This window comes from Oryx dammah, unplaced genomic scaffold (genome assembly GCF_014754425.2).
Source record: "Oryx dammah isolate SB20612 unplaced genomic scaffold, SCBI_Odam_1.1 HiC_scaffold_8, whole genome shotgun sequence".
Taxonomy (NCBI): Eukaryota; Metazoa; Chordata; class Mammalia; order Artiodactyla; family Bovidae; genus Oryx; species Oryx dammah.
In genome coordinates this window covers 11700434-11808156 of record NW_024070192.1, presented here as the reverse complement: position 1 = coordinate 11808156, position 107723 = coordinate 11700434, and the positions used below count along the sequence as shown (strand labels likewise).

At 52.7% G+C, this 107723-nt stretch overlaps 6 protein-coding genes and 2 long non-coding RNA genes across 8 annotated transcripts; 5 read left to right on the top strand and 3 right to left on the bottom strand.

Moving 5' to 3' along the window:
* Positions 1–2396: 2396 nt before the first annotated feature.
* PDE6G (phosphodiesterase 6G) lies at positions 2397–4129 on the top strand. The gene is made up of 3 exons (XM_040244886.1): positions 2397–2634; positions 3089–3129; positions 3587–4129. Exons 1-3 carry the CDS (start codon positions 2489–2491, stop codon positions 3661–3663), a joined length of 264 nt encoding a protein of 87 aa, XP_040100820.1. The 5' UTR covers positions 2397–2488; the 3' UTR covers positions 3664–4129.
* Positions 4130–5460: 1331 nt separating this feature from the next.
* On the bottom strand, positions 5461–15292 carry TSPAN10 (tetraspanin 10). Its single transcript, XM_040244324.1, is given in 5 exon segments — positions 5461–5513; positions 5516–5835; positions 7709–8168; positions 14882–15028; positions 15082–15292. Coding segments are annotated over 5 exon segments (1191 nt in total).
* Positions 14997–67069, top strand: NPLOC4 (NPL4 homolog, ubiquitin recognition factor). The gene is made up of 17 exons (XM_040244824.1): positions 14997–15305; positions 18770–18850; positions 24770–24882; positions 31774–31950; positions 33416–33464; positions 34164–34258; positions 35940–36063; positions 36939–37118; positions 40254–40340; positions 42287–42358; positions 42766–42892; positions 46619–46779; positions 55722–55793; positions 58462–58557; positions 59677–59793; positions 61151–61253; positions 64752–67069. The coding sequence occupies exons 1-17, from the start codon at positions 15291–15293 to the stop codon at positions 64907–64909; spliced, it is 1827 nt and encodes a 608-aa protein (XP_040100758.1). The 5' UTR covers positions 14997–15290; the 3' UTR covers positions 64910–67069.
* Positions 67070–69686: 2617 nt separating this feature from the next.
* On the top strand, positions 69687–79281 carry FAAP100 (FA core complex associated protein 100). Its single transcript, XM_040244811.1, has 10 exons — positions 69687–69897; positions 70103–70221; positions 70709–71670; positions 72774–72930; positions 73450–74213; positions 74307–74443; positions 75663–75779; positions 77622–77708; positions 78128–78265; positions 78610–79281. The coding sequence occupies exons 1-9, from the start codon at positions 69733–69735 to the stop codon at positions 78257–78259; spliced, it is 2640 nt and encodes an 879-aa protein (XP_040100745.1). The 5' UTR covers positions 69687–69732; the 3' UTR covers positions 78260–78265; positions 78610–79281.
* A 1895-nt stretch (positions 79282–81176) lies between these two features.
* On the bottom strand, positions 81177–87030 carry FSCN2 (fascin actin-bundling protein 2, retinal). The gene is made up of 5 exons (XM_040244833.1): positions 86057–87030; positions 82503–82659; positions 82042–82163; positions 81543–81710; positions 81177–81419 (listed from the first exon to the last, which is right to left on the bottom strand). The coding sequence occupies exons 1-5, from the start codon at positions 86880–86882 to the stop codon at positions 81214–81216; spliced, it is 1479 nt and encodes a 492-aa protein (XP_040100767.1). The 5' UTR covers positions 86883–87030; the 3' UTR covers positions 81177–81213.
* A 10477-nt stretch (positions 87031–97507) lies between these two features.
* Positions 97508–100951, top strand: LOC120866894. Its single transcript, XR_005721766.1, has 2 exons — positions 97508–97762; positions 99837–100951. It is a non-coding gene; the product is annotated as an uncharacterized LOC120866894 (long non-coding RNA).
* Positions 100337–104409, bottom strand: LOC120866893. Its single transcript, XR_005721765.1, has 4 exons — positions 104196–104409; positions 103665–103728; positions 103053–103200; positions 100337–101272 (listed from the first exon to the last, which is right to left on the bottom strand). It is a non-coding gene; the product is annotated as an uncharacterized LOC120866893 (long non-coding RNA).
* Positions 104410–104555: 146 nt separating this feature from the next.
* On the top strand, positions 104556–107466 carry ACTG1 (actin gamma 1). The gene is made up of 5 exons (XM_040244850.1): positions 104556–104699; positions 105120–105488; positions 105769–106207; positions 106315–106496; positions 106585–107466. Exons 2-5 carry the CDS (start codon positions 105126–105128, stop codon positions 106726–106728), a joined length of 1128 nt encoding a protein of 375 aa, XP_040100784.1. The 5' UTR covers positions 104556–104699; positions 105120–105125; the 3' UTR covers positions 106729–107466.
* The last annotated feature ends 257 nt before the right edge of the window (positions 107467–107723 follow it).

Genomic DNA, 107723 nt, shown 5'->3' with positions numbered 1-107723 from the left:
CATGTCCTACAGATTTGAAGATGGCCCAGGAAAAGATCTCCCTGGAGACAAAAGCACAACAGATCTTAGTGGGCCTGAGGTCCCGAAGGGGTCTACAACATAGAGATAGTTAATCTCAGAGATATAGGAAGAAGTTTACTGTGCTTTTCTCAATAAAACATATTTATGAAAAAAAATGAAAGGTTTTCTATGTGTATATGAACCTGGGGTTGATCTTTGTGAAGTCCCAGGAGGAGGAAGCTAGGGGAAGGGGGAGATGTAGAAAATGCACCGCTTGGTGGCAACAGCAGGTGCAAAGGCCCTTGGGTGGAAGGAGTTCCTTGGAACACACAGCAGGAGGGAGGGATGAGAGGTGAGGCCACCAAAGTGAATCAGGACCAGGCTACCTGGCTTTGGGGGCCAGAAAGGGGTTCCTCAGCAGTCAGGACTGAAAGTGGAGAGAGGCCTGAGACGGCAGCCAGTGCCGCGTCATCTTTGCTTCAAAAATGAGCAGCTTCAGGGACTTCCTGGTGGTCCAGGGGTTAAGACTCCGTACTTCCAATGCAGGGGGCCTGGGTTCAACCCCAGATCTGGGAACTAGATCCCACATGCCACAGCTAAGAGTTCCCATGCTGCAACTTCAGATCTCGCATGCCACAACTAGGACCCACCATAGCAAATAAATATTTTTTAAAAAACAAGCAGCTTCACGAGAGGCTGGTTGTTCATGATCATCCATCCCTTGCCTGCCCTGACCCTGTCCCCAGCTTGTCCTTCCCTTGACCGCACCTGAGGCCCTTCCCCCATCTCGAGGAGTCCTCGGTAGTGCTACCCAACCCCACAATCTCATTAGTGTGGTGTCAGGCACAGTCCTAATCAGCTTACCCAGCTACAGGATAAATGCGCAGCCGGCACCCTGCTGAGGGAGGCCTGCCACTCACACCCATGGTCCCCTGAGACCTGTTGCCCTGGAACCTGGTGAGTAGCGACCTTCCCAGGTTGCCTTTCCTGGTGACCACTTACCCAAGGGTGTTAGTGGGTATCTGCCCAGAGGGTGGGGAGCTGGTGGGCTTTTCACCACTGTTCTGAGGTCTGGGTCTATGGGAAGCCACCCACAGCCCTGTTCAGAGAGGATGCCCAGCCTATCACATCCTCTGCTCCCCATGTCAGATGGTGGTGCAGCCTGTCCCCCAGGCTAGCAATGGTCTCGGAGCCTCAGGCCACACACACTCAACCAACCTAAATGGGCACAAGCCACCGGCCAGGCTGGAGCCAGGGCAGCTCAGGCAGCGGTTTCCATGGGATAGCATCTGATAGTTGGAGCTCCATCAGGTCTAAGAACTGCCCACACCAGGCCCATGGCCTGGAACTGGGGAAAGGGTCTGACTGGGCCTACAGTGCCTGGGCCGTGAGGAGTGGGTGTTGTGGGGTTTGAGCCGCCAGGGCCACCAGACCTGCTGCTATCCACCTTGGACCCAGTGTAGAGCTGGCCCCCGATCCCCGGTTCCTCTCAGGCTGATGCTGGTCCCAGCACAGAGGCCAAAACGTAGGGAGGGGAGGTCCACAGCAGGGCCCATCCAACTCTAGGAGCCCTGGTCCTCGTGGCCAGGCCTTCCTCACTGGTCTTGATAGAACCAGCTGTCCTTGCCTCCCAACTGGTCTCAGCCCTTAAACTCTAGCAGGCAGTGGGCGGTGGCCCCAGACAGAAGTCAGGCATTGCAGTCCACAAATGGGGGACAAGAAAAGGGGCCCCAAGAGGTGATGCCTGGGGCATCCAGTGCCAGGGTAGCTACGGCTCCTGGCTGTGTCATGTACTTAGCCCCAGAACCTTCTGGGCTTACAGTGTTTCCTGAGAGATTAGAGTCTCCCCCTGGTGCTAATAGGCTTAAAGGAAGGTGAGCTTCCCCTGGCCAAGGTCACCAGGGCTTAGGGCATCCAGGGGGAAGCTCTGGGGGAGAGGAGGAAGGGAGGCCACTCCGTGCAGTGGGTTCAAGGACACCAGCAGGTGATGCTGGCATCTAGCGAGTGGTGGCAGGTGGAGGGGTTGTGTTTACCAGCAGAGGGAAGATGCTGCTGGAACCAAGGGTACACAGCCCGGTTAGGGGTTTCATTGTGACACAGGCCCCTCCCCGGCCCTCCCATTTCTCAGGCTACTTTTAGGTGCCATTGGGTGCCCAACATGCCACCATAAATGAGGCTGAGTGTTCCACCCCAGAGATTGGGATGGGGAATGCAGAAGGAGGAAGCCATAAGGAGGGTGCCCCTGGGGACCACCCAGCACTCTCACCCCCTTCCTGGTCCTCATTTGGGCCCCAGGTGCAGTTGGCAGAGGCTCCCCGGGTCAGGGGACTGCCGTCCGAGTCCTACGGGGAACCGGTGGGTGGCATATTGCAGGGTTTCCTCTGCTCCAGGGAGCTGAGACCTGCGAGGAGGGTCGGAAGCAGGAGGGCCCAGAGCGTGAGGCAGTCCAGAAGCTGAAGGTCGCTGCGGGATCTCTGCCAACCTGGCCATGAACCTGGAGCCACCCAAGGCCGAGATCCGGTCGGCCACCAGGGTGATGGGGGGACCCGTCACTCCCAGGAAAGGGCCCCCGAAATTTAAGCAGCGGCAAACCAGGCAGTTCAAGAGCAAGCCCCCCAAGAAAGGTGTCCAAGGGTAAGCAGAGCTGTGGGAGGGGTGGCTCTGAGAGGGGGGTGGAGGGCCCACCAGCTGTACAGGAGGGAGGGGGGCTGCACTGCGGGTGGGGGGCTGGGTGGGGCCTCAGCCACCCTTTTCTGGTGGAAGGCAATCCCATCCTCCTAAGGGGCAGTTCTTGGGGGCCTGAGCCGGCCTGTCTCAGGGTCCCCATTCCCTGGGGATGGGGAGGGGTGTCCTTTTTAGCTGTTATTGCTGAAAGGTCTGGAAAGCACACCCACCCACGCCGTCACCCAGACACTCAACCAGTACCCCACTAACTGATGTGCATCTCTGCACACGCAGCCCTATCTGTACATACCCAGGACACACTCAGACACACCACGTTCCCAGGAATCTGCACTCAAGTGCACGCACGCCCCCCACACCCCTCCTCTCATCCTGGCCACCGGCCCTGACTGCTCTGTCCTTGCAGGTTTGGTGATGACATCCCCGGAATGGAAGGCCTGGGAACAGGTATGACAACCACAAGTGTCCACCTGGGTCCCCCTGCTCGCCCACCACCCAGAGTGCCTGAGGCCCAGCCCCCACCCCAGGCAGAGGGCACCTCCCCCTAGCTGTGCTTCATTCCCTTTCCTGACTGCAAGCTTCAGACACCACCTGAGTGGGGTCGTTCCTTCAGCGGGTGCTTGGAGGGGCTGGGAGGAACAAAGCTCTTGCTGTCCCCACCCCAATCCCCTCTCACCAGCAGCAAGGCCCACCTTCCGCCCCGCCTCCTCCAGGCCTGCTGCACCCACTCTCTTCCTGGGCAGGGAACCCATTCAATACCCCCCAAAGGTGGTGTGTCCTGAGAGGAGGGCTCTACGCCCAAGGACCTTATACTCTCACCACTGGGGTGTGGACAACAGGGCCCGGAGGGCATGGCGGCACCGGGGGCCATGGGACCCTCAACCTACTGTCCCTTGTCCTGCAGACATCACCGTCATCTGCCCATGGGAGGCCTTCAACCACCTGGAGCTGCATGAGCTGGCCCAGTACGGCATCATCTAGCCCTGGACCCCCGCCCTTGGCCCCTCTACTCCGCTGCCCACCCTGACCCCCTGCTCAAGATTCCTGTGAGGAAAACTGTGCCCCTGGGAGGTCCAGAGTGTCTGGATTGTGTCTGGAGACCCTCACAGGGCAGCAGCCTCGAGCCTCCTGGACGCTAGCTACCAGGAGCCCACCACCTCCCTTCAGGACACTGTCTCGGGGCAGCCAGGCCCTGCTTAACTTCCAGAAACACTGGTCCACAGACCCTCTCCTCCCCAGGCTGGAAAGTTAGGGCAGGCCTCCCAGTGGTGTCTGCCACACCCGGCCTCCTGGTCTGCCTGTCTGGGGGTGAGGACAGGCTCCCCTCACTAGCCTTTCCCAATTGAGGCCATTGGGCCAGCAGGTTGATGGCAGGAGTCCTGCAGGTGTCAGACAATGAGAACCCCCTGGACCAGTCACACCAGTAGGAAGCTTGTCCTTTCCAACGTGGCCCATGCTCGCTGTTCTGTTTCAAATAAAGTTAGCCTTGCTCCCCACCACTTGTCTGGGGTGTGCTGTCAGTGGGGACAGGGCCCGAGGGTAGGGTCTGTTCAGTAGGAGTGGATGGCGCAGGCGCAGGTGGCAGGGATGGCGGGGCCCCGGCCAGGCTGAGGGAAGGAAACATGTCGGGTGCTGAGGAGGCTCCTGAAGGCTGGATCTCCAGGGCAAGGCAGGTAGCCTCAGGTACTGCAGGGATGGGAGCTCGGGTCAGGGGGAGAGAAAGCCTGTTTGCTCCCCACAGGTGAGGAGACAGGTGCAGGGAAACTGGGCCCCCCTGCCCACCCTTAGTGTCTACTAAAGCCAGACAGATACCCACCAGCAACTCTGCAACTCCACTCCTGACCCCACAGCGGAGCACGCTGTCATACATACACATAGACCTGCACAAACTGTCCCTACTAGCAGTCACCTTCTGGAAACTGCCCAAGTGCATGTCCAAACGGACGTGGGGCTCTGTTCACACAGCAGAATGACTGGACCATGACTCTCGAGAAGGGGGCCCCGTGATCCCGTCTATGTGAAGGTCAGAAAAAGCCATGCGAACCTGAAGGTAACAAAGTTCCAACAGGGGTGACCTTGGGGAGGGGACAAAGAACTCTGCTGGGGCTGAAGCTAGACCTGGTAGTGGTGGGGGGTGCACAGGTGTGTCGTTGAGTAAGAAGCCTTACGCTGCCCACTTAAGGTTGGTGCAATTTACTGTATGAGTGATACATCGCAATAAAACTTACACTCTGCCAAAAACAAAAAAAGACTCTGGAGGGAGAGGCCTGAGCCTCAACGGACAGGAAAGGGGGAGATGGCCCCAGAGGAGGGCAGGTGCCTGGCTATGGTGAAGACATGAGGCTTCATAGGCTGGGCTTGGAGGTGGGACTTGGAGGCAGTTGGAAGTGGAGGTCAGAGGTGAAAATTGGAAGTGAGGGTCAAGGTGAAATTCAGAGCTGGAGGCTTGGCAGCAGGATTTCATCCAGTTCTCGCCCCCCGCTCTCCCTGCTGGCCAGGTGGCTTTGCCTGGCACCCTCCATGGCAGGCAGATGCTGGCCAGGCCGTCGTCGAGGTCAGCTTACCCTTGGAACAGCAGCGTTTGCAAGCAAGCAGGCAGTGTGAGGGAAAGGGAACCCTGGGAAGCTGGAAGTCAGTAGGCGGAGGTGGCCTGGGGGTTCAAGGCGTGTGTCCCTAAGCACCCAAGCAGGTTACTCTGACATCTGCCCTGGAAGGGGAGGGGAGGCCTGCAGCCCCAGACCCCATCCTTGCATTCTGGTCTTTTGTCCCCCGAGCTGGTCAGCCCAGGACCAGTTTGGCAGAGGGCGGGACACCGGGTTTGGGGTTCCTATGGACAGGCCCCGACTCCCTGCTGCCCCCTTGTGGACAGTCAGGGCCCTCACCAGCTGAATGGCCAGCAGGATCTCCAGCCCTTGGACCAGCACAACCGCGATGGCATAGCAGCCCACAGTCTGGATGTTACTGCGCAGCCACTGGAGGAGCGGGGGGCCACAGCCCTCCAGATGCACCACCCTCTGGGCCGCGTCCTCGTCCAGGCCCAGGGCCCCGAAGCCACACTGGTCATTGACAGAGGCTCCGCCTTCCCAGGGGTCAATGCAGCAGGAAGCAGGAAGGCTGCAGGCCTGGACTCCAGGGGAGCTGCAGTTAAAGTACCTGCAAGGGCACACAGTGTCAGTCTGGAGGGCAGGTCCCCTGGTCTGGGACCCCAGTGTGAACTGTCTCTTTGTGGTTGCTTAGTCACTAAAGTTGTGCTCGAGTCTTTTGCAATCCCATGGACTGTAGCCCGCCAGGCTCCTCTGTCCATGGGATTCTCCAGGCAAGAATACTGGAGTGGGTAGCCATTTCTTTCTCCAGAGGACCTTCCCTACCCAGGGACTGAACTCGTGTCTCCTGCATTGGCAGGTGGATTCTTTACCACTGAGCTTCCCAGAATGTCTCCTACTCACCTCCAAACTTCCATGGCCACACACATGCATAGGCACGTAGGCATACACGTGTGTATGCATGCAAGTACAGAGGCATGAAGGCACACGCATATACATACAGCATGGATCCACACTGGCATGCAAGCATAGAGGCACACACATCACACCTGTGCACACTCACGCACACACACACACACAATATCCAGTTCTCTATAATTCATCCTGCACCAGGCAGGCCTCTGCACATGCTTCTTGGCTAGAAGGTGCACACTACACAAGACAGATGGAGGGCGGCCAGCGTTTGATGGGAGCTGGAAGGAAGACGGCCTCGCCCCACAAATGCTGCTGAGTTGGTCTGAGCAGCAGGGTTGGAGCCGGAGAAGGTGGGTTGAGGACTGGCAGAGGCTTCTGCAGGGGTCAGTGGGTTGTGGTGGGGGCGTGAGGGGCCACACTGGACAGAGACAATGGACAGGAGGCTTGGGAGGAGCTCACAGGGCCTGGAGGGAGTGTCGCTCTTATCACCTGCTTCAGGCAGCCCTCAAGTGCCCCTGGCTTTGATTAGGCATCTAGTCAAAGTGTCCAGGGCCCTGTGAGCTGCAGGCTCATCCCTCACCGCACCCCGCCCCATACAGGCACAGTCTCATCTCCTCGAAGAGTGGGCTTCACTAAGGCCGGGGCTTGGAGACCGGTAGGCTGGGTGAACATAACATCAGAAAGGGCTGCCACCAACCCAAAGCCACAGATGGCCACCCAGTGAGAACAAGCCTTGCAAGTGCTTCTAGGGCGCCTGGTACTCAGAAGGAAGGGCTCAGCACATCTCAGGGAGGCTTGGGGTGAGTGGCTGGTTTTCAAGAGTCTCCATGTGACTCTAAACACACACACATACACACATGGTAGAGCGAGAACCGTGGAGTCAGAGTCGAGAGGGACGTCCTGGATTAACCTAAAGGGAAAGTGAAAATCGCTCAGTCATGTCCAACTCTCTGCGACCCCATGGACTACAGAGTCCATGGAATTCTCCAGGCCAGAGTACTGAAGTGGGTAGCCTTTCTCTTCTCCAGGGGATCTTCCTAGCCCAGGGATTTAGCCCAGGTCTCCCACATTGCAGGAGGATTCTTTACCAGCTGAGCCACAAGGGAAGCTGGTGGTGGTTTAGTCACTAAGTCATGTTCGACTCTTGCGACCCCATGGACTGTAGCCTGCCAGGCTCCTCTATCCATGGGATTCTCCAGGCAAGAATACTGGAGCGGGTTGCCATTTCCTTCTCCAAGGGAAGCTAGATTAACTTAAAAGTTATTTTCAATTGACACTGAGATGTCTTGTATGATATCCTCACTGGAAAAAACAAAACAACAATCTCCAAAAATGATTTTCTACGTCTGCCAGCTGAGTTTCTCTGTTAACATCCCTGCATGACCACGTGGCCCTGGCTGGGCCCGAGCGTGTACATGTGCAAATGTGCCTGCATGAGTGTGTGCACATGTGTGAGTATATATGGGTGAGGAGCCTGTACAGGTGAGTGTGTGTACAAGTGAGTATGGGCATGTGAGTGCGGCCCGGTCCCTCTCCAGCCCTCCTCCCTCGTGGGCTCCAGGACTCACAGGTTCTGCTGCCAGTCCTGGTAGGAGGCCGCCCCGCAGCACTGCAGCCCCAGCTGGACTTGGTCGATGAGGAAGCACAGGTCTAGGTCGTCTTGGTAGTGGGTGATGGCCAGGCGCAGGACGTGCTCCAGGCCATCCTGTAACTGGCCCCAGAGGGCCACCACCAGGGCCCCCACCGCAGCCTCCAGCACCAGGAAGGCAAGGACACCCCCGGAGAAACAGCGCAGCAGAAAGGCGTTCTCGCAGAGGGCACCCAGGCAGCCCGCCAGGCTTACCGCGCTGACAGCCAGCCCGCCCAGCACCAGTCCCAGCATGGGGTCTGCGGGCAGGGGGGACCCCCAACTACTCCCCAGAGACCCCTTGACAGCCAGGCCCCAGAGCCCGATGGCCAGGGCCAGCAGGCTGAGCAGGGAGAAGAGGAAGTTGGACAAGAAGAGTAGGCACTTGAGGCAGCTGTTTTCTAAGGGGAGCAAGCAGGCCAGGAACCCCCCAAGGCCTGCCTTCCAGGCTGGGTCCTCCCAGGGAGCTGGTCCTGGGCGACTGGAAGTGAGGGGGCTGCTCCCAGCGAGGGGTGGTTCCTGACCTCCAGCCTCCTGCAGGGGAAGAAGGAACAGGGAGGTCTCACCAGTGCGACCCCCTTTACTCAGTCCTTGTGACACTCAGCTGGGAGCAAGGTCAGAGCCTTCCGGGGAGAAAGCTGGAGAGCGGAGGTGGAAGGGGGGTTCAGAGACCCTAGAAGCCCGGGGACATGGGTGTGGCCAGGAGACCAGGGCTCTGTGGGTGCAGGGCCTCCCAAAGACTTCACCTTGCCCTCCAGGAGGACACTCAGCCAAGTTTGGAGGCCCTGGCCTTACCCAGGAAAATAATAATGGGGTGCTAAAGGTGGGGTGGGGGGCCCATCCTCCTATCAGTTCCCCAACAGAGGCCTGAATCACTGATCATGAGGTTGGGAGAAGCTGCCAGTTTCATTGATGGAATTTTGTCCCTTGACGGACAGTCTCCACCTCAGTTCTGCCTGTTCCCCAACCCCTCCACTGGCAGGCAGGTGTGGGAGGGCTTCTGCCCCTTCTTTGTAGGGGAAGGGGCAGCAGGCCCTTGAAGTCTGGCTGCAGGAAGAATGAGGAAGCTAAGACCTCAGGCCTAGGCAGAGTCCCTAGTTTCCCAGGAAGAAATGAGCCCTTTACTCCCCACCTGTCTGACCATATCAGAGCAGAGGAAAGAGGGGTTATTGATCAGCATCCCCCAGACCTCGACAAGTCAGTAAGAGCAAAAGGACAAGCTGCCGATGACATTGGCCTTCAGCCCCTTCTGCACCAAGCCAGAGCTCACCCTCCCATCACCTAGATCCACAGGGAGACCTGCCAGATCTCTTGTCTAGGGCCCATACGGGGCTGAGTGGATGGCAGCCTTAGATGGGGGCAACAGGGAGATGGGAAGGCCGATGGGGGCTGGGTCACAGGTGAGGGGGGCAGGGAAAATGTGGGGGTGGCCCATTGGGTGATGGTCCCTGGGTGTGTGCTATCCTTGGGGTGTGGATGCACCCCACGCCATGTTAAACACAAGGGCAACGCTGGGTCACCTTTCAGGGTAGGAACAGGGTGCTGGGGGTGGTTAAGGCACCTGATTAGTAAAGTCCCACCCCAATCTTAGCAGCGGGGCATCCGCCTCCCCAGTACACAGCAGGGCTCTGGGGGGGTGGGGGAGAGAGAACACCCCCAACCCTGGCAGTCGCAACAGCATCGCTTACCTGGGACAGCAGGGGGCTCCTTTCCCCCTCCTCCATCCTTCCCCAGGACAGGTGTGCTAGACCTTGCTGGCTTCTCTGGCTGGGACACCAGGCCAGTGTTGCCTGTGGCCCTGGCCGCTCTGTGAGCTGTGAGCCCCACCAGGATGCCGTGGTCACGACCAGATCATGTGAGGAGTCATATTTTAGGGCTTAACACAGCCTCTGCTTGTCGAGATGCAGAGAATTCTTCCTGAGCCCAGATTCTTGGCCTTGCTCTGTGCAGGCATGACGTGGGAGCTGTCAGGGGGCTGGCCTCGTGGTCATCACCAGAGGGTCCTGGTGTGGACAGCCTGGCAGATTCAGTGCTGCCCCTCAGCTCAGCTGGAGGATCAGATCCTGGGCCCCAGTAATAGCCTGGGAGACCAGTCCACAGCTAAATGCCAGTTTATCCTCTGACTTATTCACTGAAAGAAAGAAATTACATATATACAATGAATATGAGTTTGAGAAAATTCCAGGAGATAGTGAAGGACAGGGAAGCCTGGTGTGCTGCAATTCATGGGGTTGCAAAAGGTCGGACACAACTTAGCGACTGACCAACATAATTATATACATACATATATAAATATATACATATAATTACGTGTGTGTGCATGTGTGTGCCTAGTTGCTTCAGTTGTATCCGACGCTTTGCGGCCCCATGGACTGTAGCCCGGCAGGCTCCTTTGTTCATGGGATTCTCCAGGCAAGACTACTGGAATGCAGAGCCTTTCCCTTCTCCAGGAGATCCTCCCGACCCAGGGATTAAAGTCCAGTCTCCTGCATCGCCGGCAGATTTTTTACCGTCTGAGTCACCAGGGAAGCCCATAATTATATACAAATGTATGCGTGTATATTTGAAGTGTCTTTTCATTTTCACACATCACTGGGTAAATTACATCCTTCTTGGTTTTAAGGTACCCGGGATCCCTCACCCTCTGAGTTTCTCAGCAGCAGGACTTTGTTAAGGTCACTATTGGGCCCTAGAGCTTGGAAGGACCCTGGCCATGCAGCACGGAACAGACAGAGGTGTGCTCCAGGCTCCCTGAGCCTGCATCATCTGCCTTCTCACCCTGCCTGCCTTGCTTGGATGCAGTGGGAAGACTGGCTCAGAGCGGGACCCTACCCCCCACCAACTCTGCAAGACCCTGGGCATGAATCTCCATACCTCCTGAGTCCAGCTTATGGCGTGCATGAGACTGTGATGTGTGTGGATGCTGCTGTTGGCTGCTGGAGCCCTGAGACCGTGGAAAACAGAGGCTGCCAGGAGCCCCTCTGCAAACACGTTTGCATGGCAGGAGAAAGGGTGGTCTCTGGGGGGTTTGTGTGCCCTGTCCTGTCTCTATCGTCCTCCCCACTCCCTTTCTCAGCTTCTTCTATTTGATGTTTTAGCCTATCTCTTTTCCTTCCTCACTCACCACTTTACAATCCAGACACTTGGGCTGCTTGCTGGGCCCTGATCAGCCTGGCACTGATGTTCCCTGACCTATGCCATCCCCTCAAATGTCTTCTTGGTGTCCAATTCCAGACTAGTATGGCCCAGGGAGCACTTTTTTTTTTTTTTGCTTTATCTTGTTCTTTAAAATATATATATATATATATATATATATATACACTTTATTTATGCTTGGTTGCTCTGGGTGTTTGTTGCTGTGTGGGCTTTCCTCTGGTTGCAGCAAGCGAGGGCTACTTTCTAGTTGTGGCATGCAGGCTTCTCCTTGCAGTGGCTTCTCTTGTTGCATGAGTTTCTCTGATAGCTCAGTTGGTAAAGAATCCACCTGCAATGCAGGAGACCCAGGTTCGATTCCTGGATCAGGAAGATCCCCTGGAGAAGGGATAGGCTACCCGCTCTAGTATTCTTGGGCTTCCCTGGTGGCTCAGCTGGTAAAGAATTCGCCTGCAATGCAGGAGATCTGGGTTTGATCCGTGGGTTGGAAAGATCCCCTGGAGAAGGGAAAGGCTACCCACTCCAGTATCCTGGTTTGGAGAATTCCATGGACTGTATAGTCCATGAAGTCATAAAGAGTTGCGCAGGACTGAGCAACTTTCACTTTCTCTTGTTGCACAGGAGCACAGGGTCTAGGACGTATGGGCCTCAGAGGCTGTGGCTCCCAGGCTCTAGAGCACAGAAGTTGCAGCACGTGGGCTCAGTAGTTGTGGCTCTCAGGCTCCAGGGCACAGGCTCAATAGTTGTGGCACACGGGCTTAGTTGCTCCTCGGCATATGGGATCTTCCCAGACCAGAGATCAAACCCATGTCTCCTGCATTGGCGGGTGGATTCTTTACCACTGAACCACCAGGGAAGCTCCCATCTGTGTTTTTGCTTCAGGTTCCTCACTAGCTGCTCCCATAATGACTACTCCTTGGAGCCCAGCCTAAACTCTGGCAGAGGGCCAGCTGAGTGTTAAGCCACTGAATTTTGGGAGGGCTCATTACACAGCAGTATTGTGAGCACAAGTGACTGACACAGAGTTTATTCTGTCAGGGACTGGTCTGCAGTACAGAGCCCTGCAGTACAGTAGTGACAAAAGTTCTCGATCCCCCATCATTAGGCGCTTACATTCAAGTACAGGGGAAGTCAGAGAGTATGTGGAGAAACAAGCAAATATGTGCTGTTGTATATGGTCACGAGTGTCATGAAGCAAGGAAAGGAAATAGTGGTGATGTTGTCTTCTTGTATAAGGTGATCGGGAAGGCCTCACTGTAAGGCTCTGGTTCCTAGGTATACACCCAAAAGTATTGAAAACAGGGACTCAAACAAATACATAGATATACAGAATCATAGCAGCCAAAAGGTGGAAACTCAAACAAATACATAGATATACAGAATCATAGCAGCCAAAAGCAGGCCTCCATCAATGAAGAATGGACAAACAAAATGTGCTCCATACATGCCATGGAATACGTGTGCATGTGTGTTTAGTTGCTCAGTCATGTCTGACTCTGTGACCTTATGGACTGTAGCTCACCAGGCTCCTCTGTCCATAGGATTCTCCAGGAAAAATACTGGAGTGGGTTGCCATGCTCTCCTCCAAGGGATCTTCCCAATGGAGCAATCAAACCGGTATCTCCGGCAACTCCTGCATTTCAGGCAGATTCTTTACCACTGAGCCACCAGGAAGCCTACCATACTCAGCCATAAAATAGAAAGAAGCTCTAACACAGGCTACAATATGGATGAACCTTGAAAACATGATGCTCAGTCAAAGAAGTCAGACACAAAATCCACATATTATGTGATTCCACTTGTAGAATAGGTAAAGCCATAGGGACAGGAGGTAGGTTAGTGGTTGCCAGTGGTTGGGGAAGGGGGAAACGGCAGCCACGGCTGAATGAGTGTGAGGTTTCCTTTAGGGGTTGATGAAAACTTTAGTACTAGATAGAGAAGGTGATTGTTCAACATCAGGAATGCACTAAAGGACAGCGAGTTTCCCCCTTTAGAATGGTTAACTGTAGGTTCTGTGAATGTCATCTCAATTTAAAAAAAGAAAAGAGGGACTTCCCTGGAGGTCAAGAGGCTAAGACTCTGTGCTCCCAATGCAGGGGGCCCAGCTCCGATCTCTGGTCAGGGAACTAGATTTCACATGTCACAAGTAAAGAGTTTACATGCTGTAACTAAAGATCATGGCATGCCAGGATCTAATATCCCTGGTGCTGCAATGAAGACTCAGGACAGCCAAATAAATAAATAAATATTAAAAAAAAATTTTTTTAAGGAAAAGAAAAGAACAAGAGGACTGAGAAGAAGCTGAAGGAAGAGAGGGAACGAGCCTCATAGATTTTCTTGGGGCAAGGCCCCTGTGAGGATGACTTCAGGAAGGTCGCCTGGGAGTGTCTCAGGATCCAGACCTGCAATGGAAGCAGCATGGCACAGGCGGAGGGAGAAGGTGAGCAATCAGACAATCCCAATAAAGGCCTCAGGGATCCTCGCAGCTGGGATGGCCTGCAGAATTGTACCAGACTGAGACATGGGGCTGGGCCTTGCTAACCATTGCCGTTATTGGGCATGAGCTGCCTGGGGGAAGGGACTGTGATCTGGAGTAAGCTAAGTCCCCAAAGGGGAGCTCAGCCAGCACTGCCAGCAGCTTTGGTCCTGAGTGGGGGTCTGGGCAGTGCCCTCGGCACACGCCAGGCTGATGTGCAGGAAGAGCGTTTCAGGCACATGTAGTACCTTAGTGGGAACAAGCCCGGAAAGTCTGAAGAAGGATGGCTGTCTTCAAATTTTTCTCCGAGTGAGATGAGGAGATGACAGGTGTTGAGTAAGGTGCATCCAATTTGACAAAAGGACCACTCAGGCTGCTGTGCTACGGGCAGAAGGTCAGGGATAGGATGGGAGCTGGAGGTCAGGCCCAGTGTAGCCAGACTGTGGCTTGTCTCTTCCTCAGAGAGGACACGTCCGGCCTCATCAGTTACTGCATCAGGCTTCAAAGCAGGCCCTCCGGAAGATGGCTGTCACCTCTCTGGCTCCATTGCAGCCTTGTTCTGATATTGGGTAGCCTTTGGATGAAAGTGTAGTTACCACCACTGTTATGGGCTGAACTGTGTCCCCCTCCAAATTTCTATGTTGAAGTCCAAACCCCAGGGCCTTAGAATGAGACTTTGAAGGTAAGGCCTTTAAAGAGGTAGTTAACTTAAAAAATCAGGCCATTAAGGCAGGCCCTCCTCTAATGTCCTTATAAGAAAAGGAAACTGGGACACAGAGAGACTCCAGGGATGCACTTGTACAGAGGGAAGACACAGGACGAGGACGGCCATCTGCAAGCCAAGGAGGGCGGCCGCAGAAGAAACCAAGCTTGATTTCCGACTTCTGACCTCCAGAACTGTGAGAAAATAAGTTTAAGCCACTCAGTGTGTGGTATTTTGTCATGGCAGCCCCAGAAATATAACTACTAATATAACTTTAAAACATTAATGTAATACCTTCACAGTCACACAATGGAGACTAAAACGTAAGCGGTGTAGAGTAGAATAGCATGTCTGTCAATGCTTGGACGTGACCACACTAGGAGACATCACCACCAGGACGCAGTTTTGTCCTTCTGTGTAAGGGATACAGTCAGTATGAGAAGCAAAAAGAGGCCGTCCTATACAAGAAGAGCAGGACAGGGTGAGAAAGCAGGATGCGTGTCAGCAGGATAAAAACCACACACCTTGCCCCTTGATAGGAGCAACCCTATCAACTCGTCTGCCAATGTCTGTCCCGCCTCCAGCCCCCTCATGGCCACAGTGTTCTGCCCTCTGAACTAAATAAAGCCTCAGTCTCCCCAAGGGTCTCTCTGATTCTCCTCCTGCACTATTCTCCATTCAGTTTCTAGAAGAATCCAACAATGTTACACAGAGCATGCTTCCTCCACTCTCATTTCCCCAAAGACTTCCCTAACACACTTAGAATAGAATTTCCGTGTGACCAGCAAGGCGCCCAATTCGAGCCCACCGATCTCTGTCGGTGGATGAGATGCGCTCTGACGCGTCCATCTGGGCTTGCAGCGCAGCGTCTCTCCACGGCGTGGTCAGCTGGGGGCGCTCCTCCACGCAGAGCCCAGCGCGGGGCCGCCCTGCGCAGGCGCAGGCCGTTGGTGGGGCCGGAACCTGATTGCGGGGCCGGAACCTGGTTGCGCGGCCGCGCGGCCGGGGGAGCGCGTCGGGTGAGGCACAGGACGTCGCGGCGGTGGCGGCCGGGCGGCGAAGCTGGAGCGGCGGTGGCGGCGGCGGCGGGAGGCCGGGGCCGGGGCTGAGGCCGGGGTCGGGGCTGCGAGGCCCGTGGGGCGGCAGGCGGCGGCAGCCCGGGGCTCGAGCCCGGACACGGGAGCGGCCACCATGGCCGAGAGCATCGTGAGTGGGGCGGCCGGGCGGGAGGGCGCCGGGATGAGGCAGCATATTTGCCGGCGCGGCCTGCGGAGAGGTGCAGCGGCCCGCCCTCCTCCTCCTGTGCCGGCCAGCCGGCTGGGCTCCCGACCTCCTCTCAGCACCTCCCGTCCCCGGCTGGAGTGGGAGGCCGGGCGGTCTGTTCCTGGTCGAGGGGTCTCGCCGGGCGCGCCTAGAAGAGGGGCTCCGGGTTGCCGGGGGCTACGACCCCTCCTCGCCTCCTGCCCGTCTTTCCTGCCTCCTGCCGTCGCCCAAGTGACTGCCTTGTCACAGGTCACTAAAAGAGCATTTTCTACAAATGGGGACCCCTCTCCCCGCTAGAGGAAGCTGCGAAGAAGGGAGACGGTGCACTGGCGGGTGGCAAGGAGACCTTGACAGCTACCTGTCTGTAAAGGGATGTTAAAAGATCTCATTTTGTACCCAAAGTTAGATATTAACACACGTCCCCTTAAAGTTTTTTTTTTTTTTTTTTAAAGTGAAAATCAGAAAAAAACTGGCCGTGCCTTAACTTGAGAAAAGTTCCTCTCAGAAGTCAGTGTAGCTGGAAAAAAACCAACAGACCAGCTGGACAGAAGAATTTTTTGGTTAACTTTAAGGACCACTTGGAATTTCCTGGGGGAAGCAAAAGCAGTATGGGGTGGCAAGTCATGTTCAGAACTTGGCCTTGGGAGGGCCTCGAACAGTTTTGCCCGGGGTGTTGGGAATAGCACGCATTCTCTCTGTATGGTCAGGTCTGCAGGAACCTTCAGCTCTGGGACTTTCAGACTTTTCCTCTAGTGAGTCCTAACTCTGCTCTCTATTCAGGGGCCCTGGCTCCTTCTCCGTGTTTCCCAGCCTAGAGATGAGCAGAGGGAATAAATGGCCCAAGAGAAATAAGCAACTAACTCGTTTTAAAATAAGACTTATCATCAATTGTTGGTAACTCATCCTAGAAATAGGTTAAGAGTTAGCACTCAAATATGCTTCCAAACTTTCTCTTTACTGTAGTATTTTTAACTGAATTGAAATACCTGTGGATAAGTGAGTTTCAGAGAAAGCCACTTTTGTATCTGTGTATAAGGCAAAGCTCTAGTTGATAGCATGGATCTCTTGCTGAATTTCTCACGTTGTGAGGAATTGAAACAGATCATTCTGAAATTTATTTCAAAAGTTTATTATTTAGAAGAAGTCTTCCAAAAATTTTTGTGGAAAAACTTGATTTTTATCTCACTAATTCTTTGACTCCCCCAAGAAGTATTCTGGGCTCACTTTCTCATAATTAGGGAGACCAAGGTTACCAAGAAGTTAATGGGTCTCTGTTGCCTGGTTTGTCTTTTCTTGTGTATTTTACTTTATAGCCTGTGTCGAAGGCCAGGCCATAACTTCCCTCAGTATATTTGTCTTTCCGAGTTAAATACTGAGCTTAGCTTGGAAACCTCAACTTCTGTGTCTTGTTGTAAACGAACAAGTAGAATAACTTCTTAAGCTTTGGAACTCTCCAGAAACATGTAATCCTGACCTTTAACTCCTCAAGGAGTAGAGTGTCACGCTCTTGGTCCTGTGTGAACATTCAGAGCCACAGTCACTGCATCCCTCACAGAGAAGCAGGACACTTGACTGCTTAACCTGCCTCAGTATTGGAGACAGATTGCAGAAACAAATAAGTGGGAGGTTACCTCATGTCCAGCCTGTGTATGAAAACATTTTTCTAGATCTTGAATCTAGAGTATACTAGAAATCAAAAGTCAAAAGACTTTTTGTTTGTGGTACACACAGATGAGTGAGAAAGTTAAACATGTTATTGAGAAGCAAAAATAAAGAAAATACACTCTTAACAATTGGGATTTCATAAGGACTATTCAAAACAAAATCTTAAAATTGAATATAACATGGGGGGAAAACCTTTTCAGTTAAGCAAAAGTTATTCGATCCCTGGGTCAGGAAGATCCCCTGGAGTAGGAAATGGCAACCTGCTCTGGTATTCTTGCCTGAAAAATTCCATAAACAGGAGCCTGGCGGGTTACAGTTCATGGGGTTGCAGAGTCCGACACGACTGAATACATACACACACACACACACACACACACACACACACACACGTTACTAGAAAATGAGAAAGGACTTCTCTGGTAGTCCAGTAGTGGAGACAGGACTCCTTGCTTCCCCTGTAGGGGGTAGGGGTTTGATGCCTGGTTGGGAAAGTTCTGCATGCTGAGAGGTATGGCCGAAAAAACCAAAACAGAGAAAGACAGAGGCAAGCTATTTTTTAGGAAATGTAGGAATAATTTAGGAAAATCTAAATTATTATTATTTAAAGAATATTTATTTGGCTGCATCTGTATAGTGTTGTTTTGATACAATATACAGTGCAGTGTTGCTGAGAGGAAGAACATGAGTACTTTCTGGCACATTCTCTTTGTGGCTCCTCCCATCCCTCAGGTGGTTGGAACATCTCTGTCTTGCTGGTGGAAGGGCATGCCTTTTCATGCTCCCCATTGAGGCAAGACCTCGGATGGTTGGCCTGGACATAGCAGCTCACCTTCACTGGGCTTCTGTCAGGGTGAAAATCAAGTCTAGAAAGTGCTGCTCTGTCCAGCTGTCTTCCAGACCTGACAACCATTTCATGGCTAGCCATGAAAATACATATATTTAAAACCCTGACAAATTTTATGGTATTAAACATCTTATTTTTTTTCTTTTTATTGAAAGTAAATAACAAATTAGATTTCCTGCAATCCTTTAATGTTTTTAGTGTTTTTTTCCTATTTTGGCTTCATGGCTTGCGGGGATCTTGGTTTCTAACCAGGGATTGAACCTGTGCCCTTGGCTTTCACTGCGGGTCCTAACCCTCGATAGTCTGCTAGGGAGTTCCATATTGAATTCCGTGATCTTTTAAAAGTAATCTGTATGGATCTGGGAACAAAGATGTTTTTTTAAACAACTCAATTGTTCATGATTCTTGTTTTTTTTCCTGCTGATAAAAAAAAATTTGTGTAAACCTGAAGAGAAAAATGTTGATCTTTCAGATATATTCTTTATAAATAATGTTTAAAAGTTGAGGTTGTAGGAATTCCCTGGTGGTCCAGAGGCTGGGACTTTGCATTTTCACTGCTGAGGGTGTGGGTTCAAGCCCTGGTTGGGGAATTAAAATTCCACAAGCCATGTGGCATGGCCAAATAAATTTTTTAAAAATTGAAGCTATATTTTTCTGAGTGAAATGGTACGAGTTGACAATTAGGGCAGCCCTCTTAGGATGTCCTCTCCTGTGCTGATGACTCTCAGACCTCTGCTTCATCTTCTAGAAACATTGGGTTACAAAACGCAAGGGGAAGGGTGAAGTTTGACTCTTTAAGTTTCAGTGACTCATGCCTAGAGACTGCAGATGTTAGTTTCAGTAATAGGTCAGGACCTTCCAAGTCTGCACAGTAACCACCTTGTTTCATTTACCATAGATAATACGTGTCCAGTCCCCAGATGGGGTGAAACGGATCACAGCAACAAAGAGAGAAACGGCTGCAACATTTTTGAAAAAGGTACCTGTGGCTTGGGTATTGACCTTTCTTCATCCTCCACTGTTGTTCCCTTCCTAGTCTGTACCTTTTCTCTTTCCCTTATTTTCTTGATTCCTCCCCACTCCCAAGTTTAGTCTCTTGCATTGGTTTTCTCTGTCATGATTGGTGGGACTGATACAGGATCAGATGTGTCACAGCTGACCACTGCTTACCATCGCAGGACCAAGGGCCAAAGGTCAGTGTAAAAGGATTTCCCAGGAGGAATATTTGTGAGTGAAAAATCAGAGAGTGAAGAACTTGAATCATTCTTCAGCAAAGGGGAGTTATTAACATGTATAGAATGATCCCACTTTCTTCTTAAAAACTTAAGTAAAGCGCCATATACAAATCTGTGATGTGAGAATGTGGTTTAAAGAGCATAAGCCAGACCTAAAAAGGGTAGCTCTGGAAGAGGATGCCAAAGGAAGGAGAGTGGCTTTTGCTTGATGGTTCGTTCTAGAGGTCGGCAAAGCATGGTTCATGGCTGGCCGCCTGTTTTCATTGGAACACAGCCCCGCTCTTTGGCTTTTGTACTGTCTGGCTGCTTTTGAGCTCCAGGGGCAGAGCTGAGTAGTTGTGACAGATTGTATGGCCTGAAAGCTGAAAATATTTACTGCCTGGCTCTTTACAGAGAAAATTTGTCAACCTCTACTTTATACATTCTTTATTATTTGAATTTGTTGTAGATAAGCTATTAACTTTTAACTTAAAAAATCACTTTTCATAAGCAAAAAAAAAAAATGGTCATAGACTGTTAAAGCCAGATGAAATTTTCAGTGTCAGGTAGTCTGATCTTTTTGTTTTCACAAAGATGGAAATTGAAGTCCAGGGAATAAGGAGATTTGCTGAGGATTACACTGTGATCTGTTAAGGAAGTCATAGCACTTACCTGAGAAGTTTGGTCTCTGAAAAGTAGTTTCTATTCTGATCCCAACAGTGCTGCTTAAGCGACCGTATTTACAAAAATAAAAGAAAAACGACCCAGGTGCAATAGACAGCAGAAAAGAGAATCTCTGTGTCTTTAAGGACTTTTTAATATCCTGCATGTGTGCTTACTTGCTCAGTCATATCCAACTGTTTGTGACCCCATGGACTGTAGCCTGCCATGGAATTTTCCAGGCAAGAATAATGGAGTGGGTTGCCTTTTCCTACTCCGTTTTAATATTTTACTCTTTGCTTTTTTAGTAGCAGCTGACCATTGTCAGCTCCCTCCTGGTGATGGTGCTGAGATACCCTAAAAGCTTGAGTTCTTGAGTGATCATCTGGGACAGAGATGAAGCATTAAGTAGCTATTGCTTGGACAGTTATGGGGATAAACGTGAGATTAAGAAGACTGCCTACAGTTGTTCTTTACTTTTCCGAGTCTTTGTTATGTGAAAATTTCTTATATCTGTAGTAACCATGTAGAAATATGATTTTGTTTTTAACTTGAGGTTTTTGTGCTTGGCATCAAATATAGAGTTGTTGGACAGGTTAAATTCAAATGATTTAAAAGAAGCCTAAAAATACAGGATTATTCTGACTTTTATTTGCCTCAGAAGTATTCTGAAATCCTAGTGCTCCCTCTGGGTATTTACTTGTTGCCTTGCATAAGGAATACAGACACAATAGCTGTCACTGGATGTGGGTGGAGTCAGGGAGGTACAGTTTAGTGTTGACCTAATTTCTGAAGCCATTATCACCACAGTGGTCATTGCTTAGGAGAAATTTGCTTGGGAATACTCAAAAACAAACATTTATTATGCTGAGATATTTCCCCTCAAGTGAAAATCCTTTCCTCTGATTATGCAGATGATATGGATTAATTATAAAAGCCTCGAACAATACAGGGAAGTATAAAGAAGCAATAAGAATAACTCAAAATTTTACTAGCCAGAAGTAACTGTTACTGTAGCATGTCTTTATGTGCACACATGTGCAGGCTTATGTGCACACACATTCCTGTATATGCATGTACATGTACTTTCACCAAAATAGGAGTGCACTATACTACTGCTGTATTTCAAATCTGAGGTTAAGGAGAAACATTTATGGATCACTAAAAAAAAATGGAGAAGGAATTGGCAACCTACTCTGGTACTCTTGCCTAGAGAATCTTATCAGGAGCCTGGTGGGCTACAGTCTGTAGGGTTGCAAAGAGTTGGACCTGACTGAAACAACTTAGTACAAAAAATGAAAAAAAAAAACTGGCCTGCCTGCATTTTAATTTATATGTAAAGTGCTTTTTAAAGACTGATTTGGAAATAATGTATTTTAATCATGTATTATGCATTCGTAAAGAGGAAAATCCAACTGAAATTAATTGGATAGGCTCTCCTTGTGACCTCACATTCAGAGTCCAACCTTCCTGAACCATTTTTTGACTCAAGTGACCATGTTATGTCTTATTGAAGGGGTCACTGTCTGCCCTGTCAGGAAGATCAGTGAGCCAGCCACCAATGCCTGTGTTTCCGGTGCTGGTGCTTGGATGCTCTCCACCTTACCGACAAGGCTCAACAACCAAGATCCCTGTTTCTTCCTTGATTGATCATTGAATGGATTGTTTGATGGCAGTGTTGAGGGGTGATGGTTGTTTAGCTGTCTGGGTGACAAGTTACATGAGTCCAGGCAGTGACCCATATGTCAATCCTCCTGCCCAGCAGGCAGAAGTAAGATGCACCCATTCTAGAGAAATTAACATCTCACCTTGTGATCATTTTGTAACCTTTTTTCACTTCACAATAGGTTATGGACATGACTCTATGTCAACAAGTGTAGATTTGTATCTTTTTTTTTTAACTGTGATAAGAAAAATAACATAAAATTTGCCATGCAAACCATGTTTAAGTGTATAGTAGCGTTAAGTACATTCATGGTGTTATACAGCCATCACCACCATCCATCTCCAGAATTTCTTCATCTTCCCACACTGAAACTCTGTTCCCATTAAACACAAACTTCTCCCCACCTCCCCTTCAGCTCTGGTAGCCACCCTACATTCTGTCTCTCCAGGTGTGTCATACGAGTGGACTCATACTGATTTTTGATAATTAATAATTTGGCTGTGCATTTGTGCCCTGTAAGTGGGCTTTGAAATGGCCTTCCTGTCGCCTCACAAACTTGCCTGAAAAGTATGTTAACCACTGAACTTTGTTGGCTCCAACTTCCCATCCCCACACTTGATACCCTTGATCCTGATTTAATATGTGGCATTATGCTCTCTAAGGAAATTGGTTCTCTAAGTGTAATAAGACATCTTGCAATGAAAATCTCTCATGGAATCTTGAGTTACTGGATCCTTTGAGGCCACCTAATGCTTCTCCCTGAAGAATTCCTTCTCTGTGAATCATTAGACCGTGACCCCTCCAGGACAGGCTCTTCTGGCTGTCCTGCTTGGCAGTGTCCTTCCTCATCTCCAGGATCCCAGGGTTTGCTTCTGCTGCTGTCACTTTGCTGAAAGGGCCCTCTCTGAGTCACCCCAGATCCTACCTCTCCTTTTTTTTGGCTGCACCTTGTGGCTTCTGGGATCTTAGTTCCCCAATGAGGGATCAGATGTGCACCCTCAGCCATGAAAACGCAGAATCCTAACTTCTGGGTTGTCAGGAAATTTCCCTCAGTCCTTTCTTAACCGACCTCTTAGCAGCAAGTGACTCTGTCCTTTCTCTTTATAATATTATACATTTTTTTAACCTGTGAATTAAAGTACCTGCTAAGAGATGCTTGAAAAATGTGAACAGTCAAAAAGACTGATGGTGAAACAAACACCCAGGTCTGGGTTGGGGCAGTGCCAGCCTCCAGGAACCATCGGTCAGCCTTCCCACTACTCAGCCTGTCACTCCTCTCCTGACCTGATGGGAGCTGCTTCCCCACTTTTCTGTGTTTTACCACCTCTATGCATTCCTAAACCCTAAATTTTAGTTTTGGCTGTTTTTGAACTTAAATCATGCCATGTATTCTTTTTTGTTATTTTCCATTATAAACATTTGTATTCATCTTACACAGTACCGTGTTTCTGGTTTTATTACAGTAGTCACACATCAAGATTATCTCAGGTTTGAAATGAAGTTTTTAAGCTTTTTTTCCTGGCTGCACTGCATGGCATGTGGAATCTTAGTTCTTCTACTGGGGACTTGTGCCCTCTGCATTGGAAGGCAGAGTCTTAACCACTGGACTGACAGCAAAGTCCCAGTTTTTAAGATTTTAACTGTGCTCTTGTAAGACTCCGCTAAGTTTTTTTTTTTTTTTTTTTGATGCTTGATGTCTTGTGTTTGATTTCTGTATCTTTAGATAAAGAATTCAGAGTTGGCAGAAGCAGTTATTTTCACAGGAGCACCATATAGAACCTAGTATATATATTTCTGCATCTCCCAAAAGTGGGATTCAGCATGTGTGAAGTAATGTTGCTGGCTGTTGTATTTGAAAATACTGCTGCTCTTGGTCCTGATAGAAAGCACAATTCTCAGTCATGTGGTCATAGGGATTTCCCTCTGCCCACAGGGCTGCCCACACGATACCCTGCACTACTTCAGAGATTGCCTTACATCCCAGGGGTGCTATCCTAACTCACACAGGAACGATCTTCCTGGTGCAAGACTTCTTTCTTATTCTTGGCAATAGCTTGCAGTGCTCTGTCTATAAAAAAACTATGGTTTTGCAGAACAGATAAAATGCCACCATTTGTTTTATCGCTGTTTCAGAAAAAGGTCAAAGTCTTTAGTCCTGTCTGTTTCTTTGTCTTTGGCCACACTGCGAAGCATGCGGGATCTTAGGCCCTGACCAGGAATTGAACCCATGCCCTCTGCGTTGGGAGCATGGAATCTTAACCCCTGGACTGCCAAGAAAGTACCTGGTCCTGTTCCTGACCAGCACTGTTGCTCTCTCAGGATTTTCATGGCGATTCTGTGATGATTGCCTATTGTGTGATTTGGAGTTCTTATCTTTGTGTGTCCTCTGCTTCTGAGTTTCTGTCTGGTGTTCAGCCTGAAGAACATCCTCTGGCATTTATTGTGGTGGAGGCAGTGGGTAACAGGTGCCCTTGGGTCCTGTTAACTTGAGAATGTTTTCATTTTGCCCTTGTATTTGAAGGGTATTGTCTCCAGATGGAGAATTCTGAGTTGACAGATTTTTATTCCTGCCTCAGCACTTTAAAGATGTTGTTCCACTGTCTTCTGTTCTCCATTGATCTTTGGTTTTTAGCGGTGTGATGACAGTGTGCCCAGACATAGTTTTTTCTTTATTTATCCTATTTTGGTTTTGCTGAACTTCCTGGATTTGTTACTCTTATGTTTTTCATCAAATTTGAGGGTTTTGGCCATTCTTTCTTCAAATATTTTTCAGTTCTAGCCTTAGTCTCTTATGTGGAGGATCATTTGCTATTGCTCCAGAGGTTCCCTAAGGCTCTGTTCATTCTTTCAAATCTCTATCTGTAGATTGTAATCTCTATTAACCCATCTTTAATTGACTTTTTTTTGTTGTTTGGTTTTTGTCATTTCCTTTCTGATGATAAGCCCATCCAGTGAATTTTTTATTTCAGTTGTAGAATTTCCATTTGATTATATTTTATAATTTCTGTTTCTCTGCCAAAATTCCCTGTCTCAGATGACGCTAAGAGTTGAGCTCCATGTCTTGGCCCCAGACCTGAGTTTCCTCGTAAGAAAGCAAAATAACAAGAGGTATTTGTTTAACGAGGAGCAGTTTCTAAACTCACTAGGAATGTCTGATGTATATATGTGGTCAGAGTAGTGAGACTTAAATATTTTGGTATGTTATTTGCTGTGCTGTGTGACTTGTGAGGTTTTAGTTCCCCAACCCGGTATTGGACCCAGGTCCTTAACCCTGAAAGCTCAGAGTCCTGACCACTGGACCATCAGGGAATTCCCTTAAATATTTTATTAAATCTCTGTTGTTTGGGGCTTGTTTTAGGTCGCAAAGGAGTTTGGCTTCCAAAATAATGGCTTCTCAGTTTACATCAATAGAAACAAGACTGGAGAAATAACAGCGTCATCTAACAAATCCCTCAACCTGCTGAAGATCAAGTGAGTGCCCGAGGGGAGAAGATGGGGAGTGGGGAGGGCATGCTGGCACTAGTTACCCACCTGAAGTCACTAAGTTCTCCCGTTTCCTTCTGCTACTGTGATTACGGTCTTGAACGCGGACCAAAGTGCAGGTGACCGTGCTGCTTGCCAGGTGTTTGGCAGCTATGCCGAATCTACAGTTACTGTCGAGCCGATCTGTTTGACTTGCAGAATTCAGGGATATGCGTCACAGAGGAGGAGTTATAGTGTGTGTGCAGCTGCACGCTCAGCTGCTTCACTGCAGAGAAGGACCTTGAATGTAACTCTGTGTGTAGTTCTGCCTTGAGACCTGCTTGGTAGGTCTGTGTTGTATTTCTTGCTGGCAAGACCCCTGGAATGCCTTAGAATTGATGGGTAATGTCAGAAGAAGTTTCTTGGGTGCAGAGTCCTCTTCTGTTTTTTTAGTTTTATGGGAGCACAACCACGTCCATTCATTTATATGTTTTCATGCTGCAAGGGCAGGGCTGAGTGATTGTGACAGAGGCTGTCTGGTCTGCAAAGCCAAAAATATTTTACTGTCTGGCCCTTTATGGAAAAGCCTTGCTCACCCCTGTCTGAGCTGTGTGGGCACACCTGCTCATGGATTGGTGAGTAGAACCCTTCAGGTCTTCCGCTGTCCTTAGGTAGCGGGCAGGGAATTCTCCTATTTGGGCTACATTAGCCTGGCTGCTGTGACCACTGCTGAGGGTTGGGCTGGGCTTTGTTGGTACTCGGCTGTGTGCCTTTTACCAGTCAGAATAATAGGCCGTCTTGGCAATCTGTGTGGTCCATTTTAGATTCACAATTAGTATATCTTAGGGGGAAAAATGCAATTTTAACATGAATTTATTTGTTTTTCAACGGATACTTGTTTAGCACCTGCTCATTGCCTGCTGCTGTGATGATGTGAAGTCTTGTCTTGTGTATATTCATTTCCAGTGGTTGAGGGCTGACTTTCCTCCCAGCTTGCAAAGGGTTTCCGCATCTTGAGAATCACTTCTCGTGGGTGTTGCTTGGGTTTGGACTCACACCCACTACTCCTGGCTGTGTGCCTGAATAGTCACTCAGTCTCACTGGGCCCCTCCACCCTTGTCTGTTGGGGGGTGGGAGGCTTGTGCTTCCGCCACATGGTTGTCTGGTTCCTACACGGGATAAGCACTATGGAAGTGGCAGCTATGTGTCTCAGAACTATTCTGACAGCTGGATGCCAGGAAAGGGGGGCTGCAGAATGAAGTACCCTTTAGGCAAAGCTGTCCACCTGTGGTGTGGTCACACTTGGAGGGGGTGTCTTTCTGGGTGATCCTAGAGCGCCTCTTTTCAGTGATAATTGTGATGCTTGCTGAGCAGCATGAGAATCACGTCCTGTCCCTGCTCGAGAGTTACCTGACCATGTCTGTAAGAGTTGGTCACCCAGAGTTCCTTGCGGGTTTCACTCCACTGCCTTTGTTGCCATTTTCACAGTTCAATTGGCTGTTCAAATTCTCTTATTCATTTGTAGGTTCTTTTTTTCTCCCTCTGGCTGCTTTAAAGATCTTCTGTTGGTCTTGGGGTCCTGTGGTTTCTGTTTGATCTGTCCAGGTGTGGACTCGATGGTTTGTTTGTTGCTGTGTTACATCTACCTGATGTAAAATGTATTTTCTGTATCTGCAGGTGAGGTCTAGAGAATTCTTCCCCATTATCTCTTTAAATAATACCTCTCTTTCAGTCTCTATTATTTCAGTTGATTACATTTTTTACTTTTTCCTATTTGATTTCTTTCAGCCCTGGCTGTTAGCTCATATGCTCACAGGGGCTTCTTCCCGGCTCCTGCTCTGCTCTCACGCTGGCCCCCAGGCTTCCAGCGAAGACTCCTGGGTTCCTTGGGGTTCTGCCTTGGCCTGTAACACACCTGGTGCTTCCCTCTCAGGTCCTGAGGTGTCTGGAGTCTGTCTTGCCTGAGTGTATTTAGGGTTTGTGAGGATCCTGTTGCACTATTGCTGGCGTTGTCTAGCCTGTTCTAAGCAGGGGATTTGGGAAGAGCTGCTAAGTCTGTGGCCCCTCTGCCCACTCTTGGAGGCCCTGGTTATTGCAGATAGCCTCTTATTGCTCATAATTCTTCATTCCATTTCCAGCTGACATTTCCTTCATAAGTATATATTCTTTGTCTTGAATCCCACACCTGAAGTCTTTGGCTATCTAAATCTCTTGATTGTTTCCTGCCCTCTCTTGGTCCTGGTGGTTCGTTTCTCTTGAACATTTGGTGACCTTTTCTTGAGAGCTTATATTTGGCCAAACTTGGTCTTAGGGAGCCTGAAGGATCTGGGTTTGTTGGCTTTCCTACCGAAGGAAATGGCAACCCACTCCATTATCCTTGCCTGGAAAATCTCGTGGACAGAGTAGCCTGGAGGGCTGCAGTCCATGGGGTCGCAAAGAGCCTTACTTACTGAGAAGCATTTGTTTCTGTAAGCACAAGGGGGCGTTGTGGGCTCAGCCCTCAAGTTAATTTCTGTCTTTGGTTTCCTGAACCAGGTAGCATCCCTGACTGTACCCTGGATGCTTGCAAGAGCAGGCCTTTGGTTTCAGACTCTCGGACAGTTTTGCCTACAGTGTAGTGGATGGAGGCAGATGGGATTTCTCCTTGGTCTGTTTTGTCAGCTGGTAGGTTTTTTCCCAACTGTTGAGACATCTTTAGACATCTGGCTCTGTGTGGCATTTTGGGCTCAGCAACTCGCTTTGGGCAGGCAGGCTCAAGGCCTCACCTCTGTTGCCCAGAAAATGACTGTAAGCCAACTTCAAGGTTCCCATCACTATTCTTATTTGAGCTGCTCTGGGTTTTTGGACCCCTGAGAGTTCCCTTCTTTAGAGCTCCACAATGCCTTTTACAGTGTGTTTGTTAAAACTGATGGATAGTTGAGCCAAGTATCCTGAACCTGGAGGATGTTTAGGAATATCTCATTTGCTGTTAGACATCTTCAATTACAAGTTGGCAGTCTTATCACCCTAAATTGTGAGAGGAAAAAGAGGGCCAAGCGGACCCGTTGAAGAGCTGCAGCCCAGCCTCCCCATCCTGGCTGAGGCGCCTGTTCTCTTTGTTGGTTGGTTGGAGGCTGCAGGCTGTGCTTCCAGTCTTGCTTTCTGCACGTGCCTCTTGTTGAGAGCAAGGAAATACTTAACCCAGTGGTGGTGCTACAGCTTTTCCTCCCAGACGGGTTGGCTGATTGTCTCAGGACCTGCAGTGCTCCTGGGTGGGACTGTTCACTGGCCTCAGGCATGGGGTAGGTGGGCAGTCAGGCTCTGCCAAAGTCTGCAGTGGGTCTGATGGGGAAAGGACGCTGTTCATATTGAAAATGATCGAAAACCAAATATTGCCCTTTGCAGTGTGAATCATGGCAGCCTTTGTAGAAAGCCTTTTCATACTGTTCATGGGGTTCTCAAGGCAAGAATACTGAAGTGGTTTGCCATTCCCATCTCCAGTGGACCACGTTCTGTCAGACCTCTCCACCATGACCCGCCTGTCTTGGGTGGCCCCACAGGGCATGGCTTAATTTCATTGAGTTAGACAAGGCTGTGGTCCTAGTGTGATTAGATTGACTAGTTTTCTGTGATTATGGTTTCAATGTGTCTGCCCTCTGATACCCTCTTGTAACACCTACCGTCTTACTTGGGTTTCTCTTACCTTGGACGTGGGGTATCTCTTCATGGCTGCTCCAGTAAAGCTCCTTGGACGTGGGGTTGCTTCTCTCGGCCACCGCCCCTGACCTTGGGTGTGGGATAGCTCACGGAATGAAGCAGGGCAAAGGCTAGTAGAATTTTGCCAAGAGAACGCACTGGTCATAGCAAATACCCTCTTTCAACAACACAAGAGAAGACTCTACAAGTGGACATCACCAGATGGTCAACACCGAAATCAGATTGATTATATTCTTTGCAGCCAAAGATGGAGAAGCTCTATACAGTCAGCAAAAACAAGAAGCTGACTGTGGCTCAGATCATGAGCTCCTTATTACCAAATTCAGACTTAAATTGAAGAAAGTAGGGAAAACCACTAGACCATTCAGGTATGACCTAAATCAAGTCCCTTATGATTATACAGTGGAAGTGAGAAATAGATTTAAGGGACTAGATCTGATAGATAGAGTGCCTGATGAACTATGGACTGAGGTTCATGACATTGTACAGGAGACAGGGATCAAGACCATCCCCATGGAAAAGAAATGCAAAAAAGCAAAATGGCTGTCTCGGGAGGCCTTACAGATAGCTGTGAAAAGAAGAGAAGCGAAAAGCAAAGGAGAAAGGGAAAGATATAAGCATCTGAATGCAGAGTTCCAAAGAATAGCAAGAAGAGATAAGAAAGCCTTCCTCAGTGATCAATGCAAAGAGACAGAGGAAAACAACAGAATGGGAAGACTAGAGATCTCTTCAAGAAAATTAGAGATACCAAGGGAACATTTCATGCAAAGATGGGCTCGATAAAGGACAGAAATGGTATGGACCTAACAGAAACAGAAGATATTAAGAAGAGGTGGGAAGAATATACAGAAGAACTGTACAAAAAAGATCTTCACGACCAAGATAATCACGATGGTGTGATCACTCACCCAGAGCCAGACATCCTGGAATGTGAAGTCAAGTGGGCCTTAGAAAGCATCACTACAAACAAAGCTAGTGGAAGTGATGGAATTCCAGTTGAGCTGTTTCAAATCCTGAAAGATGATGCTGTGAAAGTGCTGCACTCAATATGCCAGCAAATTTGGACAACTCAGCAGTGGCTACAGGACTGGAAAAGGTCAGTTTTCATTCCAATCCCAAAGAAAGGCAATGCCAAAGAATGCTCAAACTACCGTACAGTTGCACTCATCTCACACGCTAGTAAAGTAATGCTCAAAATTCTCCAAGCCAGGCTTCAGCAATACATGAACCATGAACTTCCAGATGTTCAAGCTGGTTTTAGAAAAGGCAGAGGAACCAGAGATCAAATTGCCAACATCCACTGGATCATAAAAAAGGCAAGAGAGTTCCAGAAAAACATCTATTTCTTCTTTATTGACTATGCCCAAGCCTTTGACTGTGTGGATCACAATAAACTGTGGAAAATTCTGAAAGAGATGGGAATACCAGACCACCTGACCTGCCTCTTGAGAAAGCTATATGCAGGTCAGGAAGCAACAGTTAGAACTGGACATGGACCAACAGACTGGTTCCAAATAGGAAAAGGAGTACGTCAAGGCTGTATATTGTCACCCTGCTTATTTAACTTCTCTGCAGAGTACATCATGAGAAACGCTGGCCTGGAGGAAGCACAAGCTGGAATCAAGATTGCCAGAAGAAATATCAATAACCTCAGATATGCAGATGACACCACCCTTATGGCAGAAAGTGAAGAGGAACTAAAAAGCCTCTTGATGAAAGTGAGTGGAGAGTGAAAAAGTTGGCTTAAAGCTCAACATTCAGAAAACAAAGATCATGGCATCTGGTCCCATCACTTCATGGGAAATAGATGGGTAAACAGTGGGAACAGTGCCAGACTTTATTTTGGGGGGCTCCAAAATTACTGCAGATGGTAACTGCAGCCATGAAATTAAAAGACGCTTACTCCTTGGAAGGAAAGTTATGACCAACCTAGATAGCATATTCAAAAAGAAGAGATAGTACTTTGCCAACAAAGGTCCGTCTAGTCAAGGCTATAGTTTTTCCAGTGGTCATGTATGGATGCGAGAGTTGTGAAGAAAGCTGAGCGCCGAAGAATTGATGCTTTTGAACTGTGGTGTTGGAGAAGACTCTTGAGAGTCCCTTGGACTGCAAGGAGATCCAACCAGTCCATTCTGAAGGAGATCAGCCCTGGGATTTCTTTGGAAGGAATGATGCTAAAGCTGAAGCTCCAGTACTTTGGCCACCTCATGTGAAGAGTTGACTCATTGGAAAAGACTCTGATGCTGGGAGGGATTGGGGGCAGGAGGAAAAGGGGACGACAGAGGATGAGATGGCTGGATGGCATCACTGACTCAATGGGTGTGAGTCTGAGTGAGCTCCGGGAGATGGTGATGGACAGGGAGGCCTGGCGTGCTGCGATTCATGGGGTCGCAAAGAATCGGACACGACTGAGCTACTGAACTGAACTATTGTAAAAAGCAGTATGTCAGCAGCTTTAAGAACAAATAAAACTCCTAAAGTCTAATGTACCTTCTCTGGGAAATCTGCCCTGCGGCCGGGAGACTGCCATCTCTTGGTGGCATGGTGGTGGCAGGTCTCTCAAGAGCCTTGCCTGTCATGCGGGAGCAGCAAAGCGTACTGTGGGGTGGCTTCACCATGGAACATTGACTAGATGCAGACCATCTTTGGAGGGATTGTGTGGGAACAGCGAATGCAGAAAGTGTGTGTCTAATATCTCAGGGTTGTACATTAGTGACATGCATGTTATGGACACATGTGTGGATGTAAAGAGAGAAGTGAAAGGAAGATGCCCCAGGGAGGTAAATGAGGGAGCTAAAGAAAGGGCCAAGGAAGGAATGAGGGGAAGTGGGCGCCAAGCAGAGGAGGAGGACGAGGGTAGAGGCTGTGCTGCTCTAGTGTCTGCTGAGGTCGTGCTAAGGTCTTCTGTGTGGAACTAGGTGTGTCTGTGCCTGTGCAGCATAGATCCTGCAGTCTGGTTGTAAGGAAGTTATGTTTCAGTCCAGAGAGCCTGCTGCTGGCCTTGATAAGGTGAACAGGCACAGAGGAGACAGGAAAGGAGCACTCTGCTCTCTCAAAATTGGAAGCCTTGCTGTCTAGGCTGTTGAGGTGGTTGGTGTCGGCTGTTCGCAGGCATCAGAGGTTTTCACATGAGTTGATCTTCTGTGCAGCTCAGGTTGTGGAGAAAAGAAGACAGCCTCAACTTAACATTTGTTGTTTGAACAGGCATGGAGATCTGTTGTTCCTGTTTCCCTCGAACCTTGCGGGACCGTCATCTGAGATGGAGACGTCAGCCCCTCAGGGGTTGAAGGCCTGTGGTGCTCCCAACGTGGTGGAAGATGAGATTGACCAGTACCTCAGCAGGCAGGATGGGAAGATCTACAGGAGCCGCGATCCGCAGCTGTAAGTGCCCTCGGGGCCACAGGGTCAGTCAAGTGAAATGTCTGTAATGTGTCCTAATGAAGAAATGTAAGTTTCGAGTTTGACCATCTATTTTCAACTTACATCTCACTTAAGTTATAACTGTGACATTTTTCTCATTGTTTGAATCTCAAACTGTACTCCACATGTATTTTAAACGTTTTAAGTGGTGAAAACTGAGATTTGAAAGAAGGGAGGAGCCTTAAACCAAGTCCTCTCTGTGGTGTGCCCCTGAAATATCTGGATGCACGTGCAGAGTGGGCTTTAGCGAGTGTGACGAGATGGAGGCGGTGGGACCTCAGCACCTGCCGGCACAGGTCCTCATTCACATCGTCTGGTTTAATTCTCATGGAGGACGCTCAACCTCCCATACTCAGTGCGCTCTTTCCGTTCTTCTAGGAAATGTTTTATTTGCTAAATGTGCTGCTCCCTTCGGAATGTTCAGTTTTCATTGAGGATTGTATAAAGTGCTTATGCTTGTACACGTTTGCTTGTTTTAGATTTTTGGCTGCCCTTTTTAAGGAGACTAGGTAGAAACACCTGAGCTCACACTCTGGTGTAAAACCGAGCGAAAGTCGTCTCTGCAGTGGGGTGTGTAACTGCACCACTCTGCATGCATGGCGTTGAGACACTGGAATTCAGCGTGCTGCATTAGGGACTTGTATGTCTCCGATCAGAGGGCCCCAGAGAGTGCTGAGATGCAGTTGGCATGGAACCACTCTGTGGCTGTGGCCATCAGTTAGCTCTCCGCCCCCATTTGCATTCCTCCCAGGGACCCAGGGTTGGTCCCACCCTGATCAGTGTTTGTGAGGCCTCGTTAGAAATCTTTTGCAGAGTTCATGTGCCTCCATGTGCGTTACCTGGAAGAGCCTGCCTGTTGGGAGGTCCAGGCGGGTTTTGCTCTGAAATACAGAGTGAGGTACACCTGAGAGCTCGCCCCGTGTGGACAGGGCTGTGACTGCGCCCATCAGCAGCCTCACCACCCTCCCACACCCCCACTGTCCTACCCTGTGCAGACTGAAACCCACAGAGCCAAGTGATCCTTTCATCCTTTTTTCCAAAATGTGCATGCAGAGTGGGTGTTTTCCACACTTGAGCTATTTATGTACCATTTTCAGGGTTTTTGCCACAACCACATACCAACTTTCTTAGTCTTTACCTAACATTTTTATTTAAATTGACTTTAACTTCATTCACTTCTGTTTTTAGTTTGTGTCATTTTAAGCAGTTAATATCCATGGAATCACAGGTTTGATGCATAGGTCAATAGTTTTAATACACACCAAAATATTAAACTGTTAGAAGCTCTTCACCATGTACCATTTCAGATAATTTCATGTGGGTGGGGCAGCATTTCGTTAGGTATGATGTGCATTGTGAGTATCAGCGTGCAGGGAGGCGGAAGAGCACGTGCTGACGCTGAGTGTTTCTCTTCCCTGTGCTCTAGGTGCCGGCACGGGCCTCTGGGGAAGTGCGTGCACTGCGTTCCTCTCGAGGTGAGAGTCCACGCAGAGGGAGTTCCCAGGGCTGTTTCCACACCTCTGAGTCCCTGGGCTGGGTTGGAGTGGTTCAAAGAACTTATCTATTTATTGCCCTGGGCCTCGTATTCCCCCTAGTGCAGGCTGCACTGAGAGGATGAGCCTTTATTTATGGGAGTGACCTTCTGGGTGGATTATGAACAGCTGGAACAGGGTATTGCTGTGATAAAGGGGCAGCATTTACACTGGGTTCCCTGGACAATCCTTTTAAAACCTGACACAAAGCTGGGCCTGGCGGTTTTCGTGTTCATCATCGTTTTGATTTACTTTGCCCTGAATCTCACGTCTCAACTGATTTGTCCTGGTGAGATTGAGAGTTACCATAATAATGCTGACTTGTGACTGGTTAACACTGAATTTACGGCAGGAAGGCCAACCTGATTTTCTTCATGAGGCTCCTCTTGCTTCATCTTGTGGCTTTTTTTTGTGTGTGCAAAATTTACTTGATACTTACATCATTTTATATTTAATAGAGATTAATTTTAATCTTTTAAAGATAACTGGTACACAGAAAACTTGGTTCTGACCTAGAACAATATTGAGGACCCAGCACCAGTTCTCCCTTACTGCCCACCTGCCTCAGGGCTTGGCAGGTGGAGGCTTTGGCCGTGACCCCGGTCGCAGGTGCGTAACTCTGTTGACTGTGTGTTTTGGCAGCCGTTTGATGAGGACTACCTAAACCACCTGGAGCCTCCCGTGAAGCACATGTCCTTCCACGCCTACATCCGGAAGCTGACTGGAGGGGCTGACAAGTAAGCAGCTTGAATGTGGGGGTGGCACCCGCGTGGCTTTGGGGCACAGAAGTTAATTTTCTGTCACTTGCACACATTGCTTAAAGCCCCTTGGCATATGAGTGAGAAAAGTAAAGATAAGAGTCTGGGCATGCATTGTTTGAATTTGTGAATCTTATTCTGATTCTAGAAGAGGAAACAGGTGGGTGGAGACTCTGGTACCTGCTGTAGTCCTCAGTGCCCAGTGCATGGGCAGAGGCCAGGCTGGCGGTGGCCGCCGTGAAGGCCCAGGGGTACCTTGGCAACCTTTTCTCGGGTATGCGGTGTTCTGGCAGCTAGTTGTTTGCGAAAATGGATGAGATGAGGCATGACAGTGGCCAGTCCTGTGTCTGTGGAGTTTGAGCCCACCTTCCCTCTGCTTTTTGGAAAACCTGAACCACCTCCCCCCAATCCTCTTGGCTCCCCTGTTTCATAGCCCCTGTCAGCCTTTTGCCCTGCAGCCTGCCTCGTTAGCAGCTCAACTTCACAGCCATAGTAAGGCCGAGGTAGGGTGTTATCCCTGGCTTGGCCTCTGGTGCCTCAGCATTGCTGTCTGCAGGCTCGGCCAGGCGGGCAGTGGGGTGTAGGCGGGCAGCGGGGACGGCTGGCTCTTAGAGAGCAGCTGTGACAGTGGCAAGCTGAGAGCACTTTGATTTCTTCTGAATTACATCAAGTCCTTACCATGCAGCCCCATCCTGCTGATGTGTTCACCTCACCAAAAAGGAATGGACTTCTTACCGGGATTTTATGATTCCTGTCTGTGCAGCGAGAGGAGATGGTGGTTGAACCCAAGTCAGCAACATTTCATGAAGAATGTCATGTTCGCCTGCTTGTAGTTTTTCTCTGACAGCCTGCTGACATCCTGAAATGACTTTAAAAAAAACTTAGGCCAGGGGGAAAAAAATCTACCAGAAGCCTATTCTTGCTTTGTCCGTGGGGTAAGCTCTGAGGCTGTCTGGACCAGAGCACGAGTGTGCTGAGGTCTGCTGGCCTTTTGTCAGTCTAGGTCAAGGGCTTGCTCATCGCTGTCATTAACACGTAGCCTTGGTGGTAACCCTTGCTTCCAAGTGCCATCGTTTTTGTGATGCCACTGGCTTGTGGGGACAGTGCTGATCACTGGGCTGTTTGTGAACAGGAAAGCAACGGAGATTGCAGGCACTCGTGCAAGCTCACCCCAAGTCCACAGTGGGGCCCAGGACTTCCTCACTGACCAAAAGCAGAGTGGCGATACCTTTGTTATGTATCCTAATCACATTTTTTCTGTGGATAAGAATTTTGTACAGAAATCCTAAGTACTAGACTCATTACGTAAATATTTCTGTTAAGTCGATGAAATTTAAAGAGTTTCATTTTCTCTCAGAGGCATAGGGTAAATCTAGATATTCAGCAGTACTCTTGAAAATCTTCATAGATGTTCGTGATAGTGAAAACAAACTGTTTTTGTCAGAAATAGTTCTGAATCCTGTACAGTCTTAAGTATATAGGACAGAAGCTAGAACTCCATTAGAATAAATTTTAGCACATTTTCCCTGCTGTTGCTACCACGTGCTTAGCTCCTGAGAACTCTATTCAGGAAGTGTAAGGTATCTTACATTTTATTTCCAGCCTCCTGCTAAACTTTTCACCATTGTAATGTTTAATTAAGTTGCATTTTCTTGTTCAGGGGGAAATTTGTTGCCCTGGAGAACATCAGTTGCAAGATTAAATCAGGGTGTGAGGGACACCTTCCATGGCCTAACGGCATCTGTACTAAGTGCCAGCCAAGTGCCATCACGCTGAACAGACAGGTGAGATGTTGTCTGTGTCCATCTAGATGCAGAAAGCAGTATATTTGTGTTCATGGCTGAGGAAAGATCTCTAGTTCCTTCAAGCATAGAGGGGAGCCTTCAGTTTTCTGTCTTGTTGGCTTGTGTGGAGGCAAAATTTTCTTGGTGATTGTTTAAAATGCTCAGTGGTTGTGACTTTGTCTTTTAAGAAACTGTGGCTCTGGACGTTGGCTATGGCTCAACTATGAACAGAACTGTCCTGAGACCAGCTCAGGACATCTTTCCAAGCCAGGTTAAGAACGGAACTGGGCTCAGGAAGGAGCCTTGGCTCAAGAAGGAATTCAGGGAAAATTTTGTGTAGTTATTCTGGCCTTTTCCACTCTCATCGTCCAGCCCTCCAAGAATAGCTCACCTCATCTTTCCCTTGCCACTGCCAGCCTGTGTTTAGCTGCTTAGAATTCCATGATCTCCTGGACTGTCTGAGAACCTTTTTCCTTTTCTTTCTTTCCTTCCTTCCGTCACTCTAGTTCTCTTTTTTCTTTCTTTCTGTCTTAATTTCTTTTTGAAAACTTTTTTTGACTTAGAAAATGTGAAGACCTGCATTTTAGGTGAAATCCCATGTGGGATCGAACACTCACCCCTGCAGTGAAGTGCAGAGTCTTAACCAGTGGACTGCTAGGGACGCCCCCAGTGAGATAGATTTGAATTAATTTATTGAGGAATCCCGTCATTACCCCTTCTACCTGCTAAAATCTGAAGTAGTCTTAAGGGCAGAGCACATTTTTAAAGTCTGTGTGTTTAAAAAGCTAGGTAAAAGATACTTATGAACGGTTTGTGCTAAAAGAATTATTTTTTATCGAGTGTTTGAATGTAACCTATTGTTGTTAACTCTACAGAAATACAGACATGTGGACAACATCATGTTTGAGAATCATACAGTTGCTGACCGCTTCCTTGACTTCTGGAGGAAGACGGGGAACCAGCACTTCGGGTACTTGTATGGACGGTACACGGAGCACAAAGACATTCCTCTTGGTATCAGGGCTGAAGTAGCTGCAATTTATGAGCCTCCTCAGGTAGACGTGAACAGGATTTACAGCCTGTGGGTCTCTATTGCTTTATTTGACGGCTCTATGGGATGCCTTTTTCAGATTGCTTGTTGCTTTTCTTATTGCGTCATTTGCCACAGTCTGTAGACACTCAGACCCACTCAGAAAGAACATTTGGAGAGTAAGAGCATAGCCCCTAAGTATTTCAGTGTATGTTTCCAAAGAATAAGGACACGTTCTTCTATAACAAGAGCATTGAGCAATTTAAGTAAGTTGAGCTTTGATATAGATCTAATCTGCCATCTTATTCCACTTTTGTCAGTTCCCCCAAAAGTGTCACAAAGTTGCTCTCTTCGGATTCCCTGTCTCCTCTGCTCATGCCTACAATCACCTATCCTAGGAATTATGAAATTAGAGTCACAAAATTACTCTAGTTCTTTATCTTATGCCACACATGTAACTTAATAACAGTATCAAGATTACCACTGGTGTAGGACTGAAAACAGTTTAGAATTGTTTAGGTGGAAGGGTAAGGTCCCTAGGGTATATCCCACTAGGGACCAGCAGTTGGTTTCTGTGTTTAAAGTTGCCTGGAAGATCTTCTCTGTATGATTATGTCACCAACAGGTTATAACCAGCATTTATGTTCATTTGATTTTCAGTATTTAGGGATTGGTTTTATATATATGTATTTAAATTTGTTGTACAATTATGTAAAACTTCTATATGGTTGTGTGATATATATATGTAATATACTTATATTGTTTTATTATATATAATAAGTTTACTACAAAAGTGAAGACTGGAACTGTATTGCATCCTGGTTTATAATGTGTTGAGATTGTTAGGAGAGGGTCTTATTCCTGTAGGTTACTGTGATGCAAAAAACAAAAATGCAGTGCGTTGAGGCATGAACAGAGGAACAAATGGAACATAGTAAATGTTAGGCTGAATTAGGTGGTGGGTATATAGGTGTTCACTACTGATTCTTTAAACTTTGTTGTGTGCCTGAAATTTTTTATTTTAAAAAATGTTGGAAAAGAAATTTGCATGTTTGCAAAGTGAGATCTACAAACAGCGTCTTCCCCTTCATCTGATTTCCTCCTTCCCCTACAGGTATCCCTCACTTTAAACAATTTTTGGCTTAGATCTGTAAAGTTTGATTTTTTTTTTTTTTTTAAGTATAAGTGGGTACATAGATACTACTGTCTTCTCCTTTATCTCTGCTGGGCATCATGCCATACACATGTGTGTGGAGATGCTCCTGGTATCTCTACAGCAGCCACACACCTGCATAGGCCACAAGGCCTGCAGTTCCAGACCCTGGTTTATTAAAAAAAAAGTGAACCAGTCATTGCTGCTCACCAGTCAACAGGATACCCACTTCAGGTGCCCTTTTGTTGGCTTAGAGTGTGTTTATCTTCTCTGCTCTCTTATTCTACCTTGCCCGTGAAGCTAAGCACTGTCCCTGTAGAAGTTGTGTACAGGTTTTCCAAGGCTGTTTTTTCTGGGAATGAATGTTACTTTGTAACTCTAACCTTGCCTAATCTAGCCAAGTTTACTTGGAGTTAAACTATTATCCAAGGGAGTTTTGAAACTAACTTTAATTCCAAACAAAGGAACCTTAAGGTGTAGAGAGCCTTCTCTAGCCTTGTGCTGTGTTCTGGAGATCTTGCCATGACTGGTTCACTTTTTTTTTTAAATAAACCAGGGTCTGGAACTGCAGGCCTTGTGGCCTGTGCAGGTGTGTGGCTGCTGTAGAGATACCAGTTCTTCCCTGGGTGTATTTACACAGATTGTGTGTCGTCCACCCCCTTGACATTCTTGTTATTTCTTGAGAGCCACAGAGGAAGTGTTGGACCAGGCCTTCTGTGATGGTTCACTTGTAAGGAGATGGAAGATGGCAGTAGGTGCTCACCGAGACCCTGCTTGTCCAACCTTCAGGTGCTGAATGTGCTCTGTAGGCAGGATCTGCTTTTGGAAGCACATGATGTTCCAGTTCAGCTTTGAGGAGGGTCCTTTCATGAAGTATTTTAACAGTTCTGTTTAGAGTATGATTGAACAAAAAATGGAATCAGAAGCCTTTGGCATCGAAACTACTCACAGCATCATCAGAGCTCCCAAATTGGGGATCCTGGAGGTTGAAACATGTGACCTCTAATAACCTCCAGCTCATGAGAAGTTGAAGCTCATGATGCCACATGTCATGAAACAAAAATCCTTACGTTTGTTCTGAGTTTGTACTTTGAGCTGTGCTCTGGATGTAGTAATCATCTCCATATGGGTCATACCCAGCAACGTAAAGTTCTTTTGTTATTTTGCCAGGATTTGACTAATTTATAAGGATATACCCAATTAGCATAACTCAATTTGGAATTACCTTCACTTTCCTGTTTCATAGCTGTGTCTTCTGCTCAGTATGACACTTAACCTATGAGCTGCATTTTGGTGCAGATTAAAGATTTCAGCATGCTTTGTCTGCTGCAAGAAGTGGAGTCCTGTGGCCAGTGTAGGTTGCATGTGAGCCAGCCCAAGCCCCCCACTGCCCCAAGCTGAGTCAACAGGATACCCACTTCAGGTGCCCTTTTGTTGGCTTAGAGTGTGTTTATCTTCTGTGCTCTCTTATTCTGCCTTGCCCGTGAAGCTAAGCACTGTCCCTGTAGAAGTTGTATGCAGGTTGCTAGGCACTGTCCCTGTAGAAGTTGTATGCAGGTTTTCCAAGGCTGTTTTTTCTGGGAATGAATGTTACTTTGTAACTGTAACCTTGCCTAATCTAGCCAAGCTTACTTGGAGTTAAACTATTTATCCAGGCGAGTTTTGAAACTAACTTCTATTCCAAACAAAGGAATCTTAAGGTGTAGAGAGCCTTCTCAAGTCCTGAACAACCACACGTTTCATGTGGAGCTGCTAACGTGAACCAGCCTGAATATTGCCTCTTCCATGTTCTCTGAATCTTGATTAAAAGCAAAGCCAAGCCCTGGAAGGAAAGAGCCTGGAGGGCTTGGCTTGTGGATCTGATTGAATTTTTTGCTGCTGAAAATCTCCTGTTTGGCAAGGGAAATTGGTGCTCCTTTGTGACAGCCAACCAGAAATGGAGCAGAGCTGCTTGCTGCTTTTCTGAACTCCTCCTCTAAATCCACCTTCTCTTTAATACCCTCACAGATTGGTACACAGAATAGCTTGGAGCTTCTTGAAGACCCAAAGGCCGAGGTGGTTGATGAAATTGCTGGCAAACTTGGCCTCAGGAAGGTACTGAGACTATTTTTCCTTGAGGGAGGACCTGGGCTCTGTGTTGGGGACATCTAGGTGTGTCGCATGGGCAGGCCTGATCCAGGACTGAACCCCCAGCTGCTCAAGGTCAGATGCAGGCCCTGAATGTTTTGAAGCCTCGCTTGTATTTATTGGGTGCATAAAAAAGGATGCCAGTGTAGGGACTATTATATGTAAATCCACCAGACACACTTCTTGCGGATTGCCTCAAAGTGGGCCAGGAAAAGCAGCAGGAGCAAGACCCCTACTTCTGCTGCAGGGGACCTGACACCAGGCTCTATGACCCACCTGCCTGCTAAGGCGCATGCTTCTGGGTGTGAGCTCTCCCTTCATGTGTCTGTCTGCACTGATCATTTTCTCTCCCCTGCACTTGGAGATTCTGGTGGTTCCTCTTCAGTCCTCATTGAACCTCCTGTTTGTAATTGAGGCATCTGAGCATATAAGCCTTGCTAGTTTTCTGGGCAGTTAGAAGACAGAGGGTTTTCTTTTTGAATCTGTTTAATCTAGTTTATCTCACATCTTTGGTAGAGTTCCTAGGAACTATAAAGATGACTTTTTATAGATAATGTTGAAATGTGAATTTGAACACATCTTAAAAATTCACTATTAATAGCTACGTAAGTTTTATCCTTTGTTTCCTAATCAGTTTAGACAGAGAGAAAATAGACTCTGTACAGATAAATGGGGGAAGACTGGAAATGTGCCTTTTAACCCAGGAATGCTATGGAGCAAAGTTACTACTTCATTTTAAGACAAAAACTCCTGTTGTTTCTAACAAGGAGTCAGTATCATGATTTAGGGGCATATTTTGGTTTAAATTCTGAAAGTTTCTCATGTTGAAAAGAGAAATCAATGTTTTTTTTTAAACCCATTTTTATTTTTTTTTTTTAATTTTATTATTTTCATGATAGAGTAGAAGATCTTGAAATTAATTAAATGCCTTTCTCCAAACACTAATTCCTTAGCCCTTATCTCAGCTTGATTTTGATTCTGTTTTGTTTAATGGTTATATTACATTTATCCCTTAAGTCTCATTTTCTCCATTGCCATCCTCCTTGGGGGTTTTGTTCATTTGGGCATTTTTTTAAAGAAAACGAAAGTCTCTTGATTTGGCTGGTCATGTCTGCAGGAGATGGAGTTGAGTTTCATGGCAGGGTTGTACTGGAGAGGGTCATAGACACCAGGTCACTTCTTTGAAGGACTGAAATGGGTGTGTATCTGGATTCCATCGCTGCTCTTCGACCTCCCAGCCAGGTTCTGGTTCAGGAAGGGTAACCAGCTGTGAGATTCATGGGCATAGGAGGGCCAGGGTTCACAGAGCACATGGACAGGCACTGTTGCTGTAGCAGGATGTGCCAGGAAGGCTGACTATGCCAAGGTCTGGGATTGGCGTTTCAGATCCCTGTACCCTCAGATGCTTCCTTCAGCCCTGCACTGGAGCTCAGAGAAGCAGCTGGGTGAAGTCTCTGCTGTGTGTTTTCTTTTGTTTTAAATGCATTCTCTAGGGAGTATGTTCTCCTGTCTGGAGAAAGCCCTAGCATCTGAAGCGGCACTGTCTTTATTTGCTTGCTCGTTGTTTTTCCAATCCCCTTTTCACTGATACTCTGTTAGTTTTGTCCAGCCCAGAGTCCCCTGCACCTAGTACAGTGCTGGGCCCAGAGATGGCGCTGAGTCTTAGTTTCTAACACATAAATGAGCTTTGCTCCTTTGCTCTCGTCTCCACCCGGCAGCATCAGGGGGAGGACAACCAGTGTCAGCTGAGTACTGCTTGAGAGCCCTGGTTTGGACAGTGGCTTAGCTGAGGAGCTGACTCACCTGGAAAGAAAGGACTGACTCCCAGGAGTCTCCTCTCTGGGCAGAAGTTAGAAGGTATTTGTCATCTGTTTCAGGGAGAGACTCAGAAGGTATTTTTCTGTCTTATGCAGGTTGGCTGGATATTTACAGACCTTGTCTCAGAAGATACTCGGAAGGGTACAGTTCGATACAGTCGAAATAAGGTGAGGTGGGGCGGGGATGTTTGCTTGGCGGGACCTTATTACAGACCAGCTCTGGGCTGCACTCTTGGGTATCTCTGCACAGCTTACGTTTTTAGAACACATTATTTTCAACACATTGTTCTTGGTAAATTAAGGCTGAGTCTGTTCATTCTGTGTTGGAAATCAAAACCCTCCTTACCTTTATAAAGCTCTGCCTTTCATAGGTCAGCCCATGAGGTGAATTGGCCTGTGCTTCTGGCCTTACTGGTTACAAGTAGTTTTCTGTGAGGGGTTGGTAACAGGAAGTGTAGGTACTTGTTTCATTGTAGTTTGTGACATGTCATAGTTTAGTTCTTACTATTGAAGAAATAGAAGCATATTTTGACATGATGCTTGTAGAACTTGATATGCTGGTTCTCTTTTCTTAGGACACCTATTTCCTGAGTTCAGAAGAATGTATCACTGCAGGAGACTTCCAAAATAAGCATCCCAACATATGTCGACTATCTCCAGATGGACATTTTGGATCCAAGTTTGTTACTGCAGTGGCTACAGGTATAAATGGAGGCAGAGTTATATTATAACTATTGCTACCCTGTCAATAGGTTTTGTTCCTCTTTGCATTCTTTTTTAGGCACTTTTTTTTTTTTTTGCCTCACCCTGGTACCAGGCCTGAATGGATACAGGAAAGAAAGGATTAAAGCATGTCAAGTCTGTGTTTAGCCTGCTCTGCTGCCCAGTTGTTGGTTTAGTCACCGAGTCATGTCTGACTCTCTGCAACCCTGTGGCCTGTGACCCCGCCAGGCTCCTCTGCCATGGGGTTTTCTCAGGCAAGAGTACTGGAGTGGGTTGCCATTTCCTTCTCCAGAGGATCTTCCCAACCCAGGGATCAGACTTGGGTCTCCTGCATTGAAAGGTGGATTCTTTACTAGTGAGCAACCAGAAAAGCCCTGCATTGTTAATGTAGTTACAATAAATTTTCTTAATGGGCCTGTGAGACATGAAATTCTTCTTTCTGGTTTGTGGCAGAAATCCTGAACTCAGCGTCACCCCAAACTGTTAATACTAGAATTGTGGCCTCTGGTCCACTGTCTTAGCCTTAGTCCAGGTTCACTTGGTTCTAGATCTGAGTTCTAGGCTGCCTTTGCCCCTTTCTAGTAACGAAGGATGGCTCTGGTTAAGTAAGAGAAAAGGAATTTACTGTTTCTGTTACTTGTTTGTTTATGAGTGGAAGTGTCAGTTTACGAAATCTTTTCCATAAATCTTTTATTGGGAGTGATGAGTGTGTTTGTGATATTGTGTCTGTTGTATTACATGTTACATATATGTCATGAAAGTCGCTCAGTCGTGTGCAGCTCTTTGTGACCTTACGGACTATACAGTCCATGGAATCCTCTAGGCCAGAATACTGGAGTGGGTAGCTTTTCCTTCTCCAGGGGATCTTCCCAACCCTGGGATCGAATCCAGGTCTACCGCATTGCAGCAGAATCTTTACCAGCTGAACCACAAGGGAAGCCCATACGTCATGAATACATAGTAATAAAAGATTATGGCCTGTAAAAAGTGCCACCAAATCTGTAATACACTTGAGATGCTGTCCTAGAAAAAAGCCAAGTATAAGACCATATGGTTCAAAAGGAGTAGGAATTTGAAACTTGGAAAACCAACTCTTAAAAACAGTCTCTTTGGTCAGTTTATTAAACACTAACCTTGATCCTGTGAAGCCTTGAGTTCTTCCATCACAGAGGTGATAATCCAGTTCGTTCATGGCTATCACACTTCTTCTAGTTTAAAAACCCAGTTTACAAACATCCTAAAGCGTATAAATAAATATGTGCTCAGTCGTGTTCAACTCTTTATGACCCCATGGACTGTAGCCTGCCAGGCTCCTCTAGCCATGGAATTTTCCAGGCAAGAATACTTGAGTGGTTGCCATTTCCTTTTCCATAAGTAACTATATCCCCTATTAATCCCAGTTGAGCCTGTTACTACTGCCATGGGAATCATGAAGGAAGACATCTTTCATGATGTCTGAAGTTTTAAGATCCATTTGATTTGTGATCCATTTAGAGTGACAGGCACCTTCTCTTTGAAATGAATGTACTTTGGGGCACCAGAGGCTATGGCAGCATCATTCACATGTTAACGTGAATTAATGGGGTCAAGTGCTTAAGGAAGTGGATGGGAGTTTGGACAGGGATTAGTGAAAACACTAATTCTGTAGCATAGAGTCCTTCTACCAGGGCCTCATGGGGGCAGGGAACCTATTGTGATGAGAACACTCGGCAGCAGGAGCCATGGGGGAGACCAGAGAAGAGACAGGTTGTACATTATCAGAATTTTGCCAAGCCAGCTTTCTGTTTGACACAGGGGAGGAAAGTATTCTCTTTCTACTCCCTACATCACATAACCCCCACTCGCTTCATTTAGGCTGAGATTCTGGGTCTAGGCATTGAGGCTGGTGGTTCTCAAACCTGTTAGACCTGATACCTGCTCTTTAGTACATTTATGACTTGTCTTTACTATCAGAAAGTAAAGTTCATAGGTAATATACCAGCCTACACACCTGATTCTAAAAAGAAAGCAGAAACATTAAGGAAAAATAATAGTGAGGGAACATATAATAAGACAGTACACTCCATGAGCCAGCAAGTGCTTGGGGACAGCACTGTGGAGGGCTGCCAGCCTTGTGGGTGGGCCCTGTGTAGGCATCAGTGACGTGGTTCCTAGACATTCAGCCAGCAGCCCTCTATAGAACTCTGAGCCAGGCAGGGCCCTTCCTCAGCTTATACGGTATCCTGTTTATAGATGATACGGTCTTAAAGCTATGAGTGTTTATTTCTGTGGTTGTGTATAAAATGCAGTTGATTCTAATCCCAGGTCTCCACAAATACGGGTTTTGACTACAGGAGTGTGCACAGGACATTTCAAGGCCAGGTGTGATGTGGAGCAGTTCTTTGTCATGAGGGACTCCCATGAAGACAGCAGGACATCCGGCACCTTTGACTCTAGCCTGCTAAAACTGGCAGCTCCCGCCCTACCCTGCCCCACTTCGTTAAGAAAAACAAAAGTCACCTCCACAGATTTTCAGAATTGCTTCTTGTGAGCACTGTTGTTTTAGGCTTCCATGGGCTCCCATGGTAACCTAACCCCTTTAATTACTGTTTTTATGGGGAATTATTTGATGAGCCCAAAGAACTGGTACCTGTTTAGCATTATAAATAGTTTCCAAGTCAGGAGCTGCCTGTACTTTCAGTTACTGAGTCATACCTGTTGTTGAGAATTTGGAAATTACAGATTGTCCATGGAATTTTTGCATCTGAAATTGACACTTTACTGACAGGTTTTAAAACTGTGAGGTAGTAAATCACTTATAATAAGATCTGCAGTTAGAGTCCTTTCAGATCTGGGCTGAGCTGTCCTTCTTGGTAGTGCTGTGAGATGCTCAGATGCATAATTTCTCTCCCTTTCCCGGGGGTGGCGATGGATGGTGTTCCTTGATCAGTACCTGACTCTGCTTTTATAAAGAAACTAAGTTAGAGATGTTGAGAGCTTTTTGTTTTTTTTGAATTCTCCAAAGCTATCGCAGTTGTCAGGGTGTGACCCTGATTCTGGAGGGGAGGAAGATGGCCGAATGATTGGTCCTGCCTGACCTCCTCCATAGGTTTTACCCTCATCTCAAACTGTAACCCTGCTGCAGGTTTCTGTGGAGTAGGACCTGAGAAAGGTTAGAGTGGAGGGCAGGGCTTGGCGCAGGGAGCATGGCCTCCTAAGTGCTGCGGCAGGGTCCACGCCTGCCTCGCAGATGTGCCGGCTGTCCAGGTGTCTGAGGTCAGGACTGCCCTCTGCAGTGTGCAGATAACTAGCATTGTATTTGCTAGGAAAAGTTTCTGTCTTCTCCCATTCACTCCCATCTGTCTCCCTGCATTCACTCAAGAATGGAATTTGCTGGAACATAGCGCTCTGTTGTTCATATCCCTGTGTTACTAAAATCCAGGAGCCCAAGCGTGCTTTTGGATGGGTGTTAGAGAAGGTTTAACAGTCATACCTCCAGTTCTGAGAGAGCATGTCGCTGGTGGGCCTGTTTGAGGAGCTGCAGTGGCATTTCCACAGCCTTTGTTCAAGGCTTTGTGCCCACAGCTCTCGTGAAGCTGCAGTCGAACTTTTTTGATTCTATCTAAGACACATACATGGGAGTTGGTTCTGCAGATCCGAGATGAAGAGTGACACTTGTTTTGAACATCCTCCAGTGGATTCTCATTGAAGGTCTTTCTCTTGCAGGTGGCCCCGACAACCAGGTCCACTTTGAAGGGTACCAGGTGTCCAATCAGTGCATGGCGCTGGTCCGAGATGAATGCCTGCTGCCCTGCAAGGATGCCCCTGAGCTCGGCTATGCCAAGGAGTCCAGCAGCGAGCAGTACGTGCCTGATGTGTTTTATAAGGTAAAAATGCGATGGTACCAGAAGAGAGAAGTGGATGGAGAGCAGTGTGGACGCTGAACTGTCCTGGACGTTACTAATTTTGGTGCATTCTGGCCATGGGTCCACCATGGTCATCTAGAGGCCAGCTTGTGGATAAGGAATCTGTACCTTTTCCAGGGCTTTTGTTAACTATGCAGGATTGTGTGGTGTTAGGGCTTAGAAGCAGAAGTGGGGATGCTACACCCTGGAGTTGGGGTGCATAACAAGTGAGACCATTGCAACACAGACCCTCAGTTTCTGAAAAGGAGAATTGATGCCTGTGGGCCTCAGCAGGAGTGAAGGTTGGAGCTGCCTGGCAGAAGTGAGGCTCTCCTAAGGAGACCCAGTCATCCATTTCGAAATCTGTCTCCTGTGAAAACTATAAAAATGACTTTTATTGAAAACTGTGGGGACTTCCCTGGTGGCCCAGTGGTTAAGACTTTGGGCTTCCATTACAGGGGACACGGGCTCCATCCCTGGTCTGGGAGCTGAGGTCCTGCATGCTGTATGGCGTGCCACAGCCCTCCCCCCTCCCAGAAAAGAAAGAAAGCTGTGATCTGGTTTGGATAGTCAGCGTTGGGTGCTTCCTTGGAGGCTAGTGACCTGGTTCCCGCCTGCCTCATGGGAGTTGTTCGTGGTCACAGTCTGGCTCTGTGCCTGTCCCCCGTCCTGGGCAGACCCTGGTTTCCATCTGGCACTGCTCTTCCCGGAGGAGCCTTTATTTCTTGTGGTGCAGGGCTGCTTCCATATGTCTGAGAAGTACTTCGTCTCCATTGCTGAAGGACGTTTTTACCATGTAACAAGTTCTAGGTTCACAGTTCTACTTGTGGTCTCACTGCACTTAGGCCTCAAAGATTTGCTGGCAGAAGGGGCCTGGAACCGAAAATAGGCAAGCAGTGAGAGCCCAGAGAGAGTGACAATCCAGTTTCTTTAAAATGATTTGATTCTTTTACATTCTTTTTGTATCAGTGTGTGCAATGACTAGACACTAAGCAGTGTCTAGTCATTGTTCTGTTTGTTTTTATTGTTCCAGCAAGGCTGTATTTTTAAATAGCTTTATCGAGATGCAGTTTGCACATCACACAGTTCACTGATTTGAAGTGCCCAGCTCAGGGGCTCTTAGGATATTTGCAGGGTTACGTAGCCATCACCACCGTCTAATTTTAGAACAGTTTTGTCCCCCAAAAAGAAGCCCTGCATCATTTAGCAGTTACAGCCCAGTGCTCCCAACACCTGACAACCACTGATTTGCTTTCTCTGGTTTCCTTGATGGAATCCTACAGTGTGTGGTCTTTTGTGACTTGACTTTTCACCACTTACAGTGTCTCATGGTTCATCCATGCCTGCAGTCTGCAGGGCTTCATTCTTTTCATTGCTGAATAGCATTCAGTGCCAAGGACACACCCTACTACCTATGGGACATGTCAGACACCCAGGAGAGCGCCCAGAGCTGAGGGGCTCCAGGGCCTCATCCTGGTGGTGACTTGAAGGCTAGACACTACATGATTGTGACAAAGACTTCACCTCCTCAGGGATTAGAAGCAGGACTGAGACTGTCTGAAGCTGGGTCTTTCCTGCTGTGGGCGTCTGTGGCAGTGGGTGATGAGCAAAGGAAAAATGCAAGGGCCTGAGGGTCTTTGTCCCTGCCCGTGGTCTTCCCCTCAGCTCTTTGGAATGAAGGTCTGCCTTCTACTTCTGAATCTGAGCTTCTGCATGGTCTGAGGGTAGTGGGGGCGGGGACTGTCATTGTGCCAGGAAGACTGGGTCACTATGGTAGCAAGCAGCCTGTCTTTGCTCTGTAGCAGCCTGTCAGGAAATGCTCGCTGAGCAGGCAGGCCTCGATGCTGTATCTGCTCCTTTCGGCTGGTGGCAGTGGAGAGACACAGTGAGGCTGACCTGTGATAGCTCGCTCAGGCATCCCCTCAGAGTGGAACAGTAAGGAGTTCTGCGAAAAGGTTCTCCGTGTCATTCTTGAAACATTTCCAAAGAGTCTTGATTAAGAATCTGTTGTCTCTTTTCTCCTGTGGTGTTCAGTAACAATTTCTGGCTTGATAACACAGATTTTGCCCGTACACAAATTCTGTGTGCATCAGGTACTCTGAATAAATACTTTTAAACCATTATTAAACATTCTCACATCAAAATCACACCATGGTGGGGACCACTGTGAAGGTTTAATCTTCTCCCCAAAAGTTCCTGTCTTAAAGATATGTTTGTATGGCACATTTCGGAATGCATAATGACTCACTTATAGACCCTAAGACCTGCTGATCCTGCTAGTTGTGGTCCTGAGCCTTTTGGGGACAGCTTGCCGGTCTGGGGGCAGTGATGGGGTCTGGGGGTAGTGATGGGGTCTGGTGTCTTCATGGAAAGCTGTTCCCTGTTAGCTGCAAAGACCTGTGAAGCCTGGCGCGCTGTGTATGTGGACACATTGCTCCAAGGTCATCAGGCTGCCATCTCTTTTTTTTTTTCCAGAATTTTAAAAATTAAATACTAAGTAGATATAAAAGATTATTTTAAAAACATGTTTAAGAAATTAAAAAAAGCAGAAATACCAATCCCCAGAATTAAGAACCAAAACGTTCCTGTGGCCTCTGAAGTTGCTGGGTCTTCCTGTCTGCTTCCAGAAGGGGTGCAGTATGACTTCCTTGCTTTTCTTCCAGTTTTACCTCCTATGTGTGCTTTCCTAAACCAGGTACTGTGAGTTTTACATGTTGCTGCACACAGTAGACCCAAAACTGTGCTCTTGTGTCCTCCGAGCCAGGCCGTGTTCCCTTACCCTGGAGCAGCCTGAGACCTACCTGTGTGTGGCCATTGTGTTGGCCCAAGTCCACCGTGAGCAGAATGCCACGTGAGGCACTGTGCTCCACAGCCTCGGGCCCGAGTCCTGCTCACCATTCGGACACCCATGGGGCGTTTTCTTGAGCTGTCACTGTGCCATCCTGATCATAAGTGAGGCCAGGCTCCTGTTCCTTCGTTTGTTTGCTCCGTCCTGTCTCCTGTGATGTGCTGGTTGTATCTGTTTCCTGTTCCTCCCTGGGTGGTTCAGTCTCTTTCTCCCTGCCTCTGACCATGTCAGGAGTATGACACCTCTCCCTCTTGTCTCCCGTGGTGTCACTGAAGCAGAAAGCTTACATTTCCATGTGGTCAGCTTTCTGCGGTTTGGCATTTTGAATCATAAAGAAAATCTGTTATCTTGTCTTCTCTAAGGTTGGTGGTTTTGAGTTTTAAGCCCACCTAGGATTGCTTCAAATGTGTGTTCCAAGGTAGGGGCCCAGTTTTCCTCTTAATTTATTGCAGCCGTATTTTGTCTGAACACCATTTATTGGGAAAACTGTCTTTCTCTGTTGATCTGTGGTGCTTCTCCATTAGCAGTCGTCTCCGTGACCGTGGCCTCACCTTTGTCCTCCCTTCTGTCCCCTGGCCCGTGTTGCTCAACCAGCACCAGCACCGCACTGTCCGACTCACTGTAACTTCACTCTTCCCCAATCCGTTGCAGCCCCGCCCTGCGGACCAGCCTGCAGGTTTCACCCAGATGTGATTCTCTCTCTCTCTCTCACACACACATACACCCACACCCACACACAGAGACACACACACCGACACGAACGATACCTTTGACGTCTCTCAGAAAGTTGGGATTTTTTTCATTGAAGGTTTGGTCCATTGTTTGTTAGATTGATCCTGGGTACTTTATACTTTCTGCACACTGCAGTAAGCACTGGCTTGGCAGTTCAGCTCTCTGTTACTTGTTCCTCTAATTTGTACGTGTGTTCTGGGTTCTCTGCATTATGCAGGAGTTTTGATTCTTCCCTTCGTTTTGGCTCCTCTTGCTGGCGAGGGCTTTTGGAAGTGTTGAGTAACCAGTGCTTTTGTCTAGTTTTTAATTATAAAAGATGTGTTTTCAGGATTTCATCATTAACTGTGAGTTTGCTGTGGGGCTTTTTTGTGTGTTGTTTCTTTGTACCCTTTATCATGTTGGAAATTTGCTGTTTATTTCCATTTCTTGTTGTAAGTTTCCTCGCCTTAAGAAGAGAGCTCCCTTTTGTCCTAGAACATATTATTTCCTTAATCATGCTGCTGTTTTCTTAGATTGCTTACATGGCTGTTAGTGAGAGCAGGCTAGAAGGGCTTCTCAGAATTGTTTATAGCCCTGTAGGAGTTGAGACACTCATTTCTCATACATTTCAGGAAAATATCAGTTTGAGCAAAGAGACCTATGAAAGCAAACATTTAAGTAATCCTTTTAGTCCTCCTGTGGGCTTTGGGGTAGATTTAAAATATACCTTGTAAACAGGACACATACCCGTGTTTGTCTAAGGCTGTTCATCATGGTGTTATCTGTGGTAAGAAGAACTTAAAGCAATCTAAAAGTCTAGTAATGGGAACATTAAATTATAATACATCTATATGGTGGGATATTCTGTCATCACTAAAAATGTGTTTGAAAATTATGTGAAGATATGCCATAAAACTCATGAAGTAAAATTTAAAATGTATCTTGTATGGGACTTCTCTGGTGATCCAGCAGCTAAGACTCTGTGATCTCAGTGCAGGGGCCTGGGTTCAGTCCCTGGTCAGGGAACTAGATCCCACATGCCACAACTAAGACCTGGCGCAGCTCAGTAAATAAATATATTTAAAGAATAAAAGGTACCTGTATGTATAGTAAAAATCCCAACTGCTGTAGATGTTGGTGCGTGTATGTACACACATTTGTATGCGGGTCCACACAGAGGACAGGGCTGGAGGGCTTGAGGGTCCACCTTTGTCTGCAGCTCTGATCTGTTTGTCATGGGAAGCTCTGTGGAGCCAGTGAAAGAATGGCTGGGGAGCACCTCCTGTCAAGGTGGGGAGAGGTGCCCGTGTCTTGAAGTTGGATGCGGTGGGACAGGAAGGAAGGCGAGAGGTGCCAACCAAGAGTGCCTCTTCAGGGTTATCTGCCGAGACACCCCAGATTAAAGCCCTGGAAGTAGAGGAGAGAAGATGGGCTGTTCAGTGGACAGGGAGGGTCTTAGAGACCCCAGGGAATGCTGCTCTTAGGTGGCTGCCCAGGCAGCGGGGTGGCAAGGTGGATCCTCCTGGCATGAGGTGGTTGTGGCCTCAGTGATGAGGATCTGGAAGAGCTGACAGGTGGCTGCAGTCGGGAGGAGAGAGCACACAGGCAGCTGGGTGTCATGGCTGTGGAGGGGACCGGCACTCTCTGGGAGCCTGTGGAGTCCTCTCTATCCCACCCATCATTTACCCACCTGTCCTCAGCCCAACATGGGTTTGTCGTAGCATCTGGCACTGACTAGCCATGCTCTGTGACTCATCGTGGAGCTCACTCCATGTGTGTTCTGAGTTACTTGGGACATTCCGAGCAAACCACCAGCATTGTTTTGTCAAAGGTTAACCTACATTTCAGGGGTTTCATGTGGTCTTCCAAAGCTCCCCCGAGAAGGCTACAGCAGGCTGTGCTGTAGACCAGCCCTGTGCTCGTCCGCTCGCCTGCCTGGGCCCTGCTCTCGGGACCCCATGCTCTGCACTCACTCTGCCCCAAGTCTCTTGTGTGCACTGCTGTTTTCTCTGTGAATTGCCTCTCTGTGCCCTGAGGTATTCATAAGGCGATTCATCATTTTTGCATTCATTTATGAGGAGTCTTTATACGTAAACCCTTTGTCATATATATCATTTCTTTAACTTTACATACAAAGGAAGTTCTAACATTTTCTGATTCAGAGATACCTTAATCTTTTTAAATTGTAATTCCTGCTTTTGTCATCATACTTAGAAAGTAATTCTTTACTTAAAGCTGTCTATTTACTTATATTTTGCTTTAGTGCTTTTTGATTTAATTTTGCATTGAGATTTGTAATGTTTATCCATTTACCTATTTATTGTAGTTTCATAATACAGTTTTATATTTGTTAGGGCGAGACTCTGCACTATTCAACTTTTTTAAGCAAATGTTTTATCTTTTGCCTATTTATTTTTAAAGATTTCTTTTATTTTTGGCTGTGCCACTTGGCTTGCAGGATCTTAGTTCCCCAACTAGGGATTGAACCTGAGTCTTGGCAGTGAAAGCACCAAGTCCTAACAGCTGGACTGCCAGGGAATTCTAAACGAATGTTTTCATCACAGGAGATTATGTTTGCCTCCAGCATTATTCAGGAAAATGTATCGAGGAACCAAGAAATTGCCAGCAAGAGCAGAAACTGAGCAACAACATACGAGTATAACATCCCAGTCTAGGGAGAAGGATTTTGTGGTCTCTGAGACCTGTGAGCTTGGCTTTCATTCTTTCTGTTGAGCTGGAGATGACAAGTCTGTGGTCAGATCCCCACAGGGGTGGAAATGGAGCTGGACGTGCACACCCTGGGTGGCAGGGCTGTGGAGGAGCAGAGCCTGTGAGTCCTGGAACTGAGATCTGGAGTCTAAAGTGGACACAGCTGCTGTCCCCCCTGCCCTCTGCCCCTCCTGGCTGTTAGATCTCGGGCAGAGCAGCTTGTCCTCACACCCGTTTGTGCCCTCCGCATGCTCTGGGGCCTGCTGGGTGCATGCACACGCTGTCAAGCCTGGACCAGGCTCTGCTGGTCTTTTGCTTCTAACAGGTGCTCTTTAGGTGCTTATCAACTGGACTGCTTCCTAAATGGTGATTCTTTAAGAGACTTTGTCCTGAGAATGTTGTTTTTTCTTACTTTATCCTGTGAGGTCTCAGATCAAGCTGCTCGTTTCACTTACTGTCTTCTTGCAAGTTCTTTAAGGAGAAAAGCATTACCTGAAGGATTTCATTCACCTTTGCCAAAGCAAGCTGGTGCCACCCAGTAAGTGGACTTTGCTGTTGTCCTGGCACAAAGCCTGCTTGCCTCTGAGCTAACACAGACAGAGATGCCTGGATTTCTCATTGACGTTTTGTTGACATGACCGATGGGAGGTAGCGAGGCGTCAGGGACCTCGATTTCTGACTCTCCCAGTGTCTTTCTCCAGGTGGAGATAAAACTGCTTACACTTTGGTGGCTGCCAAACTTAGAATTAAGATGTCTTCCTCCTAGTGTATTCTGCCTGACATTTGCTAACGCCCATAAAAAGTAATTGCCTTTTAAAATGGTGTGTGGGGCTAGGGCTTGGCTGGCAAAAACATTTGCGTGAAAGCATGGGGGAGAGATAGAAGGTACCTGCTTTTCCTCCAGGGAAGAGAGGGGGATGCAGCACCTTTATTTTCTTGGGGAGCAGAAGGGTACAGTGGGGTAGTTAAATCTGAAAGAGAATCGCATGACACAAAAAAAAGAGAGGGGGGCATTTAGCAAGAAACATCCCTAGAGGGGAAGATTAAAGCGAACAGGTGCTGTGAAAATGTCTCTGCATATTAGAGCTTAATTAGATTTGAAGATGAATTCCAGACGGGCTAATTATGTGTGAGTTGTTGCAGGTTGTTTCTTGTAGGGGCAAGCATGTATTTTTGGAAATGGTGATGTAGTTTGATTGGGTTTGATTCCTGCCTCCTACCATGTTTCCTCCATTGAAAAACTACCACTTTTGGGGCCCAGGACCCATTCAGCAAGCCTCATGTCTTGGGCTGCCAGTGTCAAAGCTGGTAGAGCCACAGAAAGCCAGGCCTACTTCATATGCTGCAGCAATGAGCATGCGGAAAGACCAAGGACTCTTGCCCAGGTGGAGGGGACAGGGTTCTAGCTTCCGAGGAGAGCAGACAGACAGAATGGACATTGTTTGCAGGAACCTGTCCTCTGCTGGTGCTCTTACTCCCTGTGTGGCTGGCTAGATGTGTTTGAACCATTTTCTGGAAGGGCAGAGGGGCACATGCTTGCTAGCAGCTCTCTGGGTTGTGAACTGAGAAAAGGTAGGGAAGGGGTGGGTAATCTGAGATGTGCTATGGACCAAAGAGTTTAATATCTGGAAGGAAAAAAAAGGAGCAGGGCCGCATGGAGCCTCTAGACTTCTCGTTAGGATAACAGACTTGGTTTAACATAGGACAGCCTGTGAACGTTGTCTCAAAAGACGGCATGGGCCTCTGACATCCCCAAAAGGTGTGACGTGCTGGGGTGGCACTGCGTCACCTGCATGCCCCAGGGAGGTCTGCTTGGCATCCATTAGGGTCTGAGAGCTTTAATAAACATAAACTTTTATGTAAGGTCCCATAATTGGAAATTATGGATGTCTAATTTATATATGACTCAGTGAATGATTTATATAATGTTAAGTGATGAGTTAGATAGAAAATATGACCCTCTCTTGCGGAATCTTTAATGAAAAGTGTTGGTTCTTATGAATTTATTTCGAGAGCTCTGTTTGAACTCAGCATGTTTGACATAAATCAGATCTAATTGTCATTTTATGATTAATGAACATATGCTGGCCATTTTTCCCCATAATTAAACTTTATGTTCCGTGCATCTGACAAAGCAAAACAAGTTTAGACTTTGACAGATTGGCAGTGGGATTTTCATGTTTGCGTAGTAGTATGTGTACTTGTATGTGTGTGTGTGTGTGTTTATTTTGTTAATGTGTAAGGATTAAGTTTCCATGAAGTTGGGTTTTCAAAGGTGTGAGGGAGGTTGTTAAGAGTTAGCATTCAGATGTGAGACTGGGAGAGCTTATAGAGAAGGCGGGGGTGCAGATGTGGCCTGGGGTGGGGGGTTGTTTCCAGGAACCTGTCCTAAAGGGAGCTGGGGTCCATCTCCCACCGCTTCAGCACCAGGCTGGGGGGCGAGACACCTGTGGCCGAGAGCAAGTCTGCTTTCTTGAGTCGTGGCCTCCAAGAAATGCTGGAAGGTGGAGTCATTGCAAAAATGTGCACATTTCCCTCTCTGCTTTTCAAACACTTCAACAGGAATTGTAGTAATTTAAGGAGTGAGACAAGCATGTGGACAGAAAACCCATCACAGGTCAGCACTCACACCCTGGACCTTTGTCTCCTGTTTCAGGACATAGACAAGTTTGGCAACGAGATCACCCAGCTGGCCCGTCCCTTGCCTGTGGAGTATCTGATCATAGACGTAAGTGTGTGTCATCTCCCCATGGAGGTCAGGACGGCTGGGGGAGGCCTTGAGAGGGCGCCGCTTGAACACTTGCCCCTCTGCCTGCGCAGAATAGCCACACAGAGATATTTGAGTCACTGAGCTTCTGGCATCCCTGAAAAGCTAGAAACCTTAAGGGCTTTTCGTTTTTTATTTCCTTAAAAACAACTTAAGGAGTTAACTTCTCCCAGCCTACAGTGCAGCAGAGGACCGCTGACTAGGCCAAGCAGCCCCAGAGGCCAGCGAGCCTCTCCCTGGCTCTGTGCGCACGTTCTGCCTTGGCCACAGTGGCTGCCACAACGGCTGCCACAGCCAGGCTCATGGTGGGCTGCTGCAAGTCGGTCCTTAGGGAACACAGCCGGACCCTGCCCTTGAGTGAAGGGTAGCATGGTCTCTGGGAGGGCACTCTAGGAGCCAGGAAGGCTCCTGGTACTGGCACACCTTCCCCAATCCTCGGCTCCTTTCTGGAGGCTCCTCACGGAGATGTGGTTGCGGGCAGAGGGCAGCACATGCTGCAGGACCAGAGCCTGATGCATTGGCTGCAGTCAGCGCTCTGTCCACAGGGTACAGGAGGTGGCTCATTTCCTAACTGCTGCCTGCCAGGATGAATTCAGGCTGCATTTGGACAGGCATGTGATTCAGGCTGTAAAGTATCATTGCGTTTGGAGCAGCGGGTCCCTGTGAGCCGAGCCCGCCAACGCTCCATTCCAACTGACAGCTCCCGAGAATATATTTATTACCTAGGCCATAAAGGCATCTGCTTTTTAGACTACCTAGGGTGTAATTAAGATGAAAACAGATTGATAGAGCATACACTTAGGAGGAGTCTGCGTGATTTAAAGCCAGCTTCCTGAGGTCTTCTTTCCCAGTGGCCTCCCCACCCGTTCCCTTTCATGAAGGAACTAAGCTCTTGCCTTAGTGCTGTTGCAGTAGCATTTGGTTGATGGGGAAGCATTCTACCCTGTGATACTCACGTGTTCTCTTCCTGTGAAAGGAGGTTGGAGCAGGTGTCCAGATAAGCGTGCTCACTCCTCACCCGACCCCAGACCCCCACCTGATCAGCACATTCAATGACTTTAAATAAGCCTCGTGGACAGGCGGCCATTCAGGCCTTCTGTGGAGGTGCTTCGCATGTAGGGGGCTGTCTGCCAGGCAGGCTGGGTGGGGAGAGGGTTTGAGCACAAAATAAAGTGCTTGACACCGTGCATCGTCTCCCCTGGGTTTCTGGGATAGTCAGACTGCCATGTGAACTTGGCTCTGAAGTTCTCCAAGGGGCAGTTACAGGTCTAACAAATACTTCCCTTAATTCCACATTTACTTACTAGTGGGTTTTCTGTTGTTGCTGGTCCACTCCTGTATCTGCCTTCCAAAGGGAGGGGTGTGAGCCCGCCACAGGCCTTGTCTCTGCAGTGAGGTGGCCCCTCCGCCATCTCTAGAATCATGACGGCAGCTGAGACTGGGCTCCACCTGTCTGGGCACACTTGATCCTCACACAGCCTTAGGAGGCATGGGCTCTCCGGTCTCCGTATCTCTCAGATGAACCAAGCGAGGCCTCACAGGAGGACTTGGTGCTGTGCTGAGTTCACACCCTGTGCCCCGAGGCCACGTGGTCTCATCCATAAAAGGCCAGCAGGGCTCGAGTGAAGGCGCTGCTGACGGCTCAGCTCACTGTCACAGCGCTGGCACGGGCACAGCAGGTCCTGGGCCAGCCAGCCTGGCACAGCTCGCTGCCTTCACTGATGCAGAAAACAGGCCAGAGCCACATTTTCATTCTTTAGAAATAGTCCCGAAGGAACCAGAATAGCTGTGCTAAATCTGGATGAGGTGTAATCTGCTGCTAGTGTCACATTGCAGAGGAAGAGCTGCGTCAAGCAAAAGATGGCTGATGGTGGTGCACACTTGAGTGCGTTTGGGGGTGGGGCACCTGCCAGGAGGAATGAGAAACTGTATTTGTATTGATTTTTTGCACATTTGCCACTGTCCCTGTAGCTTCTATTGATTTTGAATTTTAAATGCCCTCTCTCGTTTCTGAAGCACGTCTGAGGCACTGCAGGGCTTCAGCTCCCCTTTGGACGTGAGCTCCTGACTCCAGCCATCTTCAGGGGAGAGCCGTGCCCTGCATCTCCCCAGCCTCGCTTCTCTTCCTGCCTGTTCATGCCCTGGCTCCATGGAGTGGTGCCTGGGAATTGGAAGGGGCCTCAGCCAGCTCGCTGGAGGGCACCGTCGCTTTCAAAACCATCAGGAACTGGTTCTGCACTTGCCCTCCAGACATGGTGGTCGGAACAGAGTTGGCTCCTGAGATGGCGCTCATGCCTCTGCTCTCTCCCGTGGCCCACTCTCTAGCTCCCCCTTGGCTGCGGGAGAGCAGCCAAGAGGCCGTTCCAGTGGAGATGGAGTTAGGAAACTGCCCACGGGTACCACAGTCTTACCAGCTATGAAAAATGATTCTCTATTTGCCTCTGAGAGTCACAGTTTCAGAATTTTCATTTAGGGGCTGTCCTAAGAGCTAAGCATCCCATTAAGGGTAGAACAGTTAGGACTTTGCTCCTGTGAGCAGCTCGGGGCTCCAAGGATTGGTGTGCTCAGGGCCCACATCCCTGTTTACAACACAATTTATTTATCATGGGTTTGTGTTTTTGTTCATTAGATCACAACAACTTTCCCCAAGGATCCAGTTTATACTTTTTCTATTTCACAAAATCCATTTCCTATTGAAAACCGGGATGTACTAGGTGAGACACAGGTAAGCTCTTTGTCTTTAGAAACATAATTTAAAGTCACTGCTGCTTGTTTATCTAGTGTCACTATTATTTTTCCAGAAAGTATCAAGGTTTCTGACTCTGCTCATTCGTTCTTGTGACAAAGCCTGGTTAGGCTTTTTTCTAAGATACTGCTGATCGCATGAGTCCTCTCCAGGGCAGGGGCAGTGGATGAGCATAGAGCCAAATCCCTCTAAGTCCTCAGGCCTGTGGATTTGCTGGAAGGACCCTTCTCAGGGGGCCTGTTTTATCGGTCACTTCATGTCCTCTTCCAGCAAGGTTATTGATTGTTGTTAAGCGCCGTCTTTTGTGGCGGTGTCTTGCTTTGCTGTGTGCTCTGCCCCCTACGTCGTCACCTTGCCACGTTTCTCTGGCACCATCCAAGCCATGGGGCCTCTTGTGGCCTGGCCGCCTCGGTTCTCACCTGCACGTCAGGCCAGTCAGAACCGCCATGACTGCCTTGTCCTCATGTCAGTGGCCTGTGAGCACACATCCCAAATTGATCACAGGCACTGCAGAAAGGGGCCTGGTTGAAGAATGTCTGCATTGAGAGTTTCTTCTGAAGCAGTCACTCGTGTCCAGCACCTCTCCGATACTTTGGTTTCCTCACCGCCCACCTGGCCAGGTGCTGGTGGAGGAGCAGAGCCACTGACTGGTGTAGCACCTTTGAATGTCCTTCAGTCCCATTGAAAGCGTTAGTGTCATATAGTCCCCCCATCCCTCTGCCCCAATTCCTGTTCCTTACTACTCTGCTGCCCTGGTCAGCAGTGCACCCGGACAGACAGGGCTTCTCGCAGCTCCACGTGGCCCGTCCCACTCCTACTCCTCCCCAGAGGTGAGTTTGAATGTGTTTCACAGCTCGGTCAGTACTCTTCCATAAGTCAGATGTCCCGAGTGTTTTCCTGGAAGTTTTCCTCTGCAGCTGCATTCCTCAACCCCTGGCTCCCAGTAAATGGTTCTAGAAGGAGACTGGGTGGGTCGTCCCTCAGTGCTCAACGTGCTCAGTCTCGTTTTTGTAGGATAGTGGCTCTCCAACTCTGACCTGGGACCAACGGGTGCTTGTGTCTGTCTCCTCCTCCTCCCCCCCTTACCTGGATCTCTAGGATTTCCACAGCCTGGCCACGTACCTGTCCCAGAACACCTCATCTGTGTTCCTGGACACTATCTCGGATTTCCACCTCCTGCTATTCCTGGTCACCAACGACGTCATGCCTCTGCAGGTACGAGCCAGGTGGGCTTTCTGTCCTCAGACTGGAACACTCTGGGCAGCACCGGAGCAGCTAACGCCCCCTTAACCTGTCCTGTGGGCAGCAGCTTTGCACAAGGGCCCGGATAGGTGACTTTCTCAGTTTTAGAGTTTGCACTAGAATAGCTTGTTCAAAAGTGTCTGCCCTCCATGATGGAGGACAAATCATATGGGATGCAGAGGCCACTTAGCTGTGTCCTTCTAAGGGAAGCATTAGAAATCCACAGTTTAAAAATTCCTGTTGGAACAGTTTGAGAATCCCAGCCTCTGCTTCCCGATCTCCCCTTCTCCTGAATCAGCTCTGGTTTATCACCTTGGCCCAGAAGGTTGGCCAGCATCCAGGCCCCAGGCACACAGCTGCACAGTTGGCGTTTTTAAGACATACTTTGTGGGGAGATGAGGGCGAAGTGTTACAGATGGCAGCTGCTTTCTGAGCAGCACAGGAGCAGTGGGTCCAGTCAGGAAGCCTCTTGCATGGGTTGTGTTGTGGCTGTCCTTTTACTTGGCCCTTTTTCTGCCTGAGACCCAAGGAAATGCATTTCTACAAGGAGACAGAGTAGAAGGGTGAGGCCCCTTCCTCCCACTGCTTTTCTGTAGCTATTCTTGTGTCCTGCTGGGTTGGTCTTGTGTTTGTTTTTGTCCAGACTGCTCACTTGTGATACTTGACACTGGGCATCCTGAGGCTTCACACTAGCTTTGCCTTCCCTGTTTAGCCCAGAGAGTTGCAGCTCCAGTCCCAGGCTCAGCTGCCTTCTGTCCGGTTGGGAAGGTGGTGAGAGCTTAGGGCCTTCTCACTGGAAACTGTGCTGTTGTTGCAGTCATCTGTTAGGAAGCATTTTCTGAAGGTACTGCCTGAGAGGCCCTGGAAGGCTTTGTAAGTTTCTAACTATAAACGCTGTTTAGTTCTCTGCACTTTTGCCCTGGAGTTCTGGGTTGCAAAGCGCACTGAGATATAGACGTGATGAAGACAGAGGACTGAGGGAGGCGAGAGGGATGAGGGTGGGCCTCATGGCCACGGGGCTCCTGCCCGTCTGCCCGGGCCCTCAGGAGAAGGCCTGTGAGCTGTGACTGCCTAGGGGGTGGAGCAGTCAGCCCAGGAGACAGAGCAGCACAGTGGTCACCTTGGGGCTCTCTGGGAAGAATTTACATTTTAGCTCAATTTAGCACTTGCCTTTATAGACTAAGTGTGTGTTGTTTCACGTTTCATGTGACAGCCTGGGAGATTTTCACAATTCTCCCTTAAGTGTGTCTTGATATTGGTGAGGAAAATCTTGTGAGCAAGTCTGTCCACTGTCAGTGAAGCGAGCTGGAATCTTTCTGGCTTCTTGCAGGACAGCATCAGCTTGTTGCTGGAGGCCGTGAGGACCAGAAATGAGGAGCTTGCCCAGACCTGGAAGAAGTCTGAGCAATGGGCCACCATTGAGCAGCTCTGCAGTAAGTGTCCTCCCCTCCTGCAACCCCCGTGACCAGGGCTCAGACTCCTGCCGCCCTGGAAACCGGACCCCAGATGTATCCTGATGGCATCGTGGGCAGTGAAACGAGCACAGACAAACCTTTGCTGGGGCCCACAGGTGTTTTTATTGCTGTAACATATGTGTAAAGGCCACACATTTTGGGTACACAGTTCTATGGATTTTTGTACATGATTCTTTAAGCATCTTAGGAGTAGTTTGAAAGTCATTGTTTTAGGTGAACAGGAATTTCACACTCACCTAAGTGCTGAGTGCAGAGAGCTTTTGGGCTCCTCAGGCTTTTCTGTTCCCCTTTCCCCATCAATCCTCAGAGTATTCTTGGTGGAGAAGGAGGAAAAGAGAATAGAATTAGGGGATCTTGTGTCTTCAGAGTGAGAGCCTCCATCCATCGGCCTCCATCCAGTTGTTCCCATACTCCCAGCGCCCTCGCCAAGAGCTCGAGAGGGTGGTGACCCTGGTGGCTCTTTGCCCTGTGGCTTTGAGAAGAACTGCAGTGCCCCCTGAAAACACACCTGAAAGTACATATTAAAAAGTATTTCAACATTTTCTCAATTTGGAGGGCCAGAGTTAGTCAGGAAACCCTCAGTGGAACCCAAGCCACAGGGAACCCCGTGGGGTTCTTACTTTCTCTACACTGAGTACCTGGAAGTTCAGGGGTTGAGGAGCCTTGGAATTCGTGTTACTGTTCTGTTTAAGTTTTCTTTTTATATGATTCTGACAGCCAAACGGTAAAAGAGCTGGACATGCCATCTACTTCTTGTCCTCACGTTCTGAAACAGGACCCAATGTCGTCACCAGATTCCTACAGCAAAGCCCATGGCCTCATGTCCTTGGGTGGACAGTATGAGGTGCTGGTCAGGGTCTCAGCTCCTGGTCCGGCTCTCCCACGTACTGGGCTCTTCCAGCTCCTGGTGTTATTCTCCAGATGCCTCACACAGAAACATTGACTGCAGCAGCTTTAGTGGGTTGGAGCCCTCTCTCTAAAAAGAGAGCTTCAGAAAGAGCACACGGGGAAGCTGGGAAAGGAGAGTGGCTTGACCAAGAGGTTTTCCTAGATAAGCACTGGCCCAGTTGGGAGAAAAGAAAACTAGATCAGGAAAGGATTCAGTCTGAGCATGTGGTGTGCCTTGCCATCCTCACTAGAAACTAATGAAAAGCTAGTGACCCCATAGGAGCTGGGTCCCATTGGCTCCACGCCTCATACTTAACGGTGGGAAGAAACCCAAACCTATTCAAGCATCAGTCTCACAGCAGCAGGATGATATGGTCTGGAGCCTCTATTGGGAAAGTGCCTGTCACTTTGCTGAAATGTGTTGTGTGGTTGTCAAATGCTGTCAACAGATACACTACTCAAAGAACTCTGCTCACTGCACAGGGGTTAGTAACGTAAATTAGCAATGGAGTACCCTTTGCAGATGCAGAGTCACAGAACGCAAGAGATCTCATGACGCAGTCTACTGATGCCATGTAAGAGCTCTCTACTGAAAGCTGACACTTTGCCAGAAGAGCTAAATAGATTGTAAAGAAATACCATTGTTCTGGACTGGAAGGCAAGATATTTCTAAGATGTCAGTTTTCCCAAAATTAATTGGTACAATCTCAATCATCATTCCACTTAGACATATTTATTTTGCAAGGGAAGAGAGGGGGAAAAAGTTGTAAAATTTATCTGGGGGTGCAGAGGGCCTAGAAAACAATCATGAAAAAAGAGACTTCTAGGTGGTCCAGTGGCTGCTGCTGCTGCTAAGTCACTTCAGTCGTGTCCGACTCTGTACGACCCCATGGACAGCAACCCACCAGGCTCCCCCATCCCTGGGATTCTCCAGGCAGGAACACTGGAGTGGGTTGCCATTTCCTTCTCCAGTGCATGAAAGTGAAAAGTGAAAGTGAAGTCGCTCAGTCATGTCCGACTCTTAGCGACCCCATGGTCTGCAGCCCACCAGGCTCCTCCATCCATGGGATTTTCCAGGCAAGAGTACTGGAGTTGGGTGCCATTGGACTCTGCATTCCCAGCGCAGAGGGTTCAAGTTCGATCCCTGGTCAGAGAACTAGAACTCACATGCTGCAGCTAAGAGTTGGCATGCCACAGCTAAAGATCCTGTATGCTGCAGTGAAAATCGAAGGTCCCACGTGCCACAACTAAGACCTGGTGCAGCCGAGTAAATAAATATATTTTTAAAAAATGAAGCTGGAGGATGTGGACTGTTTTCAATAGTAAGGCTGCCAGGGTTAAAACAGGGTGCTGTTGGCATGAGAATAAATAGGCTGATGGGCCAGATGGAGAGTTGAGAATTGGGTGATAACAAGGTACCTGAATGATTACATGAGATACACCCTTTTTAAGAAAACATGTTGAAGCAAATGGGTATCTGTGTGGGTAAAATGAACTTGGACTTCTGCAGTACACCTCATATATAAAAATCAACACAGGATTTCCCTGGTGGTACAGTGGCTAAGAGTCTGCCTGCCAGTGCAGGGGACACAGGGTTCAATCCCTGGTTCAGGAAGATTCTAAATGCAGTGGAGCAACAGCCTGTGTGCCACAGATATTGAAGCCCATGAGCTCTAGATCTGGTGAGCTGCAGCTACTGAGCCTGTGTGCTGCAACAGGAGAAGCTAAAGATTTTTTTTTTTAATCAAAGAAACAAAAAATCAATACAGGCTGGGACATTAGGTCTATCACAGGCTGATAGACCTAATGGTAAGATCTACAACTGTAAAGATATATGTTAAAAAAAAAAGTTGAATATGTTCAGGACCTTGAAGGTAGGACAGAAAAACACTGACTATAAGATTGGTCAGGTGGACTTTATCAGAATGAAACACTTGGGCTCGTGAAGAAATGTCTAAAACTTGTAGTCATCAGAAAAGTGGAAAGTAAGTGAGCTGCCATTACATGCTGTGCAAGGAGATGCAGATCCTGGCTGCACGGTGGGCTCACACACTCCCGGAGCAGCTGGGGCCTCTCCCACGCCCTGGTAAGGATGACCCAGCCAGCCCACTGCTACCCGAGAGACAGGCAAACACAGATCCGCACGAAGGTTTGTGTTAAGAATATTCGTGGCAGCTTTGTTCACAATAGCTTAAAACTGGCAATGACCCAAGTGTGCATCAGGAGGGAGACAGCTAACCAGAGATGCTCTTCGTGCCACATGCTGCTCCTCAGCAGTGAAAGGAAGGAGCCATTGACAGAGCTGGGTGGGGCAGTGGGCAGGTGCGCGAGTGGCCACAGCCGGCAGCTTCTGCTCAGCAGACGGCAACTGTCCTTAGCGGGGCTCTGTGTGTGAGAGAGCAGCGGACCCAAGGTGGGGGCTCTCAAGCCGCGTTCATCCACACCCATGGCAATTGCTTTTCAAGTCCACTCCTGTCCTGATGAGCAGCCGTGCAGAACTCTCAGACGGGGTGGGGGCATCTTCCCTGTGCAAAATGGATGAATACTGCTTCTCTTCTTGCCCCACAGGCACAGTTGGTGTGCAGCTTCCGGGCCTCCAAGAGTACGGAGCCGTCGGGGGCTCCACACACACCGCCTCGTCTGCCATGTGGGCCTGTCAGCATTGCACCTTCATGAACCAGTCAGGCACCGGCCACTGCGAGATGTGCAGCCTCCCCAGGACCTAGGGCTCCTGGGCCCTGCTGGCGGGACTGTCCCACCCCAGCCCTCTCGGAAGCCGAGATTGTTGTGACCGTGCCCCACCTCAGCAGCCCTGAAGGCAAGGCGGGGGCGGCTGCCCTGGGGTCTCTGACCCAGGAAGCTTCTCAGCACCAGGTTTCCCTGGAGAGAGGGAGTCAGGCTGGTGCTCTGCGGGCTAAAACCAGTCTCCTGGTGGAGGCACGGTGTGGCCTCACCCGGCCGCCCCACAGCAGCCCCCACTGTAGTAGAAGGACTAGGTGCCTCTGAATCATCACCTGGAATCGAGGGGGTGGGAGGGCTCGCTGCCACCATCCAGCTTTCTTTTTCCCTTCCTTGGATGCTTTTTGTTCCTGCTCCTCCCATGTTTTCGGTTGGGAGCTCTTAGTGACCTCTGTACCCTGATGCTCTGGGGCAGACCCTGCCTGTGAGGGCCACCTCTTCCCCTTCTGGTAGCCATCATGCAGTGGAAATGTGTGGCCACGGGCTTATGGCCTCCTGTCAGCCTGGTCTGCAGGTGAATCTGCTGCCCGCCCTTTCCTGCTCCCACCCAGCGTCCATGGGGGGTTTTAAAGTCTGCTTTGGTTGTAATAACAGTTAATCAGTAATTCTTGCCCAGAAGACTTTTATTTATTTTTTTTTTTTTTTAAGAAAAACTGCATAAAAGGGGAGTGAGAGAGACTAGTTTCCACCTTCGTCCCTCCTTTAATGAGTTCCTGGAGGTGTGTGCAGGCTGGGTGAGTGGACGGGGGACCCACAGTCAGGTCTCCTCACAAGTGAACCTCAGTGCCTGAGACTTTCCTGCCAGGCCACACGGCTGGCACAGCTGCAGACCCAGGACCAAGCAGGAGCCTGGCAGTTTCCCCCACTGAGCAGGCAGCCCCTCAGGCAGCCAACACTTGACCAGGCCTGTGTTGGGTGAGCTGGGTGGCCCCAGGCAGGGCCGGAAGCTCTGGTCCCTTTTGTCCCCACACCATTCCTTCTTGACCTGCCTAGACCCTGGCCTCTGACAAGGCCACGTTACAAGCCAGGTCAGGGAGTAGGAACCTGGTTGTAGAGGGCTGTGGAGCTGCTGCTGGGTTGTTGGAAAGTGGGTCCTATGCTGAGGTGTGGGTCCAGGCCGTCCCAGGACAAAGGTGGTCAGACCTTGCACGTGCTCTAGGGGCCCGCATTTCTTCTACGGCTGGGTTCCAGTCTGGCCCTTCCCCAGGAGCTGTGGATGTCCTGATGCCTCTTTGCCTTAAAAAAAAAAAAAACCGTATCTCTGAGCTGCACTGCACCCATCCCCGGGAGAGGTGGACCCAGACACAGGCTGCTTGAGGACTTCATGTCTCTGTCCTAGGGCAGGATGCAAATCTCTGTGACCCTCCCTCACCCTTGGCCTGTGAACAGAGCACACCTGGGTGTTGTGTTCACTTGTGGTAGGGGTGTGCCTGGCACCTCCGGGTTGACCTGGCATGGGACACTCAAGTGGCCAGTGGGTTGGGCCTATTCTAGGGGCACGAGGCGCAGAGCCCCATTTCCCCAGCTCATCTGTGGCCACCTGCCAGAAAGTTGGGCACGTGTTCTGGCCCAGGTCACCTGCTCCTTTGATCAGATGTGAGTCTGCAGGGGGAGTGGGAGCTCACTAACCTCAGGCCACGTGGTCCCCGCCACTCCTCCTCCACCTGTTCTGGTCTCTACCTTCTCTTCGACCAATATCTTGCTCGCCCTGAAGTTCTGGCATCTGCATAGTTCATTTCCGTCTGTCTTTTAGCTAAAGAAAAAGTGTTGTGATTTCTCTGCTTCTGATTTTGAGTCACTCTTTGTTCAGTAATGCACTTTATTGTCCAAAGACAGTCAGGGGTCAGCATAAGGAGCCGGGGGCACCCTGCCAGCAGACTCAGGCCCAGGCAGCTTAGCCATCTCCTTTTACACAAGGGAGGGGGCCCCCAGCCCCACCTGCATCCTACCTGGCCTCATGTGGACACACCCTCTCATGCCACCAGGCACCATAACTCAGCAAAGGGTGACTAGGTGCCCAGCCTCCACTGACCAGTCTGCTCCCCGTGCTCCCACTTGGGTCTTGCAGGTGTGTGTCGGTCGGGTTTGCAGTAGCGTTGCCTGGACTCCAGCCCTGCAAGTGAACCAATAAAAGCACCTGAAGCGACTGTCAGTGCCCCGTTTGTCCTTCCTGGGCCCTGAGGCCTCTCCCTGCCCTGATCCTTGACCTGCCTGCCTTGTCAGGTGACTTGATGACTTCCTCTCCACACGTCACTGTCCTCTGCTGATGTGTTTATGAAGGATAGAGACCCCCTCCTGCGCAGGCTCGTCGGCCCTGTGCTCCCAGCATGATGTCCATGGGAAGAGCAGAGCCTGGCCCTCTGTGCCTTTCCTGCACCTTTCCCACCATCAGCCATGTGGCTGCTCCTGGCCTTTGGTGGGTCAGGTGCAGGCAGCAGGTGAAGGGCAAAGCCCAGAAGCCCACGAACTTGCACAGATGCAGGGGGAGCAAGGCCTGGCGGGGACATGCTGCCTGGCCTGAATTACTTGTCGAGCCTTCACACACAGTTTACAGCCGACTGTCCTTTGGCCACTGACTCGCTGCTCCTTGAACACATATATAAGAAACGCCACCACTGATGTCCAAGGGGCCCTCGGGTGAGGCAGGCCCAGCTTAGCTTCTGGACTGGAGTGAGTGGCCTCGTCTCCCAGCTCCAGTCCTGTCCGAGTTTACCTGCTTTTACTAGCAGTGTTCTGCCCTCTGCATGGCTCAGGCTGCTGACCTTGTTGGTTCTGTAAAGTAACGAGGTTCTGGAATAGCCCCCTCCCCTCGAAATCAAGCAAATGGAAGGTACTGCTTTGCTTGGAAATAGAATTCAGGGTCCTGCCACCCCCTTTCTTGGCACATTCAACATGTTGGCGTTCCATGTTGCTATGGGAAGCAATTGGCACTGCCTGTACGTGCTGTGTCCTGTCCCCCCCAACCACGCCCCAAGTGCTGTCTGTCAGTAGTTTGTCCTTGGAAGATGATACAGCTTCCATGTGGCATAGAGACCAACTGACTGTCCACAGCATGCTCTGCTGTCTCACAGGCCTTCCAGGGACACCCACATGAGGGCTTTCTGCCTCTGCATCACCCCTGAGCTGGCTAAGCCCCTTGCTCATGTCTACCCTCCAGGGCGATCAGCATTCAGGGACCCCTCACTGTTCAGGATAGGCTGTTGATGGTCATAAATCCTAGTATCACAGAGTGTGGGGTTTACCTGGGTTTGGGGCCAGGAGCCTGTTAGTCCTCCAAAGCCGAAGGGAGTGGGGCAGAGCAGTGACCAACTTCACAGTGCCTGGCCAGTCGGGGCTGAAGCAGGGTGGTGAGGCCTGACTGGCTTAGCCCATCTCCTTGCAGTCCACTTGCCCATATGGTCATTTTCTCTGGGACAATCTCAGTGTAGTTCCCTTGGTGTTGGAAGTCTGGGAGGATCAGAGTAGAAATTGGTATGGGCATGTCACCCACAAGGATTGGTGGTCACAACACAAGCCAAAAACAGGTTGCACTTGGGGGTGGGGGTTGGGCGGGTAGAGGAGGAATTCAGAGTCGTGTGTCTTGAGAGGAGTCCTCGCTTCTAATTCCAAAAGCGAAGTGGGAGCTGGTCTTAGGGCTAAGGACAGACTGCATATGGTGCGCTCATGCTGGGTCCAATCCAGAAGCACAGTGGCTGGCCACTGCCCTAGGGGTTGAGCACCAACCTCAACAAGGGGGATTAGAACTTGTGCCACTGGTTTCTTGTTTCAGTAGGTAAATCAAAATTGGTGAGGTCAGCTAACTCAAGCCCAGAAAACACTTGGCTGCTGGGCCCCTTCAACTTGGCCTGTCTGGCCACACCCCCGCAGATGCCTCTTTCATTCATAGATGTTTGGCCTTTAGAGGAGTGTAACTGACCTATGTGCAGGCATCTTTCAGTGTCACTCTGATCTCGGTCTCTATTCAGAGAACTCTTGGGCCATCTGATCAGACCCTTCCCCAGAGCCGTGGAGGATAGTGTTAGGGAGAAGAGGTGTCTTTCCCTGTCTTCACCCTGACCGCCAGGATGACTGCTGTTAAGCTGTACCCGCCCCCCTTACCAAGGCCTAACCGGTGATTTTCTTTATGGTCTTCTGCCCTCAATCCAGAATTCCTCTGGCTTACCCCTTTTCCCCACCGTCCAGTCAAACCAACACACCCACAGGCAGTTAAAGCATTAAGGAAGAGACCCGTCTGTCCATGTTAGGTTCAGAGGCGGCAGTGTCCTGGGGACGGGGTAGGCGTGGATGTGGCTCAGGAGCTCAGAGGGAAGAGACCCTGGCTGCGAAAGTGTCAAGACCTGGCGCTGCCCGCCCCCTGCACAGGCCCAGCCCCAAAACGCCAGACAGTCGCTTTAGGAGCGGAAGAGACTGTCCGCTCGGAAGAGACGTGCTCTGAGGGGTCGCCGCCCTGGGGGAGCCCGTGTACTAGCCCGGGTTCGAGAGCCTGCCCGGCCCTTCGACTTCGGGCGGGCCCAGTGGAGCCCCCGAGTGGAGAGGAGTGGAGAGGCCAGGCCCTTGTGCTTCCCGCGTTTGGCTTTAAACACGTTGGCCCTTTGTCTGTGTGCGCTAGCTTTATCCGGGCGGCGTGAGAACTCGGCTCCCGCTGAGACGCCCCCGAGACTCGGCGCTCAGCGGCCCCGCCCCCGGCCCCGCCGTACGGCGGAGGCCGCGCTACGACCTAGGCGGCCGTAAAGCGCAGGGCCCCGCCCCCCGGCTCCCGCGCCGCGAGGCCGAGCCCCCGCCAGTGGCCGGGCTCCAGGGCGATCCCACTATGGCCGACCCCAGGCCGCGGGTCGAATACCTGGCGGGCTTCTGCTGCCCGCTCGGGGGCCTGGCGGCGGGCAAGCCTCGCGTGCTGTGCCACGGGGCGGAGATCTTCCTGTCCACTGGGAGAGAGCTGGTCTATGTCTACGACCGGGAAGGGCGGCTGCTGATCGTGAGCACACCGGGCACACCGGGGGAGGGGCTGGGACTGGGGGCCTAGGGGCTGGGGGGCTGGGGCGGGAGGGATCCGGGGCCCTGGAGGGGCCAGGGGCGGGCGTGGATGTTCGACCGGCCGGCGCATTTGAGGAGTTTGTCCTCTGCTTCACCTGAGCCCCCACGCCCCTGACCCAACACTGTCCTTCTCCCCGGTCGTCCAGGCCGTATACAAGTTTCCCGGTCAGGTGTGGCACCTGGAGCTCCTGGCCCTTCACAAGGTGCTCTATGTCCTGTGCGCCCAGAGCGGCATCTATTGCTTGTCTTTGGACCAGACGACCAGGTGAGGCTTGGTCGCTGGCGGGCACTGCTTTGGGTTGGGCCCACACTGGCCTCTCCCAGGTTGAGGCTGACATGTCCTCAGATGGACTTGTCACTGTTTCTGAGTGGTAGTACTTCCCTGTCATCCTCAAACACTGCCCTTGTGACCTATTTGGTCTGGTCACCTCTGGACTGGGTTCAGAATGAGCACTCACCACAGGTGAGGACTCGGGGGCCTGACAGTTCTGCATTGTTGAGAATTTTCTGTCCAAACCCCATTTCTGGAAGCCTTGATGCATGCTGTTATGCATGTGTCCCTGGGTGACCGGGGTGGGGGAAGCAGAGCATTCCCTGGAGCAGGTGGGAGGCACTGTGGCATGCCAGCTGCTCCCTGGTGGCAGCCTCTGAGATTGCTCCCTGTGCAGACCCCACACCCGTCATGTCAGTGGCAGGCTTTCCTGAAGGGAGCCTGTGAGCACTGTAACCGACAGTTCCCTGGGTTCTCCAAGGTCTGTGAGCCGAGACAAGGAGGATGGCGGGGACGACCAGGACAGTGAGGATGGGCAGGTCGGTGAGCCCCCTGTCCCTGTGATCCCCGTGGACCCAGACTCCTGTGTGCTCCCGGACGCCTCGCTGCATGCCTTCACCGTCCTTGATGATGCACTCATCACCTTGGCGCTGGGCCCCACCCAGTGGAAGATGCAGCTGTTTGAGCGTCCCTCTCCAGGGGAGGACCCCAGGCCCAGAGGCCAGATTGGTGAGGTGGACTTGTCCACCTGCACCCCCCCAGCTGGGAGCCAGGGGGCATCCGCAGCCCCCCGCTTTCTCCCAGTGCTGTGCTGTGCATCACCGCCTGGCTCCAGGACCCCACTCGGCCACTCATGGAGCTCTGAGGGGGTCATGCTGGAGGGGGCCCTCTTTGGGCTACTCTTTGGAGCTGATGCTGCCCTCCTGGAGTCACCTGTGGTCCTCTGTGGGCTCCCCGATGGCCAGCTCTGCTGTGTGATCATCAAGACCCTGATCACCTCCACGTCAGCCCCGGGTGATCCAAAGGCCCTTGTCAAGATCCTCCATCACCTGGAGGAGCCTGTCGTCTTCATTGGCGCCTTGAGGACAGAGCCGCTGGCCGAGGACGTGGAAGACATACACTGCGACTGCTTGGTGGCCCTCGGTCACCACGGCCGGACACTGGCCATCAAGGCCAGCTGGGATGAGGCAGGGCACCTGGTGCCTGAGCTGCGGGAGTACAGCGTCCCGGGGCCCGTGCTCTGTGCAGCCTGCGACAGGAGCAGCCACGTGTACCACAGCACCTCCGCGGGCCTCCGTGTAGTCGACCTGGCTCAGGAGGGTTCCCCCTTGGACCCCACAGAGAGTGATGGGGCCCCAGGAAGCCTGCCCCCTCTACTGTATCCAGACAACTTGGGTATCTGCAGCCTCGTCACTCTCTGTGTGTCATCGAGCATGCCTGAAGGTATGAGCCACGGCCGAAAGCTAAAAACCAAAGCCGCGGTGGCGGCTGGAGCCCCCGCCCTGGCATCTCCTCCCTGTGAACTGGCCATCTTCCTCTCCCTACCTCATTCCTGCTCTCCTTAAAACTGCCCCAGGCAGCCCGACCCTCCGCCGGCACAGCCTCATGGTTGATGCTGGTCTTGGGGTCCTGTGTGTGTTTCGGGGTGGGGTTTCTGCCCCTCTGCCTGGGTAGGGTGTGCACCTGGGCAACCCTTGGTAAGAGCATTTTCCCGTGACAAATCTTATGTGGCAGGTGGTCCAAGGTAAACTCAAACTGATGCAGGTCAAGCCTTTACGTTTCTCCTGAAGGCTGGAAAACATTTGTTCCACTTACTGAGTGGCCTCCCAGGAGCCCACCCTGCCCTGAAGGTGGGGGGCAGGGAGGGGGCATCCCTGAGCTCTGATGTGTGTGTTCTCTCTGGACAGAACCAGAGAGGGTTTCAGCCGTGTCTGCCCAGTAGTGGGGGGAGGGGTACAGCCGCCCTCCCCGCACCGTATATTCCCCTTAAGATGGCCCATGAGTGCACTGTAAGGCCTGCCGTGGACCATACTCAACAGGAAAGAAATGCTTTCGACAGGAAGAAACTGCTGTCTCCCACAGGGAAAAAGGGCTGCCTGTAGCAGGCGATGGGGGAGCCATACCTCTGGGCAGGGCTCAGGGCCTCAGTGGTATTGGACCTGCAGAACCAGTGGGTCGCAGGAGATGGAACCTGTTTCCCAGGGAGCTTCTGGTGTCCAGGAGTGGGAACAGAGGCAGAACGCTGCTGGGGAGGTGGCAGGCTTCCAGAAAGGCCCTGGCAAGTGCAGACTGGTCAGTGAAGGAGGCCTGGGCCTGAGTAGCACTCACTTCTCTTAGGAAATCTCAGAGCAGCTCTACTCAAGGCGGAGGCTGTTGAAGGGGGTATGCACCCTGCTAATTTGACGGCCCTCATCTGTTTCCTTTTAGTCCACGTACAAGGTGACGCCTGCTGGCTGACCCCCTGCCAGGGAGGCCCCTCACAGCCTGTTCCCAGCCGTGTGCCCCTCCCTGCCTGCCACCCAAGCCCTGCATGTCTTCTCCTGCAGGGGGTGCCGAGCTCCTGGCCCTGTCTGCCAAAGGCCGGCTGATGATCTGCCGCCTAGACCCACATGATGAGGCACCTCAGCCCTCCAGAGTGACCTCAGCAAAGGCTGGCCAGAAAATTAAGCAGTTGTTGTCTGGAATTGGCACCGTGTCTGAGAGGTGAGCAGTGGCCTGCAGCCTGGGCAGAGGCCGGCATGGCATCCAGGAGGTGTCCAAGGCATTGGCACTGGCACTGGTCCGGACAGGGCCTGTGACTTTGCCTCTGACCCCCGAGATCGCCCCGAGATACTAAAGGCCAGCGTGGACACCAGGCCCCTTGGTTTAGGACCATTTCTAGGGTGCATGCCACCCTCTGGGCTGTCAACGGTGGCTCTGCAGAGGAGCACCTGGGCCAACTTGGAACACGTCAGGGAGCACAGCAGAACCAGTGGAGGCACCTCCTGGCCCAATGGCCCAGATGGGGGTACAGGCTCCGTGAGCCCCAGGGGCGAGGCCAGGCCACCAAGTCCAGGCTGCCTCAGCTCCATCCTCCGCCCTCTCTTCTCTTGTTGCTGGAGAGGAGGGTCAGGTTAGACAGTCGTGTGAGAAGGACGGGAGCTCCTGAGGTGAAGGCTTCTCACGTTATGCTAAGGAGGAGTGAGGTCTGCGTCTTCCCTCAGCAGCCACATCTGTTTCCAGAGTGTCTTCTCTGAAGAAGGCAGTTGACCAGCGGGACAAGGCCCTGACCTGCCTCAACGAAGTCATGAACGTGAGCTGCGCCCTGCTGTCAAGCCGGGAGGGTCCACGGCCCATCTCCTGCACCATCAGCACCACCTGGAGCCGCCTGCAGCTGCAGGACGTGCTGGTGGCCACCTGCCTGCTGGAGAACAGCAGCGGCTTCAGCTTGGACCGGGGCTGGGCCCTGTGCATCCAGGTGCTCCGCAGCTCCCAGGCCTTAGACCTGGACGCGGCTGGCTCGGCCATCACCTACACCATCCCTGTGGACCAGCTCGGCCCCGGCGGTCGGCGCGAGGTGACGCTGCCCCTGGGCCCTGGCGAGGACGGTGCCCTCGACCTGCCCGTGACCGTGTCCTGCGCGCTCTTCTACAGCCTCCGGGAGGTCGTGGGCAGGGCCCTCACCCCCCGGGACCCTTTCAAGGACCCCCCTTCGGCCGAGTGCACCCCCATCGTCCTGCCTGAGCAGGACGGCGTGTGCCTGCCCCTGAGCGAGCACACAGTGGACATGCTGCAGGGCCTGCGCTTCCCCAGCCTGGGCGTGCCCCACACGCAGGCTCTGGGCCCTGCCAGGGACCCCCTCCACACCTTTCTGGGAACTTGCCGTGTGCCAGACAGCCAGCCGGCGGGACCCGAGTCCCTGCGGGCCAAGTACCTACCCCCGTCAGTGGCCACCATCAAGGTGTCGGCAGAGCTGCTCAGGGCCGCCTTAGGGGACAGTCACTCAGGTTGGTGGCACTGACTGGCTTTAGGCAGCCTCGGGGCCCTTCCTCCCTCCCTTGGAATCCAGCCGGCCTCGCTGCCGCACCTCTCTCCTCCAGGCGTGTCCCTGGGCTGCGCCACCTTGCAGTGGCTCCTCGCCGAGAATGCTGCCGCAGACATCGTAAAGGCCCAGGCGCTGTCCTCTGTCCAGGGAGTGGCCCCCGATGGCACTGATGTCCACCTCATCATCCGAGAGGCAAGCAGGGGTCAGCTCTCCTGCCCCAGGGGGAGACGTTGGCCTCGACAGCAGCAGTTCTGAGTGGGGTCCCTGGCCGCTCGAGAGGAATCAGATTCTGGGGCCCACCTTCCAGAGAAGTCTGACGCACCCACGTCCGAGAGGCAGGCTGTGATGGGGTGGCCTTCGTAGGGCCAGAAGCTGCATCAGCCTCCCAGCCAGGTCTCTATGAGGACCACCCTGTCCAGCGCTCCCCATGCGTGGCCCTGGCCCTGCGTCCAGCTGGAGTTCATAGTGGCCCAAGCAACTCACTCACTTGTGCCGCCAGCAGCAGCACAAGCCCTCCAGCCCCTGAGCCACGCAGCCCCCAGAGCCCCAGGGTGCTGGGCCCTGTCACAGACACCCCACCCAGGGGCCACTGAGACACTGAGCGGGGCTCAGTTCCCTGGGTGCGGTCCTTGCACACACCTTCCTTCCGGAGACCCTCCAGGCAGCCTCGGGGTCACATCCAGCTGACCCTCGTGCCACAGCGTTGGTGGCTGTGGCAGAGCATCCCGTGTGACCCAGCACACCCCTCTGAGGGTGGTGGGTGGAGGCTGCCCACTGACGGCCCGTTCAGGTCCACCGACACTAGGCAGCGTCAACGTTGGGTGTCCCAGGGGCCTGGTGGTGGAGAGGGTGGGTGCCCAGCCATCCCACAGTCCCAGAAGGAAGAACTTCCAGGGACAACATCTTTCCTAAGGTCCCTGGGGTCTTGCCTTGTGTCCTGGCTGTCACCCATCTTTGCCGGGTTTTATCTTTGGCTGGAGGGCACTGGGCAGAGATCTCCGTTGCCCAGCCCCCTCCCTGCTTTTTACAACCTGACCTTGCTGTCGGGTGATGCACAGGGTGGGTCCTGGAGGGGTTGGGGCGTGGGCTCTCCTTGGTGGCGCAGCCACAGCCATCACGGCCTTTGGTGTGAGTGCCACACACCTGGACTCAGAGGGAGCAGGGCTCTTCCTGGACGGATGTTTCCAGATGAGCAGCTTTGCTGTTGCTTGGCTAGCTGGTTCTTCAGGTGGAAACTCGTGCTGGGTGTGGAGATCTAGGCCCGGGGCCCCCCAAGCTTTGCCCAGAATGGGATGTGGAGGGGCCACCCAGGCCTCACGTGCCTCAGCCAGCTGAGATGCTCCCACAGGCCCTGCTGCCCTCAGGCCAGGCGAGGCTGTGGACAGCCAACGAGGCTCCTCGTGTGTTGCAGGTGGCCGTCACCGACCTGTGCCCAGCGGGCCCCGTCCAGGCCGTGGAGATCCAAGTGGAGAGCTCCTCTCTAGCCAACCTGTGCAGGGCACATCACGCCATTGTCGGGCATTTGCAGGTCTGTCGGCCCTCATGGGCTTGCCTGGGAAGTCTCTGTGGGGTGGTGGGGACACGGGACCTTGGTTGGCTTGGCTTCCTGCCCGGGGTTGCAGATGAGCTGTGGCCAGTTGGGAAGTGGTGAGGGACTTATCTCTCACCCTCCTGGCAGTAGCCCCCAGTGGTGCACAAGCACACGTGGTTACAGGGAGACAGTCAACCTGTGACTTGTCAGCATGAAATTTCCATACAGTAGTGTGGAGAGGTCCGGCTCGGGTCCTGGGATAAAGTGCTTGTTGGAGCTTCCATATCTTTGCCAAGAAAGAGAGAGTTGGCAGCCAGCCCCTCACAAACACACAGCCCTGGGGGCCGCTTACTACCGCTTCGATGCCTTGTGGGGCTACTGGGGCCACGACTCTAGGATCTGAGGGGGAGGTCTTTGTGTCCCCCAGGGAAATCTGTGAGCTGGTGGCTTGGCAGGCTGGGCCCAGGGCCTGCTGGCCCCTCTCCCACCTGTTCTGTGTGCGTGGCCTAGGCTGCACAGAGCAGGCTGGGTTGGCAGCTATCAGCCGATTCCCATGCTTTTCCTTATATGTGGGCTCTGCGGCAGCCTCACCTGGGAACTTACCAGTGCGCATGCCCAGACCCCACCCTAGACCCCAAGAGTCGGAGAGCTGCAGTCCAAGTTCCAGCAGGAATCCGAGGCTGCTGTTCAATTAATAGACCCACCTGTGTGCCCAGGCAAGCCTGGGGGCCAAGCCCTGACCAGAGGTCCCCCTCAGCCGTGCTGTGACAGCCCTGCCATGGCACAGCCATGGCTTTACACCTGGGTTCAGGAATCTGTTCTCCTGTCCACAGAGCGGAGCTCCCACCCTTGCATCCCTCTACCCCAGAAGGTGACACGTGGTTGCTCTTGCTGGGCCTGAAACGTGCAGGGCCGTCTGCAGACCTGCCGAGCGTGGCAGCTGATAGGTGGACAGTTGTGAGAAACCGAGGCGGTGGGGAGCGTGCTGACCAGACTTCCCACAAGAAGGGGAGTTAGCGTCCCAGGGCTGCTAGGACCAAGTGACCAAGTGCCACGGACGGGACACAGTGGGTTCAGTTTGGAGGCCGGGTGTCTGCAGGGTGATCCCTTCCGAGGCCTCTCTCCTGGGTGTGTGGACGGCCAACTCCTCCCCAGGTCCTCATGGGATCTTCCCTTGGGATGTCTATGTCCTAATCTCTTTTTAGCAGGACACCAGTCCTGTGGGATTAAGGCCCACACACCTGACCTCATTTTAATTTGATTATCTATAAAGACCCTCTTTCTTCAAACACCATCACCTGAGGTGCTGGGGGCTGGACCTTCCATGTGTGAATCTGGGAGGCCTGAGTCAGCCCCAACGGAGTGCTGCGGGCACTCCCCTGATGGGAGTCTTCTCGTGGGCTGCAGACCTCTGCCCTCCATCTGCCACATTGTGCACCTATGACAGAATGTTCTTCATTCACTTGGCCACTCAGAATTTGGGGGACCTTGTCAGATGTGTAGTTTCTGCCTCTGGTGGCACCTCCTGCTGTCTCTCGGGGTATTGGGGTCTCTTCTCAGTTCTTTGCCCCAGAGACCAGTGGGAGCCTTGCTGCCTGGATCCATCTGGGAGCATCCTCCCTGGGAATCAGGGAGGTTACTTCCAAGTAAACGACCGTCAGGCTGGGGCTCTTGTGGAGCGGAGATTAACTAGAGGCGAGGCAGGGAGGCCTGATGGATGTCTCAGCTAGCGGGGAGGGCTGCCTGGCTCTGCGGGCCGGTGCCAGGAGCCCTAGGCTCTGTTTGGGGACACACGGGAGGGGCGCCCTTTCCAGCCACTTACCTCTTGTATCCCTCCAGAGGCTGGTGGTGGAGCAGGCCGCCCGGGGCTCCAGCCCGCCTGATCTCCGCCTGCAGTATCTCCACCAGATGCAGGCCAACCACGAGGTGAGGCCCTTCGGGGGTCCGTGCCCTGAACCTTCTACCCGTCGGGGCTCCACTGGGGTCACACACACAAGCACCTGCGTATCGCCCAGCTTGGCAGGGCCTCCCAGTCTGCTCAGCCCAGAGTCAGGTCTGGGCTCCTGTTGCAGGGGCGAGAGGAGGGCAGAGTGGACACGGTCACGCTGCTCTACCTTGGCCAGGACATTCCCATCCCCTGGGGACGGGGTCTCCCCTCAGCCCAGCCACGCCTCCTCTCCCGAGGGGTCATCACGTTAAGGCCACAGAGGAGTGTGTCTCCTGGGCCACCTGCCACAGCCTGGGTGGGATCTGAGTGGTGGGTGTCCCTCTTTCTTGGAGGGGCCTGCCGACGTGCCCGGTAGGAAGGTGGCCCCTAGCTTGTCGCCACCCGTCCCTTCCTGTAGACGCTGCTTCGGGAGGTGCAGACGCTGCGGGACCGGCTGTGCACGGAGGACGAAGCCAGCTCCTGCGCCACCGCCCAGAGGCTGCTGCAGGTGTACAGGCGCCTCCGCAGCCCCAGCCTCCTCCTGCTGTGATGCCAGGTAGGCCCCGCCCTGCCTGGGACAGTGGCAGCCCCCTCCCCAAACCCCTACCCCACCCTGCCCGGGGCCTTCCCGGCCTCTGAACCCTTGACAGCTCACAGTACCTCCATGGTTTTATGGAGATAACCTGGCTCCTGACCCAGGAGGCACTTGGCCTGGTTAGAGCTGGGGAAGGTCTAGGGTGAATGCAGCCAGCCCCCCCAGATGGCCACCCACTGCCCCCAGGGTGGGTGTGCTCAGAGGAGGCAGGTCACGTAGCTGCTGCATCAGGATAGCCAGGCAGTCCGTGACCCCTCTGGGCTGGGGCCGCTCGGCCTCCCACATCACTCCTTCCTTTCCTCCAGCAGCTGCCTCAACCTCCACGCCGCTGGGCCACCGCCCACCCAGAGCGTCGGGGCTGGATCACCGACGTCACTCCGCTCAGAAGTCGGGCCTGGCCATGGGGTCTAGACTCCAGAGCAGAATTGCTGCTGCCCTCGCAGCCTGCAGGGGCCCCGGAGACAGGGCTTCGGGGTTGAGACTCAGGCAGGTGCGTTTCAGCGGTTGTCTGGTTCCCACCATGGTGCCCAGAGCCCGGGGCTGCCCCTGTTAGCAGCACCACTCGCCTTCCCATAGACCTCTTGTCCAGCACTGTCCACACCTGCACAGCTGGCCTGCTCTGGGTGCCTTGGTTCTGCTTCTCTGCAGTTACTGGGGTCACCAGGTGGGAGGGTGCTCCCTGTGACCAAAGCACAAAGACTCGGGGTGGGGGTGGGGGGTAGAGGTGGGTGGGGTTTTCTCCTGCAGGTGCCCTGTGGCCACAACACTCAACAACTAGATGCCTCTGGCCGGGGCCGCACCCAGCGCCCAGCACTGTGCGTTGTTTCCAAGGGTCCCTCGGGGCCAACAGCAGCCCTGGGGTGGCTCCGGTGCTTTGAGGGAGGGTGGCTCTCCCCCGGGACTTCACATGGTGCTCTCCTGCTGTGCATGCAGGGCCTGCGAGGCACCCCACCTCAAAAAATGACCCTTTCTGTTGCTCTGCCTTGTCCTGGGCTGTTTTTTTAAGCCTCCTCCCTGGGGTGTGGTGGCAGCTTTGACCTGGATTCCTGGGCTCACCGCAGCTCCAAGCCCCCGCCAAGGCTGGTGGCCATTGCACTCCCCAGAGGAGCCTTGAACTGGCCTCTCTGGGGCCCTCAGGCCAGTGGGAACCCTCAGACACTGGGGTGAAGTGGTCCCTGCAGGGCCATTTAGGTCATGAGGGCCCCTCCCCAGGAGGACCACGGGCACCTCCTTGTCGTCCTCCATTGAGGGAAAGGGGCGGTGGTGTGCTCCAAGTTGGGGTCTGGGGTCATCACACAGACCCAGCACTGGAGTGTTCTTCTGAGCAAGAGGGAGGACGGGGAGGGGTTTCTGCCCACCCAGTACTGTCCTGTGCCTCCTGTCCCTGTGTGTGCTGGGAACAGTGTAACAGTTGCCTTCAAGGATGAGCAAGCAGTTGGCCTCCGGTCCCTGCTGGCTTGGGTGGTCCTTACACAGCCTGGAGGGGAGCTGTGGCCCAACCAGGGAAGGGCCTGCACCCCCCTTAGTGGCTGTTTCTGAGAGTCGTCTTCCTGTCACTTCCCGGGGGAGGAGGAAGTGGGCAGGCCAGCCCACAGGGACCCGCAAGCCCTCTTCCCTGCCTCCTGTCTCCAGCCACTGCCCTGGGCTGCACAAACTCCACTCAGCATGTCTGAGGCCAAGTACCCTGTCCAGCCAAGGTCAGCAAGCAGGAGACCCTCCTTGGCACCCACTGGAGCACTTGAACAAGGGTGCCAAGAGTGCCCAGCAGGCAACCCTCCTGTCCCCCAGGCCACCAGGGGGCAGTGCAGACCGCACTCAGGGCAGTCCCCTTGTCCCCTCTGGGCCAGTGTCCATCAGAGCCCACCTTGACCTGTTGGCCCACGTGGGACCCAGCTTTTCTTCATCTCTAAGGTGAAGGGAAGCGCTGAGTCAGGGAGCCAGTCAAAGGGGGGCCCTGGAGAGGTGTCCCAGCTGCCCCCCTTTCGCAAAGCGCCTCACGCTGGCCAGACTCATTGGAAGGGGCCCTTCAGGCCCCAGGCAAGAGTGGGGGCTGCCCAGGGTGGGAGAGGGTGTGGGCTGAGGGGAAAGGTCGGTGAGGCCTGTGGTCTCCCCCTACTTTTGCTCAGGCTGTCCCCCCAGCCCTCCATCACCCAGTCCTCAAGGCCTAGGCCAATCCCAGGGGGCATACCTCCCACCCCACTCCCACCTCCTGTGGTCTAGGTTACCCAGCACCTCCAGGAGGTATTGGCCTGGGTGGGGGTCCTTGGCGACTGGGGTATTTTGGGTGCCAGCTGGTTTGGGGAGACCTGTGGGTGAACCATGGGCCTTGTCCTGGTGGTCCACCCTTCCTACGCTGGGTGGCAGCAGGCCAGTGCACAGGCTGAGAAGCACCCTCTCCCCCATGGTTGGCTGCACATAACCCTGTCTGGAGGGGTGGAAGTCACTTCGTCAGGTGCTTCCAGGATTCCCTAAGACCCTGCCCCTGGGGAAGGGAGCAGTGATGTGTGCTATGAAGACCCTGAAGACCCTCTAACCTACCTGACTTGCTGGGGCCTGGGATGAGGCTCCTCCCAACTATCCCACTCCCATCCCTGTCCTGCTGAGTAGAATGGGGGTCCTCTCCCCATCCCCCCACCCCCACCGCCCCCGAGCTTGGGGAGGAGCTATGTGCCAAGGAGTGATGCAAACAAAAGGCCCGGGACTGGCAGTCCAGGAAGGGGTCTCGGATGTTCAATGGGCTGGAAAAGTGCCAACCTTGGATTTTCTGGCGGTCGAGCGACCATCGCAGGAAAGGCCCAGAGGGCCTGAGGCGGGCCGATGCGAACCCTTCCCCACGCACTGCGAGCGGCGCCACTGACCCGCGAGCCGCTGGTCACAGACATGGTTTAATGGGGGACAGACGGCGGCGCTCAGTATTCCCAGAGCGCAACCCCAGCCGGTGCGTCCGCGTCCGCGCGCAGCAGCCCCGAGGCGCCGCCACGCAGGTACTTGCCGCTCCGGGCCCGGATGGCCAGGCGGCCGCGCTCCCGGAACTCGAACAGGAAGTCCTCGGCGCGCTCGCCGTCACTGCACACGCTGCCGTGGCTGCCGGTGTGCCAGAACCCGCCGCCGCGGCCTGGGGTGGGGCAGAGAGGGGTCGGCGGGTGGCTCGCTCCCCCATCCAGGCTGGGCACAGCCCCCCACTCTCTCCGGGACCCCCCTTCCCGCTGCTCCCCAGCCCCATCCCGCCTGCCCGCACCTCGGATCTGGTAGGCGCCGTCGCTGAAGCTCAGGTGGAACACGTCGTAAACCGAGCGGTTGGTGTCCAGCTGGTTGGAGCCACGTCGGTGGCAGACGAAGCCGTCCAGGCCGCGCAGGACCAGGATGGGCCGGTTGATAAGCTTGAGCGTGAACTCCTCGTCCTCCCCTGCTGGTGAGACAAGGGCTTGAGGGGACTTCCAGCAGCCCCGTGAGAGCGCCAGACCAGGACCCGCCCCGCTTGTGTGCCTGGATCTGCCCACTGCTTATGTGAGCCCCTGGTTCCCCAGAAGTGCAGCAGTGATCGGGGTGCTCTGGATCTGAGCCCCCACGTCAAGAGCAATGGGCTGGAACAGGGAGTACGACTCTTGTCGTAGACAGCAGCAGCTCCATGGGGAGGGAGAGGGCCCAGCCCTGGGTGGAGACAGGGGCTGAGCTGGCACTGTCCCCAGGCAGAGAGCCCAGCCCCAGGCTCCCCAGGGCAGGAGGGGTGTGCTCACCTACAAAATCGCTGATGGCCGCCAGCTGCCCATTCTTCTTCATGCACACATAGCGCCCGTTACTGGCCTTAAGGGCCACCCGTCGGCCCCGCCACTCCATCTCAAACATGGTGTTCTCAGAACTGGAAAGGGCAGGTCAAGGTCCCCTCAGAGGAGCAGAACACGGGGACTCAGGGTCAGACCTCCCGCATCCTCTTCAAGTCCAGGACCACCCGCTCAAGGCACTTGACTTCCACTGCTACGCCCACCACCATGAAGAGCTGCCCTGCGTGCTAGCAGCCTTCTTCCCTGGTTGGGCGGCTGTGTGGTCCCTATGGTTGAGGAGGAGGTGGTGATGCCTGTGGCAGTGGAAATGGAGATGATGGTGGTGGTGGTGACGGCCACGGAAGTGGTGTGTGTAGAGGAGGTGATGGTGACGGTGGAGATGCAGGGGGTCACAGAGGTGAGGATGGTGCACTCACACTTGTGTAGCTGTGGCCTGGATGCCCCCATGGGTGACCAGGGTCCAGTAGCCCCCAGTGCTGGAATAGAAGGTGCACTTCTTTGTCTCCTGGTCAATTTGCATCAGGAAGGTCTCGTGATCCAGTTCTTCGTCTTGGTTGGCTGAGACATTGACCCCTGGAGGGAGGAGATGGGAAGCCCCTCACGCCTCACCCTGGGTGGGGTGGGGAGCAGAGGGATGGGAAGGCATGCTCTTGGGGCATCCCTGAAGTCAGCAGGGGTCTCATCTAGAACCCTTTGGACTTGAGAAGATTTGGAGTTCTGCTCCAGCGCCGTGCAGGTGCATTGTGGACGCACACATACCGCTTCCTAGAGGCCGGGTTTCCAGCACAGCCCCAGGAGCCAGGCCCTTCCGTGCCGCCAAATCCCCTGCCTCAGCTAATCAGCAGGTAATCTGCTTGCTCCTGCTCTCTGGACCCAGGACTTACAGCAGCCTCTATTTATAACTCCTCCCTAAGCTGCTGGGTGGACACAGCAGGGTCCCTGTCCTTCCCTAGCATGGTTCAGGACACAGCGGGGGCCTGGGGTCTGCTCCTGGGCACTGAGCTGGGACTGGCCCCCTGTCATCTCCTCAGCCCCTCATGCACATGCGTGTGGTCTCCCAGGACCCCGGAGGGAGGGCAAAGCTACTTGGGATTCTGCTTGGGAAGGAGATGACTGGGGCATCTGTGACCAGGAGGGGAAGAGCAGTCAGGCAGTGGAGTTTCCCTGGTATCTTCCCATAAACCACATCCGTGTTCCATCCCAACTGGCAGATCACAGAGTTCCCCTGAGGCAGAGCCCCAGCAGCTCCAGTGAGCAGAGCAGAAGGGAGTGGGGCATACCCCCATCAGGGCTGAAGGGTCAGGGCCATATCCTGTCCTGCCCTGCCCCCTGGGAAGGAAGTGGGGCAGCACACAGGGCCCAGACTGGAGGGGGGCCCATGGCTTTGTCCTCTTTGTCCCCCAGACTGGAGTCTGTCTCCCTTCTTACACAGATCACTGATCAGACCCCAAGAAAGTGACCCCTTCTCCTTGCCAACCTCACCATCCTATCAGCAGTGCTGCACAAAGTGAGCTCCTGCTGCCCCCAGCCTGTGGTCAGCAATAACAAAACAATGGGCCTTGTTCTCCAGACGCTGGCCCAAGGGGAGCGGTGGACAACAAAAATGGTATGTCCAGTGCCCATGACTGCTGGGGTTTTGGCCAGGGACGGCCTCCCAGAAGCAGGACCTGAGAAAGTGAGGGAGCCATCTGACAGGTACTAAAGGGAGGAGTGAAGCCAGGAGTCTGAGGCTGTGGCTGCAAGTTTTCCACCCCCATCTCTGAGGTCAAGCCTCTTGGTGTCCCCAGCATCACCTTCCACACACCCTCTCCAGACAGGATACAGCCCAGGGGCTCGGTCTCACACAGCCAGCTGCTCCTGGGACCCCGATCTTGCAGCAGCAGGGTGTCATGGAGTCCTGGCTGGTGCTGGCAAAGAGTATGGACCCTACTGTCCCAGGAGGGGTTGATCAAGTGGTGTATGTGTGAGCAAGAAGGGGTGTCTGAGAGCATTTACAGGAGACCTATTCTTACTCCTGCAAAGCCACAAGAAGAGCCAGTGCCCCTCTTCCCTTTGGACTTTGTTCTGTTTGGACGTGAGGTCCCAGATAGCAGCAACCATCTTGTAACCACAGGGGCACCAGTCTGAGGTCAGAAGAGCAGAGGACTTTGGTGATGCCACTAAGCTGGATGTGGTGCCCGTTTGGGACCCTACCACCCCTGTGCCTCCAGACCTCCACTTAGGCAAGATATTAGTGTCCTCGTGGCTTAAGCCAATAAGCAGCCATTGTTACTTGCCGCAGCAAACACTCCTTGTTGGGCAGCCCAGCAGCAATGCCACATCAGAGGGCTGGCAGTGGGCATAGCAGAAACAAGCAGACTCTGGCTGATGGAGGTTGGGAAAGAAAAAAAAATCAACAGGAAAAGCCAATTTGCTCACCAACACCCTGGCCTGGGGGAAGGAGACAAGTTTGGGGGCTACCTGGCCAGCAAAATGACAGGGACCAAGGAACCACCAGCCCACTCTGCAGAAGCCACCACTCCAGCTGCCTCAAAACCTAGCGGCACTATCCCCCCCTCAGCCTGAGATGCCACACTCTGCTTCCCTGAATCACTGATTAGCAAAGTCAACATCAGAACATCTCAGGGCCAGGTCTGATGCCCTCAGGCTTATGCAAGGAAAGCAGGGAGGTGAATGTAGGTACCTCTGGCCTCACAGTCGTGTTGGTGGGGAGGGGGGTGAATCTGTTCCTTTGTGGGGGAATTCCCCCATCAAAGGAATTGGGTCAGATGCAGGGTAATCCAAAGAATGAAAAATGGTTTATACGGCTACCATCCCCCCTCACCACCACCACCACCATCATCACCATCGCTACCATCATCTCCATCACCACCAATTCCATCACCAGCAGGACCACCAGCACCATCTCCGTCACCATGGCACCCTTACCATCAGCACCACCGCTTGTAGCACCACCAGCATCGCCACTATCCCCACTACCACTTGTCTCACTCACAAGCTGAACAAGGACAAATGCTTTGTAGCCAGCATTTCCTTTGACTCACAGAGAAAGCTTTCCCCACTACTGCCCACCTTTTACTGGCAAACCAAGCATATGGGCCTTGGTCAAGGCCAGAAAGCAGTGTGGCCAGACAGTAGGACCTGTGACGGGAAAGACTGGGGCTGTCTGTCCTCCCACCCCAGGGCCCAACCACACTCCACAAGGATTCAGGGGTGTTTGCTGAATGCCGGTCCCTACTCTGCACTGGCTTTGAAGATCCAAACGACAGGCAGGAGTGCCTAGAGCCACAGCTGGGCCACCCCTCTATGTGCTCAGGGCTGGGACCAGGTGGCGGCCGTGAGCCGGGTCCGGGTACACCCACCCCTTCTGGGTGCACAGAGCCAGGAGTCCAAGTGGCATGGAGCCACTCTGGAACCTCACTTTCCTTGAGGGGAAGTAGGAGCTGTCCCTGTTCACCCCACAGGCCCACGGGTCACATGAAGCAGGTGACCGATGATCGGGGACTTGGGGGGAGCCACGCGACACCTGCTGAACAGAGAGTGTCTCCCCACCAAGGAGTCCAGGCTCTGGAGGGACCGCTTGCATCTCCCTGGACAGCAAGGGTCCCCAGAACCCCGTCCCACTCCGTTCCTGCTGCCTGCCTTCCCCGCCCTTGGTCACAGCCCCAATTTCCTTTAAAGTTCAGAAGTGGGGTGATGGAAGAAAAGGGGAAGGGCAGTCAGGGGGCAGCCCAGTGTGGATGGGGCCTGCCCTCCTGCCCCTCATCACGGCGAGCCTGGGCCTCAACCACCTCCACCTGGGCGCTGCCCATCCTGCATTCAGCAGCTGTCCAGCAGGCTTGAGGCTCAACAGGGACCCCATACCTGGTGTACAGCCCACTGTATTCTGCAAGTGTATTCTCACCCCTCAACCCGGAGCCGCTCGCTACAGGACCCTACACACACACACACAGGCCCCGCACCCCATTACCTTGCCGCACGGACACGTAGCGGTGGTTGGCGGCCACCAGCACCACCTGTGGGTGACTCTCCTCCAGGTCAAAGAGCTCGTCCTTGCCAGGCCGTGTGTTGCGGCCCGCCCTGAGCGTGCCGGCAGGGCCCACAGGTGCCAGGTAGCGGCCATCGCAGTCCTTGAAGGCCAGCTTGCCCGCCTTGAACTCAAGCGTGTAGCAGGCACGAGCCTCAGGCTCCCAGACGAGGCGGCCGTCGCTGCGCAGGTAGCGGCTGTCACAGGACTTGAGGCAGTACTGCCGGTTCTGGAAGATGAGGGTGACGAGCGCGTCCACACCCCAGGGCGTATCACTGTCTGCTGCCATCTCATCCTCTCGCGGGCACAGGTGTGCATAGCGCCGCCGGCTCACGCTCAGCAGGTGGGCCTGCGGGTGGATGGCCAGGTGCACTGTCCACAGCTCGGCCGGGGTGATGGCTGTGGCGAAGCAGGACAGCTGGTCCTCGGTGCCGCCGAAGAAGCGGCCGTGCGGCTCCGACTGCAGCACCCAGCGCCCATCGGGCTGCGGCAGGACCAGGAAGCGGCAGTCACGACCCGGCTGATCCGCCTCGCAGGCCACACGACCGTCCTCCTCGGCCGACAGGTAACGGCCCAGGTGGCTGCTGCGAAACAGCACGGCAGTGCCCTCCCCTGGGTCTGGCTCCAGCACCCACATCTGCTTCCGCTTGAGGCTGGGTGCCGAGGCGTTGACCTTGAAGCCAAAGCTCTCGGCCGTCAGGTAGCGGTCAGTGTCATTGACGAGGCCAAACTGGATTTTCAGCACCTGGTGCAGGCCATTGGTAGGCATCTTCGGGCCTGGCTGAGGTCCCCGACGGGGGCCTGGGAAGCTCTCTCTGTGCTCACGGCCCCTGAGGTCCCCTAGAGGCCCTGCTCGTCTGGGTTGGCCAGCGGCCCCCAGGCCCGGCTGGCGTCATGGACCCGCTGCCCTCTCAGAAGCTGCCTCTGACCAGCAGTGGCGGGTCCGGGGAGCTCTTACATGGCCAGCGGGCAGCAGAGGGCGGGTGGGAGGGCGGATCAGAACTGTGCCGGCTTAGGAACAGCCTTTCGTTACCCCAGCTTGGATTTCAGCCACTCCCGGACTGCCCAGGGGCCAGAGCCCGGGGCCAGAGGGGCTGGAGAGTGCCACTCGCCGCAGGGCTGACCACCTCCTGTGTGCTTGCTGGCGGCTGCCCGGCTCTGGCTCTGGTGCTGTGCCCCACCCTCTGGACACCCACCCCCCAGTCTTGGCCTCTCTCCTTGCCCCCCACCTCCGGGCCCCCAGACCCACTGCACAGACTCGCCAGCCCAGCCCAGCTCTTTCCTGGGGTAGAGAAAGCTGCCTGGTGGAAAACTTGCGTGTGGCCGCAACCCGATCGCAGCCCTCCACCCTCAGCCGCCAGATCCAGTTACCGCTTCTCTGATTCCTTGCTGCTACCCGGGCGGCTGCGGCTGAGCCTTGCATGTCCTCCTCAGCAGCCCCTGGGTCATGGCCTGCAGCCCCAAGTCTGATGCTTCCCAAGGGTGGCCTGTAGCTGGGAAAGTGGCAGGCAGGGCTGTCGGTGCCAGTGAGCAGGCCAGGCAACCCCCTCATCCTGGTACTCGTGGCACCCAGATCCATGCCAGGTGTGAAGAGGCAGCTGCTCAGCCAGATTCACACTGGCTAGGCAGCCTGGCTTTGCCGGGCTCCGGGGGGAAGGGCCCTCGGTTTGGGCTGAGGTGGCAGCTGTGTGACGGAGACAATCATGCCCACCTCACGGGCTGCACAGTGGGAGCGTGACCTGGGAGCACACATGTGGAGCAGGCGCCATCCCGGGCAGCACGAGGGGGTGGCAAGCCGTTGGACTTGGGGTCACAGGGCCACGCTCGGACCCGACCCCTGTACCCTGAGCAACTCTCAGGGCCCATGAGGTTGCTCTGTCTGCTATGGGTGGGCTCTGGTGAAGCCAGCCTTGATGGATGGCCCTGGGGACCCCTGAACTGCCACTCACACTGCATAGAGGGACTGGCCTGACTGTGGGGTCCTTGTGGGATCCTTAATGGGCCGGGTCCCATGATCACATAGGGCAAAACCTTCCCAGCAGAAGGATAAGGGCAACAGGCTAGGAGAAGCCACAGCTGACTACCCCTGACCTTGGTACCTCCCACCTCAGTCTCTGGGGTCCCACCCTGTTGTACCTCCCCAAACCCTGAGCCTGAGGAGGCTGTCTTAGGGGGCTGCGGTGGGCCTGCTCAGCTTCGCCCTGCCTGTCTGTCTCTTGCACCTGCCTCAGGGGCCAGGAGCCAAGTAGTGAAACCAGAGCCACCTGCCCTGGGCCCAGGCCAGCCTTGGTGTCTTCTTCCTCGTCATAGCGTGTGACCCTCAGTCCTCCCTGGGGACCAGGAGTGGGAGCCACAGGGCACTTCCAGCCTTGGCCTCCTGAGTCTTGCCCTTGATGCTCCAGGCATCACCCCTCCATCCCTTTCAAGGCCATATGGGGGTCCAACAGAATGAAGGGGCCTCGGGTTGGGCGTGCAGAGGCCCCAGGAGGTGGGTGGGGCGGATGGGCACAGGGCTCTGGAGTCCTTCCTCCATGTCCACAATCCCGGGCAGTGGCCTCCCCAGGCATGTGCACACTGAGCAGGAGACCAGGAGACCCGACCCCTTGCTTGAGGGGTTCACACTGGGGTTCAGGGAGATCGGTCTGCACACAAATCGCCATGACAGCATGGTGCATACTGAGCGAGGAACTGGTCTTGGCTAGTGTCGTCCACCTCTGTGGCCCACAGGGGTTTACGGGACACTGACTGACTAGGCTGTGTGCCAAGCACCCCATAGTAGGGAGATCTAATCTGGGGTTGCACCCCCTCCTCAGAGATGATGCCCACATGAAATCCCCCCCCGCAAAGTTCCCAGGGGACTGCATTGCCCAGCGCTTGATGCCAGGGAAATGTCCTGGTTTGGCCGTACCAGCTGTGATGCTGTCCACACTTCAGTTCCTGTGTGTATGGGCAGCCTGAGGGGCAGCTGTGCCCGTGGCCACCCCAGGCATGGGCACTGTTCTCTCCTTTTGCACTCCCAACTCCCAGCCAGCCTTCTGAAGGAGCCCAGCCGGGCCCGATTAGCACGACGGCCTCATTAACGCTGACTGATGCTGGCAGGGCGCTCATGGGCATCACGTGCCCCGCAGGAGGAAGCCCAGCCACCAGGCGCTAAGCAGGCCTGGCTCCAGGCAGCCTCTCAACAGCAGAGCCAGAAGTGCCCGTGGCCTCTCAATTCTCGGGTCCCACAGCCCCAAGTGGGGGTAGGGTGGGGCTCCCTGGCACTGATCCAGGGGCGTGAGCCACCAGGTGGCGTTTCAGGCCCTGGAGCTGGGGGGGTGGGCTCTGAGAGGCGGGCCTTCCAGCACAGGCTTCCTTGGAGGGAGGGGGATTGCACAGATGGTCCCTCCTCCCTCCCTTCCTCCCTCCCCCCATCAGGATCTCAGGGCCTCGCCCAGCCCAGCTGCCTGCTAGGGTCATGGTTCCTTTCTGGATCCCCTGCAAGGCTCTGGCACACAGTAGGTACTTAATAACTGCCTATGAATGTTTGATGTGGGTGTTCCTGTGTGATGGGCCCAGCATCTGCTGATAGGTGGGGTAGGATGCCTGCAAGTCTTGGCGTGTGTGTGTGTGTATGTAGTACACACAGGCAGGAATTGGGCAGAGTGATCCACAGCCACCTGCTGGGTCAGCCCCAGCCCAGAGATGCTACTCTGGATCCCAGCCTCAGAACCCCCTCGGGGCTGCCCAGCAGGGTGACCAGGCTGTGGGTGGCCTAAGGGAGATTGTTTCAGGGGCGCCTCTCACACCAGGGCAGCATCCGCAGGCAATGGGGAGCACCCTTCCCACAGAACCCCATGCCCCCTGCCAGAACTTGTCCACACAGCCACCCACTTGGGGCACACAAATGTGCCTACCACTGCCCTGTCCAGCCTGCGCCCTGGGACATCCAAGGTCTCTGCCACTCTGAGAGCCCCATTCACTTACCCTGCTCACTTCTGAACCTGACCCCGTCCCTTCCCATGGGTAGGGGCACGAACCCAGTGTGTGCTCACCACCCTGAGCTGCCATCTGCAACCAGGACCAGGCCTGAGCACAGATGTCAGGCCGTCTAACACACCAACTTTAATATGTTTGACTGGAGGAGGGCGCCATTTCCTGCAACGAGCCATGCCTCTGGCCCCTACTACTGGGAGTGGCCATCTGCGGATGGACACAGCCAGATGGGCCCTTCGGGCCACAGCTGGGCCCGGAAGGTGGGAATCGCTTCAGCTATCAGACGCCCCCAGCAGAAAAGGCTGGGGCCGATCCTTGGCCTCCTGCCCCCCTTAGTGTCCAGGTGGGACCAGGAGCAGAGAGGGCCTTAAAGCCCCCTAGACCCCTAACATTCACCCTGCAGCTCTCAGGAAACTGTTCCTTTCCTGGAATGCTGGGGACTGGGTAGTCCTAGCCATTGGAGGGACCCCCCTCCCACTCCCCGTAGCCAGGCCCCTCCGGGGCTACCAGGGAAAGCACCCTCACCTCTGCACGTCTAGACAGCCAGCCCTTGATGCTAGAGCCCAGCCTGGGTTCCTGCCAGCACGCTGCCTGCTGCCATGGCAACCAGCGCGTGCGCCAGGCTCAGTGCCCAGGCAACGCTGATGCTGGTGGTGTGAGCTGGCACAGGCGCTGTGTGTGTGCGGGCTGGGGGAGGGGGCCCTCCCTGCATCAGCTGGCCTGGAGCCCTGGAAACTGGGAAATGGCCCAGGATGGAGGCCTGGGCAGACCCACCGGCTAAGGAACCTCCACAGTCACACCTTCCCCAAATCAGGTCTGGACTCCCGGCGCTGAGCAACAGCAGAAGGCCCCTGCCCACAGGGCAGTGAGTCTGGGAATTACTCCTCACAGAGGAGACCACTGATGCCTCAGCCCAGAGCCTCAGCCCCAGGCCTTGGCCAGCTGCTGCCCTAGGTGGTGTTCTTCTCCCACCCCACCCCGGGCACACTATCCCTCCCATGCCAGGCCTCTGCCATCCCTCCTTAACCCTCCGCCCCGGACTCCTCGGCCCCACAAGGTGAGGGCCGTTCTGGTGGTCCAGGTCCCGCTGGGCACAGCCCGAGGCCCTGATTTCCTCACTCCTGGACCCATCTGGGCCCATCTGGGGTCCAGCTCGGCAGGCGCCCAGGGCCCAGCCTCCTGCATTGTTCCTGAAACAGGCCCACAGCTTGGTGTCCTCATGATTTTTTCATGGCGGAGCTCTCCGCTGCCCCGCAGTTCCACTTACACGGGCGGGCGGGGGCCTAGGTTGGTTTACTGGAGGCCTGCTGGTGGTTTAGGGTGACAGCTCCCCTCAGCAGGGCAGAAGGGAGGGGGCGCCCACATCTCAGACTGCACCCTGTGGGCAAACACTGGGGGTGCCCAGCCTGCTCCACCCACCACCATCTCTCAAGACCTCTCACCTCCCCCACCGACCCTTCCTCCCAAGACCCTTATCTACACACACACACACACACACACACACACACGTACACACACACGTACATGCACCCACACACACACCATCTTGGCGGTTCCACTTTAAGCAGAGACCTACTGGCTGGGCTGGGAAGACCCCCACTTGGGGCTGACAGGGTACAAAGTTGGTGAATCTCCTGGTTTTTGTCTCTTGTAAAGCCATAAGGTGGGGGGCTGGGGAGAGGTGGAGACGAGGGTTATATCTGGCAGGAGAGGGGAGAGAAAGACCAGAAGCCTCTGGGCTCCAGCAAGGCCAAAATTTCCAAAGGGACCACAAGGACAGGATTGAGGGCAATGACCACTAGGCAATCTTCCAGCACCCACACCTCAGGACCTTTGCACATTCTTGGGATAAGAGGAGCACTCACATTATCCGAGTGAGTCCCGGCTGTATGGGACTGAGTGAGGACCAGGTCAGCTTCATCAAAATTTGACTGCCTACTGCCCACCTGGGTTTCCAGACACATCAGTGCCCAAGGTGTGTCAATACTTGGCATGGACAGTCAGGAGCTCACAATTTTGCAGGTGACCGCAGAAGCCTCTGCCCAGGCTCTGCTTGGGTGCACCTTCAAACAAACACACATACACATGCCTGCACACAGACACACACACACAGACACCAGTTCAGTTCAGTCAATCGGTTGTGTCTGACTCTTTGTGACCCCAGGGACTGCAGCACGCCAGGCCTCCCTGTCCATCACCAACTCCTGGAGCTTGCTCAGACTCATGTCCATCAAGTCGGTGATGCCATCCAACCATCTCATCCTCTGTCGTCCCCTTCTCCTCCTGCCTTCAATCTTTCTCAGCATCAGGGACTTTTCAAATGAGTCAGTCAGTTCTTCGCATCAGGTGGCCAAAGTATTGGAGTTCAGCTTCAGCATCAGTCCTTCCAATGAATATTCAGGACTGATTTCCTTTAGGATGGACTGGTTGGATCTCCCTGCAGTCCAAGGGACTCAAGAGTCTTCTCCAACACCACAATTCAAAAGCATCAATTCTTTGGTGCTCAGCTTTCTTCACAGTCCAACTCTCACATCCATACATGACTACTGGAAAAACCATAGCTTTGACTAGATGGACCTTTGTTGGCAAAGTAATGTCTCTGCTTTTTAATATGCTATCTAGGTTGGTCATAGCTTTTCTTCCAGGAGCAAGCATCTTTTAATTTCATGGCTGCAGTCACCATCTGCAGTGATTTTGGAGCCCCAAAAATAAAATCTCTCACTGTTTCCATTGTTTCCCCATCTATTTGCCATGAAGTGATGGACCAGATGCGATGATCTTGGTTTTCTGAATGTTGAGTTTTAAGCCAGCTTTTTCACTCTCCACTTTCACTTTCATCAAGAGGCTCTTTAGTTCTTCACTTTCTGCCATAAGGGTGGTATCATCTGCGTATCTGAGGTTATTGATATTTCTCCCAGCAATCTTGATTCCAGCTTGTGCTTCTTCCAGCCCAGCATTTCACATGATGTACTCTGCATATAAGTTAAATAAGCAAGGTGACAATATACAGCCTTGACGTACTGCTTTTCCTATTTGGAACCAGTCTGTTGTTCCATGTCCAGTTCTAATTGTTGCTTCTTGACCTGCATACAGATTTCTCAGGAGGCAGGTCAGGTGGTCTGGTATTCCCATCTCTTGAAGAACTTTCCACAGTTCGTTGTGATCCACACTGTCAAAGGCTTTGCTGGAGTTAACAAAGCAGAAGTAGACGTGTTTCTGGAACTGTCTTGCTTTTTCAATGATCCAACGAATGTTGGCAATTTGATCTCTGGTTCCTCTGCCTTTTCTAAATCCAGTTTGAACATCTGGAAGTTCATGGTTCACGTACTGTTGAAGCCTGACTTGGAGAATTTTAAGCATTACTTTGCTAGTGTGTGAGATGAGTGCAGTCGTACGGTAGTTTGAGCATTCTTTGGCATTGCCTTTCTTTGGGATTGGAATGAAAACTGACCATTTCCAGTCCTGTGGTCACTGCTGAGTTTTCCAAATTTGTTGGCATATTGAGTGCAACACTTTCACAGCATCATCTTTTAGGATTTAAAATAGCTCAACTGGAATTCCATCACCTCCACTACCTTTGTTCATAGTGATGCTTCCTACGGCCCACTTGACTTCACATTCCAGGATGTCTGGCTCTAGGTGACTGATCACACCAGTGTGGTTATCTGGGTCATGAAGATCTTTTTTGTATAGTTCTTCTGTGAATTCTTGCCACATCTTTGTAATAGCTTCTGCTTCTGTTTAGGTCCATACCATTTCTGTCCTTTATTGTGCCTATCTTTGCATGAAATGTTCCATTGGTATCTCTAATCTTCTTGAAGAGATCTCTAGACTTTCTCATTCTATTGTTTTCCTCTATTTCTTTTCATTGATCACTGAGGAAGGCTTTCTTATCTCTCCTTGCTATTCTTTGGAACTCTGCATTCAAATGGGGGTATCTTTCCTTTTCTCCTTTGCCTTTAGGTTCTCTTCTTTTCTCAGCCAAACACCATGTCAAGGCCAAATCTATCTGCAGAGGCTCAGGCCATCATGAAAGAATCAGACACTTCATGTCCAACAATCACAGGCACTTATTAAGTACCTACTGTGTGCCAGAAACCTTGCTGGGGATCCAAAAAGAACTAAGCTCTGTCTCTGACTTCTAGGCCAAAACAGAAATGGTTCATTGCCTGGTCCTACAGTCAAACAGGCTCTGCACATGGGCACCTTCATCAAATGGTTCCCATGGGGACCGTGCCAAGCCACTCAGCTTGAGGGATTAGTGCTGGTCTGCTTCTGATAAAAATCTTCTCACCTATAGGTGATATGCTGGAGAAGGCAATGGCACCCCACTCCAGTACTCCTCCCTGGAAAATCCCATGGACGGCGGAGCCTGGTAGGCTGCAGTCCATGGGGTCACTAAGAGTCAGACACGACTGAGCAACTTCCCTTTCACCTTTCACTTTCACTCGTTGGAGAAGGAAATGGCAACCCACTCCAGTCGGTTCTTGCCTGGAGAATCCCAGGGATAAGGGAACCTAGTGGGCTTCCACCTATGGGGTCGCACAGAGTCAGACACTACTGAAGTGACTTAGCAGCAGCAGCAGCATGGGTGATATGCTATAAATGGTACAGAGAACAGGAGTGAGGCTCTGAGGATTAAGTGTGTCATAAGTTAGGATAACTAAATGCAATACAGATCCTGGATTAGGTCAGGAAAAAATTCTGTGTAGGACATTATTGGGATAACTGTCATCACTGAAATTTAGATTGCAGATTAGATGAACTGTGTCATATTGATGTGAAACTGCCTGATTTTGGTTGCTGTACTGTGGTTATATAAGACAATGTCCCTGTTCTTAGGAAAAAGACACTGAAATATTAAGGAGTAAAGGTCAGAATGTCCGAGACCAACTCCCAAATGGTTTAGAAATTAAAAGAGGAAAATAAAAAGAAAATAAGTGTGACAAATGGTAAAAAAAATTAGTGCGTCTGAAAGTGTCTCAAAAAAATTTTTTTAAACCATAATAACTAATTTTAAATCCACTGTAGGGACTTCCCTGGAGGTCCAGTGGTTAAGAATTCACGCTTCCACTGCAGTGGGCATGGGTTCAATCCCTGGTCAGGGAACCAAGATCCACATGCTTCACAGTGTAACTAAAATAAGTAAATAAAATTAAATTCCACTGCAGGGTCAGAAGTCAAAAAACATTACAGGAAGTTAAAAAAAATAAAGAGATAGAAGAAAAAATAGGATGATTAAAAGATTCAACCAGGAGGTATGACCAGTCTATTAATAGAAAACCCCAAACCAAAGAACAGAAAAAATAAAACAGGAAAGAGGGAAAATATGAAAGAAATAGCATGATAAAATTCCGAAGAACTGAAGGACATTGAGGGCCTAGGGCTTAGTAATGGCCAAGACAAGAATGAGAAGTCTTCAGTACTGGTACCCCAGAAATCTCAGATCAGCTGGAAAAAAAGGGGGAAAGCCTAAACTGTGCATGCATGCTAAGCTACTTCAGTCGGGTCCTACTCTTTGCTACCCACCAGGCTCTCAGGCTCCTCTGTTCATGGGATTCTCCAAGCAAGAATACTGGGGTGGGTTGCTGTGTCCTCTTCCAGGGGATCTTCCTGATCCAGGAATCGAATTCACATTTCTTAGTCTCCTGCATTGGCGGAGAGGTTCTTTAACACTAGCGCCACCTGGGAAGCCCAACAAACTCTTGTGGAGAAACAAAAAACCATGGACTCTGGGTTGGGGCTCAAATGACAACCATATCCCAAGAGCAGTAGTAGGAAGAGCCAGGGAGTCAAGCCTGTCCTTTCACGCAGGGGGCGCGGGCTTGATCCCTAGTCAGGGAACCAGGGCTTCCCAGGTGCTAAAGAACCCGCCTGCCGATACAGGAGCTATAAGAGATGCGGGTTCGACTCCTGATTCTGGAAGATCCCCTGGAGGAGGTCATAGCAAACCACTCTAGTATTATAGGGCTTCCCTTGTGGCTCAGGTGGTGAAAGAATCTGCCTGCAATATGGGAAACCTGGGTTTGATCTCTAAATTGGGAAGATCCCGTGCAGAAGGGAACGGCAACTCACTCCAATATTCTTGCCTGGAGAATTCCATGGACAGAGGAGCCTGGCGGGCTACAGTCCGTGGGGTTACAAAGAATCAGATACAACTGAGCAACTAACAGGGAAATAAGATCCTGCATGCTGAACATTCATCCAAAAAATCCGAGGGAACATTTTCATCTTGAAACTCCCTCCCTTGTTCCCAGGTAGGTAACACACAGGCACCTGCAGATATGCCAACTCGCTCCTACTTACAGGCCCTAGGCCTGCCCCTTCCCAGCCCCACACTCAGTCTGTGTCTGGGCAAGGTAGGGAAGAAAATGCTGTGGGCAGGAGTGGGTCTGTGAGCCTGCTCAGTACTGCTAACCTTGGCTGACTCCTGTGGGTCAGGGCTGCTCCTGGGGGCTGGCTTCCTGAGACAATTCACTCACACAGGCCCTGGTGGACACACAGGTAGGGTGACTCACCTGTCACCCAGGGAGGCAGAGGTGCCGCTCTGGCCACCTGCCCGTGGGCATCCTCTGTCCTTCCCCAGGAATGACCTGATCCCAACCTGGCTCTCTCTGCCCCCTATCGACTTTCAGGGAGACCTCGTGAGTCTGCCCTCAACTCCCTACCTACCCACCCACCCCAGGGCATTCTGGGTCTTGTTGTTGCCCTGGTGTGGCACTCCAGGTTCCCTAGAGGCTGTACCTCCACCAGCTCCCACTCCCACCTTCCTGGGGCTAACCCAACCACAAATGACCTAGCCCCCCAGCTGACAGCCCTTGCATGGCTTCTGGAGAAGTGGTTTGAACACACACCCCTTCGGCCCCCAACCCTGGCTTGCCCATGCCAGCAGGATGTGTGTAGTTGGGGGAGGGGCTCAGAGTCCCATCCCTCCAATCATGCTGTGTATCCTCAAACCAACCTCAGCCTCTCTGAGCCTCCTCCTTCTCTCTGAACTGGTTATCTAAGGCCATCTGGCCAGGTGGCCTAGCTGCTGAAATAACCCAGCGTGTCCAGTGAGCAGACAGTATGGCAGCTGCCATCTAAACCAGCTGTGTATTCAACAGACACACTCAGGCCCAGGGTCTGCCCTAGCTTTGAGGTCCCTCTGTGGGTGCTGTCTGCTCCCTGAACAGAAGTTACAGGGACATAGAGGTGGGCTGGCCCTGCCTCCTGAGTGGTGGCCCTGGCCCTCCCTTCTTCTGTTGCCCTGGGTACAGGCTGACCCCAATCCCACCTTGTCTCCCTGCGTCAGTACTGACTGAAGTCACCGGCCACTCCCAAGCCGCTCCCTGTCACCCTCGGGCGGCAGTGACTCAGCGGCCACCGACAGCGACCTCCCCAGCCCGGGTGAGTGGCTGCCGGTGTTGTGCAGGAGGCCCGGGCCAGCCGGGTGGAGGGTTAGGGTGGGGCTGACAGGTGCGGGCCCGACTCGCCCAGTCCTCGCTCGACCCGGGGCACTTTGCCGCGATAGCGGGATCCACCTGGCGGCCCACCTGGGAATGACAGTGACCTGTTTTAAAGCTGGACGCTCCGGGCCGCCGCGACCGGCCAGAGCGCCATCTCCTGGCCCAAGCCTCCAAACTCGCGGCTTACAGGGGATGACCCGCACCCAGCCCGTGTTGATCCGGAGAGGTGAGTGTTGCGTGCGGGCACTGGAGCCCACCTCCCCAGTCTGCAGGGCCACGCGTGAGGTTCCCTGCCCGCAACCCGTTGCGGAGATGCGGGTTGAGCGGAGAACCGGCGGCCCCAGACCTGAAACCCGCTAACAGAGGGGGCGCAGAATGGCCGTGGGTGGCAGGGCGCCCCAGGCTTCCGGGCCCAGTTGGCACTGCTTCGGCGGCAGCCTCTTCCGCACTCTCTCCGCCTCCCGCTGGACCTAGCTTCTCCCAGGACTCCGGCGCTGACCCCAAAGGGCCCAGGGAAAGCCGGTGCTGGGGCTGGGGTCAGGCTCCCGGAGGTGGAGGCGAGCCGGGGGATAGGGAGGGACACGCTAGGACTCGAGGCCTGGGACCCGCCCCGGGACCAAATTAGGACACGCCGCCCTGGGCCCCGCCAGCTAGAGTCTGGAGTGGGCTGGGCTGGGCTGGGCTCTATAGGCCCCGCCCCCGGAGCGCGGCTTCCCCGGGAAGTCCGAGCCCAGGAAGAGGGGTGCGGCGAAGGCCTGGGTGACCCGTCCAGAACCGACTCGACCTCAGCCCTGCCCTCGTCCCGCACCACTCTGCGCACCCCAGCTGCAGCCTTTGGAGCAGTGGCGGGGAGCAGACAGAACCAGACCAGCGGCCTCCTCCCTGTGTTTTGCCCTGATCCACCTCCCCGTCTTCCGTGTGGCGCCAGGTGTCCCAGGGCTGGGGACACCTGTCGCGACAGTCCTGACCTAGTCCAGCTCAAGAGAATTCTGCTGGCTGGGCGAGCTCCGCGCAGCCTGGGGCAAGAGCGAAAGGTGCAGGAGGTGGGCCCCACCCTTGTTGCCGGCAGCCCCAGGCGCCTACCAGCTGCATTACTGGAAGAGGGTTCCTGGGGGAAGTCAAGCCTTGGGTGGGTTTCTTCCCTCTCAGCTCTAGAGTCACATTCTGCACAGCCGCTCCCCCGTCCCCCTTCTGTCTCTCAGGGAAGGCCCTTCCCTCCAGCAGGGCTGGCTGGAAACCCTCCCCCTCCATTCCTTCTTCCCTCCCAAGTATAAGGGGACACAGGCTGCACCTTGCCTCAGGAGAACCACACTCTGGGGCCAAGGGTGGGGACAAACTGAATAACAAGCATTCAGGTGGGAGGTGGGGACTTGTCCCAAAGCCAGGGGATGACCTGGAGGCCTGCAGAGGCAGCAGCCAATGGGAAAATCTTTTGGGGCAAATGCTGGTCCTGGGCTGGAGGGCTGAGTGGGAGGTGTGTGAGGTGAGGGGGTGGAAGGGTCAATCAGAGCTCGCCATGAGAGCCCCCAGCAACAGGGTAAGGGGCTGAATTTCTGTCTCAAGGCAGTGGGTGGCATGGGGGGCAGGGTGATGGAATTTGTAGCATTAATTGAAGGGAAGCAGAAGGCTGGCAGCTGGACTGGACAGACACAAGACCGGGATGTGCAGAGTGCTATGGTCTGGCGGGCACCCTGGTTTCTGTCTTTAGCCACATGCTGAGGTAGGGCTATCATGAAGCAGCTGGAAGCCCAGAATTCTGGGTATAATCCTTGGTTCCTTTTGGCAATTTGTGGACACAGCTCACTAAGAGTAAGAACTGTGCAGACATGAAAAGCCCTAACCATAGAGAGCAGGGTTCACACGGGTGGGCAAAGTGTGCTCTTGGCATGTGTGCAAGCAAAGGTGAAAAGCAGACTGTGACCACTTCTGGACCTCTGTGCCAGGCCAACAGGCTGCTCAGTGGTGTGGAGAGCGTTGTCACTGGCCCTGGAGGCCCAGGGGAGTGAGGCCTGGGGGTGCACCGTTGGAAGCAGAGTGCGGAGACTGCTGCTCCAGAGAATCTCAGGTCTGACACGTGGAAGTGCTGAGTGAGTACATCTTACTCATCAAAGAAAACTGAATGCCTAGGGACATTGAGGCCAGAGGTCTGGAAAAGCTCAGTAGTGAGGCTTGGGGAAAGTTCACTGAGCCATCCAGGGGCATCCTGTCCCCAGACCTATGTCCAGTGCAGGAGGGCCACCAGCCTCAGAGCCTCTGGTGGGTCAAACATCGCTCACATCACTGGCCCATCTTCTTTACAGAAATTGAGACCCAGAACTCAGGTCCTGACTCCCAGCCCAGTACTCTTCCAAGGGTCTCCTCGGTTCCCATTGCATCAGAGTGAGATGGGAAGCTCCCAGAAACTCCAGCGGGGCCTGTCTGTAAAATACCTTAAGCTCTCCACTGCCAGAGCAGTGAAGCCCTGGCCGGGGTGTCTCTGTGTACCTGACCTCCCAACTTCATGGGAGGGACACCCTGTGACCCTCAGTTTACCTGCCTCATGCAGCAACAACTGGATGACACATGAAGAGGCCTGGCCCAGCGCACCCTGGCACAGGACAGATGGCAAGGATGAGCATACAGCACCTGACAACTCACCAATGCCCGAGTACCCAAGCATCTGGCCACCATGGAGGCGCCACAGGGCTTGGGGCTAGAGCCCCAGGCTCCTGGGGTGCCTTGGGACAGCCGGACTTTGCATGCCTGTCTGTAAAGTGCTGGCAGAACAAACCCCTCTAGACACCTAGACCAGAGACAGAAGTATGTGGCCTGACTCTGTTTATTGATCTGAAACTTAGAGGTAGGTGGGCCAAGCCAGCAGGAAGCTGACTTTGCTTACCAGGGCAGTCTGGGGACCCTTGTTCCAGACAGAACCACTCCAGGGGCTGTGCCTGTTGCCATGGGAGCCAGCCCAGCACCCTGGGGAAGGCTTTATGTGATAGAACACTCATCTTGCATTTGACCCACAAGCCTAGGAGAATAGGACAGTGAGCTGAGGGTAGGAAAACTTTGTGGTTTTCCTTGGATTTTTTTTTTTTTTTTGCCATACTGTGGCACACAGAACTTCCCTACATGTCCTATCCAGGGATTGAACTTGTGCCTTTCAGTGGAAGCACAGAGTCTTAACCACTGGACCACCAGGGAAGTCCTCCTTGGCATTTTAAAAATGAAGTTCTAAAAAAAATAAAAAATAAAAATGAAGTTCTTATTATGATATAATTTTAGACTGCCACAAACGCCCCAAAGTCAGTATTAGCATTTCTGTAGACTTTCCACCTGGTTTCCCCTAATGTTAACATCTTACACAAGTCATGGTACAACTGTCGTACCGAAATTGACTGGTACTTAATTCATTAAACCTCAGACTTTGCTCAGATTTCACCGGTTCTTCCACTACTGTCTTTTTTTTTTTTTTTTTCCTGTTTGAGGATCCAGCTCAGACTCCCACGTTGCATTTGGGGGGAGGGGAAAGAAAGGCATTCCTGGCAGGTGGAGTGGCAGAGGCAAAGGCAGAAAGGGGGACTTATTACCAAGTCCCTACGCTGCCTGGCAAGTAACTGGCTAGCGGGAGATGGCGAGAGGCGGGAGGCAGGGGTTGGGTGATGGGCTGCAGGTTAGGCTACCAGGTGCAGAGGTGACCCTGATCCTGTGAAGGATCCCTGGAGGCTGGAGCAGGGAGACTGACAGGCTGGTGTGGCTGTCAGAGAGAAAGAAAAGAAAGACCCTGAGCTGGGGTTGCCTGGCAGTGCCCCAGGGCTGGGGAGGCCTGGGGCTGTCAGTCAGGCCACACTTCCTTGCAAGGTGATGCCACCTCCCTGCACCAGTGTCTTCTCAGCCGTTAAATGGCCGCAAGATGAAACGAGATGCAGCAAGCACACGATAAATCCACCAAGCCCAGCGCTGAATTTAAAAAAAAAAATCACATCATTTCTTTGACCACCCTCCATCCTCACGATAGAAGGACACACCCGCTTCTGGGCAGAAGTGCAGCTGCTGTCTCTCGCTCCTCCTCCCAGGGCCTCCCTGCTCACCCGAGCCAGGGGCTGCCATATTCGTGTGGTCCTCTCCCAAGGGATTCCTGGGCCTCTCCATCTTGAGGGAGGAGGGGGCAGCCTTGCGCTTCCACGAGCACAGCCCTGAGATGACCTTGGGCGAGGCCTCGCACTGCCAGTTGCAAAACAGAAAAATCACAGCACAGAATGCGGCGTTCCCCAACCCCCTGCACAGGGCTTGGAGGTTTCTCTGTGGGGCTCGGTCCCTGGACCCGCAGCGTCCACTTACTGCTGATTCCGGGGTGGGGGTTGCTTCCCAGGCGAGGGGTCGCCGCCTCCACACCCTCGCCAAACCTCCAGCTCCACTTCCCCACCCCCCCATCCCCGCCCGCGCCACCTGACCTCTGGGGACACGCGCACCCCACCCTTCGCTCTCGCGGCCGGGTGTGACGCGGGGCGGCGGGGTCTCGCGGACTCGCGGACAGGGTGGGAGCGGCGGCGGCGGCGGGCCCCCCTCCCCGGGCCCCCCTCCCCGCCCCGTCCCCTCCAAGGCGCCGGGGCCGCCTCGCCCCCGCCCGGGCCGCCCGCCACCGCCCCTTTGTCTCGCCGGCCAATCCGCGGCCTCCTTGACTAAATAAGGCGAGGAGCGCGCCCAGAGCCCCTAGTCCGTTACTTCCGCCCCCCGCCCGGCCGGTGACTCAGGGCCGGCGGCGGGCGGGGACAGGGCTGCCCGGGCTGCGGCTGCCCGGGCGGCGGGCGGGGCTCCGGCGGCGCCGAAATGGCCAAATATGGCCGCACTGCGCGCCGCCGCCCCCCACCTGCGCACCTGCGGCCGCACCTTGACCCCCCTCCCCCCGTCCCGCGCCGGGTGACACAGCCGCGGAAGTGGAAGCCGCTCCCCCAGCTCATCCCACCCCGCGCCAGGCCGGCTGAGAGCGCCCCTTCCCCTCCGCCGCTGGCCGGCCCTGCGGGTGGGGGGCTGGCTGCCTAGGGTGGAGCCCTCGGGAACCCAGGGCCGGTCCCACTTCCCCCCACGACCCTTTGGCTTGTGCATCCAGCGCCCTTGCAAAGTGGGGAAGATGGCAGCGGGGGGGTGGGTGGGGAAGGGGACAGAGTTCCAACGGCCTCCGCCCCCTCCCCATCTGTCCTACGAAGCAGCCCGGGTGCACCAGACAAAGGAGTGCCAGAGGGAACTGGAGTCCGGGGAGGGGAGGCCTCCGGGGAGGGGAGGCCCCCGCAGACGAGAGAGGCTGAGTGGAATGCGGGGTAGGCGGACACTGGGCGCGACGCCTTGGACGATACTGGAAACTTCCCACTTGCCATGTGTGACATCTTGGGACCCCCCCCCCAAGTATTGCAGTCATCGTCACACACTCCCCCACCTGGGGATTGAAGGCCCCGTGGTTGTGCCCAGGGGCGCCAGTAAGGGTGGATTTTTCTGGAGGGAGAATTAGCCCCAGGTTCTCTCTTGGGTGGAGCACACACCTGATGGACAGCAGCCTTGCCCTGCGCCCTTGCAAAGTCTTGGGAGTCGGGAACCCAGCTAGGCCTGGCAGTAAGGGTGCCCATAGGCATGGCTTTGGCATCTGGGTGACTGCAGTCCGCAGGTGAGCTGGGCACCTGCTTTACCTGCCTAGCGCAAAGGTAGATGTGGACATCAGCTAGACACCAGACCTTGCCCAACTCTTTGGGGCCCGCGGCCCCGCCCCCCATCAGACGCCAGCCCAGAGCACCTGGACCTTGGACGAGTCCCCAGATTCACTCTGCCTGGCACCACTGCCATCCCTCTTGGCCACTGCTCTTCCCCGTATCTCCTGTGATTGTTTTCATTCATTACTGAGCAATCCTGAAGCTTCTAAGTCCAAGGAAACCATGGTACCTAGTTCCCTCTAGACATAACCCAAACACTGGCGGCAAAGGGGGTCATCAGGACCCTGCCAGAGGTGACAAGTCTTCAAGTGCCAGCTCCTGGGAGAAAGGGCACGCCCTGGACCCGGGAAAACCACAGCCCCAGGGCAGCAGGGGTCCAGCAGTGGGACAAAACTGAGCGACTGTACGCACACACACACATATCTTAAACAGAAGAGAGGGTGCCACCTTCAAGTTTAGCGGGGGAGTTGACCATTTAGGCAGTCAAGACTTCTTCCCTGCCTCAGTTTCCCTACAAAGGGAATTAAAATGAAAGGTCATTAAAATGAAACAAAGCTCCACCCCCTCCCCACAGGGGACAGGGTGACCCCAAACCCAGAGTGGAGCCCCCGCCTGGTGACAATCGGGCCTGCGGTTGGAGGGGCAGGATGCATTGGGTGTGGTAGAATCGGGCCAGTCTCTGTACTGTCAGGGACCACGGTGCCCCAACTCCTACGCTGAGGCCTACGCGGTCCTGGCTGCGGTGGGAGACGAGAGGCTCCTTCCCATCCAGACAGGGTCGAGGTCACGGCTCCCCAGGACTCCCCTGGAACACCGGGCCCACAGTGCCGCAAGGGAGGCCGGCCAGGACCACCACCCTCCCCTCCCCCAGCCCGGTGCCGGGTACCCGCCTTGATGGCCTGCAGAGACTAGGAAGGGAAAATTAAAGGGGGCGCGGGGAGGAAAGCCCACCAGCGCGGCTAGGCCGCGGGTACACACCCTGTTCCGGGTGCCGCCCAGCCCCGGGCCAGGCAGTTTCGGGGTGCAGCCGGGCCCTCCCCCACGGCGCGCGACAGTCCCGGGGCGGGGCCCCCAGGTCAGCTCCCGGCCTCCTCTGCGACCACCTCTGCAGCCCCCCGGGGGCGCCCACCCATCCTGCCCGCGCGCCGGTCAGTGCGGGGTCTCATTCTGGGGGTCTCCGGCGCCCGGGGGCAGCGCGGGCGGGGCGGTTGGGGGCGGTGCGGGCGGGGGGCGGGACCGGGCGAGGGGCCCCACGTGCCCCTCTCGGGCGGGCCAATGGGCGCCCGGCGTTCGGAAAGATCGCCATATATGGACATGTTCTGGGGCCGCGCGCGCCGCCGGTCCGCGCGCGCGCCCCGCTTCGCTTAAATACCGGCGGGGGAGGCCGCGGACGGTCTCACTCGCCGCAGCCGGCTCGCGTTCCGTGTCCTCCCGCGCTTCTTTGCTCGCTCTTCCGCACCCCGCGGCCCGTCTCCTCCATCGGTAAGCGACCAGGCCTAGGCGGCCTGCCCGAGTATCCGGGCCCCCGCACCCCTTCGCAGTTCTTTTTTCTACTCCCGGTCCTAGAAACCTGGCCACCTCGACCCCGGGAACAAAGGGTGGTCGGGTGGGGTGGGGTGGGGTAAGTGGACTGGGACGCGCCCCAGATGGTTCGCGGAGGGCGCAGCGGGTGTGCTACTGGGGGAGGGGGCAGGGCGAGTCCGGGTGGCAGTATTGAGAGCCTCTGGTCTCCTGTCCGCGGAACGACGTGGGAGGGGGGCGTTACATAAAAGCCGGCCTCGGTTCCAGGCGGTTACTCTGCAGCCGGGTCGGGGGGAGGTGGAACGCCTCGCGGGGAGGGCCTTTGACGGGGCCGTTCTCTGAGCGTCAGGGCGCGCCTGAGTGGGTCTCATCTTTGAATAGATCGCCATGGAAGAAGAAATTGCCGCCCTCGTCATCGACAATGGTTCTGGCATGTGCAAAGCTGGCTTTGCTGGGGATGACGCCCCCCGGGCCGTGTTCCCGTCCATCGTTGGGCGTCCCCGACACCAGGGCGTCATGGTGGGCATGGGGCAGAAGGACAGCTACGTGGGCGACGAGGCCCAGAGCAAGCGTGGCATCCTAACCCTTAAGTACCCCATCGAGCACGGCATCGTCACCAACTGGGACGACATGGAGAAGATCTGGCACCACACCTTCTACAACGAGCTGCGTGTGGCCCCCGAGGAGCACCCGGTGCTGCTGACGGAGGCCCCTCTGAACCCCAAGGCCAACCGTGAGAAGATGACCCAGGTAAGCACAGCCGGGTGGGTTGAGCCATTTCATCTATTTCGCTAGTCATTTCATGTTCAGTTTTGTTTTCTGAAATTCAAGTATTTCTTTCAATATTTCCAGGGTTCTGTTCTTCTCCTGGCATTTCCTTCCTGAAGTCTCAAGGTTTCTTATTTGTGTTTCTGCTTGCTTCCTTTTCTTTTCTCCACACATCACATTTGTGGCATGCTGGCATGGTGTGAGAGCATGGGGTGGCCCCGAGTCCCTTCCTCTGACTAAAGGAGCCTTTTGTCTCCTGCAGATCATGTTCGAGACTTTCAACACTCCTGCCATGTATGTGGCCATCCAGGCTGTGCTGTCTCTGTACGCCTCTGGCCGCACCACTGGCATTGTCATGGACTCTGGGGACGGGGTCACCCACACGGTGCCCATCTACGAGGGGTACGCCCTCCCCCACGCCATCCTGCGTCTGGACCTGGCTGGCCGGGACCTGACGGACTACCTCATGAAGATCCTCACGGAGCGTGGTTACAGCTTTACCACCACAGCCGAGCGGGAAATTGTGCGTGACATCAAGGAGAAGCTCTGCTACGTCGCCCTGGACTTCGAGCAGGAGATGGCTACTGCTGCGTCCTCCTCCTCCTTGGAGAAGAGCTATGAGCTGCCCGATGGTCAGGTGATCACCATTGGCAACGAGCGGTTCCGGTGTCCCGAGGCGCTCTTCCAGCCGTCCTTCCTGGGTAGGTGTCCGGCGGGCAGCATGACTGACCTCCCTTTGAGGCTGCTGAGGGTCAAGGTGCTTTTCACCTTGAACGTGGGATCTCTGAGGGTGAGCTTTGTCCCTTAGGTATGGAGTCCTGTGGCATCCACGAGACCACCTTCAATTCCATCATGAAGTGTGACGTGGACATCCGAAAGGACCTGTATGCCAACACGGTGCTGTCTGGTGGCACCACCATGTACCCTGGCATCGCCGACAGGATGCAGAAGGAGATCACTGCGCTGGCTCCGAGCACGATGAAGATCAAGGTGAGGCAGAGGCGGCTGTGGCCTTGGGCCCAGGGGCCTTGTGGCTAAGATGGTGCCACCCACTAAAGCCTCATTCTTGTCATTTCAGATCATTGCTCCTCCCGAGCGCAAGTACTCGGTGTGGATCGGAGGCTCCATCCTGGCCTCCCTGTCCACCTTCCAGCAGATGTGGATCAGCAAGCAGGAGTATGACGAGTCTGGCCCCTCCATTGTCCACCGCAAATGCTTCTAAACGGACTGCGAGCAGATGCGTAGCATTTGCTGCATGAGTTAATTCAGAAGTATAAATTTGCCCTGGCAAATGTATACACCTCATGCTAGCCTCATGAAACTGGAATAAGCCTTTGAAAAGAAATTTGTCCTTGAAGCTTGTATCTGATATCAGCACTGGATTGTAGAACTTGTTGCTGATTTTCACCTTGTATTCAAGTTAACTCTTACCTTGGTATATGTTTAATACCCTGTGCATATCTTTGATTTAAACCCCTAGTTATATGCGGCTCTCTCACCTCTGTAGTTGAGGTGAGAATGTTATGGAAGAGAAATCCAATGGCTTGATAAGAATCTGGGAGACTGCATGTCTCTCAGTCTGTGCAGGGTATTAGTGTGTCAGAGCTGCCTATTCCAGGATTTCTCTAGAGGCTGGCAAGAGTCCTGAAACAGTTGTCATTTCTGTCCTGGCCGGTCTTACACGGGGTTGGGAAGGTCCAAGCCGTAGGACCTGCTTTTTTCCTTTCTTACTGAAGATTTCCCACCAGAACACCGTGGGCTTTTACTTGCCTTGAGTTGGAAACAGTTTGCATTCACACCTGTAAATTTATTCATCCTTTTAATTTATGTAAGGTTTTTGTACGCAATTCTCAATTCTTTTAAGAGATGACAACAGACTTTGATTTTCTACTGTTATGTGAGAACATTAGGCCCCAGCAACGCGTCATTGTGAGGAAATAAAAGTGCTGCAGTAAACCGATAAGTGCCTGTGTTTGATCAGTGGGGAGTGGTGGGTTGTGTGGGGGTATAACAGCCTCAAGCTCAAATTAGGCAACAAAAACTGGTTTCTCCAAAACCAGAGGTGAACAGGGGTCCTGTGACGCATCTAGAGTCCGTGTCAGATTGGGCTTCCACGGAAAAGGAAAGCTTGGGTGGAACTAGCCCCCAAGGGGGTTGGGAGGAGGGCAGCATCTTACACTTGATGTCTTTGGTGTAAAGATGTGCTCCCATAGAAGC

Excerpts from the sequence above, each read along its gene's own strand:
- FSCN2 (XM_040244833.1), bottom strand. The coding sequence starts at position 86,882 with ATGCCTACCAATGGCCTGCACCAGGTGCTGAAAATCCAGTTTGGCCTC. Across the intron at positions 81,711-82,041 it reads GGCCATCAGCGATTTTGTAG|GGGAGGACGAGGAGTTCACG; the intron begins GTGAGCACACCC and ends TCTCACCAGCAG. Across the intron at positions 81,420-81,542 it reads CGGCGCCTACCAGATCCGAG|GCCGCGGCGGCGGGTTCTGG; the intron begins GTGCGGGCAGGC and ends GCCCCACCCCAG.
- ACTG1 (XM_040244850.1), top strand. The coding sequence starts at position 105,126 with ATGGAAGAAGAAATTGCCGCCCTCGTCATCGACAATGGTTCTGGCATG. Across the intron at positions 106,208-106,314 it reads CTTCCAGCCGTCCTTCCTGG|GTATGGAGTCCTGTGGCATC; the intron begins GTAGGTGTCCGG and ends TTTGTCCCTTAG. Across the intron at positions 106,497-106,584 it reads CGAGCACGATGAAGATCAAG|ATCATTGCTCCTCCCGAGCG; the intron begins GTGAGGCAGAGG and ends TTGTCATTTCAG.
- FAAP100 (XM_040244811.1), top strand. The coding sequence starts at position 69,733 with ATGGCCGACCCCAGGCCGCGGGTCGAATACCTGGCGGGCTTCTGCTGC. Across the intron at positions 70,222-70,708 it reads TCTTTGGACCAGACGACCAG|GTCTGTGAGCCGAGACAAGG; the intron begins GTGAGGCTTGGT and ends GGGTTCTCCAAG. Across the intron at positions 75,780-77,621 it reads CCATTGTCGGGCATTTGCAG|AGGCTGGTGGTGGAGCAGGC; the intron begins GTCTGTCGGCCC and ends GTATCCCTCCAG.
- PDE6G (XM_040244886.1), top strand. The coding sequence starts at position 2,489 with ATGAACCTGGAGCCACCCAAGGCCGAGATCCGGTCGGCCACCAGGGTG. Across the intron at positions 2,635-3,088 it reads CCCAAGAAAGGTGTCCAAGG|GTTTGGTGATGACATCCCCG; the intron begins GTAAGCAGAGCT and ends CTGTCCTTGCAG. Across the intron at positions 3,130-3,586 it reads AATGGAAGGCCTGGGAACAG|ACATCACCGTCATCTGCCCA; the intron begins GTATGACAACCA and ends CTTGTCCTGCAG.
- NPLOC4 (XM_040244824.1), top strand. Across the intron at positions 55,794-58,461 it reads TGGAGTATCTGATCATAGAC|ATCACAACAACTTTCCCCAA; the intron begins GTAAGTGTGTGT and ends TTTGTTCATTAG. Across the intron at positions 58,558-59,676 it reads ATGTACTAGGTGAGACACAG|GATTTCCACAGCCTGGCCAC; the intron begins GTAAGCTCTTTG and ends CTGGATCTCTAG.